The 113,220-nt window shown below is 48.7% G+C and overlaps 8 protein-coding genes across 14 annotated transcripts; 3 read left to right on the top strand and 5 right to left on the bottom strand.

The window, feature by feature from the left end:
* Positions 1-1,439: 1,439 nt before the first annotated feature.
* On the bottom strand, positions 1,440-7,354 carry RND2 (Rho family GTPase 2). 2 transcript variants are annotated; one of them, XM_027568579.2, is made up of 5 exons: positions 7,110-7,354; positions 6,538-6,625; positions 5,629-5,738; positions 4,724-4,858; positions 1,440-4,487 (listed from the first exon to the last, which is right to left on the bottom strand). In XM_027568579.2, the coding sequence occupies exons 1-5, from the start codon at positions 7,209-7,211 to the stop codon at positions 4,233-4,235; spliced, it is 690 nt and encodes a 229-aa protein (XP_027424380.1). In that variant the 5' UTR covers positions 7,212-7,354; the 3' UTR covers positions 1,440-4,232. The 2 variants fall into 2 exon arrangements, with proteins under 2 accessions (XP_027424380.1, XP_027424381.1); XM_027568580.2 differs by lacking the exon at positions 4,724-4,858.
* Positions 7,355-8,723: 1,369 nt separating this feature from the next.
* Positions 8,724-15,654, top strand: VAT1 (vesicle amine transport 1). Its single transcript, XM_027567578.2, has 6 exons — positions 8,724-9,132; positions 12,155-12,362; positions 12,728-12,898; positions 13,009-13,098; positions 13,637-13,878; positions 14,035-15,654. The coding sequence occupies exons 1-6, from the start codon at positions 8,725-8,727 to the stop codon at positions 14,116-14,118; spliced, it is 1,203 nt and encodes a 400-aa protein (XP_027423379.1). The 5' UTR covers position 8,724; the 3' UTR covers positions 14,119-15,654.
* A 127-nt stretch (positions 15,655-15,781) lies between these two features.
* On the bottom strand, positions 15,782-26,447 carry IFI35 (interferon induced protein 35). 2 transcript variants are annotated; one of them, XM_027567579.1, is made up of 7 exons: positions 26,266-26,447; positions 17,755-17,850; positions 17,030-17,177; positions 16,828-16,934; positions 16,546-16,732; positions 16,340-16,446; positions 15,782-16,128 (listed from the first exon to the last, which is right to left on the bottom strand). In XM_027567579.1, the coding sequence occupies exons 1-7, from the start codon at positions 26,278-26,280 to the stop codon at positions 15,937-15,939; spliced, it is 852 nt and encodes a 283-aa protein (XP_027423380.1). In that variant the 5' UTR covers positions 26,281-26,447; the 3' UTR covers positions 15,782-15,936. The 2 variants fall into 2 exon arrangements, with proteins under 2 accessions (XP_027423380.1, XP_027423381.1); XM_027567580.1 differs by lacking the exon at positions 17,755-17,850.
* A 2,024-nt stretch (positions 26,448-28,471) lies between these two features.
* RPL27 (ribosomal protein L27) lies at positions 28,472-31,580 on the bottom strand. The gene is made up of 5 exons (XM_027568189.1): positions 31,503-31,580; positions 31,180-31,262; positions 30,035-30,204; positions 28,653-28,763; positions 28,472-28,565 (listed from the first exon to the last, which is right to left on the bottom strand). Exons 2-5 carry the CDS (start codon positions 31,258-31,260, stop codon positions 28,517-28,519), a joined length of 411 nt encoding a protein of 136 aa, XP_027423990.1. The 5' UTR covers positions 31,261-31,262; positions 31,503-31,580; the 3' UTR covers positions 28,472-28,516.
* Positions 31,581-36,123: 4,543 nt separating this feature from the next.
* RUNDC1 (RUN domain containing 1) lies at positions 36,124-44,731 on the bottom strand. Its single transcript, XM_027625558.1, has 5 exons — positions 44,192-44,731; positions 41,521-41,679; positions 40,347-40,545; positions 39,091-39,210; positions 36,124-38,701 (listed from the first exon to the last, which is right to left on the bottom strand). Exons 1-5 carry the CDS (start codon positions 44,687-44,689, stop codon positions 37,836-37,838), a joined length of 1,842 nt encoding a protein of 613 aa, XP_027481359.1. The 5' UTR covers positions 44,690-44,731; the 3' UTR covers positions 36,124-37,835.
* On the top strand, positions 44,596-50,637 carry PTGES3L (prostaglandin E synthase 3 like). Of its 5 annotated transcripts, XM_027625561.1 has the most exons (9): positions 44,596-44,737; positions 45,056-45,230; positions 45,595-45,708; positions 45,815-45,881; positions 45,987-46,085; positions 47,735-47,824; positions 48,654-48,707; positions 49,216-49,243; positions 49,630-50,637. In XM_027625561.1, the coding sequence occupies exons 2-9, from the start codon at positions 45,223-45,225 to the stop codon at positions 49,635-49,637; spliced, it is 468 nt and encodes a 155-aa protein (XP_027481362.1). In that variant the 5' UTR covers positions 44,596-44,737; positions 45,056-45,222; the 3' UTR covers positions 49,638-50,637. The 5 variants fall into 5 exon arrangements, with proteins under 5 accessions (XP_027481362.1, XP_027481361.1, XP_027481365.1 ...); XM_027625560.1 differs by lacking the exon at positions 49,216-49,243; XM_027625564.1 differs by lacking the exon at positions 49,216-49,243 and having other exon boundaries at positions 45,573-45,708.
* A 2,740-nt stretch (positions 50,638-53,377) lies between these two features.
* LOC113939442 (alanyl-tRNA editing protein Aarsd1) lies at positions 53,378-62,572 on the top strand. The gene is made up of 12 exons (XM_027625559.1): positions 53,378-53,517; positions 53,651-53,782; positions 55,964-56,123; positions 57,119-57,176; positions 57,595-57,751; positions 57,844-57,960; positions 58,186-58,316; positions 58,639-58,705; positions 58,894-58,985; positions 59,463-59,517; positions 60,574-60,668; positions 62,330-62,572. Exons 1-12 carry the CDS (start codon positions 53,479-53,481, stop codon positions 62,463-62,465), a joined length of 1,239 nt encoding a protein of 412 aa, XP_027481360.1. The 5' UTR covers positions 53,378-53,478; the 3' UTR covers positions 62,466-62,572.
* A 27,338-nt stretch (positions 62,573-89,910) lies between these two features.
* Positions 89,911-99,793, bottom strand: G6PC (glucose-6-phosphatase catalytic subunit). Its single transcript, XM_027568430.2, has 5 exons — positions 99,439-99,793; positions 97,126-97,235; positions 94,742-94,847; positions 94,003-94,118; positions 89,911-92,023 (listed from the first exon to the last, which is right to left on the bottom strand). The coding sequence occupies exons 1-5, from the start codon at positions 99,666-99,668 to the stop codon at positions 91,512-91,514; spliced, it is 1,074 nt and encodes a 357-aa protein (XP_027424231.1). The 5' UTR covers positions 99,669-99,793; the 3' UTR covers positions 89,911-91,511.
* Between the last annotated feature and the right edge of the window lie 13,427 nt (positions 99,794-113,220).

The raw sequence follows: 113,220 nt of genomic DNA, 5'->3' as shown, positions 1-113,220 counted from the left end.
GTGGTGAAGTCTCACAATGCAAGCTTAGGCCCCCGGGGGGGCCGGGGAGACCATGATCAAGAGGGAGAAACTGACAAGCCTAGCCCCAGACCCTCGAGGTCTCCCTCCTGCTGCCACCCCAGCTCCCTGTCTGCCCCTCCCCTTTGTGGGTCAAACTCACCAGCATCTGCTTCTGTCTCATTGTACTCTGGGGGAAGGGGAGAGTCGGGTGGTGGGGGGGGGTGCGCGGGGGGTGTGAGTGGGTGTCTGTGTGCATGAACATAAGGCCTCCGGGTTCATTCTGACACTGAATGAAAAACTCACCAATTATTCGTCCAATCTCATTAATATGCAGACAGACATCTGTTATTTAGGAATCAACAGCAAAGGCATTTTCGTGGGGGGAGGGGCGCTCCCGCACATGCCCCTTGTTCCTTCCGCTGCTGGGGTGGGCAGCTGCTGGGGAGCCTCCCCTCTCTCTGACCCTCACTCCCACCCACGAGGAGAGGGCGTCGGGGATTTACTAGAGAAGGAGACAGACTCGGCTGGAAGGAGGAAGGTGGGAGTGGGGCTGCACTGTGTAGAAGGAACTCTTCTGTTGGCAGAGAGCGAAAGGTGGGGAGGACACCACAGAAGAGCCAAACCCCTTTCTTGGGGAAACCAGTGTGGAGGCAGAGACCGCTGTATTGGGATTGCCTGCTAGGGTCCTGGGGACCACTGGGAACCTCAGGGACATGACCCCTTCCTCCCACCTCCCTCAGCCTGCAGGACCAGTCTGAGCCTATCTGGGCTGAGGTCACTATGGCAACGTGGGGTTCTCACCCAGACACTGCAGAAAAGTTTGTGGGGGAGTTCAGAAAATCGGGGATCAAAGGACTTCAGCCTTTGGAGGACTCATTAACGCTCTCTCTAGCCCTCAGGATAGATGAGGGAGCAACACTCACAGACCTCCCCTTCCTGTCTTTTCCTGAGCACAAGTAGCCCCCTCCAAGAGGCCTCTCCTGATTCCCTCCGGCAGGCCCAGAAGCAGTCAGGCCTGGATGTGAAAGCGGTAGGGAATAAAGGCTGACCCCAGCTCAGCCACCTATGAAGGATCAAACAGCTCTTCTGTGGCCTTTCTTCTCTCCGACTCTTCCTCAACAACACAGTGAAGTAGATGTGGTGATCAGCTCCTTTCCAGGTGTGAAGCCTGAGGTTCAGACAGGTGCGGAACCTCACCAAATGCGCCCCAGGGAGTAAGTGGCAGAGCTGAAACCCAGGCCCTCTGCTTCCAAATCTCCAGCTCTTTTTCATGACTGTCCCTTGGGGGAAGGCTGGAGTCCCAAGGGGATGACCCCAGTCAGCTGAAGCATTTCAGGGGTTAGACCATGTCCCGCCCCTACCCGCACCCCTTCCTTCTCCCTCCTCCCTCCAGGGCAGGCTGATTGCGGGGTTAAGAAACACTGGCAGCATCACAGCGTGATTAGTTGTTTATTTCATTAAATGATTAACGAGGCTACATTGTTTCCCAAACGGGTGTCTAATTTGTGGGGGAAACAGCTGCGGAGGAGGAAGCTGGGTCTGACTGGGTCTGACTCTGGCATCTGGGGTGTGGGTTAGAGTCCTCTCCCTCCAGCCTGCAGGGGCCTTTGAGGATCTAGAAACAGCCCCATTCCCTCCTCCCACCCATTGAGCTCCTCGGCCCAGCAGCACAGCGCCCTTCCCCAGGCAGTCAAAAGTCTGGCAACCCAGACCTGCACAGGAGACCACAATCTGTTCCCGGTGGTATTGGAAATGTATTAAACTTTGGGGGTTTCCCCCGCTGATTTATTTTCCTAATTTTGTTTGCTTTAGGCGGATATTGAGATGCATCTGCATTCCCTGAGCGAGGCAGGAGAGGGCAGTTGGGAGAAGAGAGGGGCCCAGACGCTCTGCACTTTGGTGGCTATAGGCTTGAGTCGGCTTTGTATCAAAGTCCAAAGTGGGGGAAAAAAGCCATGGCCCCAAATCCCAGGTTGATGGTGTGGCAGGTCCCTGTGGGGGAGGAGTCAGTCCTCAGAGCCCCCTAGCTGGGACCCAGCCCTCTCCAGCACCTCCCATCCAGGACTCGGGATCCTGGAGGAGAGTCTTGGAGTCAGCTCCTAACCTCAGTTTGGGTGCCCAGGACCCTTGAAGCTGTCCCAGAATCCTTGAGATTAGCTGAGATGGACAGGGGCAGGGTCCTGTAGGAGAGGGAGGGAAAGGGCTGTCTGATGAGCCAGCAGCAGATGGGATTTCCTTTCCTCTCAAGACTGGGCCCTGGCATAGGGAAGGAGAAGCTGTTTTAAAGGACACACCTCAGAGCCACATTCCCCCTAGTCCCCAACACCTCATCCAGATACCCATCTCTCCAAAAAACCAAATCTGGTCACTTCCTCTCTGCTTGGAACCCCTGGTGCCTTCTCACATCCTCAGAATGAAGACCTGTTTCCTTTGTGGGCCCTACAGTGGCCTTGATGTACCTTCCGGGCCTTGTCTTCTGCCCCCCTCGTCAGGGCAGCCCCAACCGTGCCACACTTTCTCTTCGCCACGTGTTTGCACATGCTTTACCCTCTGCTCAGAGCGCCTTTCCTACCCCTTCTACGCCTGCCAAACAAACTCTCCTGCAGCCCTCAGGACTTGGCTCAGAGGACTGGGTGCCTGAGGCTGTAAGGAGCTCCCACAGGCAAGGCACTGTCACACCTGGGGTACCTCTCTTCCCCGTTGGGCTGGCCTCCAGAGCACAGAGACTGGTCCTTTCACAATCCCAAGCCGGTGTCTAGCACACAGTTGGTGCTCAGTGCATATCCGCTGAATGAACGAGGGAGGGACGGGCTGCGAATTCGGGGGGAACCCAGCAGATGGGAGGGTGAGGTTTGTGTTCTATTCCAGAGTGTGTGTCTGGAAGAACTGGCTGGGGCTGGGGGAGGGGACCGCTAGGGATGGTTCCTGGGGGAGAATGTCACCGAAAAGAGGCCAGTGGGAACAGAGCCAGGGAGGGAATACAGGACAATGTGAAACCAGACTCCCAAGAAAACAGACCAGCACTGTCTTTCGTGACAACAGGAGCTCCGCCAGCCCCTCCACCAGCTTTCCTCCTTTCTGGGGTTGGGGTTGAGGGGGGGGAGGGTGGGCAGTGACCTTAACTCACAGCTGATGTTCCCTCCAAAATCATCCAGGAGCTCAAGACGGAACGGAGGTGAGAGCCCCTGCCCCCACCTCCAAGGAAACCCCAGAATCAAACTACTGTCCCTTGGGTAACTTCACTGCACAGAAGAGTCAGCTTCTGCGACATGGAGGTTTTTGAAACTTTCCCTACCCCCACAACTCCTAGAGCACCAGCAGATTCCAAGTTGGGGGTGGAGGTGGTGTACAAGGGGCCTGGACTACTTCAGCAGGACCCCTCCCACTCGAGCAGGGGGCCCCCGCTGGGCTGAGGAATGAATTGCACATCAGTCCACTTTAAAAAACCCCAAATGGCCTTAGGATTGTCTGGCTCATTAACTGAGATGAATATTCCCATGATCCCTCACTCCCCCACCTCTGGCTCCTAAAAGGACACTGCTAATCCGACCCATGGCTTTTTTCCTCTGTGGGCACAGACAAGAAAGTTCTTCCTGAAGTCTAACTTCCCCCCTCCTGCTGCTAGAAATTGGTAGATTGGGTTTTTAGAAAGCAACAAAACTAAAGCCACAGCCGTTTTCCATGGACATGGGCTTTATTTGGGGACAGCTGGGGGAAGGGATTGAGGGAGCTATAGGACTGTGGGTAGGTGGGGGAGGGGCTTCTCAACTTGCTTTTTAATTTAGTGCGTGTTGCCTGGAGGTTAGGATGAGTGAGAACAGCTGTGGAAGGGAAAGGAGCAAAAAAAGGAAGGCCACAGAATGGACACTTTCCTTAGGGAAGGAAGCCAGGGCCAGGATATGGATACGGGGGGTGGGGAGGGAAGGCACCCTTCATAGACTAAGACTCAACCAAAGTCACTGCTCCATGCCGGCTTCCCCAACCCCCTCCCCAGCCCAGCTCCCGGCCCCAATGCCTGTCCCGCTGGCTTCCTCCACTTGCTGTGGGGAGGAGGGGGATGAGGAGGTGGGGAATGGTGGCACCCTTCTGCCTTCAGCTCTCCTGCCCAGGAGAAGCGCTCCCTCGGCCTGCCCTGAGGTCCCTACCAGAGTCAGGCGGCCCGGAAACCAGGTGCAGCAGGGAACAGCTGTGTCCTCACCGCCCCTCCTTACACTCTGCCCCACCCCGGCCCCTCACATGAGGTTGCAGCTCTTGGCTCGATCCTTGTGTATCTCGCTCTCGGTCCCGGTGCCCCGGTCCGGCCGGCCTGCCAGCTGAGCAGATCTCTGCAGTCCACGGCGTGAGTCAGTACGACGCAGCGGCCTGTGGCCACGGCCAAGGGAGGCCACTGTGGCCACATGGAAGACATCCCTGACGCTGCGTTCAGAGGACCGGGAGGAGCACTCCACGTAGGACACAGCCCCTACCTGCTTGGCCAGCACAGTGCCCTGGAAGGGTGGAGAGTATGGAGGAAGTTATGGGGCTTAGCCTGCAGCTCAGCGAGGCGCAGGGAGACTGAGGGCGTGGGGGTGGGTGGGGGTGGGGTCAAGGGATGGGGTCGGAGGTCAGAGGTCAGAGATCAGGGCAAGGGAGGAGCCAAGTAGGGTGGTTTTCAAATCAGAGATAGAGATGGGCAGAGGTGAGAGGTCTAGGCTGGGACCAGGTCAGAGGTCAAAAGTCCCACCTGCTCATGTGTAACAGGGATAAGCCTCTGCTTGGACAGCTCCCTCAGTGTGGCCAGGTCGGTGCGCATGTCCAGTTTACAGCCAACCAGCACAACCTTGGCATTGGGGCAAAACTCCTGAGTCTCCCCTTGCCACTATTTGGGGGAAGAAAACAGTTATGGAGGAGTAGGAGGAGGCACACGGTGAATCCTTGCTCCATGCCAGGAGAACACCCTTCCTCACATCATGCAGAAACCATGCACCCCTCTGGACTCTCCCATGCGAGCAAGAAGGTAGGAATGGTGGGCTTGGCCTGGAAGCAGGATGGAGTGTAGGAGATGGGGAGGGAGGAAAGGGCTGGGGTGGGGCTGCGGGGGTCAGGGGCCCTGCTTCTACCTCAGTCGCCATAAAGCGTCTACCGGCCTGAAACCTTCCCATTCCCACCCCCTTTCCCAAATTAGTTCCTGAGAACAGACCAATCTGCCCTCCCTCCCCCATCTGGGAACTAGGGCTGCGTTAGCTGACTTCTGTCCATTCAACGTGGGCTTTTCTCATGGAAATAGAGGCCTGGAGAGGAGACCACAGGGCTCTCCTGAGCTCCTGGAGCAGCATTCCCATCCCCTCCATCTGGGGCTCCCACACCCAAGGAGATGGGGAGGATGGATAAGGAATCCCTTGAGTACTTCTCCCTGCCCTCCTCTATCTCCCCCAGATTCTGAATCCAGCTCTGAGAACAGACTTTCAGGAAGCAGGGCGGGGGGCGGGGGGGGTGGTGGTGAGAGGGATCGGGAAGGAAGAGAGCTTCACACACTCTCCAGCTGATGACCATGCCCCAAACATCACTCCCTCCTCCTGACCCATGTTGTGTCAGGACCATGGTTTCTGTCCCCCTCAGTCTAGCCAGCCTGCTTCCCCAGGCTCCCACCTTTTTGAGGACACTGTCCAGTGTTTCTGGTCGGCTAATGTCGAAGCAGATGAGCACAGCATCTGAATCAGGGTAGGCCAGAGGCCGGACGTTATCATAATAAGAGGAACCTGAGAGAAGAAAGGGAGGGAGGGGACAGACGAGGATCTTGAGTGGGTGGGAGGCCTGGAAGGGAATGGGAGACCTTACCAATCCTGGCCAAGGGATGCTAGGAGCAGAGAATGGAAACGAGCAATTGTTAATACCCATCAAGGAGTCCGGGTTTCTCCAAGGAGGGGAGCAGGAAGAGCGGAGATTAGATGGCAGAAAACAGCTCTCCACTTCCCTAGGGGTTTCTCTAAAAGTAATCATTCTTAATCTTTTCTGAGTCTTTGAGAAGATCATGAAATCTCTGGGCATTCTCAAAATTTTGCATATGCTTTCTGGGCTTTGACAGACATCTTCTAAAGCCCTCCAGGGGAGCTGAGTAAAATAAAAACCCTCCTCCCTTTTTTGGAGGAGGAGGAGGGGCAGGGGCAGAGCTCTCCCACCCATTGGGACATCTCAGATTTCTACACTTCAGTCTATAGAAGCAGTTCCCCACCCCTCAAAGAAATTCTAAATGTCTTTTCTAAACCCAGCCCTATCTCCTAAGAAACATGTTCCAAAATAAATCCATTCTTCCCAACTTTCCCAGGTAGGCAGGATCCAGCTGAGAGGACCGGATACTGGGCTTTCTCTCTCAGGACAAGATTTCTATGTGTCTCTGCAAGCTCTGCCTCAGTTTCCCCAGCTTTAAGCAGAAAATTGATTTTCCTTCCTTCTAAAATTGGATGGACGGGCTGGGCTTACTTGGAGCCTAAGGGTCTAGCCAAGGGAGGGGCAAGGTGGGGGCCTAGGAAGTCAGGGTGACCCCAGGGACTTGGCTACCTGAAGTGTCCCACATGTTGAGCTCAATGCGGCGCTTGTCGATCTCAAAGCTCGCGGTGTAGTTCTCAAACACGGTGGGGACATAACTCTGCAGAGAGGGATGGGTCAAGATGAGATCCTCCGGTCTTCATCCCAGACAAATGCCTTCCTCACTCCCACACACCGTCCAGCCCAGCCCCTGGACACAAGTTGGTCTGGTGTTGGGCAAAGGGGAGATCCCAGGAGCGGCTGCCTCAGCGGAATATCTGCTAGGTTCCCAGACCCCCTCCCTGTCCCTTCAGCCCCTAGTTCTTCCCCTCTCCAATGCCCAGGACCCCCGACATTCCCCTAGCGTCCCCTCCTGGATCCTCTGGTTCTCCCAAATCCCATTCATTTCACCCTGCTCCCCAATTCCCCCCACCCCAATCCTCTGCAGTCCCCCAGAACCCCCAACGTCTCCCTCGGTCCCTGGTTTTCCGAGCCCTTCTCTCTCGACCCTGGTTACCCCGGCACCCATTTCGGTCCGTCCCTAGGGCCCTAATCACCCATCCCCGCGGCCTCAGCGCCCGCCTTCCAAGACGCGGGTCCCTCACCCCGGGGTAGGCGTCCTTGGCGAACACCTGCAGCAGCGCCGTCTTGCCGCACTCCGCGTCCCCCACCACCACGATCTTGCAGCGGCCGCTCTGCCCCTCCATAGTCCCGGCTACGCGCCGGCCCCCTGCGCAGCCCCCCTCCGGGGACTCGCTGCCGCCTCCCCCGCCGCTGCAGCTGCAGCCGCTCCGGCCGGCGACACCGGCATCTCGCGGGCCCGCGCCGAGCCCCCGCTCGGGGCCGCGGCCCCCCCTCCGCCCCGCCCCCAGCCCGACGGCCGCGCCCCCGGCCCCGCCTCCCACCCGCGCAGCCGGAGGGGCGGGGCCCAGAGGAGCTGGGCGGGGCCCGAGGAATCCGAGGGCCCGGACCAGGATTCCAGCGCGTGGGGGTGACCTGAGGAACTCTTGTAGGTTTGGGGCGGGCCGAGCCGGGCTTATTTGACTGTTTTGACTTCCTTGGAGAGGGGCTCGGGGCAGAGTTTCGGCGAAGTTCTGAGGGGTAGGGTGAAAGCGGCAAATGCGCGAGACTCGGGCCTTCTGTGTGCCCACGCGTGCACGCCGGTGTGCTAGTGCGGACACGCGCGGGGGCAGCCATCCACTCCCTGAACAGGAGGGGGCGCGAGATGGTAGGAGGAGGGAGTCTTTTTGGTTCGGTCTTACCCCTCCTCTCTCAACGTCCCGGCAGGGAGTCTTGGGGATATGAGGGTATGGACTCCAACACACCCACCCGGTCAATGGTGACATCAGGGCTTTCCGTCCCCATAGCAACGGACGGCCTAGTCTGGGGCTGGGGTGGCTTAACGGCGGGCCTGGACTAGCAGGGAATTGTGGACTGAGTTTCTCCAGCCAAGCCCAGGGTGGAAAGTTTTGGGGGAGCTGCGTCCTCTGGTGGATACTTCGGGGAGACAGAGATGGGGAGGAAGAGGAAAATTGAATTGCTCACGACAGGCCTGATGGAGACATTTAAGGCTTGATCCGGAGTCTAACGATAAATCACACCACTGTTTTGCGTTTGCATGGCATCTTTTACCTTTTAAAAGCGCTTCTTTAAATCGGTTATACTCGATTTAATTTTATCTTTTAGAGCAAGCAATATCATCACCATTTTACAGAAGGGAAAGTCGAGGCACAGAATTTTAACAGTCAGATGGAAAGTTTTAAAAGACTCGGTCTCCCTGCTCCAAGTTGCCACTGCAAGACCACACGAATGAGTCACATATGGGTAGAGTTAGAGCCTGAGGAACAACTTAGTTGGGTTCCCGTCCACAGGTGGCTGGCTTCCCAAATCTGATGTAAGCTCAGGTTCTGGGATCGTCCTTCAGATTGTCCTTTTACATATTAACTTGCATAAGGCTTATTCTGAATAAATAAGCAAATTAAGTCGCAGTCTGCATGACCTTAAGAATGCCCTCGTGCGGGTCTCCCTCCAGACGTTCCAGGTCTCCCACCTTTCGCGCTCCTGCCAACACCCGCGCGGTGGTCCTGGCCCTTTAAGTCGGCCCGCGAGGCCCCGCCCCTCCCGCGCGCAGTCCGCAGCCGCGGCTCCTCCCGACGCGCGCCCCGCCCTCCCCAGCTGTGCACCCTCGGTCCAGCTGCGCGCACGTCGGGAGTCCCAGACATGTCCACGGAGAGAGAGGTAGCCGAGGCGGCCACCGCGGTGGCGGCGGCCGAAGCAGGGGCCGGAGAAGACTCCTCTTCTCAGCCCCCGAAAGCCGAGGCCGCTGGCGACGCCCAGCCATCCGCGACTTCCGAGGGGGCCGCCGCCGCGTCGCTGCCGCCGCTGCGGTGCCTAGTGCTCAGCGGCTTCGGCGGCTACGACAAGGTGAAGCTGCAGAGCCGGCCGGCTGTGTCCCCGGCCCCCGGTCCCGGCCAGCTGACGCTGCGCGTCCGGGCTTGCGGGCTCAACTTCGCCGACCTTATGGCACGGCAGGGGTTGTACGACCGGCTGCCGCCGCTGCCCCTCACTCCGGGCATGGAGGGCGCCGGCGTCGTGATCGCGGTGGGCGAGGGAGTCAACGACCGCAAGGTGAGCGGGACAGGGCAGGATAGGGAGAGGCTGCCGGGGCCACCGGGTAGTGGGGCTCGAGTGGGCGAGGGCCGGGGGTGTGGCAGGGCGGAAGAAACTGGCACTGACCGGGGCAGACGGGCATGGAAGGCGTTGGAAAGGAGCCTGTGTTACGAGGGCCCTGGGGAATTGGGTTTATATTGGAGGGTAGGTAGTGGAGATAGAGTTATCGCCCCCTCCCCAACCATTTCTAATTGTGGCCGCCGCCCAGCAGCGGCAGCGGCGGTGCTGGTTTGGGGCCGGGGGGAACACAATAAGGCACCCAAGCGCATGCGCACAACGACCTTACCAACTACCCCCCCTCCGCCCCCTGCCAAACCTCCCCCCCATTAAAACCACACCTGTACCTCTGCCACCAAACAATCCCTGGGTAATTGTGGTCTGTGACCCTGAGTACCGATTAGTGCCTTTTTCCCCGAGGGAGCTTGAGGAGCTATGTAGTCCGGGTTGGGCGGGGACGCATGACCCTGCCAGAGCCCCAGTCACATGCAGCCCCGTGGTCTGTGGGGGTGTGAGGAGGCCCCTCCCAGAGCAGGGCCAAAGAGACGAGGCACGCCCATCATGGAGGAGAGGGAGCCTCCCACCCGCTCTCCCATCGGCCTTACACTGCCACTCTGATCTTGGGGTTGGTGGGGGCGAGATTGGGTCTCTGGATCTTTGTCTTAAGCTCTCTGTATCCCGTGACTGCACTGTCTCCTCCTCCAGTGACTCAGGCGGCGGGCCACGACCCCAGGCTGCCCTTGGGACCGTTGGGGGGCGGGGGTGGGGTGGGGGAAACGCCTCTGATTTCCTCCGGGAGGACCCTCGCCTCAGAAACCCCATTTGGACTGGGGGGGGGTGTGGCACTGGGAGCAGGTTGGCCCAGCTCTGCCGGTCTGTTTCTCCTTTCGTTTATCATTAATCTTGGCCACAAACCCGGACAGCGAAGAGTTCCAAATGAGCAACTTTTTTGAGAGACCTGGGGTGAAGCCTTTGCACATCATTTGTTTGGGGGTTTCTTTTTAGAATCAGCACCCTGGAAGAGAGGCCCCCTCAGACTCGGCCTTTCTCTTGCAGGACCTGCTAGTCCCAGATCCCAGAGCTGGAATTCTTTTTTTTTTTTTTTTTAAAGATTTTATTTATTTATTTGACAGAGAGAGAGACAGCGAGAGCAGGAACACAAGCAGGGGGAGTGGGAGAGGGAGAAGAAGGCTCCCCGCAGAGCAGGGAGCCCGATGCAGTACTCGATCCCAGGATCCTGGGATCATGACCCGAGCCTAAGGCAGACGCTTAAGGACTGAGCCACCCAGGCGCCCCCAGAGCTGGAATTCTTGAATTTATTGTGCATGCCAGCATCTCCTCCTTTAAAGGGCTTCTGCCTCCATCCAGCTCTGGCCCCACCCTTTCCACTGACTTTTAAGTAATCCCACTCTTGAGAAGGTGCTAAGAGGAATTTTGTGTGTGTGTGTGTGTGTGTGTGTGGGTGTGTGGGGGTGTGGGTGGGGGTGGGGGGAGAATTGTAGTTCATGTTTGAAGGCCACCCACCTAACCTCCCTCCCCACACTTTCCGCTTAGTAAATACAGGATATCCTGTCCAGGGCAAGAACCTGATGTAAGAGGCTGGATTCTGTGGGGAGAGCCCTCCTTCCATCCTGATGTCTGGGCTGGGGAGGGGTTCATGGCCCTGTCCTGTGATGGGCTGAGGGGTCGGCTTTAGCCTGGGTAGGTGAACCTTGTTCTGGGCCACATTGGTCACAACCCTGGCTGAACACTGCACTTTCCAGCAGTCCTGGAGTCTCCTAGTCCTGAGTCCTAGAGTGGAATGCTTCCATTCCCCAGACCTCATCTCGGGCCAGTGCTTGCAAGGAAAGATCCCAGCCTGCCTTCAGTCCTCTTTGTCAATGGAGTGTGGGGGCTTGAGGACATGAAAAGGGGTGTGTGTGGGGGAGCCCCATGCCTTCTTTCCACGGATCCCATGTCTCCTTAATATACAGAATTCCCATCATTCCTGGCAGGGACCACAACAGCCCCAGATTGTCCTGGAATAGCACCCACACTTCTCTCTCCATGGCCTTCAGAGATTGAGGAGAGGCCTTGCTTTCCCCAGAGATTGCCCCCTTTCCTCTGCCCTCCTCTTGACCCCAGATGCTAAGCTGGAGGGAAAGATTCTGTTTTCCTAGCTCCCTTTCCCTCCTGCAGTGAGGCTCTTGTGCAGGTGGCTGGGGCAGGTTGGGGGGTGGGGTGGGATGCCTCTTCCTGTTGGATTGCGGCTGTGTGGCTGTCCTTGTCCATCACCCCAACCCCCTGTCTCTGGGTGAAGGTGTTTTCTGGGCCCCCAGTGCTGGCTCAGATGCTTCTGGTGAGGTGATTGCACCAACCCTAGCGGTTCAGAGATCTTTACGGGCATTTTATCGCTGTTATTACCTAATACTATGAACTGTTTATTCTGTGCCAGACGTTGAGCTAAAAATTACCAAATGATTTTTTTGCCATGTAATCCTCATAATTGCTCTATTTTACAGACAGGAAAACTGGGGCTCAAAAAAGTTAAATAGTTTTTATTTGCCCAAGGTCACACTGTCAGTGAACAGCAGAGCCCATTTTTTTTTAGCTAAAACAGTTTGATGTCTTTAACGATACTTCATGCTGCCCTAATGTAAGCTTCTTACATTCAGCGATCTTACACAATAGTGAAGCATGAGATCTGTAAAGTTGAGATAAGGACAATATCTACCTCAAAGAGCCGGGAAGGATTAATTGAGCGTTTATATGTAATAAACTTATTATAGCACTTATAATAGGGCCTGGCCTCTGGTAAGCACTCAGTAAAGGTAAGTTGTTATTGTTTTCCATGGTATTATTATTACGATTAGCATGAGGACTGTGGCCGCTTCTCTTGCTACTTCATTGCTAGGAAGAGGGCCTCGTACATAGTAGAAGGTCATAAGTCGCCAGTGGGTGGACGAGCGAGGCGCTGAATGATGCTCTTCTTTCATTCTTCAAGGTAGGGGACCGGGTGATGGTGTTGATCCGGTCAGGCATGTGGCAGGAGGAGGTGACTGTGCCCTCAGCCCAGACCTTCCAGATGCCTGAGGCTATGACCTTTGAGGAAGCCGCTGCCTTGCTGGTCAATTACATCACAGCCTACATGGTCCTCTTTGACTTCGGCAATCTACGGCCCGGCCAGAGCGTCTTGGTACACATGGCCGCAGGTGACAGGCCCCCTCCCTTTATCTCCCCAGATTTCCTTCGGGGCCCCTTCCCTGCAGTCTTGTCTGGACGGTCGTCATGACAACACCAGGCTGCCTCGGCCTCTGGCTCCCAGAGGCCTCTGCAGTATTGTTGCCGTGGTAACGTTCAGGCACCAGGTCCAGCCTGGTGTGCTATCCATAGCAACGTGCCCTCACCCGGCACCCCCTCCTTTGCTAGCTAGCTACCCTCCCACCAATTCTCAGTCATGGATATTGGACCTGGTTGTGAGGAGAGAAAGCCTCAAAATGCGCCCCTGAGGGGCAAGAATGGAGAGCGGTGGTGGGGTGACTCCGCGTCCCCGCCTCATGAAAGTGTCTTGCTGCAGGGGGTGTGGGTATGGCCGCCCTGCAGTTGTGCCGCACAGTGGAGAACGTGACCGTGTTCGGAACGGCCTCGGCCAGCAAGCACGAGGTGCTGAAGGAGAACGGGGTCACACACCCCATCGACTATCACACGACTGACTACGTGGAGGAGATCAAGAAGATCTCCCCCAAAGGTGGGGTCGGGGGTATGGGCGGGGCAGGATGGCCCAGGACAGGGAGGGGCACTCCAGATCTGTGGCCCCTAATGCTGTTCCTGGCTTCCGTCTCCCTTACTCTGTGACAGGAGTGGACATCGTCATGGACCCTCTGGGTGGGTCAGATACGGCCAAGGGCTACAACCTCCTCAAACCCATGGGCAAAGTGGTCACCTATGGTGAGTTAGCGGGCTGGGGATGGAAAGGGCTGTGGGTCTGAAGGGCAGGATGCGGAGGCCCAGGGACTGCGCTGCTCAAGCGGGCATCAGGGTTAGGGTTAGGCCGGGCCGGGGAACGCGTTCAGATTGCTGCCTCCGGGGTGCGGCTGATGTCATTCTCATTCACTGCTTTTCCTGCGAGTCACACACAGTGAATTCTGTGTTCTTTCTTTGCTCCTGTTTGGGGCTTATTCCGGATGCAAAGTCCATCAGTCTGCCTTCCTTTGTCCTACCCTCCTGGGCTTCTTGGGCAAGCTGCATTTTCATCTGAAAAACTGTCTCACACACACACAAATCGACAAATAAATAAAGATGAGGGCAGTTCTGAGTCAGCCGGAGTCCACTTGGGCCTGGCAGCCAGCAGGTGGGGGATCATCCTGTCACTGCCTGTGCCACTGTGGGCGATTGCAAGAGGCCCACGGGGGGGCGGATGAGCGGGGATTGGGACAGGGATGTGCCCGGCACCTGGATTCGCAGGCCGCATCTCCTCGTCCCGCAGGAATGGCCAACCTGCTGACGGGCCCCAAGAGGAACCTGGTGGCCCTGGCGCGCACGTGGTGGAACCAGTTCAGCGTGACCGCTCTGCAGCTGATGCCGGCCAACCGCGCCGTGTGTGGCTTCCACCTGGGCTACCTGGAGGGTGAGGTGGAGCTCGTCAGGGGCGTGGTGGCCCGCCTCCTGGCTCTGTACAACCAGGGCCGCATCAAACCCCACATCGACTCCGTGTGGCCCTTTGAGAAGGTGAGTGGGACGGCTGCAGGGAGGACTGGGCCAGGCCCCCTGCGGGCCGGGGCTCCCAGGCTGGGGTTCCTGGGAAGAGGAGGGCTGGCTCCTCTCTGCTGGCTCTCTGGAGGGGACCGGACGGCCCTGGGAGCCGAGTCTTATCTTCCTCTCCAGGTGGCGGATGCCATGAGGCAGATGCAGGAGAAGAAGAATGTGGGCAAAGTCCTCCTGGTGCCTGGAGCAGAGAAGGAGAACTAGGGCGGGGGCTGGCGGACCCTCAGGGCCCGGGAAGGGAGACGCTGGGGGGCCCCGCATTGTGCTGGTCACCAGACTCTCTCACATTTCATCCTCTATCACATCCCGCTCTGCCCTCTCTCCCCCGAAGGTCTCCGTCCTGATGACCTTTCCCCTGCCCTGTTCTGTCTCCTTAGGCAGAGCTGCCCCCTCCCCCCCTTCCTGCCCTCCGAAGAGGTTGGGAAGTGACCACTTGGATGTCTGGGCCCTGCCAAGGGGACAGGGAGGGTCAGAGGGAGGCCGGCTGCTTCCTGCCCCCACCCTTTCCCTGGGCCTGCTGTGCTGCTTTTGTGCCAAGGTTAGCCGATCCCTTTCCATCCAGTTCTGTGTGCTTCCCCCTCGGCCTCATCTCCCCCTCCTGCCCCCCGCCCCGCCCCGCCCCACCCCACCCCCCAAGGAATTGAAACGTCAGCTCAGGATATGGGGCCAATCTGTGTGAATCCACGTGTCCCTGTCTCGCCTTCGTGTCCCTTCGACCCAGGCCGGCCAGTGCCCACCTCTGAGCTCTGTCGCCTCGTTGCATGGCCTTGTCCCTCCTGTTCTCATCTCCTTAAGCACAGTTGGGCTTCTTCCACCTCCAGGTTTCCTGCCCCTCGTGACCAAGGTTGCCTCTTACAACAAGGGTGGGAATCAGACCTGCTCCCCTAGGTCACAACTGTGGGAGGGACACAGAGCAACGCCCCCCCCCGGACCCCCATGGCTCTCCACGCTTCACTGAGTTCTCTGGAGTTGTTCTCGGTGCCTTAGCAACGGAAAACCTGTGCACGTGTGCGTGGGGGGGGGCTGTCCCGGTCTCACACCTCCTTCTCCACCCCTGTACTCCCCAGTGCCTTCCTCGTTCTGCTGGGGCTGGGGTTTTGCTGCCTCCCAGTCCCGCAACACTGCCAAAAATCTGTGTGTGTGCCCGCGGGTGGGTGGGGGGCAGCCCCGAGCCTCCCGGGGTCTGTGGCACGTCCTGTCTCTGGGGCTGTCGTTCCTCTACGGGAGGCGGAGGAGAAGAAGGTGGGAAGCTTTCTCAGCCTCGCAGATAAGTGTGGCATTTACCAGCCAGGGCTCTGAGAGGCAATGCCAACTGTTTCTTGTTCTGGGACCAAAGTAAAAATCAAAGCACATTTCCCGCGTCGTCAAAGGAGGCCCACTGCCTTCTCAGAGCGGGGTGGGGGGCGGGGGGGCAGCTTTTCCAGATTCAGCCACAAACTTTGTTTACATGGGTGGGGAGATGAGACGGGAGAATAAAGAGGGGGGGTGGTCTAGGACCTGGGCCGCTAGAACCAAAGTGGGGACTTCCTGGCATAGGGGTGTAACTCCCTCTGCTCTCCGATAGGGAGTTAGGTAGGGTTTTTGCCCAGCCACGGCCGGTGGGAGGTGGGGGGAGGGGCTCAGCCTCTTCATTGTCTAAACGAGGACGAAACGTGTGAAGTGCGATTTCTGCTTTTGTGTACCCCACCCTGTTTTACCGAAGCTGCCTTTGTGTTTGTGTCAATAAAAAGCCAAACCCTGGGTCTTGGATGTTGCCTCTTGAGAGCTGGAGGGGAAGGTGGGCTCCCGGAAGGCCAGCGCTGAGAGTGGAAGGTTAGGGTTCCTCCTGCCACGCTCAAATCAAGTTTCCTTTTAGGAAGTGAAATGAGAAGATCACGCCACTTTTATTGTTCTTGGGCAGCATTTCACAACCCATAATCCCTGCCACTGTCGACCTGCACGATCTCTTGCACCCGTGCACCCCGCTCCAGTCTGGTTCGAGAGGCTTGGCAGATGGGTGTGGGCGCAGAGGAGGGCAGGCTCTTAGCCCGATGTGGCAGTGAAGACCGCCAGGCCCCGCTGTCCAGGGGGCACGACTCTCAGGGCCTCCACCTCCCCACCTCCACGGGAGGGCTTCTGGAAGTGGATCTCCAGGATGTCCTGCAGCTCCGGGCCATCCAGGACATCAGGAATGTTGAGCACCAGCACTGACTGGGGCACCGGCCAGAACGCGATCTGGAAAAGGAGCCAGGCGATGGGCAAAGGCTCCTGGGAGTCAGGGACTGGGGGCAGGTGGTGCCCCTGGGGGTAGGGAAGGGGGCGAGGAGGCCAGAGAAGCTGGCAAGGGGGAGGGCAGTGGGGTTTGGGGACCCTGATCCTTGGGCAAGTTTCTGGCAGGCAGGCAGGCAGGCGCCTCACCCAGCCCCTGAGTAACCTTCCCACTTACCTCAGCCTTCTGGATCTCCCCACTGAGGTAGGGAGAGACTCTCAAAGGGCACTTTCGCCTGCCCAGTGGCACTGTGAACTGGCCAACCCGGCACAGGTACTGGGCCACTGGGGGAAGAGAGAGGGATGGACTTCTAGCATCAAGCGCCCTGCTCTCCTGGGGCCTGAGGCCTCAATCAGCCCCAATCTTGTGGGCGGGGCCCTCACCTGCGTCCTTAGTGAAACCCAGCACGACACCCCCTCGCAGCAGCTCCCGAGTCTTCACATCACCACCCCCGTTCCTGGTCTTGCCAAAGAAGATCTCCAGCTTGTCCAGCAGCTCCTCCTCACTCAGCCCGAGCCCGGCAGGAAACCCACTGACCAGCACGCTGTGCCTGCTTACCTGAGTGGACACCTAGGGGCAGACAAGAAGGAGAGGTCCGGCCCCGCTGCCTGGGGCCCAAGTGCACGGCAGCCCCTGCGTGTCCCAGGATGCTGCCACTCTGTCACCTGGACGGTGGTCACCACGGGCAGCTCCACAGCCCGCACTTGCACCCGCAGCCGGCATTCCTCTATGTGGATCTCATGCTCCTTTTGTTGCAACACCCTCTCAGCCACTGGGGGGAGGGGGGGGGCCGGTTAGGGGGGCGAGTATGGTCAGTGCCAGGAAGCCTCCCAGCCTCCCTCCCGGGGCCTCTCTCAGAGGACTTACCCTTGGGGTCATCGAAGGTGACTAGAGCAGAGCCTCCAGACAGAGGGTAGTAGATCCGCACTTTGGAAACCAACCACTTGGGTGCTTCCTGGCCCTGCTGAGTGTTTCCTTGGAACACCAAGGGGACCGCAGGTGCCTGGAATGGGACCTGGAGGTGGGGGAGGGGAGGCTGATGCAGCCTTCAAGGGTGGGAGAGGCCCCACCCCGGTCCCCAGGAGGAAAGTGTTCGATGCCGGGGACGAATACATTTATTTATTTATTTATTTATTTATTTATTTATTTATTTATTAAAGATTTTATTTATTTATACGACAGAGAGAGACACAGTGAGAGCGGGAACACAAGCAGGGGGAGTGGGAGAGGGAGAAGCAGGCTTCCCGCCGAGCAGGGAGCCGGATGCGGGGCTCCATCCCAGGACCCTGGGGTCATGACTTGAGCCGAAGGCAGATGCTTAACGACTGAGCCACCCAGGCGCCCCAGGATGAATACATTTATTGAAAGGAGCGGATGAACGTAGGTCAAGCCTAGACTGGCATTTTAGACCCAAGATCTTAGGTTGTCCTCACACAGCCCTGCAAGTTTGGTAGCTCCACTTTACAGATGAGAAAACAGGTCCAGAGAGTTCAAGTCACACGCTCGAGGTCACAGAGCAAGGAAGCGGCAGAGCCAGGAGGGAAACTGACTTCTAGTTCTTCCTACCGGGCCACAGCCCTCTCCCAGCTTACCTGGTCGTAGGGTAGGGCCCTGAGCTCCCTCTGCCGCCGCAGCTCCTGCAGCCTGCTCTTCAGTGTGGCCTGCTCCTCCCGGAGGGCACTGAGGGCCTATTAGAGCAGGGGGGAAATGAGCACACATCCACCTGCCTTCCCTGAGAGGGAGCCCAGGGGAAGGGTATCCTGTTGTGGACTCTCCCACAGCAGAGCTGATGCTCAGCTCCGGCACAGCCCAGCCCCTTTCCCCTGCCCCGGGCGGGTCCTGGCCTGCTCTCCTCATCCCTGGGGGCCTGGCCGCTCGCTGGGGGGCGCACGAGGGGCCCTGGCAGCAGCCACAGCTGCTCTTTATAGGAGACCTTGCTTTTAACAAACACTGAGCTCCTGCTGCGGGGCGCTGGGCACGGACCCAGGGAGACACAGAGACAAGAGGCCAGACCTCGGGCCCGGAGGGAACGGCACCCAAGACAGAGTGTGCCCTCCCACGACGGACCGTGGAGGACGTCGGGAGTATGGAGGAGGGGCCGTCGCCCCATAGGGCTTCCCGTCACTAGGGAGGCCTCCAGAAGGAGTGGGGGTTTAGAGTGGCAAAACGTCATACTATTAGCTAACATTTTTTTTTTTTTTTTATGTATTTGAGACAGAGAGAATGAGAGAGAGCACATGAGAGAGGGGAGGGTCAGAGGGAGAAGCAGACTCTCCGCCGAGCGGGGAGCCCGATGTGGGACTTGATCCAGGGACTCCAGGATCATGACCTGAGCCGAAGGCAGTCGCCCAACCAACTGAGCCACCCAGGCGCCCCATTAGCTAACATTTATGCAGCACTTACTGTGTGTCAGGCACTGTGCCAAGCTTTTGATACGGATTGTATCACTCCACTCTTGAAACAACCCTATGAGATAAATTCCCTCTTAATCTTATTTTACAGACGAGGAAACCGAAGCTCAGAGAGATGAAGTGACTTGCCCAAAGGCATTTGGCACTATGCAGGCTGACTCCAGACTGCTGATCTGTGCTTTCCAGTGAAGAAATCAAGCTCCCCTCCAAAAACAGAAGTCAAGCCCAGAGTGGGGGAGCAGTCTACCCCACATCTCCCAGCTTGTCCCCCCCCCTTTTTAAAGATTTTATTTATCTTTTTGACAGAGAGAGACACAGCGAGCGAGAAAGAACACAAGCAGGGGGAGTGGGAGAGGGAGAAGCAGGCTTCCCGCTGAGCAGGGAGCCGGATGCGGGGCTCGATCCCAGGACCCTGGGACCATGACCTGAGCCGAAGGCAGACGCTTAACGACTGAGCCACCCAGGTGCCCCCCAGCCTGTCCCTTGACTGCCACTCTTTCCACTGTCCTAAGCGGCCTTTCAGGCTGGGTATGATTTGGAGCAAGTCCAGAGACAGAGAGTGACAACATGGGCAAGGGAATGACACCAGGGATACGAACAAATGCACCTTTGTTTGTGGGATGGAATAGACGTTAGCTGGCAGGGTTCACTCTGTGGTTGGGAAGCCTGATAAATAAGGTCAGCTCAAAGAAGCGTGAGCTCACTTGGGAAGGCGGGACTCTGTCCTAGTCATCTCTGTACCCCCGTGTTCAGCAGAGTCCCTGGCGCAAAACGGGCATTCAGTCAATGTGTGTTGAAGGAATGAATGTCTGCAGTGAATGAATGACAGAATGGGAGCATATTACAGAGGGCACTGAAGACATTCAGTGTGAGTTCACTCTGTTTTTAAGCAGAGGAAAGCTAGGGCTTGACAAAATAATGCTGGTTTATGAGTAGTGAGAAAGGTACCCAGTTCTTTATATTTCTACAGAGAAGGTGCCTTTAAGGGCTGGTTAGATGACATCAGTGAGTCCAGGAGTCACTGTAGATGATAGGGAATGCTAGGGACTCACAAACTGGAGAGAGCATGTCCCCCACTAAAGTGGAAGCCTCTTCTCAGCTCCAACCAAGATGTTCTCACGTAGGAATGTGGTTCCAGTATCCTATATCTTCCCATTTTTAAAAAAAGATTGTAGGGGGCACCTGGGTGGCTCAGTTGGTTAAGTGACTGCCTTCGGCTCAGGTCATGATCCTGGAGTCCCGGAATCGAGTCCCACATCGGGCTCCCTGCTCAGCGGGGAGTCTGCTTCTCCCTCTGACCCTCTTCCCTCTTGTGCTGTCTTTCATTCTCTCTTTCTCAAATAAATAAATAAAATCTTAAAAAAAAAAAAAAGATTGTAGGGCACCTGGGTGGCTCAAATGGTTAAGCATCTGCCTTCGGCTCAGGTCATGATCCCAGGGTCCTGGGATCGAGCCCCATATCAGGCTCCTGGCTCAGCAAGGAGCCTGCTTCTCCCTCTCCCTCTGCCTCTCTCCCTGCTCATGCTTTCTCTTCTCTCTGTGTCTCAAATGAATAAATAAAATCCTTTAAAATTTTTTTAAAAAATTGTATTTTATTTATTTATGTGAGAGAGAGAATGAAAGCAAGCATGAGAAGGGGGGAGGGGCAGAGTGGGAGGGAGAGGGAGGGGGAAAGAATCTCAAGCAGGCTCTGCACTGAGTGTGGAGCCCAACGTGGGGCTTGATCTCATGACCCTGAGATCACGATCTGAGCCAAAATCAAGACTCGGTCGCTCAACCAACTGAGCCACCCAGGCACCCCAACAAATATAGAATTTTAAAAAGAACCATTCAAGCAGGGGAGTTCAGACCAGGTATCAGTAGGAGATGGGGAACTAGTGAAGATTTCTGATGGGGGCGGTGAGGTGCTGGGCACAGTGTTTAAGAAGCGTCTTGGCAAGCCATGGCAGGATGAACCCAAGCAGCGGGGTTCATCCCACTGATGAAGGAGTGAGACTCTGAGGTTCTAATTCCCACTGACATGGCAGGAGCTGAGCTGGGCCTCTGGCAGTGGACATGCGCGGGTAAGCACATTTCATGAGGAAAGCTCCAGGACTCTGTGGATGTTTATATTAAGGAGACAGAGGGGACAAACTGGAGAGATGATGCCAAGATTGTAGACCTGGGTGTCAAGAGTTTGGTAGAAAGCCAGGGACCCAACAGGCAAGGAGGTGAGCCAGTGGTTATTGGGGGCCTGCTAGGTGCTGGGCACAGTTGGACCCCATCTCCATTTAAGTATCATTTAAGTATCATAAAACTGCCCCCTGTTTCGAGCTCCCAGCTGAAACTTCTCTCTTATAGGACCCTCTGAAGGACAACACAGGCTGATCGTAGTCACTTACGTGAATTTGACTACACATACGTGAAAACATGGTCTCCTAAATGCAAGCCAGGGTGCATCTGCCACTCTGCTGAAAAAAAAATTGCAATCCTTTCCCTGTGGAGCTCATTGACAGACTGTAAATTCTGGATACTCTAGGGGTGAGTTAATGATTTAAGGTTAATTTTGACTACCTACATGCTTCTGCCTTACTTGCCAACTTTACAACCTAACCACCCCAGAAGATAAAATCTCATGCTATCTATGTTCATCATAGGGGTACTGGAGGCCGTTCAGCCTAACAGTAAAAAGCACAAACTCTGGAACCAAGCCTCTGGAGCTTACATCCAGCTCCTCTTAGTCCTGCAAGGCAATGAGCAAGTTACTGAACTCTCTGTGCCTTGGTTTCCTCATCTGTAAAATGGGCACAATAGCAATTTCCACCTATATATAATTTTGTTGGAAACAACGGTACCTGGCGCATAATGCGTGCTATGTTGAATGCTTTCTATTGTATTAATCCTTTTATTTTTTAAAAAGATTTATTTATTTGAGAGAGAAAGAGAGAGGGCGAGTGTGTGAGCCAGGGGAGGGACAGAGGGAGAGGGAGAGAGAAAATCTCAAGCAGACTCTGTGCTGAGCGTGGAGACCCCTGTGGGACTTGATCCCACAATCCTGAGATCACGACCTGGGCCAAAATCGCGAGTCAGATGCTTAACTGGCTAAGCCACTCAGGCACCCCTATTAATCCTCATTTTATAGATGAGGAACCTGAAATTTCTCAGGGTTAATTAATGGGCCAAAGTAAGTCAAACCCAAGGCCGTTGAAGACACATGGGGTCAGGGACAGGACTTGGTGGAAAGGACTCTGGGTTGGAACAGCATGTGGTGATGGAAGAAGCCAAAAAGAAGGAAGAACACTTTGACGAACAGAGCCTTGAAAAATGTAATCTTTGAGGATACCTAGTCAGGGGTCAGGGGAGACAAAAGGAATGGCAGAGAAAAAAAGAAGAAGAAGAAGAAGAAGGGCTGGCCAAAGATAAGGTGGTGCCAGGGCCGGGACTGGGGACTGTCAGAGACACAGAGGAGGAGGAGGGATGAAGCAGTGCTTCAAGGGAAGGAGGCTATAAGAAGTCCACGGCTCATCTGTTTTCTCATTCAGTCATTCAACAATTAGCTACCAAGCTTCTACCAAATGCCAGGCACTGCTCTAGGCTCTGGAAACATAGTGGTGAACAAAACAGACAAAACCTCCTTGTGGAGTTTATATTCTAGAGGATGAGCCAGACAATAAACAGAATAAATAAAATCTGCAGTATGCTAGTGGGGTTAGTGTTGTGGACAAAAACCAAGCAGGGGGAGGATAGAGAATGTTGGAGTACATTTTAAATGGGGTGATCAGAGTGGGCCTTGCCGAGATGATACCGCATCATTTACTTGAAGGAGGTGCAGGAGCAAGCCATGTGTACACATGGGGGAAAGTTCTATGCAGGGGACAACAAGCACAAAGGCCCTGAGGTGGGAGTTTGTCAGGCAGATCTGAGGAATAGCAAGGAAGCCAGTGAAGCTGAGCAGAGGAATTGTGGGGACGGTGGCTAGAGAGGAAGTCACAGAGGAGGAAACGGGTTGGGACCATGCAGGGCCTTTTACACAATGAGGAGTGGGAAGCCACAGACAGGATGAGTTGGCTGTTGTGTGACTAGACCGATATGGGGAAAGGGCACAAGCAGGGAGACCTCCAAGGAGGCCATTACAGCGTCCAGGAGAGCCATGTTGGTGGCTTGGACCAGGCAGGATTAATGGAGGTGGTGAGGGGCAGTGGAGTCTAGGTTGGTTGAAGTTGCCAATGGATCGGAAATAGAGTGTGGAAGAGAGGAGTCTGGGATGACTCTAAGCTTTTTGGCCTGAGCAACTGGAGGGAAGGAGAGCCATTTTCTGAGATGGGGAAGACTGGATGGAAGAGATTTAAGGCAGAAAATGAAGGGTTTATTTTGAACACATTAGATATGAAGTGCCTATTTGACATGTCAGTAGAGACAGAGGGTAGCAGTTGCCTCTAGGGATCTAGTATTCAGGGAAGATGTCCATGCCGGAAGTATACATTTGGGGATTATTCACGTGGGGGAGATAAGAGTCACAAAACTAAGTAAGATCACAAGAAAGTCTTACAACTACATGAGAGCAACAGGGAGGGAGGTGCAAACAGAGAGAAGTTCAAGGGCTGATTTCTGGGGGTACCCACCACTAAGAGGTCAGGGAACAAAGAAGCACCAGCCAAGGAGGATGCAGAGGAGGGGGTCAGTGAACCTAGAGGGAGAACAGGAGTGTGAAGACGGGTTTCAAGGAGCAGGAGCCAGCAGCTGTGCCAAACGCTGCTATCAGGCTAACTAAGATGAGGAATGAGAATGACCACCGAGACTGAGTGACAAAAAAAACAGTCCTACTTACAAGGAAATGGCCAGAAGTTCATGTACAAAGATTATTATTGTGGTTTTATTTAAAACAGACAAAAAGAGGGGTGCCTGGGTGGCTTGGATGGTAAAGCATGTGGCTCTTGATCTCAGAGTCTGAGTTCGAGCTCCACATTGGGGTAGAGTTTACATTAAAAACAAAACAAAACAGGGAGGCTTAGGTGGCTCAGTCGGTTAAGCGTCTGCCTTCAGCTCAGGTCATGATCCTAGAGTCCAGGGATCGAGCCCCCCATCGGGCTCCCTGCTCAGTGGGGAGCCTGCTTCTCCCTCCCCCTGCTTGTGTTCCCTTTCTCTCAATCTCTCTCTCTGACAAATAAATAAATAAAATCTTAAAAAAAGCAAACAAAAGCAAAACAATAAAATAAAAACAAAACAACAAAACAGACAAAAAGAAATCTACATATCCAACCATAGAGGAATAGCTAGAGGCGTGTGGGTGGCTCAGTAGCTGAGTGTCTGCCTTCAGCTCAGGTCCTGATCCCAGGGTCCTGGGATCAAGCCCCACATCGGGCTCCCTGCTCAGCGGGGAGGCTGCTTCTTCCTCTGCCTGCTGTTCCCCCTGCTTGTGCTCTCTCTCTTTCTGTTCTGTCAAATAAATAAATAAATAAAATACTTAAAAAAATAGAGGAATAGCTAAATAAATATATCATGTAGCAATTAAAAATAAATATATCATGTAGCAATTAAAAGACACAGAACATTTAACGATATGAAAAAATGCTCACAGGGCGCCTGGGTGTCTCAGCTGGTTGAGCGTCTGCCTTCGGCTCAGGTCATGATCTCAGAGTCCTGGGATCGAGCCCCACATCGGGCTCCCTGCTCCGTGGGGAGGCTCCTTTTCCCTCTCCCACTCCCCCTGCTTGTGTTCCCTCTCTCTGTCTCTGTCAAATAAATGAATAAAATCTTTAAAAAAAAAAAATGCTCACAAGAAGCCAAAAAAGCAAGATACAAAACTGTATAGAAAGTAGGATCTCTATGCTGTTGATTTAAAAAGTTTTATTTCATAAGGATCTTTATTAACACATAAAAATGCATGGGGGGCGCCTGGGTGGCTCAGTTGGTTAAGCGACTGCCTTCGGCTCAGGTCATGATCCTGGAGTCCCGGGATCAAGTCCCACATCGGGCTCCCTGCTCAGCGGGGAGTCGGCTTCTCCCTCTGACCCTCTTCCCTCTCGTGCTCTCTCTCATTCTCTCTCTCTCTCAAATAAATAAATAAAAAGTCTTTAAAAACAATGCATGGGGGTGCTTGACTGGTTCAGTCTTGGAAGAGCGTATGAATCTTGATCTGGGGTCATGAGTTGGAGCCCCACATTGGGTGTAGAGATTACCTTAAAAAAAAAATCTTAGAAAAAAATAAAAAAGCATAAGAAACTCTGGGTAGACACCAATATGTTCTTTTTTAAAAAAGATTTTGTCAGAGAGAGCAAGCACGAACAAGCAGGGAGAGTGGCAGACAGAAGGAGAAGCAGGCTCCCCGTTGAGCAAGGAGCCCCTAAAGGGACTCAATCCCAGGACCCTCAACAGACCGAGCCACGCAGGCATCCCCCAAAATATTAAGAGATTCTCTCTCAATAATGAATTTAGGGTGATTAAAAGAAGAGTTTCCTGAACCCACCTTTCAATATGTAAAGGCTGTTCAAGGGAGTAGTTTTGGCAGAGGTAGAAGATGGGGGTGAATCAAGATAATCTTGGGGAACTGGGGTTCTGAAAGGTTGGCAGTAACATTAATAATAACACATATTGTACGCTTAGTAGGTGCCAAGCAGTGTGCTAAGTTTTTATTGTATGGATTTATGGATTATCTGCTTTAATTTTTTTTTTAAGATTTCATTTATTTGTCAGAGACAGAGAGAGAAAGCAGGGAGAGCAGCAAGCAGGTAGAGGGAGAAGCAGGCTGCCTGCGGAGCAGGGAGCCCAATTCGGGACTCAGTCCCAGGACCCCGGGACCATGACCTGAGCAGAAGGTAGACGCTTAACCAACTGAGCCACTCAGGCGTCCCTAATTTTCTTTTTTTTCTAAGTAATCTCTACACCCAGTGTGGGGCTTGAACTCACAGCCCCAAGATCAGGAGTCACTCAGTTCCAACGACTGAGCCAGCCGGGCTCCCTGAGCCTGTGATCTTTCTTACATTTGTGAGATGAATGAAAAATTCCCAGGCAAGACATTTGTGTATTTATGATAGGGGAGTAGCAGGGAGGGAAAGACTGAAGAAGCTGGAGAGGGGAGGAGATTCATTCATTCCACAGCTGTTTATTGAGTGCCGACTGCAACCCAGGCACAGTGCTGGCATGTCTAGGGATCAAGGGTCAACAGGCTAGACAGGGGACCAGTCTTAGTCTAGCAGGAGTCGGGGCATTCACAGGTCAGGAAGGGAAAGACTACAGCAGGCAGGGGTCAGGTGAGCTCTTGGAGGAGGAACAGGTCTTCCTGCGACCCGGAAGAGGGCCCAGGGTTCAGTTCAAATGAACTGTAAGGCGAGAAACTATCCATTTCAACTCTAGGGTGAAATATAAGGAGGGCAAGTTTGTTGGGCAAGATCTTAGGAGATAAAGGTGTGAACGAGTCAAACTTTTTGGGTCACAGAACCCTTTAAGTATCTAATGAGAACTGAATTCTCTCAGAAAAACGCATTCACACAAGGAATTCATGAGCTCTTGAGGTGAAGGTTACAAAATTGTCTCTGAGGCAGTGGGTTAGGGGACAGGTAATCCCAGCCATTTGTTTCTCCCCAGAAGTTTAGCAGGTCTGAGAGACGGGCAGAGAGGCTTGGCCACCAGACCCTGAGATAACTGCAGATGCCCAGCCAAGAGGAATGCTCCTCTGCTTCCCCCCCATCCCCCAACACTCTCCTCCTCACTTACGGCATCATCATTCATCACTGACACGGGCCTGGGTCCGGTTGACAGGAGCTGAGGCTTCAGAGCTGGGCACAAAGTGCCAGTGTCCCCTGTAACTGAACTCTTGCTCGTGCCTTCGGAGGTGTCTTTTTCCTCACCAAGCTGGGCCTGAGATACACTTCCACTTTCATTTCAGCAAAACCCTGGCCGTTGTTTACACGCCCCAGCTGGTTTCCCCACCCCTGGGAGGAGCCCTTCTGGGCTTGTAAGTTCACTTCACCCACTGGAGGCCTGAGAGGAAGCCACCCACAAATAACAGCAGACAGAATGTGGGCCCCAATCAACCACTGATTCCCAGCCTACTAATCCCAGTACAAGCCCGTTGGTAGAATTTTGTCTGCTGTTAAAGATATTTCCCCGGAGGGACGCCTGGGTGGCTCAGTCGTTAAGTGTCGGCCCTCGGCTCAGGTCATGATCCTAGGGTCCTGGGATTGAGCCCCGCATTGGGCTCCCTGCTCTGCGGGAAGCCTGCTTCTCCCTCTCCCACTCCCCCTGCTTGTGTTCCCTCTCTCACTGTGTCTTTCTCTGTCAAATACATACAATCTTAAAAAAAAAAATGTATATATATATATATATATATATATATATATATATATATATATATATATATATATATATATATATATATACACACACATACATATATGTATTTCCCTGGAGCCTAGAAAGATGCCGGACACGCAGACTAAGATTGAGTGAGAAATGCAACCAAGACTGTTAAAGCCTCTCCAAGGTCACAAAGCCATGCTAATAGCCATTTCTGGAGAGCTCTTCTGTGCCCAATATTGGATCTGCTTCACGTAAGTTAACTCATCTTCCAAACAACCCCACAAAGTTGCTTTTACCATTTTACAGATGAAATTCTGAACGTCTGAGGCAGCGAAGTATAGAACCTTGCTCAAAGTCATACTGTTAAGTCAAGCATGTATTCAAACCTGGCTGGAACAGTATTTGAACTTGGGCCTTGAGGCAGAGTGGAGAGAACTTGTCAGTTTCTAGGCAGCCGGTTTAAATCTTCCATTTGTGACTGAGTAGGCAAGCTACTTAGGAGTCTTGTCTCAAGGGATGCCCAATACTTAAGGGTGAGGAATCAAATGAAAACACACAGGACACAGTGCACAATAGATTTGTTTTCCTAATACCCAGGCCATCCAGTCCAGAATTTTTCGAGTAATTCACAGACCTAGCCCTTCCCCCATACCCCAGGTGGATGTATGCCAAGCGCAGTGCTTGGGGAATACACCTGTTTGACTCCTACTTCCATCCAGGGACTTAGAACCAGCTCAGCCGGACAGAGCGCCTATTTCACCAGTAGGGCAGGGTCAAAGGTACCCAGTGAAAGGTAAAATGCCAGAGGGGCCAAATATCTTTCCTGCAACAGCTGGTGACACAACTGTACCCAAGACCCTTGAATCACACCTTTTCTATTTTTTAAAAAAGATTTGAGAGACACAGCGAGAGGGAACACAAGCAGGAGTGGGAGAGGGAGAAGCAGGCTTCCCGCCTGAGCAGGGAGCCCTACGTGGGGCTCGATCCCAGGACCCCGGGATCATGACCTGAGCTTAACGACTGAGCCACCCAGGTGCCCCGTGAATCACACCTTTTCTTGCAGGTCTCTGCTAGCCAGGCCATTTGGGGACCTCTTCTGATCTCACTAGGAATGGCTCTTCTGGGGCTCAGGCCTTCCTCAGCCCCCACCTGTCATAGGGAGCAGCTTGCCAGGGTGGGCCTCATCAGGGCAGCACCGGTATCAGCAGGTAACTTCCCGGAAATTCTGACGTACTAAATCTCAGTGGGACTATGGCACTTTGAAGTTGGTTTGAGATCCTCAGATTGGTGGCTCTCGATCCAAAGTAGCCAGTGCCCACTGAGTGGGGCCTGTGGGTGTTCCCAATGGGGGGCAGGGGGAACAGGGTGGCCCAGGTTCTACTCTACACCTGTGAATGTCAGGAGTACTCCTTTTTTGGGAAACAGTTCAGTAGATCACACCTTGCCCACCCAGGGCATCCAAAAGATGAAAGGATGCTCGGCTGAGGATGGAAGTAGTCTAAGTCTCACAAAAGCATTATTTTATATATTCTCCCACAGCCTCTCACCCACCACCCAATGTCTCATCACATCAATGTTCTTCCTTCCCAGTCTAATAATACATGCCACAGGCAGACAGGGATTTTTTTTTTTTTTTGGTATTTTTAATGACTGAAACCAAACAAATCTAAAACCGCAGCTTCTGGAAGAACCACTTGTTCTTGCCGGTCTTGTACCTAAAGGGAAAAAAGGACACCATTGAGAAGAACAGTGAAACCAAATTCCCTTCATGGAGAATAGGGCCACCACCAAAGTCTATTTACCTCTCCTCGAACTTGACCTTAGCCTCTCGTCGGGCCTTTCGTTTAAGAGCAGGGTCTCTGAAGACATCCTTGTTGACAACAGTCTTGTCCAAGGGGATATCCACAGAGTACCTGGGAACAACGGTGGGGATGTAAGATCAGCCCACACACTGCCAGGGCCCTTCACACAGCCCAAGGACTCCTGGGTGTGACACTGGGGTGTCAGGGTCTGTCTCCATAGGAGCAACCCACAGAAGCTGTGCCAAAGTCCCCATAATATTTTTTGGACATTACCAATTTAAAAGGACTCCTTTACATGGACCCAAACCATGGAAATACTTCACATTTCATTCTCGACTTTCCACAGTGACTATTTCTCTAGCTAAGGACTGTTACTTTATTACATCTCCTTCACTATCATCATGGTGGTTGGCTAGCTTTCTATTTGGAGTCATTTTATTTAGTGTTGTTCAAGCTGTGCCTGGGAAGGGGCAGCCTCATTGCTGACAGTGCAGAAGCTGGGCGGCTAGCTGCTGAGGTCTCACTGCTTCCCGGCACCTGAGAAACAGCTTTGCTCTTTTAAGACATCTTTGAGGGGAAAAAAAAAAAGACATCTTTGAGAGTAAACATGTGGCCCCCAGCGGCAAACTGTAAGACACACACTGCTGGGTTTGGCTAACCATTGTTCAGGACTCTCAACCATTGTATTTCTGTATAACCTATGCACCAAGATAGTGTGTATGGCGCACAATACTGCGGAAGGCGAGGAACTTAAGGGCATGGCAGCCCAGTGGAATTCGTTGGTGGGGGGCTTGCTGCCTTTATCTACCATTTTGGAAAGCCTTCAACAACTATCCTGGAAAGTGGAAGAGTGGCAGAGAGCAGGCCAGATCCCGTGCCCATGTTCACTCTGAATGCAAACAAATGAAACGATCTTTACCCAACACTTGGAGAATTTTCAGGTGAGGAGACAGATAAAGTGCAGGCTTGGAAGAGATTTTCCATCCTGCTTGGCCAACTCAGGGAAGTCACTACAGAAAATGGTAGAACACAGCTCCACGCTGGACCAAAGAGGCAACACTGGAAACCACCACCACTCTGTAAGTGACACACTAGAATAGCTGCAAGGTTGCCTAATTCAGCAGGGCAGAGAGGGGTGAAAAGGAAGTCCCTTTCATTCCCATTCCTTTTTTAAAAAAAGATTTTGAGAGAGCAAGAGAGAGCGCATGCATGCACGCGAGCACAAAGAGGGAGAGTGAGAGGTAAAAAAAGACTCCCTGCTGAGCAAGGAACCAGTTGTGGGACTTGATCCCAGGACCCTGGGATCATGACCTGAGCTGAAGGCAGACACTTAACCGACTGAGCCATCCAGGAATCCTCACTGCCATTCTTGAAATGCTCACCTTGTGGGCATGAGGTGATTGTAATTATAAACTTTCACAAAAGACTTGATCTTTGACCTCTTGGCGATTTTCTTCTTGCCCATGGCAGCTGTCACTTTGCGTGGATAGCGGTCAATTCCAGCCACCAGAGCATGGCTGTAGGGACGGTCTGAGGTGCCATCATCAATGTTCTGAACGAGCAAGAATCACATGTCATTGACTGAGGGCCTATTTAGGCCCTGTGCTAGATAGATGTAGGGCATGTATAACAGGAACACCCCCACTGCCAGGTCTGAGACCCACTATAGGAAAAACCACACAAGGCAGACACTCTTGAGTGCTATGCTAAATCGCACAAAGAGTAATAGGGAAGGGTTGTATTAATTCCCACAAGGATCTGAAAAGGTTCCTGGGTGGGAAGAGATCTAAAAGGATCGATATCAACATCAACGGAATGCTTGCTTTGTATCAAGCACTGGTGCTTAGCACTCTACTTAACTTCCCCTACGACTGGCACTGCTAGTGAGGGATAGAGGCAGGACTCCAAAACTGGTGGTCTAGTTCCAGAAACCAGTCTCAGATTGAGGGGGGTAGGGCAACAAAGGGTGCCCCGCGGCCCCACCACAGCCAGAAGCAGGTGTGTGGCCAGAGCTTAGGGGGCTCTCACCAGAGGCTACAAAACCTAGGTAGAAGGCCAAAGGTGAAGGGCTAGAACATGCTAAGTGAGCATTTGGAGGGGAAACAACTTCTCTTTTTACAGACTCCCAGCCGCAGCACTTAACGTTTTTACCTCAGTTGAATTACTTAACGTCTCTGCACGTTAGCACTAGAAAGGAATCCCCTACGAAGACTTCAAGAACCGGACGTGACCAACACCTGTAAGGCGGTGCCAGACACCAAGCGAGCGCGCGATAAACGCTGGACACTATTATTTTTTAAAACCTCCTCGGTAGAGGACCCCTTATGTGTTAGGCGCCCAATTCCACTCACCTTTGTTTTTACTTTGCACCTTCCTCTCTCAAAAGCCCTCCCGCATTGACCCCCACCCACAATGCTCAGCGACGAATGCCCCCCAAGCTAGCTCTTGAACTCCGAGCTTGCAGGGCCTCCGAAACCGCCCAGTTCCTGAGATGCAAGGGCGCAGGAGAGGCTCGCGAGGCTGGTACCTTCACGATGACCGCTTTGCGTCCGGAGTAGCGTCCGGCCAGGACCAGCACCACCTTCCCGGGTTTCATGAACTTGCCCATCTCTGCAGAGATCGGAGAAGGGGCCGATCAGAAACGCGCAAGCCGAGGCCGTGGGCCCGGAAACCGAGGCTGCGCTCCCTGCCGTCTCGGCCCAGGCCGCCCGCGGGCCCTGCTCGCAGGACAGGATCGCTACGAAACCGCCAGAGACCGAGTAGTGGAAAGCGCCCGGCGCCGCCCCGCAACTAGACCCCCGGGCCGCGGATGGCGGCGGATTGGAACATCCTACCCAAGTCTCTACTCACCGACACCGGCCACTCGAGCCCACAGTAGAAAGGAAGGAAGGGCACTTCCGCTAACCTTTCACCCCGGGGAGTGTTGATCTCACTTCCGGTCCCGCCCCTCAAGCTTGCCCCGCCTCTCGAAATCCGTTGTGGGCGGAAGAAGCTCTCGCGGGGAGAGCAGGCCCTGGGTGCTCATTTATTCAAATCAAACTTTATTAGTAGCTTCAGCGGTGGGCAGGAGCAAAGGAGTCTCCTCCCGCATAGGTTGGAAGGGCGAGGAAGGCTGCAAAGCGCGCTAATTTTTGACTCCGCTGCTCTGCCCCATCCTTGGTTGTAGTTCCTCTTTCGGGCGCTAGGAGGGGACACAGTTCGAAATTGACGTTTATGCCTTGCAAGAGTCCGCAAAATAGGACTTCTATTAGTGTGCACTGTTAGGCGTATGGAGGGAGAGATGAAGATCAATCGGGCAAGGGTGCTTACCCCCAATATTTAGAGTCTAGTGATGTCACACCCATTACCAGCTAGAATAAGCAATGACGATGGTGATAATCACTGAGCACCTACTTTGTGCTAGGCTTTTTAGGTAAGTCGACAGCCTATTTAATTCTCACAACTCTGCATCTTGGGTATCTTCTTCCCATTTAGACATGAGGAAATTGAGATTCAAAGAGGGTAAGTTACCTATCCGAGGTTGACCCTGATCAGTAGCATAGATGAGATTCAAATTTAGGTTTGAACCTAGGTCTAGTTGGTTCTCAAACTGAGTTATTTCCCATCACTTACTGGAAGAGTGTTTTTATTATTACTAAGTAGGCTCCATGCCCAAGGTGGGCCTTGAACTCCTCAGGACCTTGAGATCAAGAGTCACATGCTCTACCTACTGAACCAGCCAGGCATACCTGGAAGAGTGTTTTTAGATGGTTCTTTAGTTGTCTTCTGAGTTCAAGAGAAAGGAAACCATCTTACAGTTTTTGCTTATCTGAACATTGAAGAATCTACAGGATTGGTCTTTTTTTTTTAAGATTTTATTTATTTATTTGAGAAAGAGAATGAGAGACAGAGAGCACGAGAGGGAAGAGGGTCAGAGGGAGAAGCAGACTCCCTGCTGAGCAGGGAGCCCGATGCGGGATTCGATCCCGGGACTCCAGGATCATGACTTGAGCCTAAGGCAGTCGCTTAACCAACTGAGCCACCCAGGCGCCCAGGATTGGTCTTGGGCAAGATGTGGGAACAATCAGGGTTTCATCGATTCTCTTAAGGCTCTCCAGGGACCAATTTTCCCTGCACCCTCACGACCCCATTCAAATGGTTTATCACAGTAATTATGTACTTATATTTCTTTTCAATTAAAATCTTTTGTTTTGGGGCACCTGGATGGCTCAGTCGTTAAGCATCTGCCTTTGGCTCAGGTCATGATCCCAGGGCCCTGGGATCCAGCCCCCGCATCGGGCTCCCTGCTCAGCGGGAAGCCTGCTTCTCCCTCTCCCACTCCCCCTGCTTGTGTTCCCTCTCTCGCTGTGTCTCTGTCAAATAAATAAATAAAATCTTTTAAAAAATCTTTTGTTTTAATTTGGAATATGACATTTTAGAGTTGGAAGGGACCTCAGAGATCATCTACTCTGGCCTCTGAGAGGACAGTTCCAGAGCAGCGAAGTCACAAAGATGGTGAAGAAGAGTAAGTTCTCATTCCCAACCCAGTGCTCTTCCCACTACACCATGCCAACCTGCCCATTTCCACCTCTGTGCTCTGCTCCCAGCCTTCTTATCTGCTGCTGCCTCTTTTGCTGTATCTCTCTTGGAAAATATAAACCAGATCCTCAAATCTTGTAATTGCCTTAGACTCTTCTCACAAACACTCTCCAAATCAAATTAGTACTAAATCCTGTGAATTTTTCCTTATCTTTTCTGTCCTTTTCCACTTGCCTCCTAATCGATCCAGATCTTTTTCTTCTCCTCCTCAAACTTGCTATGCTTATGAAAGATGGATTTCCAACCTAGGAGATAACAATCCCAGTCTGGAGTGGAGCCATATGATCTATAGAGCTTATTTTGGGAAGCTTCCCTCAACACAACTCTTAAATCCACCATTTATGTGCTTGAAATCCTTCGTTGGCTCTCTATACCAAAGTTTGAACTCACCTCTCCTTTCCTACAGCCTGAATTCCTTCTCCACACCCTCACATACTGCCCTCCCCATCCCCCAACTACTCAAATATCCTACTTCTTCTGAGCCCTGTGTTCCATGTGTCTTTATTCTCCTCCACTGGTGGTGGAGGAGGTTCAGGTGGTTCCATGTGTCTTTATTCTCCTCCACTGCAGCCAGGCAAAAACCTATCCAAATCCTATCCAGAGTTCTACTGGGCAGAATCAATCTCTTCCTGCTGTGCTCCCTCAGCAATCCAATCCATATTCATCTTTATTATAGAATGTATTTGGTTTGCGGGTGCCTGGGTGGCTCAGTCGGTTGGGCGTCCGACTCTTGATTTCAGCTCGGGTCATAATATTGGGGTTGTGAGATCAAGCCCTGCATCAGTGTGGAGTCTGGGATTCTTTCTTCCTCTCCCTCTGCTCCCCACCCCCCTAAGTTGTGCACACACTCTCTCTCAAATAAAAAAATAAAATCTTAAAAAAAAAAAAAGAACATATTTGGTTTGGATCAGTGGTTCTCAAAGTGTGGTCCCCAGACCAGCTGCATCAGCATAACCTGGGAACTTGTTAGGATTGCAAATTTTCAGGCCTCACCCCAGAACTACTGAATAAAAATCTCTGAGATGGGACCCGGCGATTTTTAACAAGCTACCCAAATCTCCAGTTGGTTTGGTATCTCCTTGGATAGGAAGACTGTGTCTTCCTTGAGGAAAAGGGGTATGTTTTGTTGATCTCTTTCCTTAGTATCCAGCCTGGCCCAGGCAATTGGCAGGCATTCAAGAATGAATGAATTCAGAACACATTAGGAAACTTTTTTTTTAAGATTTTATTTTTTTTTAAAGATTTTTATTTATTTATTTGAGAGAGAGAGAATGAGAGACAGAGAGCATGAGAGGGAAGAGGGTCAGAGGGAGAAGCAGACTCCCCGCTGAGCAGGAAGCCCGATGTGGGACTCGATCCCGGGACTCCAGGATCATGACCTGAGCCGAAGGCAGTCGCTTAACCAACTGAGCCACCCAGGCGCCCCTTTTTTAAGATTTTAAATAATCTCTACACCCAATGTGGGGCTTGAATTTACAACCCCAAGACCAAGAATCGCTTGGTCTACCAACTGAGCCAGCCAGGTGCCCCCATCTTAGAAATCTTCAAGAATGCTTTGCAGGTCATACTTTTATAACAATGGAGGCTGCACTTTTTTTTTTTTTAAGATTTTATTTATTTATTTATTTGGCAGAGAGATACAGAGAAAGAACAAGTAGGCAGAGAGGCAGGCAGAGGGAGAGGGAGAAGCAGGCTCCCCACCGAGCAGGGAGCCCGATGCGGGTCTCGATCCCAGGACCCTGGGATTATGACCTGAGCCGAAGGCAGCTGCTTAACCAACTGAGCCACCCAGGTGCCCCATGGAGGCTGCACTTTTATGTATACATATCTATGGCTCTTTTTCATTCTGTTCTTGCATATTCTTAGACCTAGGCTGACTGTTTCCTTCTCTCCTCCCTTGTCCTGTGTGCCTCACCCCAAGCCTTACTGTCTTAAGTAATAATGCAGATGATATCAGTGACTACCAGGTATCTGACTATGGGATGCTGGCAGGCTTGCTGTCTCTACACATTGCCTTTACGTTTCATGAAGAACTTGGTAGAGCAGCAGCTGTCTGCCCATGTCCTTGTGGCCTAGTCTGTTGGCAGCATAAATTTCTGGTGGGTATGTGGGAAATACCTTCTCTTTCGCAAAGTGATGGTGGAACGAGGTTGTGGATAAAGGAGAGAGAGGAACAAAAGATCTGGAAACAGCACGATAGAATGAGATAACATGATACAATATAAAGACCATAGGATTTGGATTCAGGCAACTTGAGTTCAAATCTCACCTCTTCATTACATAAACCTGGACAAGATGTTTAACTTCAGTTTACTCAGCTATAGAATTGGGAGAATATTGTCCTGCCTTACAAATAGTGAGAATTATATTAGAATGACTTATGGGGTGCCTGGGTGGCTCAGTCAGTTAAGCGTCCGACTCTTGGTTTCAGCTTGGGTCATGATCTCAGGGTCTTGGGATTGAGCCCCATGTTGGGCTCCCCGCTCATTGGGGAGTCTGCTTCTCTCCTTCTCCCTCTGCCCACCCCCCCACTAGTACTTGCTCTCTCTCAAATAATCTTTAAAAAAATTAGGATGACTTAAAAATGCTTCCCATTGATGCTAGCACAAAACCTTGATACAAATTAGTCTTTGTGAGGATTAGAAAAGGGTAATACTAGGGTGATCCAGGGCTGTGCCATATAGTTATGGCAGTTATCATCCACCCTAAATGATATCTAGACAAATGGACTTAAAAGTGCCAGCTCCAGGGGCACCTGGGTGGTTCATTTGGTTGGGTGTCCGACTCTTGGTTTCAGCTTGGGTTGTGATCTCAGGGTTGTGAGACTGAGCCCCCCGTCAGGCTCTGTGCTCAGCGTGGAGTCTGCTGGAGACTCTTTTTCCCTCTCCCACTGCCCCTCACCCCTGCGCGCTCTCTAATACATAAATGAATCAATCTTTAAAAATAAAAGGGCCAGCTCCCAAAGTGGCACGTATGGGGAGCTGTACTGTGGGAATGGGGCCGTAGGCCTGGGTGAGATGGCAGGGTAATGTCTGGGGGAAAGAAAACACCACCAAAGCTGAGCTGATCCAGGGTGGGGTGCCAAGAAGAGACAGAAAGGCCAAGAGCCAGACATTGCCCAAGGAAATACTGATCTGGATCAGATGGGCTAATAATGCGCAGACAGACTTATAAACCAAAGCCACGAGTCTCTCTAAGGTCTTTGTAGAGAAGCTACATAAAATACTATGATTTTTATTAGCAACCACAGATATATCATTTTCCACATTTTACACTTATCCTGTTTCACATAGAAGGGGGACTAATTCTAATGAATTATCGATAATACATCTTAAATAACATGTCACTGAAAAAAATTAAGTTAATGCGCACTATGCAATAGTGCAAACACAAGTGCAGCTGGTAATTTAATACAGGAAACAATGCCGGATCAGCGGTATGCAGATCCCATCTGGTTTTTCAGAAAGTGGTAAGATACACTTTGCCCATCTTTGGTCAGTCCTGGAGCAGTATGCAAGCTGAATGATAAATACGAACTAAAAAGGCTAAAATACTAAAGACCAAACAGGATCACTCTAGAGTCAGTTTTACAAGGAAATGCTCAGTCCCTGTTTGTCAGCGGTGATCTACTGTAGTCCCAACCCCCTCTGTAGTCCCTACTGTGTGATCAGACCCCCTCCATCATCCAGCCTCCAGGACAAGTGGAATCCCAACCTTGGGAGGAGTTGCTGCTGATCACTAAGGCATTCACACTTGACTTGGGTGGCAAGGGTTCTCCTGAGGAGTACACCTCTGGCGTATGTACTTTCAAAAAGACTGTGTCAGCGCCTTGCTGGGAGGTGTGCCCAGGAAAAGTTATTTGCCAAGGGATGTGGTGGCAACCGGCAGTGGTTGCCATTCCTCGTAACTCACCAGCTCTAAATCCAAGAGACCACCATCTGTGCCGTGAGAAGTGGGCCACCTTGTCAGGAACAGATCTCAGTTCTTACCCACAAAAGAGGGCTCACATTGAAATCAACTTGTGGTGAACTCCCTCAGAAATGCTGTTCTCCAATATCCCCATTCCTAGTTTTAGAAGCAACTGTGGAACACACACAGCCTCCCCTGACCTGGGGTCAGGAAGAAAGGGGTGTCAGCATTCGTAAGGGAATTCAAATTCTGGCCCAATGACTCTCGAACCTGCTCCAAGTGAAGGAATACGCCTCCCAGCTTGACTGACAGGAGCCTCAAGCTGAATGTCTTCCAGGACCAACGACTCACTCATGTCATTCACCACCATAAAGAGAATGGTTAGAGCAATCTGGGTTTTGGAGAAAGCAGATGTGGCACGATGAGGTGGTCCATTAACTGTGTGCCAGAGCTGATTTCTTTTACATCGGCTCAAATATGTGTGCCCACATGTTACACACCAGGGCAGAACCTTGGAATGAGAGGGTCTCCAGCATCTCTGAGATGCTAGTTTGGTGGGGAAAACAGACTTTGCAGTCATTTGGCTAGGGAGACCGTCTTTAACCCCTCCTCCTCCTCTTTGTTTCTACCCTAGAAGACTAACCATCTACCCCTACTCTACTGAGGAAGGTGGTGGTGTAGGGCCTGGCACTCTCATCAAAAGGCATCTTTGATGTTCTTGAGCTGGCGCACGGCCAGGTCCACAGGGAGGCTGAACTTGAGGCTGCTGAGGCGACTGAGCAGGTTGAGGGCGCTCTCAAAGCCTGTGTGCGCCATGTAGCTCCAGGGCTGGTAGTGGGGCTCGATGAGTGACCCCGACTTGCAGATTAAGTTCACCCAGGACACAAGACGCTGCTCGTTCAGGGCCATGCACACCAAGGCTTTCAACTCTGAATCTGCACTGCGTTTAAAGGGGTCGTGCTCCGTCAGCACCACATGGATGGCTGTCAGAAGGCTCTGCTTGGGGGTCACAACGGTGCCTCCCATAACTGGCAGGGCAAAGGACTGGGAGAGTTTCCGGGCGGGGGATTCCACATAAGCACGGCCGTTCTTAGCATGGTAGTACTTTACAAAGAGCTCCCATGGGTGCATGGTCTCGGGGGCGGAGGAGAAGGCTGGCAGCAAACAAGCGATGGGGGCCATGACCAGGCTCATCCCTGGTGAGGAGGCGTAGAGTCCATGGGCCAGCAGGTCCCTGACGGCCACGGTCAGCTCCTTCCGCACAGCCATGGTCAGCTCGTCCTTGCCTCCCAGAGACAGGTCCTGGAGGCTGGCAGAGGTGATAATGTGGTTGTGTGGCTGGTGCCTCAAGGCTAGCTGCTTCACTCTGTCTACTGAGATCTCCAGCCTCTTCAGTAAGGGGGAGTAGTCCCTGTCAGCCTGGCCCCTCTGCCACAGGGTTTGTGGGATCTGGCCCGTGGTGCAACCAAACTGGCTAGCAGCAAAGATCTGGAGCACTGCCAGCGCACGCCGCATGAGGTGCAGCCCCGTCTCCTGAACCTTCTTCACGTCTTCTGCCTTTGCTGTTTAGAAAATGCAATGGCTCATCAGTGAGGGCCATAATGGCACAGAGGTACATTCAACTAGTCACTAGCTGAGATCTAGTCTTGCTTCTGAGCTACAGTATGGGTCCCACATGAAGCCAAGAGCCACCTAGGAGGTTGCTGGACTTAACTGTTTTGGGTTAATAATAGCTATATTGAGATATAAATCACAGGCCATATAAATCACCCATTTAGGTGTATAAATCAGTGACTTTTAGTATATTTACAGAGTTGTGCACCCATCGTCCCAAAAAGAAACCTTGTATTGTTAGCATCTCCCATTCCCATTCTCCCCAACCCCGTAAGCGCTAGGCAACCACTAATCTACTTATCTGTCTAGACTGGCCTATTCTTGAAGCCATACTTACTCTTGCTGTTTCCTGGAGGCGGTCGGCTGCTGCCCATTCTCGTGGAGCCACTTCCTGTCTTCCCACTGGCCTTGCACTCACAGTGCGCGCTGTCTGCCTGCAACGGGCTTCCCACTTCATCTGTAGTCAGCAGTTACAAAGCGGAGGAAAAAGAATATTTCCTAGTGCCTCCCACATGATAAGACTTTTACAAATATCATCTTATTTGTGTGGAATAGTGACTGGCTCAATACATATTTGCTCAATGAGGGAAGCACGAATCATCCTTTCATGGGTGAGGACAGTGAGGCTAAAGAAGTTAGGACCTGCCCAAGGACCCAAGGCCAGGAAGTGGCAGAACTGGGATCTGAACTATCTGGCTCTAAAACCCATGTTTTTGGGGTGCCTAGGTGGCTCAGTCAGTGAAGTGTCTGCCTTCGGCTTGGGTCGTGATCCTGGGATCCTGGGATTGAGCCCCTGCTCCACAGGGGGCCTGCTTTTTCCTCTCTCTGCCTGCCACTCCCCCTGCTTATGTTCTCTCTCTGTCAAATAAATAAAATCTTAAAAAAAAAAAAATCCATGTTTTTGGGGCACCTGGCTGGCTCAGTCAGTGGAGCATGTGGCTCTTGATCTTGGAGTTGTGAGTTCGAACCCTACATTGGGTGTAGAGATTACTTAAAAATAAAATCTTTTTTTTTTTTTTAAGATTTTATTTATTTATTTGACAGAGAGATAATGAGAGCAGGAACACAAGCAGGGGGAGTGGGAGAGGGAGAAGCAGGCTTCCCGCTGAACAGGGAGCCCAATGCAGGGCTCGATCCCAGGACCCTGGGATCATGACCTGAGCCCAAGGCAGGCGCTTAACCAACTGAGCCACCCAAGTGCCCCTAAAAATAAAATCTTTAAAAAAATAAAATAAAATCCCTGTTCTTTCCATTCTACCATGCTGGCTCCCTTACTGAGTGATCAAACTTCCTACATAGTATATCAAGAACTGGTACCTTTAGGTACCAGTGCTCGGATTACATATAATTATTATTTTTTAAAGGTTTTATTTATTTATTTGAGAGAGAGAGAGCACACACTGCACGTGCACAGTGGGAGAGGGAGAAGCAGACTCCCCACTGAGCAGGGAGCCCGATGCGGGGCTCGATCCCAGGACTGAGCTCATGACCTGAGCCGAAGGCAGACTCTTAACTGACTGAGCCACCCAGGCGCCCCTACATATAATTATTATGACATCTGTTCATACTTCTCTTCCCATCCCCTCCTCTGACCTTGGATGAAGTTGATGAACATCTCGAGGTCTCGGATCTGAGTTTTCAACTGTTCAACCAACTGTTCTTTCACTCGGGCTGGGTTGACAATCTGAGCCACAGCTGCATCCACACGCTGCCGGAGCTCCTCGGTAGACAGTGAACTGATGTCCTCATTCAGATTCATGTCCAGTTTCTTTATTAATTCATCTATGATCACCTATCAAGACCACAAGCAATGAGCACACCCTTTGGAATTTTCAGGGAGAAGGTTAGGAAGAAGGAGAATATTTGCTAGTATGTACCTTTAAATGAAAATCAAAGACAGACAGACCTCCCAAATTTGTGAGAGAAAACGATGCACCTGCCGATCAAGGTGAGAGTACAGAGCTACTTTCTCCCATAGTAACAAGGGCCCTTGGTTCCTCTCGGACAGAAATGGCTCCTCTCAACTGCAAATTTTCTACGAGGCCAGGCAACTTTCAGGAGAACAACAGTACGAATAATCCAAAGTGGCTGATGATCCAAAAAGCCCCTTAGTTAGCTTCCCCCAACGCCTCCACGAGAACAAACGCTGACTTCCCTTGGTGCCCAGTCCTCTTTCTCACTCTTGCCTCACTCTAGGCAACTAAACAAAAACCTCTGCTCCACATCAAAGTGTGTTACGGTCAAAATACCCTAGTGACAATATCTGGAACAGTTTGCAATCCAGATAATGTAACTCCAGCTCAGTCAGAGAAACAGCTACATCACAGTGAGAGACGGACAGGTTCGCAGGGGAGACTGTAGCTGTATTTTGCCAGCAGGTTACCTGTCTACCCAGGTGTTGCTTAAATAAATATGGCGTTAAAGCCAGTCTGGATTCCTGGAATATTTATCAACTGGTGGTGGGGAAAAAAGCTGATTTACATCGTAGGATGTGTCTAAACAGAACCGTTTTAACGATCAAATGAAAAATTACTATTATTATAATATGTTATTATTACTAATAACCACGGAAAGAAAGAGCTCAAAGGCTCTGGAACTTGCGTTTCCATGTGTGAATAAAGACGTGTCCGTTTCTCTTTGATATGGGCCAGCAAAGGGATTCTCAGTAAGGCCAAGGGCGAACACGCAGAGAAAGAACGTCCTGTGAACGCCAGCAGGAACAAGGTAACCTTAGGTAGAGGTGGAGGAGCCTCTAGTCTCTGCTCACCCGCTGTCTTTCCAACACCACGGACTGCGGCAGGGAGTCGTAATTACCCTCTTGATAAGCAAACGTTTCCAGGTCATCTAGCTGGGTTTTGAGCTGTAGTATAAGTTCCTTCTGCTTCTCCCTTTGGGCTTCCAGACGTTCCCGTTTTTCTTGTTCACTCTAAGACAAGAAAATACTTAGGTCTGTTTCACAGGAAAAGGAAAAATCAGGGCACAATAGGAAGCCTCTCAAGCTAATAATGACTAGTGAAACATAAAATGTTTCCAAATAATCCCAATGAAATACAGAATTCATAAGCTAGGTTCAAAAATGAGAATAAAGATTTCATCCAGGGCAATTTATTAAATGTGTTTTCTTTAAGAAGGTATTTGTCCCTTATTGGAAATAGAATATGAATACAACGGAGCCTTTTGTTAAGATCGCTTCCCCCCCCCACAAAGGTCTAGTTAGGATTGAGACAACTTATCTTAGCCAAGACAGCCTCCCAGGAACTAAACATGCCATCCTCCACAGCCAATTACCACAGATCAACTCCTGAATACTTTCTGCAGCCAAATTTTGCAAGAGAATCTAGAGATAAGGGTGTAGAGAAAGGATTTATAACTCATAACCAGTTTTCTTAAGGTTCAAAACCCCTCCAAATGTATTACAGACTTCTGCAAAATCAAAAGAATTAAAGCAGATGCCTGGGGCAGTGAAAAAAAAAAACCCAAAAGCCAAGTAATAGGAATGGGAAGGTCACCATGTTTAAAAAAAAAGGGGGGGGTTGCCTGGGTGGCTCAGTCGTTAAGCGTCTGCCTTCGGCTCAGGGATCGAGCCCCGCGTCGGGAAGCCTGCTTCTCCCTCTCCCACTCCCCCTGCTTGTGTTCCCTCTCTCGCTGTGTCTCTCTCTGTCAAATAAATAAAATCTTAAAAAAAAAAACAAAAAACAAAAAACAAAACCTCTGGTAAGTTTCCCCCACCAGTGACTCCTTTCTCCACTGTCGGCCATCAGGTAGTTTCTGCATTTAAATGATTAAAAACCCTTCACGGTGGTAAAGTCTTGCCAATGTATTCTCAAATACTAGTTCTTCCTTAACTTTCTTGAGTGCCAGAAACAAAAAGCAAAACTAGCACGTCATGTGCAGGTGTAAGGCTGCATTTTAAACCAGCAATCTATAGAATATTAACTTTAACTTTCAAGTGGTACTTACCAAGCCCTCCAGAAGATATGAGAGAGAATAAATGAAAAACAACAAATTAACTTTTTGTTCAAGCTATTTAAAAAGCAATCCTCTTGCTTTAGCCTTACTCAACATGAAAGCAAGCCTTTTCTCGGGATACGTCCTCTCCAAACCTGAGTGTTGCGGTTTCTTAGAAACCTACTGTGGGAGGGCCTAACTATCCTTCGGGTTTCCTAGATCTCCCTAGGCAAAACTAACCGTTTCTCGATCTGTATTGTGTACACACACTTCTCCTCTAGCTCATGCCGCATTGCAATTCTTTGTTGAGGATTCTGTCCCTCAGCCAATGAACTCCTTTAGGGCAAACGCTTTGACTTTGTACCCCCAATGCCTAGCACCATGTCTGGCACAGGGTAAGCTCTCAAAACACATTTGCTGTAGGCTACTGAACTAAAACAGGTACAAAACAACACATTCCGAATAATGAGCTCTGACTAGAAGAAGCTGTCTAGCCAGCGCAAGGAGAAAGAATGGGGGAAGACTGTATGTGGAGAGAAGGGTGGAACAGTAAACACAGGACTGCACTGGAAACATTCCGGATTAAAATGAGCAAGTCAATATCTGCTACTGATACGTCTTCTTGGTTAAAACCAATTTAAGTGGGAAGAAAGGCATAAATGGGTTGTAACTTGAAGAATGAAAAGGTGGAGGAGAGAGCAAGTCTCTTCAACACCTCCAACAAGCTATCTGCAACTGTGCACTTCCAGAGAGTCAAAGACTGCAAGGAAATGTTCTCTTGGCATGGCATACAGACTCTCATTACTCACTGGAGGCTAACTGAATGCATCTTGTCACAGTAAAGGGGCTTCATTTATAATATCTAGTTATTGGGCAGGATGGGCAAGGAGGTTTAAAATATCAGCTTTAGGAAATGCATTAATCAGGAGTTGTATTTCTTTCAATTACTAAGTGATCCTGCCGTTCACCAAAGCTCCCACTCACACGAAAGTCTAAATATTAAAGACGTTTCCTAGATTCCAGGAAGGCAGGTACAGGCAGTAAATCTAAGTTTCCATGGATTCCAAATCACTTACGCTTCATCAGCCAATGTTCTCAACGCCAGGTCGGGGGACTTGTCAGCAAATGTCCTCGGGTCTTAGGTACATTATGAGACAACGGCAAGGTGAGCGGGAGCAGCATTGCTTTGGTTGGTTGCTGTTCCCCTCAGAACACTCTCTGCTCACCACTCTTCTGTCCCGCACGTCACCACACCTGCATCTCTTTCCACACTTTAGATAGACACCCCTCACCATCAGGTTCCCAGGCCTCTCTGTCCTCCTGTCCTTCAGCAGGACTGGCACACCTGTCTCACCTCCTCGTCTCGGACGCGCGTAGTACTCACCCACATCGGTCGGCTTCTTGCCACTGCTACCTCCGTCCCGGTCAGCATCGCCACCCACCCAACCCCCTATTCCCATGTCCTTCGGGACCCGGCCCCAGCTGCTCACCTGGTTCTCGCCCCGCAATCGTGGTCGGTCCCCTGGCAGCCCATCGCCATCGTCGCTGGCGGGGTCCTCGGTCCCCCCGTAACCCAGGACGTGCGGGCAGCCGCGGAACGCGAAGTCCTCGAGCTCGCGCAGGAGGCGCTGCTGCTCCGCGGGCGCTCCGCGCACCACCTGGCGCAGGCGGAACTGCACTTGCGCGAAGTGCGAGGACAGCGCGAGCAGCGCCGAGTCCAGCCGCCGCCGCTCGGCCCGCAGCCGCCTCAGCGTCCGGCCAGGCGAGTCCGGAGGGGAGCCCGGGGCCGCGCCGGGCTCCTCGGCCGCCGCCTCTTCCGAGAACGCGGCCGTCCCAGGCCCGGCCTCCGCCACTGCCCCCACCGGGGCCCAGCGCACCGCCTCGCACGGTGGCAGCGACTCCTCTTCCTCCTCCTCTTCGTCCTTCGCCTTTGGACCAACAGCTGCCACCACCGTTACCGGCTCCGCAGCCTCTTCGACAGCCGCCATCTTCCCGGAAACGCCGCCGCACGTCAGCCGCGCCCCCTCACTGCCATGGTAACGGCGCGCTGTTCGGGAAACCCGAAGGAGCGGGTGGGCGGGGCTTATACGACAAACAGTTCACAGTCACGCGGGGCGGGCCTTCCCAGGGGGTTTAATTCGGGCCAATAATTTTTTATTGAGCGCCTACTGTGAATCAGGCGCTGAATGCACTAAGCGTTGGAGAAACGGATGAATGAAGTCAGGGACAAGTCATTCGTTGTGCATCTAGTGTGGACCTTGTCCTGGTTCCCCGCGGGTGGGTCGTCTATTCCTAATCTGTACATTTCTGGAGACCCGGAGATGTGAAGGGCTGTCGGGATTATGCTCTTTCAGAGTCTCTCCGGAGTGCAGATCCCTTGGCGGTGGGGGCCACGTTCCCCCTTCCTCTAAAGCCTTCCCCAACCATATAAGGAGAGGCAGCTGCTGGGGGCGTTCCCAGGATCTAAAGATAGCAGTCCCCGGCTCGGAGTCCAAGTGCCACCGGGTAGCGGGGAGCCGCCATGGCAAGGTGAGTGTTTCCGGCCGCCCTTTTCCTTGGAGATTCCTTGTTCCACGTTTTCTGGGCGCTCCTGCGAGTTCCCATGGAAACTCCAGAGTCCAGGTCTCTGTAAATTTGGGGTGGTGAGGAATGCTCTCCATAACCCCCTCCTTCTCAACTCTCGCACTCTGGATTCTCCCCAGGTTCACCCTCACCTCACCACACACCCCCGCTGCCATCACTCCTCTTTCACCCCCTTCTGTCTCATTTAGCTCCACTTTGACAGAGCCGTAGCATAAAACGTCCCTAAATTTTCCCTTCCTTCCACCTTTCCCAAATGCCCTCAGTCTTCCCTCTCCCACCCCTATGAAGCCCCACCGCAACTCCTCTGCAGGCAGCATGCCCGGACGCTATGGTACGACAGGCCCAAGTACGTGTTCATGGAGTTTTGTGTTGAGGACAGCACTGATGTCCACGTGCTCATCGAAGACCACCGTATTGTGTTCAGGTAACGGCCCTCCTCTCTGAAGGTCCTGGTTTCCCGGAACCTTTCCCTTCTCCTAATGCCCCCATGCTCAGCCTCCCGCATTTCCTCAGCTCCGTTGTCTCCTCAGCTGCAAGAATGCGGATGGAGTGGAGTTGTACAATGAGATAGAATTCTATGCTAAGGTGAACTCCAAGGTAACTGTGGAGTGGGACAGTCAGGTCTGGATGGGAAGGCTGCCTGGAAAATTGGAGATTCATTCTAAACCTCACATCCTAAGAATGAGGCTCTCTATCCGGCAGGACTCCCAGGATAAGCGCTCTGCTCGCTCCATTACTTGCTTTGTGAGGAAATGGAAGGAGAAGGTAGCCTGGCCCCGACTCACTAAAGAGGATATCAAGGTAGGTGTGTGGGGGAATGGTCTGCTGTCTCTCCTGTGCTATGTCTGCACCTGGGGACATAAGTCAGGGAATCACCCTTGGCTCCTTTCTCACCAACATTCAATCATTCACAAAGTCCCATTTGACTTCCTAAATATTCTTGAATCTATTATTTCATCTTTTCCCAATTCAGCCCTCATCCATCACTGGGTGACGTTTATTACATATTTTTAGACCTACCCTCAGTCCATCCTTTGCATTGCTCCCAGCATGGTCTGTCTAAAACACCCATTTGACCCTGTTACTCTTCCACCTAAGACCCTCCAGTGGCTTCTTCCTTGCTAAAAGTTGAAAATTGGCTATCTCCTGGCTGATCTGGCTCTTGAATTTGTTTTTGTAGTCTTTACAGTATTTACAAATTATTTCGATTGGTTATTGACATTTAGTTTTCATTAGTTGCTGACCTATAAAAATATGGAGAGTTCACATAAAACTCCAGATTATCAGTTTTTCTTAGAAAATGGAGACTCTGATCACACTGGTCTAAATTCTCAAATGCCAGGGGTGCCTGGCTGGCTCAGTCGGTAGAACATGGGACTCTTGATCTCAGGGCTGTGAGTTCAAGCCCCATATGCAGAGATTACTTTAAAAAAAAGAAAGAAATTCCCAAACACCTAGAGATGGAGCTTTAAATGGAGCATGTGTACCAGCACACTTTAATCCTAATTAAATGAAATTAGTTCCCTAACTCTTTCAGGTATTTGAGCTTGTCACTTCCCGCCCTTTGGGTTGAAATCCAAGCACCATAGCATGACATATAAACTGATGACCTGGCTACTTTTCCCTTCTGTAGCATTATATCCCATTAGTTTCGGCCTTAAACTTCACATTCCAGCCACAGCAAATGGCCTGCAGCTCTTTGGCACACACCAGGCTATTTCTCATGAATTTACCTTTGCTCAAGCTGTGCCTTCTTCCTGGAAAGCCTCCATCATTGCTACCTGTGCCCACCTAACCTTTGCTCATCTTTTCAGTCTCTGCTACTCTAAAAAGCCTGAGTTCCTATAGTTTCTTTCTGGGTTTCCATAATATCCCCTGTGTAAGCCGTCACCATACCTTTCACACTGTATTTTAACGATTTATTTAGATTTCCCTTCCCCACTTGCTTCGTGATAGCTGGGACTATATATCAAACATTTTCATAATCCCAATGCCAAGCTCAGAGTCTGTCTTCAATAAGTAGCCATTAAATTAATGAGAGAATAACTTCCTATCTAAGCAAAGGAACTTGGAACAGGATTCCAAGGGTTTTCTCCTGACTCCAGGGAATGCAGCTTGTCTATCGTGGTGACTCCCACGATACTTTATGACACAGTTATCTTTCCAGAGGTATTACCTCTCTAGTCAGTCAGCTTCTGGAGGGCGGAATTTCTATGCTTTTCTATCTACCAAAATGCCTGGCATTGTGCTTGGCACTTAGTAGGTTCCTGGCAAATCTTTGGTTGATGATAATGGCAATCTAGAGAGGAATTAGTCAAAGAGGTGCTTTTGGGAAGACTGCACCCCCATTGACCTTCTTTTCCCCATGCATGCCCCTGTGCATGCGGCCATGCTCTTCCGCGCACTTCTGCGCTTCCTGCCCCGTGACGCTCTGTGCTTTCCTCTTGCAGCCAGTGTGGTTGTCTGTGGACTTTGATAACTGGAGGGACTGGGAAGGGGATGAAGAGGTGGAGCTGGCTCAGGTGGAACATTATGCAGAGGTAATGCCATTTTCTGCCCCTCCTGCTCATTCTCTGTGTCTCCCTGCACACATTTCTCTGGAGGACTGTCATCAGGGCTAGATAGACACGTATGAGCTCCCCTCAGTGGTGCTCATATTCTTTAGATGTTCTGTGCAATGTTTATTTAGTAGGATGAGAGAAATGTATACTAGTGGAACCATATACATGCCTTCACTCACTAGTTACAGAATTTTGAGAAAGTTTGGCAAACCCTTTCCCAACTCTTCTGTAACTCTTGTTCTTTTTTCTATTTTCTGTGTGTGTGTGTGTGTGTGTGTGTGTGTGTGTGTGTGTGTTTCCTGAGCCACACAACTTCACAGGAAGCTCAAACCAGGCAGTATAAAAATTCACATCATAAATTACTAGTTCCAATTAAGTTGCATCCTGCCATACATTATTTGGTTTTAGAATTTCAGCTACTATTTATTCAAGTTGCAAAAACACTGACAGACCCTAACCTAGATTAGTAAGGAAGATGCTCTGTGTGTGTCTATTTCCTTTTAAAAAGGGGATCGGGGCGCCTGGCTGGCTCAGTCAGTGGAACGTGCGTCAACGTTTGATCTCAGGGCTGTGAGTTCGAGCCTCACATCAGGTGTTACTTAAAAATAAAATCTTAAAAGAAATAAAAATAAAAATAAATGAAAAGGGGATTGATTTACTTTTCTCCAATTCATTCCAGTGATGTGTTAGGGTCTGTAAAGATGGGGCAATTGTCTGGCTGGGACCATTCTCCTGTGGCCCATCAATATACAGGCTGCTCTCCCCTTGCCCTTCTTTTCTCTTGTAATTACTTTCCTCTTTCCACTAGCTTTTGAAGAAGGTCAGCACCAAGAGACCTCCCCCTGGCATGGATGACCTGGATGTAAGTAAAGCCTACCCTTCAACCCTTCGGTTTCCTTTTAGCCCTAAAAAAATAAGATACCAGAAAGCTCTTGTCACGGTCTCTAGCACACAGTAGTTCTCAGTGCCTGTCGGCCAAATTTGAATTCGACACAGGAGGTCGAATGTTCTTCTCCAAGCTGTAGAAAACTCCAGCAAGATCTTCCTCCCTCCCATCTCCCCTTTACTTCTCTATCTTAGAGTCGACCTGGCCCCCTTGTCTGTCTTTACAGCTGTCCGGAGCAGTGGCATGAGTTGAAATTCTGAAACCAAATGATGCTTGACACAGTGTTGTTTATTGAGCACCGGGGGTTGATTTTATTTCCCAAAGTATTAATAGTTCCGTGTTAGCCTGCCGGGAAGTTGTGTGATTTAGAAAATCACAAAAGAAAACTTGGAGAGCAGGAAGGAGTGAAAAGAGTTTGTGAACACAAATGTCCACGCTTTGCAGATGCTACAGGTGCTTTTGTCTTTTTTTTTTCCTTCCCTAGGATGATTCCGACAGCGCTGAAGCAACAAGTAATTAACTTCTGTACAGCAGAGCTGGGGAGGAAGCTGGGGCGTCTTCCAGTTGCTCTGAAAAGCTGGGGCCGGGGTCTTTGCCAGCTCCCTGAGATCCCGGGGTCTCTGGGATCTCTGAACCTAGAAGCTCTCTCTCTCTCTTTTTTTAAATTTATTTGAGAGAGAGCATGCACGCGAGCAGGAGGAGGGGCAGGGGGAGAGAGAATCTCCAGCAGACTCCCCGCTGAGCATGGAGCCCAAGATGGGGCTCGATCCCAGGACCCTGAGATCATGACCTGAGCAGAAATCAGGAGTCGGCTGCTTCACTGACTAAGCCACCCGGGCACCCCTTTTCTTGAAGCTCTTTTTAAGGGTCCTCTTCATGTTTTATTTCTTCTTCCTAGGCACCTGAGTATGGCTGCATCAGATGGCAGGATAGGAGAGGAGTAGACTGGTGGGGCTCCTGACTTTCTACCAATTGCCTGTAATCTTTGTGTTTGGGCCAGTCATCAGGGCTCTCTTGAGTATTCGAGCATGTGTATATATGTGGTGGAGCAAAAGCCAAAGAAGCAGCAGATAGGTTATAATAAATCTGTAAGAACTGTTCTCTGTCTCTTTCCTTCTTGCATTTCTTCCACCTGGAGGCAACCCTCTTCTACTCTATTGTTCCTCTCAAGGGGAGGGGTGGGTGTCATAGATCCTGGTCCTCATTGTTGAGATTGGAAGCAGAAAGATGTTGGGAGCAGGCTTGTAACCAAACTGGGGAATTTTCCCATGCCCAGCTCCTATTTCTCAGACCATACCCAGCCTTTTGCTATATTGCCGCCCCTAGAACCATATATCTACTGACCCCTAGAACTAGCCAGAAACCTGCCTCAGCTTTCTGCATACTCCCAAAAATTTCTTTGTACTTTCAAAGCTAATTGTTATATTAGCTGTTTACTGTTTACTCTTCTGTTTACTCTTCTGTTCATCAGCTACCCCATTCATCCATAAACATTTTTTTTTAAAGATTTTATTTATTTGTCAGAGCACAAGCAGAGGGAGAAGAAAGCAGAAGAAGAGGGAGAAGCAGGCTCCCCGCTGAGCAGGGAGCCTGATGTGGGACTTGATCCCAGGACCCTCGGATCGTGACCTGAGCAGAAGGCAGACGCTTAACTGACTGAGCCACCCAGGCACCCCCATAAACAATTTTTGAATGCCTAATATGTACTTAAACAAATGCCATACCCAGACTTTGCCCTTGAACTCATGGTTAAGTACTGAGATTTCTTTAAAATATTGAACTTTAAAGTTTATATTGGTAATATATAGATGTAGTTAATAATTAAAATAGTATAGAAGGGTATTTGTTAAAGATTTTTTTAAAAGATTTTTTATTTATTGACAGACAGAGACAGCGAGAGAGGGAACACAAGCAGGGGGAGTGGGAGAGGGAGAAGCAGGCTTCCTGCAGAGCAGGGAGCCTGACGCGGGGCTCGATCCCAGGACCCTGAGATCATGACCCGAGCTGAAGGCAGATGCTTAACAACTGAGCTAACCAGGAGCCTCTTGTTAAAGATTTTTTAAAAGATTTTATTTATTTATTTGAGAGAGAGCCAGCAAGCTCGCACGAAGGGGTGGGGGAGGAGAAGGAGAGGAAGAGGCAGACTCCCTGCTGAGCAGGGAGCCCAACATGGGCTCAATCCCAGGACCCCAAGTGGAAGGCCAACCGACTGAGCAATCCAGGTGCCCTGAAGGGTATAAAATTTAAAGTAGAATTTGTACTCCCTCAGTAGGGGTAACCACTTTTTTTGTTTTTGTTTTTTAAATTTTATTTATTTTTTAGAGAGACAGAGAGCATAAGCAGGGCAGAGGGAGAGGGACAAGCAGACTCCCAGCTGAGCAGAAAGCCCAACGTGGGGCTCGATCCCAGGACCCTGGGATCATGACTGGAGCCCAAGGCAGACACTTAACCAACTGAGCCACCCAAGTGCCCTGGGGTAACCACTGTTAACAGTTTTTAATTTTAATTTTAATTTTTTTAAAAGATTTTATTTATTTGAGAGAGAGAGAGCATGAGAGGGGGGAGGATCTGAGGGAGAAGCAGACTCACTGCTGAGCAGGGAGCCTGATGCGGGACCCCATCCCGGACTCCAGGATCATGACCTGAGCCGAAGGCAGTTGCCCAACCAACTGAGCCACCCAGGCGCCCAACAGTTTTTAATTTTTAAAAAAGATTTTATTTAAGAGAGAAAGAGAGCAAAGCAGGGGCAGGGGCAGAGGGAGAGGGAGAGGGAGAAGCAGGCTCCTGAGCAGAGAGCCTGATGTGGGATTTAATCCCAGGACCCCGAGATCATGACCTTAACCGAAGGCAGATGCCTGAGACACCCAGGCACCCCTCTCTGATAAATTTCTATGTGTATATATGTATATACACTGTATACGTTATAAGTTCCATTAATACTATAATACATATGAAACAAACATACAGTTTTGTATATTATATATAGTGTATATTAAAATTTAATAGACATATAAACCAATGCAGTGTGTGTACACAATTAGAATCATACTATGTACATCTTGAGCCCTGCTTTTTATTTTACTTAATATATATTGGGACTCTTTCCAAATTAGTATATGCAAATCTCTTTTTCATGCCTACATGGTATTCAATTGAATATATTTTCCATAATTTAACTGATTCCTTATTGAGGGACGTTTAGGTTGTTGTTGGTCTTTTTCAATTTTCAAACAATGCTGTAATGAAATTTAAAGATGTATATTTTTACATATCCGGAAAGAATAACTGTAAGATAGATTTCTGGAAGTGGAAATGTCAGGTCAAAGAATAGATACATTTAAACATTTTGATAGCTCTTGCTATGTTGCTCTTAGATGAACTTGAACAGCTTCCTGCTCCCACCAGTAGAGTGCCCCATTCTCCAAAACCTTTTAGATTTTGTGAAGATAAAAAATTGTACCTGATTTAATTTACTTATATTAATTATAAGATGTTCATTGTTTATTTTTATTAGTGATTGGTATTTCTTTTAAAGTGCTTTGTATATCTTTTGCCCATTTTGCTGTTGACATTAAAAAAACTGATAATAAAGTTGTATTTGTATCATGCTTTACAATTTACTAAGTCTATATATTATCTCATTAAAATTTTTTGAACCTCAAATCAACTTATAATTAGGTCTTTTCTTCATAGGTGATTGAACAGGTCACAATAAGTAGCAGAGTTGGGACTTGAACTTGTATAGCCTGTGTCCCTCCTCTTACCCACAATTCTGAAAACCAGAAAGTTCTGAAAACCCACTTAAAAAAAAAAACCAAAAAACTGACAGCAAAACTCATTTGGCAGCAAAACCTGACGCAAAATGATGTGGAGCTACTTATAGTATTTGTTTATTCCATGCAGTGCATTTATTTGTCAGCATAAATAATGTGTTTGATGACATGATGTTGCTCCAGAGTTCCAAATGGAACGTGTTACATAACGGATGGGGTATGCTCTGCATTACTGCCTAAAATTTGAAAAGTCCTAAATTTTGAAACACCTGGAGTCTTCAAACTTCATTATTAGTTGATTTAAGAGAGCAGGAAGTTGATTTTAACATCTAATACGTTTAACGTTTTAAGGTACTGATTACAGTTTGTAACTTGTGTTAGCCTTGCTTATCTGCACTGTCCAAATACGTAGCACTAGGCACCTGGGGTTATTGAGTGCATGTGACTGAGTATTAAGATGTGGCCAGTGCAAGCTGAGACGTGCTTTAAGTGCAAAATACACAACAGCTTTCGAAAATTTTGTGCGGAAACAAAATCCCACTCATTTTTACACTCGTTATTACACATTGACATAATATTCTGGATCTGTTGCTTTCAATACAACATTAGCATATGGGGCTTGCACTAATTTCTGTTGGGCAGCGCCGCCGTCTCTCCAAAACAGTACCACCCAGCCGAGACTGCGCGGGGCTAAAATTGAGTGCCTTGACAAGTTCAGGCCGCAAGCAGTTTTGTTTTATTTTGTCTTCTGGTTTTTTCCAAGTCTTCACACAGTCGCGAGGCCCCCCGGAACGTCAGCAAATCGCAAATCGCAAATCGCGTTTGCAGTAAATTTGTCCAAGCCACACCCCGTCCTTTCCCCTCTCGCTTCTGCGCGGAGACGCGCCCGCAGTGAAGATTGTCCCGCGCGGCTCTCCGTCGGGCCGCGGGCGTTCTAGGGTGCGCGGGTCCCCGCGTCCCGGGCGACGGCGGCGATGGCGTTCCGGTGTCAGCGGGACAGCTACGCCCGCGAGGTGCGGCCGGCTGGGCGAGGGCGGATGGGGCGGTGCGGGAGGAGGGCGCCGCGTGGAGGGGGTGCCGAGGGAGACCCTGCGCCGGTAGCCTGAGGGCTGGGGTCGGGCTTCTTCTCTGTCCCTCTCCGTGCAGTTCACCACCACGGTGGTCTCCTGCCGCCCCGCCGAGCTGCAGACCGAAGGAAGCAACGGCAAGAAGGATGTGCTGAGTGGCTTCCATGTGGTGCTGGAAGACACGCTGCTTTTCCCTGAGGGCGGGGGACAGGTACCAGGCCCCCGCCTCACCCCGATCCCTTCCCAGGAAGCCCCTCATTCCTTTCCGCTCAGGTGGGAAATGCCCTCCTGCCCCTCTGCCCCAGCCGTGATGAACGCAGATGGAAGTTAGTTCAATTCAGGTCATTTGTTCACCCAACAGATATTTATCGGGCCATAACATATGCTGGGCACTTATTCCAGGGACTAAGGATAAGGGGTGAACAAGGCAGCATCTGTACATACGTAGAATACTTATGGGAGAAAATAGACAAAGTGGTGAGTAGATAAAATAGAATGCCCGGTATGGTAAGTGCTATGAAGAAAATTAAAGCTTGAGGGAAAGACAGTGCTGGGATGTTCTCCTAGGGAGGGGGCAAGTTATTTCAGTAGAGAGCTAGGTGAAGAGAGGGGGTAAGCCATTGCAGTTGCCAAATGGTGCTGGTGGGGAAAGGGGAAGTATTCCAGGCAGCGAGAAGAGCAAGTGCAACGCGGTGAGGCATTAGCTTAGGGTGTTTGCCAGGGCCTGGAAAAGATCCCCCTGAAGGAGCACAGTGGAAGACAGGCTTATCTGTGCTGTGATGGGGTAGGGGCATGGTCCAGCGCAAACACGGGAAAGGAGGGTAATAGCAGCAAATTCCAGCAGGGAATAGTAGCACAAACCAAAGGCAGGGAAGCCTGAAGGAATCTGACCTGTCTAGTTAACTGCAAATAGTCCAGTGTAGTCGGAGCCTGTGGTGTGTGTTGATGGCAGGCTGGAAATGACCTTGGAAAGGTAAATTGGGGCCAGCGCGGAGGAACTTGAAGGATGTGTTAAGGTGTGTAGACTTCATTCAGGAAGCTGGGGTGAGGGGTTCCTGGGTGGCACAGTCTGTTAAGCGTTGGACTCTTGGTTTTGGCTCAGGTTGTGATCTCAGGGTCGTGAGATTGAGCCCTGCATTGGGCTCTGCGCTCAGCGCAGGGTCTGCTTGAGATTCTCTCTCTTCCTCTGCTCCTCCTACTCCTGCTCTTTCTCTCTCAAATTAAAAAAAAAAATAAATAAAATCTTAAAAAAAAAAAAGAAGCTGTGGCGAGCCGTGGAGGTACTTAGGCAAAGAAGTGACACAAGAGAACATGTTTAGTAAACTTGATAGTGAGAAAGTTCCGATTTCATATCCGTGTCATCATTATTATAGGGATTTTCTGCTGAAGGAAAACCTGTGACCTCAGGCAACTATGGGAGGACTCACTTTATGCGTCATTTCTTTCAGGAAGTCTTCCCTGATTCCTGAAGACTATTAGGTCTCTTTCCTCTGAGCTCCTCTAGAACAATGTACTTTTCACACTGTGGCATGTTGCAGATCATAGTGCAGTGACCTGTGTGTGTGTCTGTATTCTTTTCCAGATCCTTAAGTTCCATGAGGGGCCTTGTCTTGTTTACGTTGTGTTCTTGGTTGCAGTGTCTTGTAAGCATTTGGCACTAGATATATATATATTTTCTAACACACAGAGAGAGAGAGAGCTCGCACAAGCAGGGGGAGCAGCAGGCAGAAGGAGAGGGAGAAGCAGGTTCCCTGCTCAGCAGGAATGTGGGGCTCAATACCAGGACCCTGGGACCGTGACCTGAGCTGAAGGCAGACGCTTAACCGACTGAGCCACCCAGGTGCCCCTAGATATTTTTTTTAATGAATGAATGTTTTTATTTTTTTTGAAGTAATCTCTGCACCCCAGGTGGGGCTCAAACTCATGACCCCAAGATCAAGAGTCACATGCTCCACCGACTGAGCTAGCCAGGCATCCCTAAAATGAGTGAATGTTTTTGAATCTAATTCTAGTTAGTAGTGCGGAAGATGGAGTGGAGGGAGGGAGGAAACCATTTTAGAAACTATTGAAAGATAATCTGAATTAAGGCAGTGAGAGTGATGATTAAGATTCTTCAGGTTTTACTAAGATCTTCGTTGCTATAGTTACAATCTTTGTTTCAATTCTGTTATTTTGTTCTAAAGAACAATATATATGGGTATTCAGGGTGAAGAGAGCAGAGTCTCTCATGGAACAAAGTGGACCACCTCATTTGTCATTGCCTTTTCTCCCTTAGGGAATCTCAAATTCTGGGTGTGTTTCTCACACCCTTTCCCTAGAGGGTCTTTGTATCCAGGAGTTAAGGTAAGCTCTGCCCTCCCGCCACACTGATCAGCTTTACTTCTTTCCTCAGCCTGATGACCACGGAACAATCAATGACATCTCTGTGCTGCGAGTGACCCGCCGGGGGGCCCAGGCTGATCATTTCACACAGACACCCCTGGCCCCTGGGACCAAGGTCCAGGTCCGGGTGGACTGGGAGCGGAGGTTTGACCACATGCAGCAGCATTCAGGTAGGTGGGGCGGCGTGGGGACCCTGCAGGAGGGGGGGTTGCCGTGCATGGGGATGCCGTGAGGATTGAGATATGGTTTGGGTTCTCTAGGAGGTAACCTTTTGTAAAGGACAGACATTCAGAATCAGCTCTGATTCACAAAGCTTATGATAAGTGGTATAAAAACAACATGAACAATTAAAAGTATTAGAATAACTGCTGGATTTGAGTATTACCAACTTCCTACTTCTTATCTTTATCTGGATATATCTTGGGCTTCTTAAATTCAGTATGTCCAAAATGGATGCCATAAGAAGGCATCTCTTTCCCCAGACCTGATCTTCCATTAGCATCCACCTGGTTGCTCGAATCCTGAAAGTCAGTGCAGACACCTCTTTGGGGATAGCCAGCCATGGAGTCCTGTCAGTTTATCTTCCTCTTCTTCTCCTTCTTTTTTTTTTTTTTTTTTGATTTTTTAAAAGATTTTATTTATTTATTTGAGAGAGAGAGAGCATGAGAGGGGAGAGGGTCAGAGGGAGAAGCAGACTCCCCGCTGAGCAGGGAGCCCGATGCGGGGCTTGATCCCAGGACCCTGGGATCAGGACCTGAGCCAAAGGCAGATGCCCAATGATTTGAGCCACCCAGGTGCCCCAAGATTTTATTGATTTGACAGAGAGAGCACGCACGCACAAACGGGGAGAGGCAGGCAGAGGGAGAGGGAGACAGAGAGAGGGGGAGAAATAGTCTCCCTGCTGAGCAGGGAGCCCGATTCGGGGCTTGATCCCAGGGCCCTGAGAGCATGACCTGAGCAGAAATCAAGAGTTGGTTGGTTGTTGCTTAACTGACTGGGCCAGCCAGGTGCCCCCTCATGAGGATTTTTAGTAAAATATCTGTCAAAAGTACGATAGCCAGTGCCTGGCAGGTGTTCAACGAGGAGAGTATCTGGGACGATATCGTGGGAATATGTGGCCGGCTGCACTGCTCACTCTTCCCTGTCTCTTGCTCTCTCTGCTCAGGGCAGCATCTAATCACAGCAGTTGCTGACCAGCTGTTTGGGTGGAAGACCACATCATGGTGAGCAGGGGACATAAGACTAACCATAGGTCACAGGTCCCCAACTACCAGCTCTCTTCCCAGTAATGGGTCAGTAGGTAGGGGGAGAAAAGAAAGGGTAGTACTCAAAATCTGCTGTGTTCTCCTCTTCCTCTTAGGATAGGGAGGTGGGTGACCTTGTGTGTCTCGGGACACACGAGGATGGGAGAAGGAAAGAACATGGAATTTGGAGCCCAGAGACCCAGGGGGTGAATTCTCCTATATGATCTTGCTCACATTCCTTCTTAGCCCTCACCTGTGAAAAGGAAACAACAGTCTCTACCTTGCGGGATTCTTGTGAGCATTGAATAAGATAATTTATATGAACCTTCTCTGTAAAACTTTTTATGTTATTGCGGTCATCCGCAGCATCCGGTGACCACTCCACTTCTTCTGGCAGGGAGTTAGGGCGAGTCCGGAGTGTGATTGAACTGGACAGCCCCTCTGTGACTGCAGAGCAGGTGGTCGCCATCGAGCAGAGCGTCAATGAAAAGATCAGGGCCCGGCTGCCTGTGAACGTGCGAGAGCTGAGCCTGGATGACCCAGAGGTGGAGCAGGTGAGGGAGAGCCAGTCGGGCAGCATCTGTAGAATGGCCCTCTGAGGGCCCCTCCTCAGAAGTCAGACAGCCCTTCTTCCGCTGCATTCCAGGTGAGGGGCCGGGGTTTGCCGGATGATCATGTGGGGCCCGTTCGAGTCGTTACCATCGAGAGCGTTGATGCCAACATGTGCTGTGGGACCCATGTGAGCAATCTTAGTGACCTTCAGGTAGGTGAGGAAGGGCTCCTGAGTGGTTGGGAGGGAGGGTCTTAGGGAAGTGGGGATCATGACCAGCTGGGAGTGATCGAGGGGCACAGTGGAGGGGGCCTCGGTGAAGTCACTCCTTTCTCGCTTCTGAGCTGGGGGGCAGGTCTAGGGAGCTCCTACTCTCAGGTCTCGCCCCCACTGCAGTTCATGCATGTGCGTGTGTTCCCCCACCCTTGCCTCATGTAGGTCATTAAAATTCTGGGCATCGAGAAGGGGAAAAAGAACAAGACCAACCTGGCATTTCTGGCCGGGAACCGGGTGCTAAAGTGGATGGAGAGAAGCCATGGAAGTGAAAAAGCACTGACCACCTTGCTGAAGTACATCCCCTGCCCCCTGCCCCCGCCCCCCCCCATGTCTGAGGTCCTGCACGCCCCAAGCTCAGCTCTCCTACCGGTTGGGGAGATTAATCTCTAAGCTTGGTGGGGTGAGATACAATCGTAAATGATCAAGCATTTTGGACAGTAAGTCAGACCTATGTAAAATGGCTTGTTCTTTTATATCTTCTTCAGTTGCTTAGGAATGTCCCGGGGTCCCCATCTGGAGGGAGGTGCACTATCAAGAAGGGCTTCATGGATTTAGGCCCTGCACCACAAGCCATTTGGGAAGCTGGGCAGGTGACCACGTGCCTTTCCCTTGCAGGTGTGGAGCGGAGGATCACGTGGAAGCAGTGAAGAAGCTACAGAACTCTACCAAGCTCTTGCAGAAGGTGACTTATTCCACAGAGGTTGGAGAGGGCAGGGGCTCTGCCTGGAGTAGCCTCCCCAGACTCAACCCCTCCGCCCAGCCGGCTGTGTAGTTCGTCAGAGCTGGGAGGGAGGGGAGAGCAAAGTGGCGGGAGGATGGTGAGCTCGCCTGTTACTCCTTCTGTCCGCTGAGTGCTGGTGTCTGTTTCAGAACAACCTGAATCTGCTTAGAGACCTCGCCGTGCACGTCGCCCACAGCCTTCGGAACAGCCCGGACTGGGGAGGTGTGGTCACATTACATAGGTGAGAGACAAAGTGTGGGAGCGTTGGGCTTGGAGTTCAGCCTCTCCCCTGAGTGCAGTGCGTTGTGGGAGGTGGGTTGCTCCCCGGTTTCTCCAGGCTGAGCAGACCCTAGGAGATGTGTAACCTTCCAGTATACCTTTATCGCCCAGATTTCCTGGGTTCGATGAGAGCATCTTCCCAGCAACACTGTGACTATAACTTTCATCACCAGCTTCCCTGACCCCCTTCACCATCTACCAGATCTCTCCGAACCTGGGTGATCATGTTTGAGAGAGGCGCACATGAACGCAAAGCATGCTGTAAACTGCTGAGAAGGGCTCGCTGCTGGCCGTCAGCCGCCCTCTCTGCCTTTGCTAAGGGGGCCTCGGACTTCGCATGGACAGCAGCAAGGCTAACTTTGTGAGGAGGAGCAGGGCTCCCCGCGGTTTCCCAGCTCCCACTCCAAGCCGGGTTTCACGTCCGTGTCCTTTGTTGTAGGAAGGAGGGTGATTCTGAGTTCATGAATATCATCGCCAATGAGATTGGGTCAGAGGTAAGAGGAGCATGAGATTCTCTGTCCACCCTGAGTGGAGACCTAAGCGAGGGGCATTAGTTTAGCTGAAGTCCCTTCGCATGAACACATGAAGAGCAGAGAATAGAAGTTCATTCAGTATACGGGGTTGTTGTTTTTTTTTTAGCACTAGCTAAAAAAGGTGCTGAGTTAGATCTAGGTTGTTGACCTTTCTGGGGCTGCGACAGTTACCAGCTTCTGAGTTCCTCTTACCAGAGGTGGAACTCCTCCAAGCCACTCAGATTTACGTGTGCCCAAGGCCTGGTTTTAGAAGTGATGGGGCTGGGTAGGCCCTTTGAGGGCTGTCCCTTCCATTTTCCTTTGCCTCTGGCTTCAAGTGCCCCTGCCCATCCTGACAGTCTACAACTTCATGATTTCCCGGTCTCTCTTTTGCATTTACTCTAAAAAATACTTTTTGGGGTCCCTGCTCCGGGCCAAGCAGTGTGTATGCCTCTTTTCATACTTCCGTATAGAGCATCCTGATTCTCAAGGAGCTCACTCTGGAGTCTGGGAAACAAGTGTGTATGTCAACATTTCTGATTGAGAGTGGTAAATGCTGGGGGTGAGGAACATGTCACCTGAAAGGGTGGGGGGCCCCAGGGCAGGGGGCCTGGAGGATTGCTTAGTGGTCATCAGTCAGCAGGGGGTGGAACCTGCTGCACAGAGGGTTGCCGGGAGCTTTAGGCAGCGGCAGGCGCAGGGTGCGTGGGGCAAGGCGGTGGCCAGGCTGTGAAGGTGGGGGGCAGTCAGATCACAAAAGGCATTTAGCACCTGGCTGTGGTTAGCAGCCTTCTGCCTCCCTTTTTCTTTTTTTTTTTCTCTGCCTCCTTCTTGATGTTTAATCCAAGTTCCCATAGTCATTCTCGAAAAGTTTTTTGGCCCTGGTGGGCTACGGTATAGGGGCTGCTTTATCACAAACCATCGTTCATGGTTTAGGGGCAAAAAGTCTGATCTTGAGACTGAGGAGAGGGCAGGGTTTAGGGGGATTGATCCCACTTTCTTAAGAATCAGGGCTTACCTCTTTATCTTACCTCGTAGGAGACCCTCCTGTTCTTAACCGTGGGTGATGAGAAGGGTGCTGGGCTCTTCTTACTGGCAGGGCCGACTGAGGCCGTGGAGACGCTGGGCCCCAGGTAATCTTCTGTGGACCGCCTGCACTAACCGGTGCATACAGCCCTTGCCCGACGAAAAGGGCCACCTCTGCGATCTCATTTTGATTCATGTCACAGGCATGTGGGGTGGGCCGAGCAGGGATAAGTATCGCTGCCATCATTCCTAAGCTTGCAGGTAAGGGACAGCATGTCCTGCTGGGATCTCGCAGGTACCATGGCAGAACTAAGACTCAAAGCTGGGTCTTTTTCGCTCCAAATCCTCTGTGCTTTCTGGTTTTTTTCTTTTAGAAATTGAGGTACGTAAATGGTACACGAATTCAGGTGCTGGATTATCACTAGGCAGATGCAGCACGGCAGAGCAGACACACACACCACCTTTTTGGATTTTAAGACGAAATAAAAATAGGCATTGATACAGTTGTTATTGAAAAATTAGAACTTTGTTGGATTTCTTTACCTTCATATTATTATTTTCTTACTTTAAATTAGATACAGAGGTGTAGTGCCCCATACTCTTTCTGGTGTTGAGGGTTTTCAAAGTCCCAATTGGCTATGTTGAATATATGTTCAAAGGAAAACATAAGAATTTATTTATTTATTTTTTATTTATTTTTTTTAAGATTTTATTTATTTGACAGAGACACAGCGAGAGAGGGAACACAAGCAGGGGGATTGGGGGAGGGAGAACTGGCTTCCCGCTGAGCAGGGAGCCCGATGCGGGGCTCGATCCCAGGACCCTGGGATCATGACCCGAGCGGAAGGCAGACGCTTAACGACTGAGCCACCCAGGTGCCCCAGGAAAACGTAAGAATTTGAAGCACAGGTCCCTGAGAGGCAGCCAGATGTGGCCTGTAGACTGGTTTGGCCTGTGTACTGTTTTAAATTTTCAAAATCCTTGTTACTTTTTTTTTTTTTTTAAGATTTTACTTATTTGACAGAGCCACAGCGAGAGAGGGAACACCAGCAGGGGGAGTGGGAGAGGGAGAAGCAGGCTTCCCGCCGAGCAGGGAGCCCGGGTTCATGACGTGAGCTGAAGGCAGATGCTTAACGACTGAGCCACCCAGGCGCCCCTCATTGTTACATTTTAAAATTGGATTTGTACATAAAAATATAGAGTTCTGGCTTTTCTCAAAAAAGGAAAAGAACAGAAGGCCCACTGGGGCAACACTGGGCCCCGCACCCCCGCATGGCAGCAGCTGCAAGGAAAGGGGTGGTGGCGCTCTCTTCAGACAGGACAGGCTTGTCGCGCTGCCACAGTCCCGCTTCTCCTCACCCCCAGCTTGCGGCCCTGCTGCTCCTGGCTGGCGTTTGTGTCCATAGCCCCTTACCGCTCGTGGACGCTTGCCCTGCTCCCTGGAGGTTCCCATAATTTATCTAGGCCCCCTCCCCCTGTTTCCAGCTACTTCTGTTGTGTCCAGTTATTCCGTCTTTTTTTTTTTTTTTAATACCTGGAACAACAGATACTAGTTCATTTTTTGTCCCCCCAGTTACTCTTACAGTAAACATGGTATGTTTCTATCAGTGCACGTGTAAGTACTTTTTTAAGGATGATCTGTAGAAGCCGTCTACTCTTTCTTTCCCTCCCTTGGCTCTGGGGGAAAGACTCAGGGGTGCTTTTGGTTTTTCTGTGGTTTTTCCCCTCAAAGACGTCCTTCCTCCCTGACTGTGTCTCTGCTCCCCAGGGTGGCTGAGGTTCTGGAGGGCAAAGGAGCTGGGAAGAAAGGCCGCTTCCAGGGCAAGGCCACCAGGATGAGCCGGCGGGCAGAGGTGCAGGCCCTCCTCCAGGACTACATCAGCACTCAGAGCGCCGAGGAGTGAGGACTCAGTCCCCGGGGCTCCTGCCATTGAGAACGGGCCTCCTGTGACCACAGAAAGAGTCTCTTGGACAATAAAATAATTTGACTTGAAATGGTCGTGGTACCACATGCATATGACTGATTTATACGGCATTCTCTGGGGCGTGTGTGCGATGAGTATCTGTGAATGAACAGCTTTCTAATTTGGCCCCCGGTAGGCATAACCTGCACTGGGGGCGTTACGGTGATGCAGTGTGCCGATTTCTCTAAAGCTACTGCAACCTTTCTTCCTGGGGAAACCTAACTGCCTAAGGGGAGGGCGAGCCAGTCATTCAGATCTCCTTGTTTTCTTGTCCTTATTTGCCTAGTCCTGTGTCCTAGAACTAAAAAGCATTGATGACTGAATAGGTCAAGAGACCACACAAATACAGGAGAGGGAGTCTCCATGTCTGTTACTGAGGCAGAGAAGGGCTGGAGAAAGGTGTGGAAGACTAACCGGAAGAGAGCTGGTGTCAGACCAATGAGCCTTTCAGAATCATTGTTAGAGCTAAAGAGGGACCTGTAGTGATCAAAGGAAGACAAAGTAGTTCTAGATCTGTGTGCATCTAATAACAACCTCAACATAAAGGAGAAATTGACAGCTAAAAGAAGAGACGCAAATTCCCACTCGATGGAAGGTTGAAACCAATCTTTCAGTAACTGATGGGACAAGAGGAAGCATGACCTCGAGGTGAAGAACATAGATGTTGGAGTTTCATAGACCTGAGTGGAAATCCTGGCTTTGTGCACCCATGGCTGGTAAAACTAGAAAAGAAAGCATCTTTCTATCGGAAAGTGATCGGTTTTTAAAAGGATGGCGTTTACCTCTGGGGGAAGGGACCCAAGGCGAGGGTGGGAGGGGGGTTTCTGGGTGGCCAGCAGTGGTGTGTGTTTGTGAACTGGGTGGAAATTACATAGTTGTTGGCTTTATAGTTGTTCATTATAGTCTGTTTTATTCCACGATGTTCTGTTTCACTATATAAGAATACAACCAAAAAAACAAAAACAAAATTCTGGGTTCTGTCACTTGTTTGCCTTGGGAAAGTGTTTTTGTCTTTTCAACCTCAGTTTGGTCCCCAGCAAAGTGGCCGAAAAGGCAGCACTTAAATTCTCTGGGGTGTGGTGAAGTAATGCATTCAACTGTAAGTGGGGAAACCACTTCGTGTGTTCCTTGAGATGACCTAAGAACACTTAATTTTTGATTGCCTAAATGTTCTGTTCCTCTACCTGCAAACCGAGTATTGATTGTAAGTGCACGGGGCCCCTGGGTCAATCCAGCTCTGGTGGGGAATCATGTTCCCTTGGGTCAAGATGCCCCGAGGAGAGCCGACAGGGTCCACTCTGTCTTCTCCCAAAGAGAATGCAGCTGAGATGGCTCTCTGGTAAGATCAAAAGCCACAAGGCAGCTTACTTGTGAGGGACAGGAGTCCTGTCTGAGGACTTCAGCGGGAGCCAGGAGGTGGATTAGAGCCCGGCAGCACGGGGGTGGAGGTGGGGCAGAAGGACAGGGAATTTTGAGTTTCTGAGGCAAAATTTAGGCATTGATGCCGCATCAGTGGGCTGCCTAGGAGTGTGGCAGGTGTCATCAAGAGATTTTATTTTTTTAAGATTTTACTTTTTTTTAAGATTTATTCGAGACAGATAGCGAGAGGGCACAAGCAGGGGGAGAGGCAGGGGGAGAAGCAGGCCCCCCGCCGAGCAGGGAGCCCGATGCGGGGCTTGATCCCAGGACCCTGGGATCATGACCTGAGCCGAGGGCAGACGCTTAATGACTGAGCCACTCAGGTGCCCCAAGATTTTACTTTTAAGTAATCTCTACACCCAACGTGGGGCTTGAACTCAACCCTGAGGTCAAGAGCTGCATGGCTCCACGACTGAGCAGGCCAGGTGCCCCAAGAAATTTTTAAAATGTATTTTTAAAGTCTTCCTCCAACCTTGCCCCCAACTCACCCAATTTCCCTTGCCAGAGACAACCACTGTTATCAATCTCTGATGTATCCTCTGGTAGTATTTTTTTCACAGATGTGCATAAATCTTCCCTCTTTTGGAACAAATGGCAGCACACTTCTCTGCAACTTGCTTTTCTCAGTTAAATGAGTGCCATGTTTTAAGATAAAACCATAGTATAAAACTCACGCAGCACAAAATAGATTCATTGGTGGGAGATGGGGATGTAATATTTACCTCACAGAAGATTCCTTATTTACAGAAGGGCTCAGGCAGGATTCCCTTCAACAGAGACCCATTTGAATTCATTTTCGTGTGTGTATGTGAGAGAGAGAGAGAGAGAGAGAGCTCCTTGTCCTCTGTTTCTGCTTCATCAGGGTATAATGAAAAAGCAGTGGACTGGAGGCTACCCTTGCTTGCCATCACTCAGGTCGGTTCTGCTCACAAAGACCTAGAGTAACTATTTCATTTATGACCCGAACTCAGACACCTCTAAGGGGCGAAAGGGGTGCTCCAGAACCACAGTCACAAACCAGGATGATCTCAGGAAAACCAGGGTGTCCGGTCTCCCTGCTGAGACTCTCCCTGAGTTTTAGTTTCTTGACTTGAAAATAGGGAGGTGAACATGGCATCGTCAGAAGGAAATTTCTGGAATAACTCAATTAGGAAAATACAGGGTCCGTTGTCTCTTGTGAGGTTCAGAAAACAAAGCAGAATGGGTTTAATCATTTATTAGAGTAACATTAAATGAGAACAAGCAGAATGAAGGTATTAGCACAAAATGTGATAGTTTTATGTACACACACACACACACACACACACACACAGATCATATATCCAGGAATATTGCTGTAACCCACTTTTACGGCATAGAAATAGTGACAAGGGGCTCCTTTTCCTTGTCTTATGACTTAGGTGCCTGTGAATGGCTGGAGACGCAGATGCCGGGGCTAGCGCCCAGGTGAGGGTCTCCCATGTGACTGTATGTGCATATGTAGGTACTGGATCAGAGGTTAGAACGGAAAACAAAAGACATCAGATGAGAGATGGAGGCAGACTGAATTCAGGAAGGCACCGTGCCCACATGTCCTGAAGCCCCACCCCACACTCTAGTCCTGAGTGGAAGCCAGGGAGTCAGCCAAGCTATGCTGGAATGCCAGGTCTCATCCTTAATAAGAACTCAAACTCCTGGGCCTCACTGGGAAAACAGATGGCCCAATATACCCCAATGAAAAACCCTCTTGCAGAAAGCTTCTGTGTCTCCCGTTCCTTTCCTGAATTAGATCCAAACGGTGACTAAAGTGTCCTCAATGGAGGGCAACCAAGGCTATTCCGGAAAGAGTGATGGAGAAATTTCTTTCTTTTTCCAGAAAGGTCTGCACCTTCTGTGTAGACGACAGCCGGCAGAGGGCCAGGCTCTAAACTTGAAGGAAGGAGAGCAGGGCTGGTGTCCAGAGCAAAAAGGCTCCCACAGGGACAGCCTTTCTCTCTCTCTCTCTCTCTCTCTCTCTCTCGTCCTCTCATCAACTCCCTGCAGAAGTACCCTGCTGTCAAGGCGTGCTGGGAAATGGCCCTGTCCATCCTCCGACACCAACCTCAAAGCCAAGTTTTTCAGAAATAAGGCAGGAATCAACATTTTCTTCTGGGTAAAGTCCCTCCCTCTTCCTTTCATCTCATCGAACTGGTTTGGGTTGTTGTTGACTTGTGTATATAAGAAGCAACCACAGAGTTCATTTGTCCATTTAGTCCATAGCCACTTGTTGAGGAGGTAATGTGTGCTGGCCACTGTTCTGAGAAGCGGGCCGCACTGGTAAATGACACGGCTGTGGTCCCCACGCTGACGGCATGGACGGCCACGGAGGAGAGACAGGAAAGAGACGAGCAAATAAATGTGAAATTATACACTCTGTCAAGTCACAGAGGAAAAGAACAGGGTGAAGTAAAAGAGGATAATGCAGGGGAGGGGAGCGGGGACAGGGGGAGTCGTGGCAGCGACAGGGGAGGCCTTTCACGATGCCCAGCATCCGGGCCATCTCAAATAAAGCAGTGTGCTGACGAGGCAAACAAATCCAGTGTGTTTTGACAACTCTGCTGGTTTCCCTTCCAGCCAGATGGCTGTTTCTGAGCCCTTTATGGAAATTCTAGAGCTGTGAATTGTCCCTGAGCCCCAGACGGGCACCAGGGTCTTAAAGGGGCTCCTGGATTCTTCGATGAGCCATATGTATTATGAGTGCCTTTTCTTTGGCTGTTATAAGGAGGCAAAAAATAAGACAGACATGAAACTCATTTTGCTCTTCACCCAAATGAGCCTCTCCCACCATGGCTGGGCTATTTTTTTCTGACCCTAAGAGGCCATATTTCTCCGCATTAGCAGAAGGGAAAACCTGCATTGCACCTAAGGAGAAAGAGGGTGACAAAGAGGGGGTGGCTGGGTGACTCAGTTGGGTAAGCGTCCGACTCTTGATGTCAGCTGGGGTCATGATCTCAGGGTTGCAAGATCAAGCCCCGAGACGGCTCCATGCTGAGTGTGGGGCCTGCTTAAGATTCTCTCTCGATTCTCTCTCCCTCTGCTCTTCCCTTCCCACACACAGGCACGCTCTCTCTTAAAAAAAAAAAAAAAAAAAGAGGGTGACAGAGACATCACAGTTGAAGATCTCATGAAAGCAGGGAAGGCATACTTGATAAAAACCTCTGCTGACCGCAATTCCAGGTATTGAAAAGCAGATGTCAGGGACACCTGGGTGGCTGTCAGTTGGGCGTGTGCCTTCGGCTCAGGTCATGATCCCAGGGTCCTGGGATGGAGCCCTGCATCGGGCTCCTTGATCAGCGGGGAGCCTGCTTCTCCCTCTGCCTGCAGCTCCCCCTGCTTCTGCTCTCTCTCTCTCTCTCTGACAAATAAATAAAATCTTTAAAAAAAAGAAAAGCAGATGTCAGTGCCACCACGCACTTTTTATTTTATTATTGTTTGGCACTGTTTAATCATCGATTGGTATTAAATCAACACTTAACCTAGTTCTGCCAGCATTGTTCGAAGCACTTTACAAATACCGATGCACTCAATTCTCATAACAACTCCATGAGATAGATCCTATTGTCATCCCCATTTTACAGATGAGGATACTGAGGCACAGAGAGGTAAGGAGCTTGCTTGAGGTCACTCAGCTAGTAAATGGCAGGGCACATTTTTGAACCAGCAGCCTGGCTCCCGGGTCCATCTGCCTGACCACTGTGCTGTGTGTGTGTCCTCTCTCTATCTACTCACAGACCTTAAAAGGTCACACAAATGTATATATATGACGAATATCTTTGTTTATAAACTAGTATCTCTTTCATGGTTAAATAAATGATTTTAAGATGGGAGCATTTAAAGATCTCAAGGCTGTCTGGTGCCTTTGGCAAGGAAAAAGGATCAATTAAGCAATCTACAAACAGAAGTGAAAATCTTCCATTATAACATTGTCATGTAGCCTCTAATTTTACCTCTGTTAGGGCACGCGCATACATTATAATGCTGGAACTGAAAAGCTAGGGGTTTATTCTTTGGGGGTTCCAGAAGATAAGCTCCTAAATCCCTACATTTACTTCTAAGCCCACTTCTCTCCCTCTCCCTGTTACTCTGGGCTCAATCTCTATGGAGATAGTATTACATGTGCTTCAGAAATGACACTAGAGGGGAGCCTGGGTGGCTCAGTCATTGGGCGTCTGCCTTCGGCTCAGGTCATGATCCCAGGGTCCTGGGATCGAGCCCCGCATCAGGCTCCCTGCTCCCTGCTCCGTGGGGAGCCTACTTCTCCCTCTCCCACTCGCCCTGCTTATGTTCCCTCTCTCGCTGTGTCTCTCTTTGTCAAATAAATAAATAAAATCTTTAAAAAAAGAAAGAAAGAAAGAAACGACACTAGAAAAAGCGTATTTTTCCTGTTTTGGAGCCTTGGTGTGGGTGAATTGGGGTTTTCCACTCAGCTTGGAAAAGGCTGAGAAGCTGCCTTGCTGGAAAAGTTTAGCTGCCCAGTTTTATTTTGCTTTGTCTTTGCTGTCTGCTACCAGCAAGATGAACTCATCCTGAGGTTTCGCATGGAAACTAATTTTGAGTTTCTTCTGCTCTTGTAATTTGCCTCTTGCCCAAGACCAGAATCCATTAGCCGTCTTGGTCCCAACACCCAGGCACCGTCCTTTGCGATTCAACAGCAGAGGGTGCTGTGGGCCTGTGATTGCCCAGGCCTCTGCCAGGGAAATAAAAAAAGAGGACTACAAGAGCCCCTGCTAGTTCAGCTAGCCTGAAAGAAGGCTTCTAATCATCTTGTTCCCTTGTTGCTCCGAAGACTTTGTCCGTGGATTGTGGGGTCATCAGCCGTTTCCCAAAATGCAAGCAGGGAATCAAGAGACAAGGTGTGGCCTTCTGGAAGGGATTTGTCGTTTGTGTTTTTGAGTTTTAACCCTTCTCTGATGAAATAAATGCTCGATATTTTATGCATTTACATCCACCAAGACCAGAGATTTTGAATAGTGCTGGGTCCTAACTTAATTCAGAAAACAGTATTCATTATTTCCATTTTCCAAGGCTCCCACTGAATTTCTTTGTACTGATTCTATCAATGGCTACAAGACAACAGATGGCTTTTTTTTTTTAAATTTCTTCTTAAGCTGAGGCTTGAATGTCACCTCCACGTTGTCTCTCAATTTTTCTCCATTTTCCTGAAATTCTGCATCATTTTTTCTTCTCTCCTTGACTTCCTCCAGCCTTTACCTCTTGATTGTTGATGGAAAAAGTGGACGGTCCACATTTCTGGCTATTTTACTTATCTTTTGCTCTAGGCAAGTTTGCTTAATAAGAAGCTAGATGTTCTCAGAGATAAATCAGTGGGTGATTTTTTTTTTAAGATTTTATCTATTTGAGAGAGAGAGAGAACACAAGTGGGAAAAGGGACAGAGGGAGAGGGAGAAGCAGATTCCCTGCCCAGCGGGGACCCCGAGATCATAACCTGAGCTGAGGTCTGGTGCTTAACCAACTGAGCCACCCAGGTGCCGCAGTGGGTGATTTGTTTTTACAAAATTCTTCACAGTAGGCTTTCATGGCAAGACACGCTGATGAGTTCATAGTACAACCGGATGGACACACCTTGAATTTGTTCACTACTTCCTCCAGGCATAGAGAACGTCTATCTCAGAAAACTGGCTTCCACTGTTTTTATGCAATTTCACAGACACTGAGAGGTTCAAGGGAGATGGGGATGCACAGGGAGCTTGAGCAACACGTGGAGGAAGTTGTGACAGCCAAGACTGGCCTCTGTGGTATCATCAGTCACCTGGAATGTAAACTTGACAACATTCTAGACATGAACAAAAGAGAGATGCTGGCTGAAGGACTCAGCAAGCTTACTGCCTCCACTCCCTTTCTGGAACAAACAAACAACATTTGTTTTCATTTGACGTGTTGGAAAAACCCCAGCAAAACAAGAGAAGAATTCAAGAAAGAGGAAAACAGCATTGTTAAGAAACTGAAACTGACTGAGAACTTCAGGTAAAGACATTTCGAGTGACACCTGTATCCTAAGACGAACAGTGAAATCCTCTGAGAGCTGATTAGAAACTTCCAAATGTTCAAGAAAAGTCACAATCTGAAATAAAGCAAGCTTTAACTCGGAAATGAACTTGAGAACCGACAAAGCAGAAGGAGCAGCATTTTCTACACCAGCAAGGCCATGCCTCCGTTAGTCGGGTAATTGAGGGCATGGGCGGCAGGGCGGCAGGATGGTGGATATTCTAATTCTGCATACAACCATTTTGGATCTTTTCTTTTGTTTTCTTTTCCTTTTCTCTTCTCTTCTTTTCTTCTTTTCTTTTCTTTCTCCCCCCCCTTCTCCCTTCCTTCCTTCCTTGTGTGAGAGAGAGAGAGTGAGGGAGAGAGAAAATCTCAAGCCAGCTCCACACTCAGCAGGGAGCCCAAGGTGCAGCCTGATATCACGACCCTGAGATCATGTCCTGAGCCAAAACCAAGAGTCCGACTGGGCCACCCAGACACCCCAATCTTTTTTTTTTTAAGATTTTATTTTTATTTATTTGACACACAGAGAGAGACAGAGAGAGAGGGAACACAAGCAGGGGGAGTGGGAGAGGGAGAAGCAGGCTTCCCACAGAGCAGGGAGCCCGATGTGGGGCTCGATCCCAGGACCCTGGGATCATGACCTGAGCCAAAGGCAGACGCTTAACGACTGAGCCACCCAGGTGCCCCTCTTTTTTTTTTTAAGATTTTATTTATTTATTTGACAGAGAGACAGCGAGAGAGGGAACACAAGCAGAGGGAGTGGGAGAGGGAGAAGCAGGCTTCCTGTGGAGCTGGGACCCTGATGCGGACTCGATTCCAGGACCCTGGGATCATGAGCTGAGCCGAAGGCAGATGCTTAATGACTGAGCCACCCAGGCGCCCCACACCCCAATCATTTTGGATTTATAATGGTTGCTAACGTCAGTCGTTTCCCCATGATGTGCTTTGTTTTTTCTTTCTTTCTTTCTTTTCTTTTTTCTTCTTTCTTTCTTTCTCTTTCTTCTTTCTTTCTTTCTTTCTCTCTTTCTTCTTTCTTTCTCGTTTCTTTCTCTTGTTTCTTTCTTTCTTTCTTTCTTTCTCTTCTTTCTTTCTTCTTTCGTTCTTTCTTCCTTCCTTTCTTCCTCCCTTTCTTTCTTTCTTTCTTTCTTTCTTTCTTTCTTTCTTCCTTCCTTCCTTCCTTCCTTCCTCCCTTTCTTTCTTTCTTTCTTTCTTTCTTTCTTTCTTTCTTTCTTTCTTTCTTCTTGTCTTTGTTTCTTTTATCCTTTGGCTGCTTTTTAAAGGATACTTTTATAAGGTATTTTTAGCTGATGTATTCAAATTATTTACCAATTATTATGGTGTGAGCACTAACCAATTTCAACAAATCTTTACCGAGTGCCTACCATGTGCCAGGCACAATTCTAAGTGCTTGGAATATGTCAGCGAACAGGACAAATCCTGCCCTATTATAGCTTATATTTTAGTGATGCAGACACACAGCAAACCATAAATCTGATCAACACGGGAAAGCAAAAGAAAAGATAAAAGGGAAGGGAAGGAGATTGGGAACACAGAGGGTGGCGGGGGAGAGGAAGGTAGTAGGGTGGGTTGGCATTTTAAATAGGGTGGTCATGAGGATGCCTGGGTGGTTCAGTCGGTTAAGCCTTCAGCTCTTGAAGGGTCCTGGCATCGAGCCCCCGGTTGGGCTCTGTGCTGAGTCTGCTTAGGATTCTCTCCCTCTGCCTCTGCCCCTCCCCCACTCTAAATAAATAAATAAAAATTTTAAAATTTTATTTATTGATTTGTCAGAGAGAGAGCGAGCGTGCGAGTGAGCACAAGCGGGGTGGGGGGGGAGGGGGAGCAGAGGCAGAGGGAGAAGCAGGCTCCTCACTGAGCAAGAAGCCCGAAATGGGACTAAATCCCAGGATCCTGGGGTCATGACTTCAGCCAAAGGCAGATGCTTAACCGCCTGAGCCACCCAGGGATCCCAATAAATAAAATCTTAAAAAAATACCCAACCTTTTCTTTAAAAAGATTTTTTTAATTTATTTGACAGAGAGACACAGTGAGAGAGGGAACATAAGCAGGGGGAGTGGCAGAGGGAGAAGCAGGCTTCCCCTTGAGCAGGGAGCCCGATCCTGGGATCGAGCCCCAGGACCCTGGGATCATGACTGAGCTGAAGGCAGACGTCTAACGACTGAGCCACCCAGGCACCCCAAGATTTTATTTTTAAGTAATCTCTATACCCAAGGTGGGCCTGGAACTCACTACCCTGAGATCAAGAGTCCCATGCTCCACCCACTGAGCCAGCAGGCACCCACATAAATACATACTTTTAAATCGGGATATACCATCATTGATAACTTTTCATTACAACTCTTTTTTAAATTTTATTTTAATATTTTAATATTTTATTTATTTGAGAGAGAGCAAGAGAGACAGTACATGAGCAGGGGAGAGGAGCAGAGCAAGAGGGAGAAGCAGACTCCCTGCCCAGCAGGGAGCCCGACTGAGGGCTGACTGGGGGCTCTGTCCCAGGACCCTGGGATCATGACCTGAGCTGAAGGCAGATGCTTAACCGATTGAGCCACCCAGACGCTCCTTATTACAACTCTTAAGGCTAGGGATAAAAAAAGCACAGTGGCCCGCCAGCTCTTCATATTTCTCACATTTTTTTAACCTTTTAGAGAAACCCTAAGAAATCTCAGACGAAATATTTGCCTGAGGCTCAGCAGCTCTTTCAGGTTTATGTTGATTCCTTTTTGTTATAGTCAACACGTCTTATTTCAAAATGTTAGCAGGAGTTATTTCTGGGTGATGAGATTGGAGTGCTTTTCATTTTCATCTTTATGCTTCTCAGTGGTTCCCAGCACTTCTGAAAGGAAATGGTCTTCTTTATCATTCCTTTGTGGCACGCTTTTTAAATGAGAAACAGCAAGAACTATAATTTTAAAAAATTAAAATATCCTGCAAGAATAAATGTCAGCTTCCCAAAGGACAACTTAGCAAAACAGTAACAACAAAAACCAAACATTCCCTGAAACTCCCTCAGTTAGGATTTTACTCCAGAAGGAGTCATTGTCTTAAAAGATGTCTGGCTCTCAGGAGGCTTCTGGGAACAATGTGCATAAGGTTGCTGACTCTGGTCATTGTGTGTGTATGTGTGTGTGTGTGTGTTGGGGGTTTGAGTTTCCTGATGTTTGTGGTGGGAGGACAGGTTGGTCAACAGCAGCAAGGAGACCAACCCAACAGACATTGCCGTCAACAAAGGGATGGCATGATGGTGGCTGGCAAGGCGTAGGAGGATACAAAACAGAAGGAAATGTGATGGCATTATTGATGAAGGAATAAAAAACTAGTAGCAGAAATATTGTAGAGAAGGTAATTACATTAAAAGATTTTTATGTTGGAAAAAAAAAGTAAATTCGATTGGTCTGAGCTCATGATCTTTAACAAAAATGTGTTTTTCTGTTCGGACCCTGACTGGAGCCCATCCACAGCAGGGCTGTGCTACCCCTGCCCTCCCTCCCCCCGACTTACCCGAGGACGATTCTGCATCCTGGGGCAAAGCAACTTTAGAAGGGCCTAGGAAGCAAGATTTCAGACAGTAGTGGTGGAAGGATAAGGAAGCCACTGACCAAACTGTAACAATTTTGACGTTAAAAAGGGAAAAGTAATTATGATGAACTAAAATAAGTTAAGCAGGGCGCCTGGGTGGCTCAGTCGTTAAGCGTCTGCCTTCGGCTCAGGTCATGATCTCAGGGTCCTGGGGTCGAGCCCCACGTCAGGCTCCTAGCTCTGTGGGAAGCCTGCTTTTCCCTCTCCTTCTGCCTGCCCGATCCCCCCTGCTTGTGTGTGCTCTCTGTCAAAAAAAAAAAAAAAAAAAAAAAACTTTAAATGTTAAAAAAATATGTAAGTTAAGCATGTGAAGATCTCAAAACAAAAAAGGTGATATATGACTTATGAAAAGGGTCAATACACCAAGATATGTTAAATTTTAAAAAAGGTTTTATTTATTTATTTGAGATAGAGCGAGGGAGAGAGCACAAGCAGGGGTGAGAGGCAGAGCGAGAGGGAGAGAGAAGAATCACATCTCTCTAGAGAGATGACGAAGCCCCTGGAGCACACTGTTCATCATAATGAGATATGATAAGGTCCATTTTTAATAATCGTAACAGACCTGGTCAGTACTACCTATTCAAGTGACAAGAGAGTGGGATTCAGTGAAGCAAGCAAGATTAGTAGAAAGCACTATTCTATTCTGGTGAGCGACACCAACTTCCAAGGGATGGATTTTTAAGATCTTATTGATGTATCTAGTCAAGTTTAAAAATGGAAAACGGAAGCTCGTGTTGGAAAGCGTGACCAGGTTCCATATGCCGGTCCCAAATCAGTCGGTTTACAATGCAGAAACTGAACCTTGGCTTCTCAGAGATATTATTATTTTTCCTCTTGGTTCTGAAGATTACTGTAACTCTACAAAGATAGAGGAGTAAAAAAAAAAATTGCTCTGAACCCAGGAGAGTGTCAAACAACCTTGGAAAGGGAACGCAGGAAAGTAAAACAAGTGTATCCAGCGATGGTGCAGATGAAACTTGACATCACGGTATTAATACTTACCTGTATTATAACAAGTTCTGTATCACTGTGGTGTTTTGTATGTGTCTTCTCTGCGTTCATGATGTCCAAAGCATCATAGAGGTGACAGGGAACTGCAGTGTCACTGGGGCTGAGGCTATGTGGTAAAAGCAAACATCCTCCGTTGAAAGCCCATGGGGCTGAAGTAAGATTCGGTTAACACTATCTCTCTTATCCTAGGACCTGGGAGGGTCAGTCTCTATCTTGCAAAACGGCAGCAAGCCTTCGTCATGACTTTCTAGAATGGGTGGCTGAGAGAGTTGGTTCCCCACCTACTGGGGAGTTAACTTCTCTTGGGAAGAGGCCAGTGTTTCTATTCTGCATAAGCCTACCTTGTCCTTTTGGGTTTTCACCCTCTTTCTAATTTTCAGTTGGGAGTGCCTGAGAATGTCTTCTCTGCACAGCTATAATTTGTTAGCTGGTTTTCCAACTCTTCAGCAAATAGCTGTATATTGTCCATTATTATTCAACAAAGACATACTGAGGCCTCCTTCTGCCTTCCCTGAGGTCACTCCCAATGGTGATCAAAGCAGGCGTGGTGCTGCCTTCTTGGGGCTTTGAGTTTAGTGGGGAAGACAGACGTGACTCAGAGAATCACAAACTGACGCGCTGGAGAGCAGGGTGAAGGGAGAGCTGTGTAGGGGCCCAGCTGGGGCTCTCCATCTGGGCTCGGGGTAGGCGGGCAAGGGAGTGATTTGGACTGGAGAGGGACTTGTGAAGTGGGCACAGAGCTCTGAGAAGAGGTCTGGGCAAAAGCTCGGAGGAGGCCGGGGTGGAACCTGGAGGAGCAAGGCTATCTACACGGAGCGAGGTGAGGGGGCAAGGTAGGTGAGGCCCAGACCAAGCCGGCTCAGATCAAGCCGGCTCATGGAGGTCAGATAATTTTTTTCAGGGCGCCTGGGTGGCTCAGTTGGTTGGGCAACTACCTTCAGCTCAGGTCATGATCCTGGAGTCCCTGGATCGAGTCCCGCATCGGGCTCCCTGCTCGGTGGGGAGCCTGCTTCTCCCTCTCCCTCTGCTCCTCTCCCCGATCATGCTCTCTCTCTCACTCGCTCTCTCTCTAATAAATAAATTTATTTATTATTTTAGACAGAGAGCGAGTGAGAGCGTGCATGAGGGAAGGGGCAGAGGGAGAGGGAGAGAGAGAATCTCAAGCAGGCTCTACACCCAGTATAGAGCCAAACACGGGACTCGATCTCACAACCCTGAGATCATGACCTGAGCCAAAATCAAGAGTCAGGCGCTTAACCAACTGAGCCACCCAGGCGCCCCACTTACATCAATTTTAGAAAGTTTTTATTGCCTCTGCATAGAAATCCCATACCCTTTAGTAGTTATCCCCATTCCCCACTATTTGGGTTCTGGACCCAATTCCAGTGTGCGGAGAGAGTTGTTTGCCCACACATCCAACAGGCAATTCTCAGAACACCAGCTGGGTGTCCTTTAGTTCGATGCTGACACTGTCTACCTGAAGATAGTGTCAGAATCCCAGAGTGAGGGTTCACCCGCCCCCTTCAGACGCGCAGGTCATCACCTGTGCTTCTGACCGACTGACAATAGATCCATATTTCAGGTGTTCTAGCGACTCCCTCCTTGGGTCGGATTAATCTGCTAGAGTGGCTCACAGAACTCAGAGGAGTATTTTACCTACTAAGTTGCTAGTTTATTGTTTTATTATAAAAAGATAGAACTCAGGAACAGCCAGATGGAAGAGAGACGCAGGGCAGGGTATGGGGGTGAGGCAGGAGCTTCCATGCCCTCTCTGGGTGCACCGCTCTCCCCACATCTCCACGTGTTCACCAGCCCAGGGGCTCCCCAACCCCATCCTTTTGGGGTTTTATGGAGAATTCATCACATGGGCACCATTTATGAAATCATTGACCATTGGTGACTGATTCAACTCCCAGTCCCTCTCCCCTCCCCGCTCCCCCCAGCACAGAGGGGGGACGGCAAGTTCCAACCCATGATAATCATATGGCTGGTTCCCCTGGCAAACTCTCCTTAGGTGCTTTCCAGAAGTCACCTCATTAATATGAACTCAGGTGTGGTTCAAAAGGATTTGTTATGAATATCAAGACACTTTTATCACTCTTATCGCTTAGAAATTCCAAGGGTTTTAGCAGCTCTGTGCCAGAAACAGGGGACAAAAACCGTATATATCATTATACCACGCTGGGTTTGTATGTCTTGCGTTTGAGGCACCTGTGAGAAATCCAGGTAGAGAGCTGGAATGAGTAGTTGAACGCACAGCTCTAGAAAACAGTGGCCGTTTGTCTGGATGGGGGATGTTGATGTGACAGTCCCTGGGGGTTAGGCAGAGGCCCCTGCAGGAAGCAGAGGGCATGCTCCAGCTGGATACTTGGAGGAGAGTGTAAGAAGGATATTGTTAATAAAAGTGTGGGTAGGGTTGATGGAAATCAATTAAAAAGGGTGAAGCATCCGCCATCAAATTTCAGTGACCCCTCGGGAATAAATACCCTGGCCTTTCTCTCCATCTTGTCCCTTGTTTGTAGACCTCCTCTGCAAAACCCAAATGCAAGCCCAGGGAAAAGAGCTGATGAATTCCATTCAGCCCAGAGCAGGAGGCAAAAGGGCCAAACAGAAGACAGCGCAGACGGTAGTTTTAACCTTGGGTGGGACATGAGGGAAGCAAGGCTTGAGCCAGAGCCTGAGTCCCTGAGACATTGAAAGCCAGGGTGAAGGAGGATGAGCAGGCTGGCAGAGGAGATGGGACAGTGGCTAGAGGGAGTAGAAACACCAAGAATATCCTGGAAGCCAAGTTAAGTAAGGCCAAGACTCCATTGTCAGTGTTTATGGAAATAATTACCCACACAGAGGCATACTTTTCTTGCTGTTACCTGTTTTATCTGCTAGCGGCCAGAAGCAGGGGAAATGGAACTGCCTTTGGGGTTTCTTCCTTGACCACAACCAACCCCATCTAAGGCAAGCATCCCCGCTATGTGCTGGAGTTCTTGCTGGCCCACAGATGAGCCTCCCCTTGGGGAACCCCCAGCAGTATTACCTGGTGCCTGTGAGCATGAGTTCTGGACAGAGGCAGATTGCCTGCCTCAGAATTCTGGCTAGTTGTGCAGCCTTGGGCAAATTACTTAACTTCTCCATTTACCCATCTGGAAAATGGGAATGGTTAACTCAGGTGTCCCAGGTGCTTCACCTGGGACATGTTAATTGCTTAAAAGTGCTAGCTACTTTTTTTTTTTTTTTTTAAATCAGAGAGAGAGAGAAAGAGAGAGCACAAGCAGGGGGAGAGGCAGGCAGAGGGAGAAAAAGGCTCCTGGCTAAGCAATGCAGGACTCGATCCCAGGACACTAGGATAATGACCTGAGCCGAAGACAGATGCTTAACTGGCTGAGCCACCCAGGCATCCCTAACGTGCTAGCTACTTTAATTCCAACAGTGCCTAAGATATAGTAGATGCTCAATAAATACTAGTTAAACGAATAAATTATTTTAGTTGAAAAATCATTAAATTGAAAGAGGGACCCTGTTGGGGCGCCTGGGTGGCTCAGTCGGTTAAGCATCTGCCTTCGGCTCAGGTCATGATCCCAGGGTCCTGGGATCGAGCCCCGCATCCGGCTCCCTGCTCCACAGGGAGCCTGCTTCTCCCTCTCTCTCTGCTTGCCGCTCTGCCTACTTGTGCTCGCTATCTCTCCGTCAAATAAATAAATTAAATCTTTAAAAAAAAAGAAAGAGGGACCCTGATTACCTAAGTTGTAATTATAAGAGATTTTATGAAGAAATAATTAAAAACCTTTAGGATTTTAAAATTTCTATTACAGTAATAAGATAATGATATTAATTTTAAACTAATCTGAGTGTTATGGTAATTAAATAAGCAACTTGTTGGCTTTCAGAGAAGGAAGGAAGTGCATAGATTGATACCAAGACACTCAAAGCGCTGACAGGAAACTGAGGTTCAGTGGTGTCAAGGAGTTAAGAGTGTTCTGTAAAGTTCCCCAGCAGAGATGGGGTACAGCTGGGCAGGTGGATGAGCATTAATCAGGGCAAGTGAGCTTCAAGGAGCAAGGAAAAGCCATTTAACCTGCAGTTCATGGTAATGAAACAAAATATTTAGTTTATTGCTAATTATTTGTTTTCTTTTTTATTTCTTTAGAGAGAGAGAGCAAGTGCATGAGCAGGAAGGACAGAGGCAGAGGGAGAAAGAGAATCCCAAGCAGGCCCCATGTTCAGTGTGAAGCCTGATATGGGGCTCAGTCCTTCGACCCTGAGGTCGTGACCTGAGCCAAAATCAAGAGTTGGACACTTAACCGACTGTGCCACCCAGGTGCTCCTAGTTATTTGTTTTTCTTTCTTTTTTTTTTCTAAAGATTTTATTTATTTATTTGAGAGAGAGAATGAGAGAGAGAGAGCACATGAAGGGGGGAGGGTCAGAGGGAGAAGCAGACTCCCTGCTGAGCAGGGAGTCCGACGCGGGACTCGATCCCGGGACTCCAGGATCATGACCTGAGCCGAAGGCAGTCGCTCAACCAACTGAGCCACCCAGGTGCCCTAGTTATTTGTTTTTCTTAAACTGAGGTCCTTTGGGATTAAAAAAATAACACATGTTACTGTTACGTAAGAAAATGTGTTCGTAGGAAACACATCAAGCATATAGCATTAAAGGAGTCATGATTACAAATTATCCTTAAATGACTGATCTAAAATAAGAATATGTACATATATATATAGTAAGAGACATAAGGCAAATATCGCAAAATGTGAATAGTTGATGATTCAGATGTTCATTGCACTTCCTTTTTTATTTGAAAATTTTTTCAAAATACAGAGTAAGGAAAAAGGTAACACATGCTTAGAACAATTAAGAAGGGGACACCTGGGTGGCTCAGGTGGTTAAGCATCTGCCTTCGGCTCAGGTCATGATCCCAGAGTCCTGGAATCGAGCCCCGCATCGGGCTCCCTGCTCAGTGGGAAGCCTGCTTCTCCCTCTGCGTGCCGCTCCCCCTGCTTGTGCTCTCTCTCTCTGACAAATAAATAAAAGATTTTATTTATTTATTTGACAGAGAGAGACACAGCGAGAGGGGAACGCAAGCAGGGGGAGTGGGAGAGGGAGAAGCAGGCTTCCCGCGGAGCAGGGAGCCCGATGCGGGGCTCGATCCCAGGACCCTGGGATCATGATCTGAGCCGAAGGCAGACGCTTAACGACTGAGCCACCCAGGCGCCCCTAAAATATTTTTTTAAAAAAAGAACGATTTAGTAGTGTTTGAGAGAGCCCACAATTGGATATTCTAGTGCTTCATCGAACCATCCCTTTTCTCTTGCTGCACCCGAGGCAGTACGGTGCAGTGGTCAGAGCACAAGGCATGGTGGTCAATTGTCTGGGTTTGCGTCTGGCTCCGACATTTACTAGCTCTGTGACTTCGGGGAAGCTTCTCAGCTTTCCGATTCTGTTTTCTCATCTGCAAAGTGGGCACAATTATGGAAGTTGAGGGGATGAAATGGCTGATGTGGGTAAAGCCCTTTGAAAAGTGACAGGCACATAGTACTTGGTGCATGTTCATTGTCACCATCATCATCACTATTATTAGCCTGAGGAACCAGATGGCAAGGATGACTCAGTGGGTTATTTTTGTTTTGGTTTGGTTTTGATTCTTAAACTGAGGATACCAAGGTCCTCAGGCATCACAGTTCTTAGAAGTCACTTTCAGGAGGTAAATAATTTGAATCAGAACCGGCTTATTTCTCTCTGTGTTGCTGCCATCACCAAAGAGGCAGCAATGAAAACAGAGCACGTCCCTTCTTTTTCTTTTCTTTTTTGAGAAAGAGCGAGAGAGTGAGCATGAGTTGGGGGCAGAAGAAGAGGGAAAGAACCTAAGCAGGCTTTACACTGAGCACGGAGCCCAATGCAGGGCTCGATCTCACGACCCTGAGATCATGACCTGAGCCAAAATCAAGAGTCAGATGCTTAACAAATTGAGCCACCTAGGCACCCCTTCTTTTTATTTTCTACCTCTCTCCCCACCCTGCTCACCAAGTGCCGGCTTTAAATTCTCCCTGAAACTACTCAGCTGCAGCTATGAGCTGGCGATACTTCACAGAAGCTTGGGTGTTGTTTTCTGTTCTGCCTGGAACACAGATATTTTACCCAGCCCCCGTGGTGGACATTTTACCAAGTTAGCCTAAGAGAGCTCGTCTCTGGCTACAACAAGAGTGCTACTGTCTTCGCTTTTGTTTTGTTTTGAAATTTTGTAATTCACTCCCTCACTGAAGACTATGAGAAGTTAAATGCAAGTTACTCTTATTGTATATCGTGGGAAACCCGGTTAAACATTTCAAGTGCTCAAATATACCACAGTCTGTCTCAAGAATATTCTGGCAGTGGGTAACAGAGCTATGAAACTTTTCAAACCTTTGACCCAGTAATACCAGTCTTGGGAATATACCCCAAGGAAATAACCCAAAAGGGAAAAAATGTAATTTGTACAAAGATATTCATGTGTTGCTATTTATAATCCAAATAATCCAAAAGCCAAATAAGGAAATGGCTCAGCAAACTATGGTATAGTGACATAAGGAAACACCAGTGACCAATTTTAAAAACAGGAATGCAGCCTTTGCTGGCTCTAGGGAATGTGTGGACTTAAGTATTTTGTGACAAGGAACACCACATGGAAAGTTTACAACTCTGCAAAATGCTCTGTTGCACAAAAAAGTCTGGAAGTGAGTTTTAAGGAAGGAAAAATGTAGTTTAGAGCTGAGTCTGATAACTTCTGTAAGGTTGCATGTGAATTACAATATCTGTTGCAGGACATTCTGGGGTCTGACCGTTTTGAGTCTGAAACAGTTATTTGAGCATGTAAAGGAGACAGTTATAAATCAAGCAATTTTGTTTTGCAGCAGGAAATCTTCATAGGTATGTGCCAAGGCATGGGAAAATGTGAACTCTGGCATCCAAACTCTTTGCTCTACAATCTAGAGATGCCTGGGAAGGACTGGAGGGCTGCGGGTATGAAAGAAACGTGCTGGATACGAAAACCTGTTTGGAATCCGTCTGTTGTCCCCTGGCAGATCAGTCCTCAGACCTTGCTGAGGGCTCACCAATAAGCAGCAGAGTGGCAGGGACCTATTTTTTTCATGGGGAGAGAGGAGGAAATTGGATTTCAGAAGCCAGAATAAATTGGAGCTGCCAAAGGAACATTTACAAAAAGTAACACTAATTCTTCGGTTGCTATTACAGAGTCAGGTCTATAGCAGACTGGCACTTCTTTTTTTAAAAACTGGGAAGAGTTCAGAATAGGAAACGGGACAGTCATATCAAGAGGCTAAGGGGAGGGGCGCGTGGGTGGCTCATTCGGTGAAGCCTCAGATTTCCGTTCAGGTCCTGATCTCAGGGTCCTGGGATCAAGCCCCTCGACAGGCTCTGCACTCAGTGCAGTCGGCTTGTCCCTCCTGCCTCTCTCCCTGCTCTCTCTCTCAAATAAATAAATAAAATCTTAAAAAAAAAAGCTAAGAGGACATTAAATCAAGGAGCTGTACAAAACAGGAAGGAGATGGATAAGTATTTGTGGCAAGTTCAGAGTTATTTTATTTTTTTAAATAATTTATCTTGGGTAGGAGTTAATATTTAACAACTATAAAGCAGGGAAATGTGTTCACTGGAATGGACTATTATTAAAGTTTACATAACATTTAAAATCATTTTTTCTAGTGGAGTCCTTTTTTTTTTTTTTTAAAGATTTTATTTATTTTAGAGAGAGAGGTGCCGGGGGAGGGGCAGAGGGGAGGGAATGGGACAAGCAGACTTTGTGCCCAGTGCAGAGCCCGACCCGAGCTCCGTCCCAGAGCTCTGAGATCATGACCTGAGCTGAAACCAAGAGCCAGATGCTTAACCAACTGAGCCATCCAGGCACCCCTTCTAGTGGATTCTTAACATCACCATCAGAAGGTTATTTGTCCTGGGATTGATATTTTTCCTTTCCCAACCTTAATTTGGGCAGGAGACACAATCCAATTAGAATTTTTTTTCATTAGCAATTAACAAAAATTAAAACAAGAGTTTGTACTGATAGTAATGGACGCTGAGTTTTGTAGCAATGAGATATCAAAGAAGTATCTCTTCTGCTTTCTTTAAATAAACCAAGCCCAAGCTCGGAGAAATTAAGCCCAGTGTTATGCAGTGTGTTTTAACTACATTCTTTGTTTGTCCATCTAAGAATGTGTTTTGTTTCACTCATTCTTCTCCCTGGTGATTTAACAACAATGTTAAATACATCCAGAGCCTTTCCAGGGGAGCACAATTTGTCTACCAAACTCATACTTCGTGGCTGCTGGTCAGGCCCCGCTCCCCTCACCCTAACTCTTTAGCTGAAACTCTCAACTCATCTATACCTTTATCTTGTATTTAATGATGGCCACATTTGTGGATACCCACAACTGGTTCAGCTTCAGGGTCTCTACGGCACCCAGATGCAAAGACTCCAGTTACTTTAACAAGTCGACTTTGTTGGAGGGAAAGGTGTTAGAATTTAGCACCATAAATCTCCCACTTGAGACAGGACTGGAGGAGGGGCTGCTGGGCACACCAGAAGGACCCATTTGCAAAGCAGTGCTCTGGTGCTGGGTTGAAAAACATTCACTGGAGAAAAGTCTTTCAGGCAAACTGATTGATTCTCCTTTCTCTGGGGTTTGTTAAAGGGGATTCTCAGTCCTGACACTATGAACATTTGGGGGAGGATAATTCTTTGTTGGGGGGGTGCACGCTGTGCCTTGTAGGATGATTAGCCGCCCGCCTGGGCTCTACCTACTAGATACCACTAGCAACATCTCCAGTTAATGACAACCAAAAAATGTCTCCAGACATGGCCAAGCGTCATCTGGGAGGCAAAATCACTCCCAGTTGAGAACCATTGGTTTATTAGATATTTTGTGTGGAAATAATGGTATTGGGGTAATAGCATGAGATTATCCTCTCTCGATGAAGACAATGAAACATTCCAACTTCATCTTCTCTGCCCCTCGCTTCCCAGGAGGTTCAGCCCCAAATAAAAATTGAAGGCGACTCTTCGCCTCATTGAACTCTTCTCCAGCACTTTCCTTTTTTTTTTAAAAAGAAGTAGGAAATGTATGTGTATCTACAAACTTTTTTTTAAGATTTTATTTATTTATTTGGCAGAGAGAGACACAGTGAGAGAGGGAACACAAGCAGGGGGAGTGGGAGAGGGAGAAGCAGACTCCCTGCTGAGCAGGGAGCCCGACGCGGGGCCGATCCCAGGACCCCGGGATCACGACCCGAGCGGAAGGCAGACGCTCAACGACTGAGCCACCCAGGCGCCCCTTCTCCAGCACTTTCCTATCCTTCATCAAATTATTTCCCCGATTCTTTTTCCTCAGGAATGGAGTCTTACAGGCATCTTGTACCTAACTGAAAATCAGGTGAAAGAGTCCAAAGTGGGCAGAAAAGACTCTCCAGGTCTTTTCTCTTTCTTAACATAGGTTGAGTTCAGCCATCCCCTAATTTGAGGAATTAACTCACCAGTCTGACAGTTACTGTGTGTGGGGTCATTTGCCCCGTGGAAGTTCTTAGAAGCATACCCTGTAGAAAAGGAGAGAGGGCATAGTTCTGGAGATAACAGTTTGGTGGCCACCGTGCCTCGTGAGCCTCCTGGCAATGCTTGGAGAGCCAGATCAAAGATGGGCTGTTTGCCTCAGCTTTTTCTGAAGAAACTCTGATACGTGTCAGGAGCGAGGGAGCCTCACCCAAAGCTCCCGAAACAAAGGAACCCTTTGGACGTTTGGTGCAGGGTGTCCTTGGTGGTTTCACTGCAGTTTGTAGGGAGAGATGCTGCCATTGTCATTCCCTTGCAGTCATTGTGTGGGAGGGGTGGGGAGGGGGTGGGAAAGGGACCCATAAGGAGGGCCCTGGCCGTCTAAAGACATAACCAAAATAAAGAAAATTGATTTATGCCACTGGGGCTGTCAAATCAATTCCACTAAATTACCTCTCTCAAAAGGGTCATTTGAGGGGGAGCCTGGGTGGCTCCGTCGTTAAGCGTCTGCCTTCGGCTCAGGTCACGATCCCAGGGTCCTGGGATCGAGCCCCGCATCGGGCTCCCTGCTCCGCGGGAAGCCTGCTTCTCCCTCTCCCACTCCCCCTGCTTGTGTTCCCTCTCTCGCTGTGTCTCTCTCTGTCAAATAAATAAATAAAATCTTAAAAAAAAAAAAAAGGCTCACTTGGGTTCTTCAGGAGGGAGGATCAAGCACGGGTCAGGGGTGGCGTTGCTGACAGGCTGAGGTCACCTGTTGAAGGAGGAGGTTAGTGGGGAAGACAGAGGAGAAAAGACGGGATTCTGGCGGCATGCCCCGGTCAAGGAGTCCAAACAGGTTACCGTGGAGGAGGAGGAACTCAGTTTTCTTCCTTTTGCCTCTGGGTAGAAAACAGCTGACACAGCGCTAGAATTCCCAGGTCCGCGCTGGAGCGGAATGAGAGGAGTCCTAGCAGCTTTCAGACTTGGAGTTGAATTAGCTGATCTGAAGGAAATGACTGTGAACTGTGAAAAGCAGAAAATGAGAGTGAGAAGAAAGAAAAGTATTGAAAATGTGCTTCCTGGAAAACCACCCTCCTGCTTAAAAAACAACAGCAACAACTCCCCCCCAAAAAAAAACCCCACAAAAAACCTAAAACTCCATAAAAACACCAAATTGCTTCTTGTTTTAGTTACACTTCTGCCCTGGAAAGATTTTTGAGAGCAAAGGCGGAGAGGAGCGCATAACATAATTAAGAACAGGCCACCTTGAGGGGCGCCTAGGGGGCTCAGTTTTTAAGTGTCTGCCTTCGGCTCAGGTCATGATCTTGGGGTCCTGGGATCGAGATCAGCGTGGGGGAGAGGTCCCTGCTCAGCAGGGAGTCTGTTTCTTCCTCCTTCTCTGTCCTGCCCCCCTGCTTGTACTTTTTCTCTCAAATAAATAAATAAAAAAATCTTTAAGGGGTACCTGGGGGGCTTAGTTGGTTAAGGGTCTACCTTCAGCTCAGGTCATGATTCCAGGGTCCTGGGATTGAATATGGGGCTCCCTGCTTGGCGGGGAGTCTGCTTCTCCCTCTCCCTCTGCCCCAACCTCTGCTCATTCTCTCTCTCTCTCCTGCTCACTCTCTCTCAAATAAATAAATAAAATCTTTTAAAAAAACCCTTGAGCATGTTTATTGTAGCTGCGGCTCTCATGGGGTTAACAAGCCTGGTTCTGGTTCAAATACACTCTGCCGTTCACTTCTGCTTCAACAGCTGCATGTTGACGCACAGGAGACTGGCAAAGGGGAGACTGCTCTCTGCTAAGAATCAGGAGACCTGAGGACAGGTTACTTATAGAGCTTAGATGTGCTGTTTTCCCTCCCTAGGCCTTACTTTCTGTATCTATGAAATAAATTTTTGAATAGGATTAAGAGTGAGCAGCTTTTTCTTTTTTTTTTTTTTAAATAAAGGCCAGTTCAGGAAAAGTAAAAATATTTATAGACTTTTTTCTTTTTTATGAAGAAGCAGCAACCTAGAGGCAGCTTTTTATTTTTATTTATTTTGTTACTGCTTTTTATTGCAGTGTAGCTGAGACACAATGTTACATGAGTTTCAGGTGTGCAACATAGTGATTCACCAGCTCTATACATTATGCTGTGCTCATCACAGTGTAGCCACCACCTGCCACGGTACAACACTATTACAATACCCTTGACTATATTCCCTGTGCTGTACCTTTCATCCTGGTGACTTATTGAGTCCATAACTGGAAGCCTGCTTCTTACTCCCCTTCATTCATTTTACCCATCCCTCCACCCGCCCCTGCCAACCACCAGTTTGTTCTCTGTATTTATGGGTTTCTGCTTTTTTTGTTTGTTCCCGAGGCAGCTTTTTAATCTTTCACTCTGAAGTTAGATTTTGGGTTTTGGGTCGCCCATCACTGGACTAGACAAATGCTAGTTTCTCTTCCAGATTAATTAAGTTCTTGGTTCTCTAATGGAGGTGACTTTTGCCGGCTGTTTCTTCATACCATTTCTAACCAATTCTTTCCTTAACAACATCATCTGAAGGCTATCTGGCCAGCATGTTTTCTGTTCTCAAGAGGCTCTTGAAAAACCCTTGGATACAAATGATATTGTCCTATTTTATTTACACATACCAGCCTTAAAGGCATCTGTCCTAGTTTGGCAGTTACTATGGAATGAAATCAGTAAATATTAATAATTCAGCAGCTAAAGGAATGGTGTTCAGAAAACAGGTCAGCAAATTTTGACGGGTTACAACCAGTCAATTGATTAGGGCTGGAACTTCAAATATCCAGACATGTCTTCAATGAAAGGCTCTTGGAATGCACGTTGGAACAATGGAATAAAGCCATTGCTTTATTAGAGTAGCAGGAGCTCACTGACATTTCATCATGTGAAATCCGAACCCTTCATCAATCCTGCTGTTAAACTCTTCCAAAGTAAGGAATTAGACAAAGCTATCAGACAGGGCATGCTTCTAGGAAATCAAAAGAGATGGCAGAACGAAAAACACTGTAAAACTTTTCCTTGCTAAACCTTTGGGAAAACAGTCTGGCACTTCCTTGAAGGGTTAAACACAGCATTACCATATGATCCAGCAATTCCACTCCTATATACATACCTAAGAGAAATGAAATCATGCATCCACACAAAAATTTGTACACAAGTGTTCACAGCAGTATTATTCATAATAGCCAAAACGTGGAAGCAACCCAAATATCATAAACAAAATTTAGTATATCTGTACAGTGGAATATTATTTGGCCAGAAAAAGAAATGTAGTACTAATACATGTTATTATGACACTGATGAACCTTGAAAACATCATGCTAAGGGAAAGAAGCAGACACAAAGAGTCACATATTGCATGATTCCATTGGTATGAAATGTCTACAACAGGCAAATCTATGAAACCGGAAGTAGCTCAGTGGTGGCCTAGGGCAGGGGGGAGGTGGGGATAAAAATGGAATTGACGTCTTTATTTTTTATTTTTTAAAGATTTTATTTATTTATTTGACAGACAGAGAGAGAAAGAGAGGAACCATAAGCAGGTGGAGTGGCAGGCAGAGGGAGAGGGAGAAGCAGGCTCTCCGCTGAGCAGGGAGTCTGATGCGGGGCTCGATCCCAGGACCCTGGGATCATGACCTGAGCCGAAAGCAGACGCTTAACCGACTGAGCCACCCAGGTGTCCCAAAGCTGTACTTTCTTAACGGATCTGTTTTCCTAGGGCAATAATATAATTGTATAATGCGTGTATGTGTGTGTGTATCATCCCCAAGTGTACTTCCTCAAAACTGATAGACTGCTAGAACAATCTATCAAATTATTCCATGACATGACATGGATCTTGGTTTAAAACTGTCATCTGTCACTTATGTTTACTTCCATCCTGAGGACTCACCAGTCATTTCTAAAGCAAGCACACCTCTATAACTTCGGCAGCGGGTCAGTGATCAGAATATGCTAACACACTGGCTACCATCTATTAGGAGTTGATCTTGGGCTGATGCTCTTTCTGCTCAGCCTTTCCAATCACAAATTCTAAGCCTTTAGCACTGTCTGTTTCTCGAGGAGACAGGTGGCCATCCTACGGAAAGGTAGCAATCTTGTCCTTGTGGATTCTCTGACCTAAGCAATTTTCACAGTCTCTTCATTTTCTACACCTGTACATGGATCTGTACCAAAAGTTCTTTGTGGTAATTCTGTATTCTCGTTTTATCTCCATTGTAGAAATAGTCAGTTACTTCCTGTCTGACCTAAATAGTCTGAGCATGACTCTTAAACTCTTTTTTTGAAAGAAAGAAAAGAAAGAGCTAAAGTTAAACTAATATGATTATGCTTGTTCTAAGAGTTATGTTGTAAAATTGCTTTTGAAATATGGTATCTTCATACTTGGAAACTAAGACTAGCTCACTGGGAAAATCACTTAAAGTTTTATAATTCTTTTGACCACAAGAAAACAAATTCTCTCTAGGCTGAATTCAAAGTTGTATCTGGCATCTGAAGGAAGGTTTGAAACAGTTGCTGGTCTTTTTTTCTTTCTTTCAATAATTTATTAATTTGAAGTAGGCTCCACACCCAGTGTGGGGCTTGAACTCAGGACGGTGAGATCAAGAGTTGCAGGCTCCATCGACTGAACCAGCCAGAAAAACCACCAGTCTACCTGCATCCATCCCTGTGACGGGACTACAGGGTGGAGTGTGGACTCTGGAATCAGGCTGCTTGGTTCTTAAACTGGCTTCACCATTCTGGGCAAGATACCTGTAAGAACCTATAAGAACCCTCTACCTATAAGAACCCTCTGTTCTCCCGAGAGACTATAGACTCTGAAAAAAAAAACTGAGGGTTCTAGAGGGGAGGGGGGTGGGGGGATGGGTCAGCCTGCTGATGGGTATTAAAGAGGGCACGTTCTGCATGGAGCACTGGGTGTTATATGCAAACAATGAATCATGGAACACTACATCAAAAACTAATGATGTAATGTATGGTGATTAACATAACATAAAAAAAAGGAACCCTCTGTTCTTATTCATATGTAATGTGCAGATAAATTATAGCCCCCACTTCACAGAGATGTTGGGAGGATTAAGTGAATTAATTGTATGAATAAATAAAATGCATAGAACAGAGCCTGGCAGAGAAGCAATACTCAGTAAATTTTATCTATCATGTCTCCCTATCAACCTCACCAACTGCCAGGGGCAGGGGCACTATTCACTTTCTGCCAGAATCCTCTTGCAAGGAACCTGGACCTGGTCCCTGAGAACAAATAAATCATCAGGGATGGGGGTCAGGCCTGAGCAATGGGGCTTGGTTTAGACAGAGCAAGACCATTTCCCTTCTTCCTTGGGAAGACAAGTAGCATCTCTGAGGAGCCTCATGCCCCCTGAAGAAACCAAATCCAGTAAGAGGACTCAACTTTCCTGAAGATACACATGCAAAGTTCTGAAGTGAGTGAGCAGATGTCATCCTCAGTAGATCCAGGATTATGCCTTTGGAGGGGGTGCCCTACACTCAGGATGAAATGGATCATTTGGAGAGAAAACTTCGATAACTCCCTTGAGCGTTCCTTGCTGCTATGACTTGCTCTGTTTAGACTTTCTTTTTTTTTTTTTTAAGATTTTATTTATTTATTCATGAGAGACAGAGAGAGAGAGAGAGAGAGAGAGAGACAGAGGGAGAGGCAGGCTCCCAAGGAGCAGGGAGTCCGATGTGGGACTCGATCCCAGGACTCTGGGATCATGACCTGAGCCGAAGGCAGATGCTTAAACATCTGAGCCACCCAGGCGCCCCTGTTTAGATTTTCTTTAACCATAACCCCAAACCTTGCTGATGCTGGCTTCCTGGATTCCAGAGTCTACCCAGTCTTTTTCCACTGCTATGAGTTACATTCTCTGATTGCTTAGTTTGGTAATGACCCTGTGTATTTGCCTTTAAGTTGCAATTTGATCCCTTAGAGCAACTCATGCTGACCTGTGGTCTGGTAACTAATGTTCAGTCTTGGCCAATGATACCGTGTCTGTGTTGATACCCTCAAGGCTATCTGTGCACTATGGACACTTTGTAGGTCCCCTGGCTCCACTGGCACTCCTGGCCAGCCCAAGACTTTCTTTCTCCAAAGGGAAAATATAGGTACACAGAGACTAAATGATTTGTTTAGGGAAATAGAAAAGAGCTAGAAATTTAGCTGAGCCAGAATTAGAACCTTCAGATCGCATTGCATCTAAAATACAGTAATCAGCAAGACTTCATTCTTAAATAAAATGTTGTTTTAATAAAATACTGCACATATATATTTTTCTTTTCAAAGATGTTATGACCAGGATGGCTGGTGTGAATGGTAATATATGGTGAACTATATAATTAGTAGCAAAAACAAGGACTCTCAAATAAATAGGCTTAAACATTTTTTTTAAGACATATCTGCAAATCAGCTGAGACTTAAGAACAGGCAAGGGAGAGCTGGCTTTTCCTCCAAGAATGTGCTCTTGGTTGGCTTGGGATAGAGAAAGGAGTCATATTTACCCTCTAGGAATCAAAAGTAACATTGGAGTGACCTTCTGGAGAAAGGAATCCTTGCCGTCTCCTTGCCTTTTTGCCCAAGATTTCAGAGTGTAAACCATACAAACGCACTACCCCCCAGAGCTGCATTTAGGCATCTCTGTATCTGGCAGGATGTGGAGCCAGTGAAAAATTCTAGGGAAAGCCTAGCTGGGCTAACAAGGAGGAAGATCTAGTGTGATAGAGGAGAAGTTGACTATATCTGCATGCTCTGACCCAGTACAAATCTAGGTCACTGCGGCCATTCAGAAATCCTAGTAAATGCAAAGACCATGGATATATAATAGAAAAATATAAGAAGCAGAATTACCCCACTAACTACCTATTAATTATACTTTAAGTTGGTCCCTCACTATTGAGAGTCCCTTACCTAAAGATTCAAATACAATCAAAGCCATTTAGATATTGTGTAACATAATTTGCATGATGTGCAGGAGGATACGAAAGTCTTCCTTAATCCATCATCCTTCTTTCTCTATCAAATCCACTGCTCCTTTCCCTTTTCTGTGTAAGGATGGGGACAGGTAGAAAATTCTCAGTTGAGATCCCCAGCCTGGGATTGTGAGCTGGCCCTACCTGGAAGTCTTGTTTTTGTATATCTCAAAGAAGAACAAGTTAAGTCTTCAGGGAAAAATCCAGAAGGACCCAACTTCTAACAGATAAGACTCTCTCAACTAGCCTTATTAGTTTAAATAAAAAAAAAAAAACCACCCAATACAATTAGAATTGCAAAGGAGGAAGGGGTCAGCTGAGCTGACTCTAGCACCTCTGGCCTCAAAATGGGCTAGCAGAAGACCCTAGCCACCCTCAGTGGTTGGCACAGTCACTGACTTTGAATACTGAAGGCTCCACATCCCTTACAAAGACTTCTTGTGCGGCTGGCCCAGGACCCGGGCAAGGCAGTAGGGGATGAGGCTGACAGATGCCAGGGGCACGGCTGCACTCTTGCAGAAGGACAGGACATAGAAAATCAGCTCAACTTGGGATGGGGGTTTCAAAGAGTCAAAGAGGTGCAGGAGGATGAGAGAGACCACAATGCAGCTGAGGCGGAATGGGAACCACTTGTTGAGCTTGCCCTTGCAACTCTCCCTATACATGCTGGAGTTGAGAGCCAAGCCCAGGCCAAAGAGGGTCCCCACGTTCTTGAGGAGGCTGGCAAAAGGCGTGGTGTCAATGTGGACCCATTCCGGCCGCTCACACCATCTCTTGGCTTTTTCTAGTGTCCACAGGAGGTCTACACCCAGCCCCTTGAGCAGCAGGTAAAATCCAATGGCAAAACCGAACAGGAAGAAGGTAATGAGAAAATACTTCTTGAGGCTGGCATTGTAGATGCTCTGGATGTGACGGAAAGTTTCAGCAACAGCAATGCCTGAGTGAAAGAAAGAATGACTGTGAGAAATAGGGAAGACTCTGGACCTTCAGCTATGGGGCGGGGTTTGGAGCAATGAGTGACATATCATCCATCCTGCCATTTGTGGCAATAAATCACAGATGCTAGATTAGAGCGTCACCTGGTTTATTCCCACGTGTGACCCCAGTCTGTCCTCAGCCATAGACTCTTTCAGATGGAAGAGTCCTATCACATACATTCTCCCACTGCACACATGTTTACTGTCAGGGGGCCTCATGTTTCTACTTGAATACCCACAGGGGTAGAGAGCTCACTCCCACTTGGGCAGCCCATTTCATCTTTGAATGGCTTTGATTATCAAAAATTCTTCCTTGTGCTAACCTGAAATGTGACCCCCCCCAATGCCATCTATTGGTCTCAGTTATTTCTGTAGGAGTTGAGTTGTAAATCTGGAACCTCTTTATAGAGCACATTTGAAGACGTTATTCTTATCTCTAACCTATACGTTCTCAGGTCTTTCACGTAACATGGCTTCTGGGCTCTTCCTCCAACGTGGCACCCAGTACTAAACGCTGTGTTACTTTTGTGGTTGTCATGAAACCATTATCTCCCCCTGTACTCAACGCTCTTCTTGTAATGCCACTGTGTTCTGCTCCCACCTGTCTCCAGGGGAAATATCCTACAACTTCCCTAAGGTCTTATATTCCAGTACCTCCCATAATGTAAAGAAAGTCTTTCTTACACTTAACCTAAGTCTTTTCTGCCCCTTATAAATGGGATCTAAGAAAACACAAGTATAGTTGACCCTTGAACAACATGGGTTTGAACTAGGTGGGTCCACTTATATGCAGATTTTTTTTGATAAATATAGCAGAGCCCTGTAAATGTATTTTCTCTTCCTGCTGATTTTCTTTTTTTAAAAAAAGATTTTCTTTATTAATTTGAGAGAGAGAGAGAGAGTGTGTGAGGTAGCATGAGCAGGAGGGAGGGGCAAAGGGAGAAGCAGACTCCCCGTTAAGCAGGGAGCCCCACATGGGGCTTGATCCCAGGACTCCGAGATCATGACTGAGCCGAAGGCCGACTCTTAACTCACTGAGCCACGCAGGTGCCCCGATCCTGCTGATTTTCTGAAGAACATTTTCTTTTCTCTCTCTCGCTTTATTGTAAGAATACAGGATATAATACATATAACATACAAAATGTGTGTTGATCGACTGTTTATGTTATTGGTAAGGTTTCCAGTAGGCTGTTAGTAGTTAAGTTTTGGGAGAGTCAAAGTTATATGTGGATTCTTGAGTGCATCGGGGGGTCAATTCTCCTAACCCTTGCATTGTTCAAGTATCAACTGTATTCAAAACTCTGAACCTATAAGAAAGACCAATTGTGGGTTTGAAAATTAATTTACCCAAATAAAGAGCTTTTCTAGGACACTGTTAATTTGTTAAATTTGGTAGATTCCCTTAAAACTAAACTAAGGGCCAGGGCTCCTGGGTGGCTCAGTCGGTTAAGCATCCAACTCGATTTCAGCTCAGGTCATGATCTCAGGGATCATGAGGGGGATTGAGTCCCACATCTGGCTTCGTGCTCAGCATGGAGTCAGTTTGAGGTTCTTTCTCCCTCTGCCCTTCCCCAACTCTTTCTATAAATAAATAAATAAATAAATAAATAAAATATTAAAAACAACAACAACTAATGAGGGGCCATTTCCAATTGAAGACCAGTAAAAAATAAAGATTGTGAAAAGTAAGGAAATTTCAAGCTAATTCAATTGGTAAGTTAACTTGAAGTATTGCAACTTTTCTGAAACATATTTAATTGTGTAGATCTGGGCCCTCCTATAGAAATGAACAGTTTCACCCCCACTTAACTTGTAGCCCACTGAAGTGCTAACAGCATTGATTACACACAGAACATGACTGGCTGGCTGGGATGGTGTCCCATTTAGGGAGACATGGCATAGGAGGGGCAGGAAGGGAGAGAGCCAGAGCAGCTGATACCTGACAGGACTCCGGCAATGACCTGATGGGGAAAATGAGCAGCAAGGTAGATTCGGGATAGACAGACGTTCAGCTGCACAGCCCAGAATCCCAACCACAAAATGATGTTCAAGCACCTGCAACAGAAGAGGCCGTCATAACAGAACCCAGATATGCACACTTCAGCAAGGAGAACAGCCTGGCAGGAATGCCGGGGCCTGGCCAACTTAGGTGCAGTCAGTGGAATTTTTGTAAATTGAAGCCTGTACCCCAAAGCTCAGAGACGCCCGTGTCATGTACTGAACCCTTGCACACGTGAACGTTAAGTTCCCTGATTTTATGTGTATGATAATTCAGCATTTGCCCAGTGGTTGCATGCTCAGAATTCTCTGTAGTAGGAAGGTCTTACGTTTCTTTGTTTTTCAACTTGGACCAGGCAACTCTTTGGTTGGCACAGAGATAGGTTTTTATTTAAACCCTGCCAGAACTACACTGTCTGATCTTGAGCAGTCCCTTTACCCTGTTAGGCCTTGTTTCCTTATCTGTAAAGTTAGGGGTTGCGCTTGTAGGTCCCTTCCAGCCCTGACATCTTGTGCCCTTCCCGTTTGCCCTCAGCAGAAATGCCACAGCTCTGCTCAGTACCAACCCAAGGTGGGGTGGGCCAGCTATGGGGAATGTGAGGAAGAGCAAGTGGTGTGTCTATTACAGAGACAGTCACCTCCTGCCCTCCACCGCCCGCACCCCAGTGCTGAGTTCTTACCGAAATCTGTAGGTTGGCTTTCTCTTTCCCCGAAAGATAGCGAGGGTGGATGTCACCATCACGTAGTATACACCCGCTGTACCCATGGCATGGCCAGAGGGACTCCCTAAAGGGTAGAGAAGAGAGGAATGGATGAACTAAAGGTGAAAAGTCTCCATCTGGGACATTGTAATGGGAAGTCCTCTATCCATCCATCCATACACATCCGCCTTTCCATCCATCTATCCATCCAACTATCTGTCCATCCACCACCCATCTTTCCATCCTTTCATCCATCCATCCACCCATCCTGCCATCCATCCACTTATCCATTTAGTCATTTATTAAACAAATATCTAGGGGTGCCCGGGTGACTCAGTCAGTTAAGCATCTGCCTTCGGCTCAGGTCATGATCCCAGGGTCCTGGGATCTAGTCTCGCTTTGGGCTCCTTACTCAGTGGGAAGCCTGCTTCTCCCTCTGCCTGTTGTTCCCCCTGCTTGTACTCTCTCTCTCTCTCTGACAAATAAACAAAATCTTAAAAAAAAAAACAAAACCCAAATATCTATTGGGCTCCTACCACATGCCCAGCATGGTACTAGGCTCTGGGAGTAGTGGTAAGCAAAACCAGAGAAGGTCCCAGCTCTTGTAGTTATATACAGTCTAGAGGCTACACAAAGAATCAGCATACTGGGTGTATAACTGCAAATCAATCTGCCCTCCATCACCTCCCTCTAGTCCCTTGCTGCTCACTCTGTTCCAGTCATGTTGGCCTCATTGCTCTCCTTTAAACATACTCCTACCTCAGGGTCTTTGTGCTATTGGTCTTTCTGGCCAGAGAACTCTTCTACCAGAAATTTACTTGCTAATTTCCTTGCCTCCTCCAAGTTTTTGCTCAAATCTCTCCTCAGGGAGTCCTACCCTGACCACCCTACTTAATACTTCAACCCATACTTCCTGATCATTCTACCCTGAGAGATAGAAGGTCTTGAGATGTGCCACCCAGATTCCCTTCTAGACTGAAGGACTTATCTTCCTAGTTGTTGAGAATGTGGTCATGGATGGCCCTCAGCTCTCAGCCTTCTTCCGGCATTGCCCGAACTGAAGAGAGCCATTTTGATCAGGATTACCTCTCCCCAGGGGCAGCCTCCACCCAATCACTGCTCTAAATTGGGATATAAGGGCCTGATCCTCTTGACACAAATCCGGGCAACTCTGAAGGGCCATCCTCAGCTTCAGAGCTCCCTGTGGGGTTGGCTAAGACTGAATCCGAATTAGACTCCTCCTGCCCAGGTGGTTTCTGTTCCTTCCTTCCACATGTGTTGCTCCTGCATGCAACACACGGGAGCATGGGCTCCTGCATGCAACACACGGGAGCATGGGCTCCTGCATGCAACACACGGGAGCATGGGCTCCTGCATGCAACACACGGGAGCATGGGCTCCTGCACGCTACTCTACATCTGAGGCTGCTCCAAGGAGTCCCATCAATAAAACCTTGCCTCTCCTTTTCTCGTCATCCTTCCTCCTCCTCCCATCCTTCTTCCTCTTCCTCCTCTTCATTATCATCTTCTAATATCTTCTATTTTTTACTCATGTATTATGATTTTGTATATTGTGCGTGCCCATGCACACACACACACACACACACATCGTTCCAATTTCAGCTGCACAAGGGCAGCGATATTTGTTTTATTCACTAAGGTACTCCGAGTACCTAGAACAGTGTCTGGCACAACATAGGTGCTCAATAAATAACATCTGAATGAATGAATATGCTCTGAAGTGAACCAGGGGTTTGGGAGAACAAATAACTAAGGGCCATGCCCTAGTTTGGGAGTCAGGGATAGGGTCCCCGAGGAAGGGATGCTGGCACCGAGACTTAAGGGTGAGTGAAGAGGTTGGATATTCCATTGCCTACCGAAAAAGGAAATCTAATCTATCATCTGATTGCACAAGAACTGTCTGGTTGTATCCTAGTAAAGCACAAGCATGGCGTGGGATTGGACAGTCAGCTCAGGAAGATACAGCTACTTGGCCAAGCCTTGGTGAAGGACAGCCAGGGGCTTAGGCTTCTCTTGCTTTCCCTCCCTGGACAAAGGGCCGTAATGCAGTTCCTCTCATGAGCCCTTTGCCCATAAGAGTACCTTTGCGTCTCTGGACTAGCAATTTAGGTTCTGGAAGTATTAGGCAGATTTCTAAAGTAGCAGTAATGTGTTCTTCAGGAAGGCCTCCTTGAATTAAATTAAACTGGAGTTGTACCCTATCGAAGACTGTGCCTCAAGCTTGAAGGAGCAGTTCTCCTCATGTCCCCTCAAAGACAGCTTCGTCTACAGTGACGGCTGACAGGTGGCCACAGTGAGCAAGGTCCACCCAGCTTCTGTCTCTACCGGGGCTGGGACTCTCACCTGGTCCAGTCTCACAGGTGACTGGAAACTGCTTTATCAGTGGTGCGGAGGTGTTGCTGTAGTAATCGGTGTCCATGACCCACCAGTATGGACGCTGTCCAAATAGAATCCTGTAAAAAAAGCAGAACAAGGGTCTGGAGTTACTGAAAGAACCCTTTTGCCTGAAGCCCACACCTTTGAGAAAAGAGAGTAGTGTGAGGAGAAGATTCATGTGATCCTAAACAGAGAACTATTAGCTTTGGCTGCCCCCAAGAAGGGGACCCGGGGGGCTGGAGAGCGGTAGGGGAGGGAGACTTTTTCTGATACATCCTTTATATAACTTTGGGATTTTGAACTATTTGAATGTATTATGTATTCAAACAAAAATAAACTCAAGATCCTAAAAAATCCCTATTAATGGAAGCTATGTGACTTTTTCTAAACCCCAGGAAGAATTTGTCCTGGAAGGACACATACAGAACTATAGTTTGCAGCTTGGACTTGCAAATCCTGCCAGACCCTATGCTCTTTCCTCAGATCTCAAGGAGTCTTGGGTTTCCTCTGACATCAGAGAATGTGCCCTAGCCCCAGGGACAAGCACCCTTAGGAGATGTGGCCTCCTTGCCCTAAGAATTACTCTCTGTAAGGACATAGATAGCTTCCGGCGCTTACTTTGTATCCTTTCTGCCTTGGAAGAGGATATAGCTCAGACAAACCGCTTCCCCCTTAAAAGTACTCGGTATGTTTTTCGTTGTGGAAACAGGTGTCAAGGGTCAGCCCCTCGAGGGATGGAATAGTGATTTTTCACCGAAATCAGAGACAGCCACTAACTCTGACCTCTGCCAACTCAGAGAAAATGCATGATTCTTCAACTGAGATCAGATGTTTAAAATAACCCTTTATCTGTTTACTTTTTAAGGTCATGCTGTTGAATAGGGGACATTACAGATAACACTTAGATTATTCAACAGAGATTTCAGAGCCATATGGATATGCCTTGGGCCTCTCGACCCCATAACAATTTTTTTTTGTACACTAAAAGATGGTTTATTGTTTATGGACAAATAATATTAGAGCTAGAAAGGTCTTCAGAATCACTTGACAGTAGACATAGATAGTTTAGGGACGGTAAAGTTCTTAGCTGGCCCAAGCTCTTTATTTTCTAGATGAGGAAACAGAGGCCAAGCCAGTAATGTGCTAGAGTCAACTGGTACTGGCTAACAATTGTAAAATATTCAGGATTTTGGCAAGTTTGACCCATCAATAGATTGAAAGTGGCCCCAATGGGAATATAAACACAGGAGAAATTGATAAACGCTAACATTAGGGCTTCCTCCTGCCCCCCGAGGGAGTTGGTTCATCAGCATTGAATATAACATAATTTTTAAGAACTTTGACTCTGAAATCAGCCTGCCTGGGCTTAAATGATGCCTCTGCCATTGACTGCCATGTTGATCTAGTTGTGGTCGCTTATCTCAATGCCTCGGTCTCTTCATCTGTTATATTAATTATAGTAACCACCCCACAGCAAAGCACTTGGCACATGGCCTAGTACCTACTAAATGTTCAATAAATGTTAACTAGAATTATTATTAAGGTCCCAGAGATAACTTAAGTTTGCAGATTATAAAACAGAAACTCAGAGAGTTGCTTTGACTTGCCCAGGACATACAGCTGGTAGGTGCCGAACGAGGGTTGGAGCCCAGTTCTCTGGATTACTTCTTATTTCTCCACGCAATGGGATTTTTAAAAATTTTTTTTAATTCTTTTTTTAAAAAATATTTTATTTATTTATTCATGAGAGACAGAGGGAGAGAGAGAGGGAGAGAGAGAGAGAGAAGCAGAGGGAGAAGCAGGCTCCCAAGGAGCTGGGAGCCCGATGCGGGACTCGATCCCAGGACCCTGGGATCATGACCTGAGCCGAAGGCAGACACTTAACCATCTGAGCCACCCAGGTGCCCTCATGCAATGGGATTTTTAAGTTAGCAACCTGTTTCCTGTTTTCAGACATCATCTTTCATACATCTCTCTTCACGTTACCTATTCTGCTTCAAAGTAATAAAACTCTGCTTCTTTGCTTATAACCTATACTTCAGACTTTTCACTAAGTCCAGCTGCCCTTCCATCCACATGAAATAGCCTTGCCTGTATCTTCAACTTATTGATGGGGTTTTCTCTGTCTTCCCTCTTTAGGTGGACGATCCAAAGTCGGAGGGCAGTAACCTGTGGCTTCCCGAATAGCACAGAGAAGGCAACTTCTGATGCACAGACATTTCCGGGGAGAATGCTGGCCTCTTCCCTTGCCGATCTCCTCTCTGTCTGGCTCTTACTCACCACTTAAAGACGAGGTTGAGCCAGTCTCCAATCACAGCTACCCAGAGGAGCTTGATGCCCACAGCTTCACGGAGATGGAACCAGATGGGAAAGAGTACATAGAAGGCATTCCTGAGATCAGCGATCACGGACACCAAGATGAACCAGTCCTGGGAGTCCTGGTAAGTCACCTGGAGGTAGTGCGTTGACTGGATCCCAAAGTCATGAAGAGCATTCATTCCTTGCTCCATCCTTCCTCCCTGGCTCCTCAGGCAGCCTTCTGCTAAGCCCTTGCCGTGTTTACAGACTTGGTGATGATTGCTCTGCTCTCAGCCTGTGCCTTGCCCCTGTTTTTATACACCCTGGATCCAGTCTGCAGGTCAACCCAGCCCTGATCTTTGGACTCAAAAACCACTTTTGTCTAAAATCTATTGATCAAAGGTGCATCACCAGTAGGTTGATGCAAACATGTTCGGGGTGATTTACGTAAAATAGAAAAACAGGCACACAAAAACAGCCTGATCTGCCATGTACTCGGCTGGGCCAATTATTAACTTTGGCATGCTGCTTGGTAGCGCAGGGGCTGCCCTCCTGGCTCCCAAGCCAGGCCAGAGACACAAGACAGAGTCTACATCTGCCATGGTTCTTGCAAAGATCCTGATTTCCTGTCTGCAAGTGCACTTATTTGCGGGCAAATAAAAGTCTTGGTGCTCTAGCTATCACGTTTTAAGAATATTCCTTTTAAAATGCGGTAAGTTCTCTCGTCCTGGGAACCATCACTTTGCTGGGCCTTTCTTAGCTGCAGAGGGTCTCTGAAGTGCCTCGGGTCTAGGAGCTCAAATCCTCTTCCCAGCGTTGGCTCTGTACCTCTCAGGGCCAGAAAGGAATCATCTTTGAATGCACTGATTAATTCACTTAATGTCCTTCAAGTTGGGACCTCTGGGGTTTTAACACACAAGTTTAAGCAGTAGAATGAATGTGTGTTCATGCAAAAACAATGTGATAATATGTGGTTCTCAATAAAAACACCAGCAAATTGGATGCCTGGGTGGCTCAGTCGGTTGGGTGTCTGCCTTCGGCTCAGGTCATGATCCCGGGGTCCTGGGATCGAGTCCAGCGTCGGGCTCCTTGCTTAGCAGGGAGCCTGCTTCTCCCTCTGCCTGCTGCTCCCCCTGCTCATGTGTTCTCTCTCTCTCAATCTGACAAATAAATAAAATCTTAAAAAAAACCAAACAAACCCAGCAAATTGGTGACTGGGGACTCTGGAAAGGGCTTCTGTATTTTTTTTAATGCATTTGAATGTAGCTGAGACACAATGTTACATGAGTTTCAGGTGTGCTACATAGTGATTCACCAGCTCTATACATTATGCTGTGCTCATCACAGTGTAGCCACCACTTGCCACCGTACAACACTATTACAATACCCTTGACTATATTCCCTGTGCTGTACCTTTCATTCCGGTGACTTATTGAGTCCATGAGGTCTGGAAGCCTGTATCTCCCGCTCCTCTTCTCCCATTTTTTTTTCTTTTTTCTCTTCTCCCATTTTGCCCAACCTCCCATCCTTCTTCCCTCTGGCAACCATTAGTTTGTTCTCTGTAGTTATAGGTTTGATTCTGCTTTTTGTGTTTATTCATTTGTTTTGTTTTTTTAGATTCCACATATAAATGAAATCATATGATATTTGTCTTTCTCAGTCTGACTTATTTCACTTAGCATAGTACCCTCTAGGTCCATCTGTGTTGTCACAAATGGCAAAAATCTCATCCTTTTTTATGGCTGAGTAATATTCCTGTGTGTACGTGTGTGTGTGTGTGTATCTATACGTATCTATATATCTATGTATGTATGTATCTATCTATATATATATATACACCATATCTTCTTTATTAATTTATCTACGGATAGATAGTTGATTTGCTTCCATATCTTGGCTATTGTAAATAATGCTGCAATAAACACAGGAATGTATATATCTTTTTGAACTAGTGTTTTTGTTTTCTTTGGGTAAATGCCCAGAAGTGGAATTACTGGGTCATATGGTATTTCTATTTTTTTTTAAAGATTTTATTTATTTGAGAGAGAGAGAGGGAGTGGGGGGTGGGCAGAGGGAGAGGGAGAAGCAGACTGCATGCTGAGCAGGGAGCCGGATGTGGGGTTTGATCCCTGTGACTCCAGGATCATGACCTGAGCCAAAGGCAGATGCTTAACCGACTGAGCCACCCAGATGACCCTGGTATTTCTATTTTTAATTTTTGGAGGAAACTCCATACTGTTTTCCACAGTGACTGTACTAATTTACATTCTCACCAACAGTACATTAGAGTCCCTTCTTCATCACATCCTTGCCAACACTTGTTTTTTCTTGTTTTGATTTTAGCTATTCTGACAGGTGTACAGTGATATATATTTTTTTAAAATATTTATTTATTAAGTAATTTCTAAACCCAGTGTGGGGCTCGATCTCATGACCCTGAGATCAAGAGTCAACGCTCCTCTTACTGAGCCAGCCAGGTGCCCGTGTAAGGTGATATTTTATTATGGTTTTAATCTGCATCTTCTTGAGGGGGTTCTGTATTTTCTTTCTTTCATTTGTACTTGGAGATTTTATATATATATATATATATATATATCCAGGAAGTCAATACAATTTTATTATAGCCCTGGATATAGACAAGGAGTAAATAAAAGTAACAGACACCAAGTTATGAGAAACAATGCTGTCTGCTTACCTGCACAAGCAGAAATCATCCCGTAGCAGGTGCATAGACCAAAACCTCACACACTGGGTCACCTAGACCTCTGAAGGGAGCAGGGCGCGAATCAGGTGACCAACTGACATTTTCAAAGATTAGAGCTAATCTTCAAAGATTAGTTAGAATAAAGCTTTTCAAAACTTGCTTGGATTTCCCATCAGTAAGTGCAGATTGCCTTGTAAGGGGTAGATTGGGGACAAGGAAAAGAAACTCAGAGCTAATGAGTGGGTAGTAAAGGTTGACAACATTCCATGCTGGAAATGATTACAATGTCATCCAGGGGGTATGATCTGGAGTTCCCCCCCAACCCCCGGGCTCCCACCCAGCTCAAGCGGACTCCAGTTGCCCTTGACCACATTGTCTCTGCTGGTCCAAGCAACCCCATCCTGCCATCTCTAGCCTAGACAGCAGCTAATGGTGGTGATGGCGGCTGTGGGGTGAGGTGAGAGTGCAGGTGAGGCTCGTGGTTGGCAATGTTGTGGAGCAGGGGCGTTCTGCATTGTCAGGACTGCGAGGCCACGGGTAGTAAGCCCCATCAGAAAAGATGGCCCCTTCCATCTACTAGATAAGCCCTCCTCAAAAGTATTGAGGAACTATTGTGGTGATCCCTGGGGACTGGAGTTTTTATGGTCTGAGGTAAGTCAAGGGTGAATAGGGCAGATTTTCTGACAAAATATTCAAAGGCCACTGTCTGGGTCTCCACAGGGCTGTTAGGAGCCACAGTGTCTGACTCAGGTGGGGTTCCATCATGTGCCTCAGCAGATGGGAAGCCAGTGGAGAGCCCTATCATCTGGGAGAATCACAGGGAGAAGGCTCATGTTGATAAAGAGTCATGATGGGGCTGATAACCCATTCTGGACATACTGGGCAGCCTTCTGGCAGGCTGCCCTCCAGGGATAGGGACGCTCTTGGTCAGAGCAATTGTGTACATCATGAGACCATTTACTAGTCTTTACCTTTCCACCCTCCAGCTCCTTCCTGCTGCCTCCAGCAAATTTTTATCGTGTGCAGAAAAGAATGAGGCCCCAAAGGACCTGACTCTCTAGAAAGCTGACTGAAGAGAGAAATTGTAGAGTTCTCAGATCCTCAACGGACTTGTGGATATTTGAGGTGAATACCGTGGACAAAGCGTGTGCGTTGCTAGAGATTTGGGTGAGAATCCGTTCAGTTAGAGACCTGTCTCGCAGAGGCAGGGTTCCATCATTTCCCCCAAATCCTGTCAGCTTCCCCTGCAAGAAGTTCTCCAGTTTAACTCAACAAATGTTTCCTGAGCAAAGCGCCTTGCCTGGCTCTCTGAGGGTTCAAAGTTAAATCCCCATGTTCTCAGGGACCTCGACAATGTGGTGGGGGAGAGGCCAGCCCTTTAACAGCCATGTCAACTGGAGGACCCTTAAATTAAAGCTGAATCCATTTGTACAAATATAAATGAGTTCCTTATTATTTTGTCCTCAGTGGAGATGACTCAAGACTTACTAACGTCCTCTGGGGAAATGACCAGCTGAGTCTGGGAAGCAATGAAGATGGAAAATTATAGAGGCCCCTTTTTTTTTGACAGGTACACTAGCCGGGCACTCCTCAGGCATTTTCTCCACAAACAGAAACTCAGAGGCCTGGGGATCTTGGTTTGGGAAGAACATGAAGGAAAGGGGCCAGAAAGTACAGTCTGGTCTGTTATTAAGTAAGCACAGCTGGTTCCAGTGTCCTGGCACATCCTTCTCTAAGAACAAGTTTGACTCACTCACTCAAACAAGTTTATTTGCTGACAGGAAAGTGAAGAGGAAAAGGAGCCAGAATTTGCCACACACCTCATCCAAAAACTGTATTTCTTTTTTTTTAAAGGTTTATTTATTTATTTTGAGAGAGTGAGAATGAGAGAGAGAGAGAGAGAGTACATGAGAGTGGGGAGGGTTAGAGGGAGAAGCAGGCCCCTTGCCGAGCAAGGAGCCCGATGCGGGACTCGATCCCGGGACTCCAGGATCATGACCTGAGCCAAAGGCAGTTGCTTAACCAACTGAGCCACCCAGGCGCCCCAAAAACTGTATTTCTTACCAAAAAAGAAATTCTGACTTCACCTGCAGCCATGTCCTCTATTCTGGTTGGGGCTCTGCGTTCTGTTGAGGAAGGAGCTGCCTTTACCTCGCTCAGCTGTCATCACTAGATGGGGTCTTGTCTGCACATGGAAGCAGGGATGGAAAACCCAGCTTCGATCCAGAGCTTTGAGCAGAGTAGACTTCTCTGAAGGATGATAGCTCAAACTGTACAAGATCCAGTTTTTTTTTTAAATTTCTTTATTTTGGGGTGTGTGTGTGTTTTGTTTTCCTATGAAGTGATCAGTGGGGGTAAGGTGTTTAGGGGTAGACAGTAGACACTGGCTGGATTGACGACTGTCACCCTTTCAATGAGTGACCCAGTTCTTTTTTATGAAAACATGTTGGGGAAAGATGTGGGTTAATCATTGTTAGCCAGTGAAAATGGCTGACTTATCTCTGGCGTGGTGAGAAAGTTCAGCTTTGGGACCTTGAACTGTGCATCTATTGACCAGGTTGGGGGAGCATGGTTCATGTCTCAGGATGGGCTGGACATTTTGTCCACAGAAAAATCCCGGAGGGCATTTGCTTCATCGTCAACAGTGAAGAACTCCCCACTCACTACCTTCCTCCTGCCACCCCAGGGTCTGCCTTCTACCAGCATCAGGTGGATCAGGAGAACTTTTACAGGAAGCATGGATGGACTATCCTTTGCCTTCCCCCCATCTTCCTTAACCATCCTCCCCAAAGAAGCTGTTGTTCCCTCCAGAGAATACCCTGTTTCCACATATGGTCAACCAGCCCCCTCCCCACCAGATGGTAGACAGTTCTCCCGCTCTTCATCAACCCTTTGGCAGTGCCAGATCACCCGAGCCCTCAGGACATATTCTTGCTGTTAGATTTGATCCTTCCTGCCAGGAGTTAAACTTTGTTGATGGTGAACTGCAGAGGCAGAGGCAAGGGAAGTAAGTCTCCAAAACAGTGGTTGGAACTATTTGCAAAAAGCTCATTTTCCCCTTTGTTCTGGTCTGTACCCCAGAGGCAAAGAGGGGGTGTCTGAGGTGAAACGGGAAATGTGACTCAAGCTAAGGATCCAGTCCCAAACTGCCATCCCCTCCTTGCTTCTTCTTTTTTTTTTAATTTTTTTAAAAAGATTTTATTTATTTATTCGGCAGAGAGAGAGCACAAGCAGGGGGAGCAGCAGAGGGAGAGGGAGAAGCAGGCTCCCCAATGAGCAGGGTGCCTGATGCGGGGCTCGATCCCAGGACCCTGGGACCATGACCTGAGCCAAAGGCCGAGGCACAACCGCTCAACCAACTGAGCCACCCAGGTGCTGCCCCACCTCCTCCTTGCTTCAACTCACGTATTCTTCGAAATTCTTTGAAAGAATCGGGACCAAGGAGAGAAGAAGGGAAGGGAAACTAAGTCCTACAGCAGCCAGAGCTCAGCCGGGTGGGAGATGGAGTGAGGTGGGGGCTGTGGGGTATCGGTGGCTGTGGGGCAGAAGGAGGGTCTTCGTTTTCCTTAAAAGATTCTTGGAAACACTCTCAGGCCTCCAGTGGGCAGCCCCAGAGACCACTCCTCCCCTACCGCTATCACTAGGATTTAAAAGGAAAAGAAAATATTACAAGGGAATATTAAAGAGCTACGTGACCTTGGCTGAGTCACTACAGTTGACTGGGTTTGACTTTTTGTCAACAGTTAAATAAGACTTGGCGACTGTCACCCTCTGTTCTGAGTTAACCTTCCTGAGTCTTCGGTGCTCCTTTCAAAGTAGCTCCAGTGAGGTGGTGCCTGGCTTTTCATGATCTAACAGAAGTCAATGATCCATGATTGCATGAAGGAAAAGATAAATGTATTCATATCTTTTTCATTAAAATACTTTCAAAAGTCCTATAGTCACAGGGCGCCTGGCTGGCTCAGTTGGGGGAGGGGGCGACTCTTGATCTTGGGGGTGGGTTTGAACCCTACGTTGGGGTGTAGAGATTACCTAAAAAAAAAAAGGCAACATAGTCACATAGTTTTTTAAGAATTCAGAGTTCAAAGGAGTATTCAGGGAAGCCAGTTCCTCCTCCGACCTCTGGGCACCTTCCAGACACTGGCGGGGCCAGCATGCAGCCCAGAGCTGCCAGGGGCCAGGGGGGCCAGGAAGCCCCCCACGGGTCTCCAGTGGAGGGGAGCTCCCCCCACCAAAGCTGGCAGCCAGCCCAGACCTAGATTGGAGGAGGGAGCTGTCCCCTCCCCCTCTTTTTCTCCCACAGCTCTGCCCTGCAGTCTTTTAATCAACTCTTTCTTTAATGGGCGCAGCGTTTTCGTCCCAACCAAAACACCATGCTGTACAGCCAGTTATTAGCCCTTCCCTCTTCCGGAGCCCGGCCTGGGGGGAGATAATTAGGAAATCAGTAGTCTTGGACCCTCTGAGCCCACACCTTACCCCCTCTGAGAATTCCCAAATGAGGACCACAATGCAGAGAAAGAGGAAGAGGTGAGGCCTAGAATTGTCCAGAAAACAAACAGTGAGGTTTCCCCGCCCCCCAGGCCTGCAGAGGGCCAAGGAACTATTCTGAGCTATGAAAACACGGCAGGGCTCTGCTAGGAAGTAAACAGCCGTCTGTCCCGCCAACGCCTGTCTCCCTGGACACGAGTCCTGACAGTGCTCGATCTCCAGCCAGTAGGCAGGAGACAGAGGGAGAAAGGCAGGGAGAGTCTTGCGTGCCTCCCCTCTAGGATGACAGGGAAAGACAGTGTTCGCTCTGTTTTTAGGATTTTAAAGATTTCCTTCACTTTAGTAGGGCTGAAGTGGAAGGAGGGTGGCACTGGAGTCCCGGAAGTCAAGGGGATCTCTCCAACCTTGAATTCCAGAAGGCAGGAAGCCTGCTGCTCCCTTCTCAGCCCTGTGCAACCTCAGTCTCTGCTCTACTGGGGAGTCACCATGACCTTCTCACGGTCAGCTCTGCTGGTTGGTCTTTTCTCATCCTTCTTCTTCCTTGACCTTTTGGCCACATCTGACATTTCTGATAGCTGTCCTGAAGCGTTCACCCTCTTTGTGCTCCAGCAAGCTCTCCTCTCCCTCCCCCCACAGCATGATGTTGGACTCTGCTTGGACACCACTTGGATGTCCCACACATTCCCCAAATCCACGAGTTCCTTCCAGACCTGTTCCTCCCGTGGACTTTCTTGCTTTGCATACACCTCTCTTCTTCTGCCATCCTCCAGGCACTGAGCCTGGCAACCTTTGAGTCATCCTTGACGCCGCCTCATTGGGTTCTGACCGTATATTTTCTACTCTTGCTTCTCCTTGTCAATCTCTCTGCTTAGACCTGCTGGTCACTCCCTTACCTAATTATCTCCTACTCCCCTTCTCGCTGCCAGCCCAAGGCATCCAATATACTACTGGCAAAAGAGCCTTCTTACAATACATTTCTTCTCACTTGTCACCTGGAAAATATCCAGTGGCTCCCCATTGCCTCCAGAGTGAAGTTCAAATTCAAGCTTACTCACAATCAGATCCCAGGTTAGCTTTCCAGTCTCATGTTTCCAATCTCTCCTTCATGGACCCCCTCACTCTAGTTTTATACTAGATGGGTTTGGATTTCCCAGATGCATCTTGGTTTTCCTAAATTTGCTCTTCCCTCCACCTGGAATACAATTTTCCCTATCCCCATGTGTCCAGATTCTAACCATGTTCAAGGGCAAAGTAATAAAGTCTTCCCAACCCACTAATGCTCACCCTTCCTCAGCTGTAAAGGATCACACTGACCTGAAGTCCCCTAGCACTTCACTGTTCCTATCTTGGGGGCACTTCTCATGTTCAAACCTTGCATTATAGTTACTTTGCTTATGTCTCAAAACTTTCCCTGCTACCCTGGGCCCTGAGGGCCATGGAAACTTCCCTTCCAGCCTTCAGAACTAGGTTCTGTGTGTATGTCTAGTACCAGCATGGTGGCCTGTGTAAATGGCTGTGACAGTTCTTCTCATCACGGCCACCTGTCCTTTTGCATTATGACTCTGCTTGTCTTCCTATCAACATGTGAAGTTTACATCTCCATCCTTTGAATCTGGGCTTGATCTTGTGCCTTGGCCAGTGGGACGTTAGCAAATGTGACGCAAGCAGAGGCTTGGAAAGCAGGTGTATCCGTTTGGGGCTGCAATTGGAATCCTGGGCCCCAAAGGGGAAAAGTCAAGGCTGGTCTGCTGAGACTCACTGCTGTCACATGTGAACTGACAGCCAGCCCCAGCCACCAGACATGTGAGTGACACCAAATTAGACCGTCCAGCTCCAGTCCATCTGCCAGAGATCTGTGGCTGTGTGAGTGATCCCAGCTGACTCTAGCAGAAGAAGTTCCCATCTGAGCCCAGCCCAGATAGCTGACCTATGGAATAAAGAACAAATAAAACAGTGTTTTTTTAAAGATTTTATTTATTTATTTGACACAGAGAGACACAGCAAGAGAGGGAACACAAGCAGGGGGAGAAGGAGAGGGAGAAGCAGGCTTCCCGCAGAGCAGGGAGCCCGATGCGGGGCTTGATCCCAGGACCGGGGGATCATGACCTGAGCCGAAGGCAGACGCTTAACGACTGAGCCACCCAGGTGCCCCCAGTTTGTTGTTTTAAGTCATTAAATTTCAGGGTGGTTTGTTATGCAGTAACAGAAATACCCAGCAGTTGCTGGTTAATAAACTATTAAATACTAGCTGGTATTCATTGAGCATTTACCGTATGTCAAGAACTGGTTTTGGAAAATTACATGGATTAACTCACTGAATCCTCATAAAAATTTCAAGGTAGATTTTATTACTGTCCCCATTTTACAGGTGTGGAAAATGAGCTACAGAGAAGTTAAGTAAGTTGCCCAGGGGTGACATTTGCCACATCCAAATGTCAGCAATCTGGTTCTAGAAGCCACACCATGAGCACTATACCATGTTGTGGAATGAGTGAACTCATTGAGGATGTTGCCTCACAAACACCATTTCCCACATGCATGCCAAATTCTATAGCATTTGGGGGTCCACAGCTCAGCTTCTGCCTCTAACCCTCCCACCCCATGCTTCTTTGGGTCTATCCCAGGCTCTGGGCCTTTCCTGTTTCAAGAAAAGCCCAGCGTGGGGAACTGATTTACAGATCTGCCAGTGTCCACCTACTCAGAAACCTTCTGTGCCGTCTCCCCCGCCTTCCTGTGACCTTTGTTGGGTAATGGTTCCAGCAGTGCAGGTCTCATCGGGAGAGGGAATGCTCAGGCTCAGCGTGTCAGTGTCGCCCTTTGGCCCCATGTCCTGGCTTAACCTGTACAGCCAGGGTGGTTTTTCACTTGGAATCTTTGGGCTTTCTTAGATCTTCCTTTTTGAGGGAGTCAAAAAGGAAAAACCGGATATGAAATGGCTTTTTACAAAACTGAGAATTACTTGAATATAACAATAGTTATTGTTTTTTCAGATTTCAACAAAAATGTATGTAAGCACCCATAATGGACATGACACCACGCTAGGCACCAGGCCAGCGAGGCCAACAGGGCATGAGTTTTGCGCCTGAGAGCTCAGTCTCTCAGATGGGGAGTGAAGGGAGGATACGTGGAGATAATGAACTAGGAATCAGTGAATGAACCTCTTTTGTAGGGCTCTGTCCAAAGTACCAAGGGAACAGGGAGAACAAAGCAACTAGGTTTGCTCAGGGGTTGCTATTTGAGGATGAGTAAATGGAGGAAGGAGGGAGGAAGGGGGAGGAGGAAGGAACCAGAGGAAGGAAGGAGGGGAGTGCAGAGGCGTGAGTGGTTGGGAATGGACTGGGGAAAGACACATGGTTGGGGCATCTGGAGTGTGGGACATCAGGATGGCAGGGGCTGCTGAAACCAGTTTGTGAGTGATCTCATATGTTTACTCTCTAGTAAGGAGCTCTGAAGATTTATTTACCCTTTTATTTTTTTAGAGAAAGAGCAGGTGCGTGCGAGCCGGGTTGGAGGGGCAGAGGGAGAGGGAGAATCTTAAGCAGGCTTAAGATTTCACCCAGTGCAGAGCCTGATGTGGGGTTCGATCTCATGACCCTGAGATCATGACCTGAGCCGAAAACAAGAGTCGGATGCTTAACCGACTGAGCCACCCAGGCGCCCCCAAGGAACTCTGAAGATTTATAAGGATCAGTTGGCTGAGGAAAAACTATAGGAAGAGAAGGGAAGGAAGGTGAGGATTTGCTTACAGTGAGTTTCTGCTCTGGAAGTTAGATGTGAGATCCAGGCAAGGCTGGGTGGGTTGTGACAGGAGAGCCTGGCTGATGTCTCCAGGACACCCCATGATGGTTTCTTGGTGAATTCACCACAGTCCAGGGGAGGGACATAAATCAGAAACCAGATTCATCAGATCACCAAGGGAGATCATCTTTCAGGGAAGATCTAAATTTATCAAAGTAACACCTGCAGGCTAATCTTCATTTACAGTAACTGTCAAAGCCAAAGCAATTTTTTATCAGAATACCAATTAATTCATTTACACAAGAGACATAACTGACTTGCCCATTTTCTTCCCATGACCAAGGTGTGGTGGGAAGCTGGCCCAAGAAGCTGTGAATCAGAATCAGCAGTTGGTCATGAGCTAGGTTTGACAATGTCTCGTGCCTCCATCCAAGCATCTAATGTGCCTCCAGGGCTAGACATGCCCAGCCTTGGGCCGGGTCCTCTGTTCTAGATATGGTCAGATTGTCCTGCGGGGACAGGCTCTGTAGGGCCCCTTTTCTGTGCCTTCTGATGAACATTACTTCTATATCTTAGACACATTCTTTGTAGATCTTTATATATTAAGCCTCCTCTGGTCAGCTTGGAACTAAACTGCTGTCTCAGGGTTTTCTCAACCTTGGATACATGTTAGAATCACCAGGGGGAAATTTAAAAGCTGCGAATATCTGAGCCTCACCCCCAGAGATTCTGATGTGATTGGTCTGAGGTACAGCCTAGGCATGTGGAGTTTTACAAGTTCCACCAATGATTTAATACGCCGTCAAGGTCGAGAGCCTTTGCTTTAAGGCAACTGTGCATATTTCCGCTCTGGTCCATTGCGTGTTGATTTTGCTCTTAGAGGGTCACTTACCATGGATCAAGTGTCAAGTCCAACAATGCTTCTCAAGCATCACCTTGTTGAATTCTTTAATCAGGCCTGCCAGGCAGTGAGGAAGAGCCGTGGGATAGGAGAAAGCAGTCAGATATAATTCCACAAAGACTTGGGTTCAAGCCCAGCCTCCTGCTTACTAGCCAGATGACTTGGGGCAAGTTACCTAATTCCTCTGAATCTTAGTCTTCTCATCTGTAAAATGGGAATGATAATAATATCTGCTTCTCAAGGTTGTTGTGAGGCAACAGATAGAAATTAGCTCACATGGGGCGCCTGGGTGGCTCAGTCGTTAAGCGTCTGCCTTCGATTCAGGTTATGATCTCAGGGTCCTGGGATCGAGCCCCGCATCAGGGTCTCTGCTCAGCAGGAAGCCTGCTTCTCCCTCTCCCACTCCCCCTGCTTGTGTTCCCTCTCTCGCTGTGTCTCTCTCTGTCAAATAAATAAATAAAAATCTTAAAAAAAAAGAAATTATCTCACCATCATAGTCTCCACCACACTGGCTCCATTTCAATGCGAGAAGCAGGAAAGGCTGAGACATCACTCTCCTTGAGGGGCCTTAAGAAAGGGGGGAGTCCCCCCATCATATTCTGGCCCACAGACATAAGGTCAAGGAGTATGAGGAACATGCCATAGGCAGGTATCTAGGATAAAAGCCTTATAATTGATTTCCCTTCACAGAGTCCAGATGTGGGGAGGAAGAAGAATTCTACAGAAGCTGCAGATCCCTGCCTGCAGAGCCTGAGTAGAGCAACGATGGCCAACCATTGGCCATGGGCCACATTTTGGAGTGGGGACACGAACCATGTGCCACTAAGAGGCCAGCTCACATGGAGAGAGTGTGTGTGTGTGTGTGTGTGTGTGTGTGTGTGTGTGGTGGTGGTGGTGGTCGAGGTCCTTTCAGTGGGGTCTGTAGGTCCAACAGTCCCCGCAGGACCCACATCACCAGAGTTCTTTCCCCCTCATCAGGTTCTCCCTACAACTTTGCTACTCTGACCCTTTGGGCTATACTCCTCAGGGTCTGGTTGCTCTCTTTCTTGTGGCTGGAAGGGTGTGTTCCCAGGAAGGCCTTCCAACAAGGCTGCCTCAGGGCTTTTCCTGAGAGTTCCCTGTGCACCCACTCCTTTGGGGTGGCTCAGATTGTCCCCTCTGACCCCACTGGGGAGCCCCATCACACCCTCATCGGTTAGCTGGTGAGCCACAGTAGCAGAGTCCCTCAGGCTGACCTCAGCCTGGGGGCACAGGCCCCCCTCTCCCCGTCCTTGCAAGTGGAGAAGCGGAGCTGGAACCGCCAAGAGAAGCATCATCCTTGGCTCCTCCCCCAGCATTTGCTTGGTGGGGCGGGGGGAGGCAAGATGAGAGCATCTATACCCATCAAGGTTCAAATTTTTTTACACAAGAAAGTCAAAAGAGAATATTTATCTGGGCTGAGAGGATAAAGAGACACTAAATCACTGAGCCTAGAAACAAAATGCAAAGAAGCGTCAGCTTAACTGCCTTAACCAGCTCTGCCTTCACCCCTTCTCCATCTGAGAGATTTTCACCATATCCTGCCGCTATTCTTGAATCAAGAATGTGGTTCCATGGCTTTTAGTCTTTGTATGAAGGTCCCTTTGCCAGAACTTAGGTCCTTTCTGACTCACCTGGCTGAGCCTGTGTGTGTAGGCTGTTCTTGAGGGAACCACAGGATTTCCAGTGTCTGAACTCTGGTTTGCCATTTCTCTCTGCTCACAAGCTGAGCTGGACCCGAATCTATGTGCCCTCAATTACCATCTTGCCACGGCCTGCCCTCCCCTAGGGCTGGGTCAGTGGCCCAGACTTCCTCCTGGGGAAGGAATCCCCTCTCTGCCTCACCCCACAACCCCCTTTTCTAGAAAAGAGACTGACAGAAGTAGGCAAGCTATCAAAGCAGAGGCGTGAACAC

Source organism: Zalophus californianus, chromosome 16 (genome assembly GCF_009762305.2).
Source record: "Zalophus californianus isolate mZalCal1 chromosome 16, mZalCal1.pri.v2, whole genome shotgun sequence".
In the NCBI taxonomy this organism is placed as follows: domain Eukaryota; kingdom Metazoa; phylum Chordata; class Mammalia; order Carnivora; family Otariidae; genus Zalophus; species Zalophus californianus.
Note: the sequence above shows the minus strand (reverse complement) of the source record. Positions and strands in the feature narration are given on the sequence as shown.

Excerpts from the sequence above, each read along its gene's own strand:
- RND2 (XM_027568579.2), bottom strand. The coding sequence starts at position 7,211 with ATGGAGGGGCAGAGCGGCCGCTGCAAGATCGTGGTGGTGGGGGACGCG. Across the intron at positions 6,626-7,109 it reads CCAAGGACGCCTACCCCGGG|AGTTATGTCCCCACCGTGTT; the intron begins GTGAGGGACCCG and ends CCCTCTCTGCAG. Across the intron at positions 5,739-6,537 it reads CAACATGTGGGACACTTCAG|GTTCCTCTTATTATGATAAC; the intron begins GTAGCCAAGTCC and ends TTCTTCTCTCAG.
- VAT1 (XM_027567578.2), top strand. The coding sequence starts at position 8,725 with ATGTCCACGGAGAGAGAGGTAGCCGAGGCGGCCACCGCGGTGGCGGCG. Across the intron at positions 9,133-12,154 it reads AGGGAGTCAACGACCGCAAG|GTAGGGGACCGGGTGATGGT; the intron begins GTGAGCGGGACA and ends TCATTCTTCAAG. Across the intron at positions 12,899-13,008 it reads CAAGAAGATCTCCCCCAAAG|GAGTGGACATCGTCATGGAC; the intron begins GTGGGGTCGGGG and ends ACTCTGTGACAG.
- IFI35 (XM_027567579.1), bottom strand. Across the intron at positions 17,178-17,754 it reads GGGCCCTACCCTACGACCAG|GTCCCATTCCAGGCACCTGC; the intron begins GTAAGCTGGGAG and ends CCCCACCTCCAG. Across the intron at positions 16,733-16,827 it reads CCGTGGTGACCACCGTCCAG|GTGTCCACTCAGGTAAGCAG; the intron begins GTGACAGAGTGG and ends GTCTGCCCCTAG.
- RPL27 (XM_027568189.1), bottom strand. The coding sequence starts at position 31,260 with ATGGGCAAGTTCATGAAACCCGGGAAGGTGGTGCTGGTCCTGGCCGGA. Across the intron at positions 30,205-31,179 it reads GCAAAGCGGTCATCGTGAAG|AACATTGATGATGGCACCTC; the intron begins GTACCAGCCTCG and ends TTGCTCGTTCAG. Across the intron at positions 28,764-30,034 it reads AATCACCTCATGCCCACAAG|GTACTCTGTGGATATCCCCT; the intron begins GTGAGCATTTCA and ends CGTTGTTCCCAG.
- RUNDC1 (XM_027625558.1), bottom strand. The coding sequence starts at position 44,689 with ATGGCGGCTGTCGAAGAGGCTGCGGAGCCGGTAACGGTGGTGGCAGCT. Across the intron at positions 41,680-44,191 it reads GATTGCGGGGCGAGAACCAG|AGTGAACAAGAAAAACGGGA; the intron begins GTGAGCAGCTGG and ends TTCTTGTCTTAG. Across the intron at positions 39,211-40,346 it reads GTTCATCAACTTCATCCAAG|ATGAAGTGGGAAGCCCGTTG; the intron begins GTCAGAGGAGGG and ends TGCTGACTACAG.
- PTGES3L (XM_027625560.1), top strand. Across the intron at positions 45,882-45,986 it reads ATGCTAAGGTGAACTCCAAG|GACTCCCAGGATAAGCGCTC; the intron begins GTAACTGTGGAG and ends TCTATCCGGCAG. Across the intron at positions 48,708-49,629 it reads CTGGCATGGATGACCTGGAT|GCACCTGAGTATGGCTGCAT; the intron begins GTAAGTAAAGCC and ends TCTTCTTCCTAG.
- LOC113939442 (XM_027625559.1), top strand. The coding sequence starts at position 53,479 with ATGGCGTTCCGGTGTCAGCGGGACAGCTACGCCCGCGAG. Across the intron at positions 56,124-57,118 it reads CCACATGCAGCAGCATTCAG|GGCAGCATCTAATCACAGCA; the intron begins GTAGGTGGGGCG and ends CTCTCTGCTCAG. Across the intron at positions 58,706-58,893 it reads CTACCAAGCTCTTGCAGAAG|AACAACCTGAATCTGCTTAG; the intron begins GTGACTTATTCC and ends TGTCTGTTTCAG.
- G6PC (XM_027568430.2), bottom strand. The coding sequence starts at position 99,668 with ATGGAGCAAGGAATGAATGCTCTTCATGACTTTGGGATCCAGTCAACG. Across the intron at positions 97,236-99,438 it reads CTCAACCTCGTCTTTAAGTG|GATTCTATTTGGACAGCGTC; the intron begins GTGAGTAAGAGC and ends CTTTTTTTACAG. Across the intron at positions 94,119-94,741 it reads AAGCCAACCTACAGATTTCG|GTGCTTGAACATCATTTTGT; the intron begins GTAAGAACTCAG and ends CTTCTGTTGCAG.